Below are 117,718 nucleotides of genomic sequence, written 5' to 3' on the forward strand. Positions count from 1 at the left end.
CCAGGGCAAGATTCCCCAGCTCTGAGGATGCAGCATGACCCACAGAGGCCAGACAGCAGAAGGGACTGCCAAGGAGAGCTGCAGTGCTGGATAGCGGAGGCCTGTGGTTATGAGGAAATCTGGGCTGGTGGAAGGAGGCGGGGCAGGTGGAAGAAGTAGGGGCTAGTGCCTCAGATAATGTCTTTTCAATATTAAGTTATTGGGTTTGATTATCTTAAAAAATGTGCTTGTTAAAGAACATTTCAGAAACCAGAAAAAGACTTTGGGAAAGAAAAGGAAATTCCCCATATCTCCCCCTGCTGAGGAGGACGCAGGCATTGAGAGAGGGTGATGCAGGGCCATATGCAGGGAGCTGGCCCTAAAAGGCCTGTAGTACATCACAGACACCGGCTCCTGGGGCTCGTGTGGCTGCTGTGAGCCTGGCGCCAAGGTGCAGAGCTGTCCTTGGCAGCAGCTGCGCCTGTAGGAGGGTGTGGCCGCAGGGCCGGCCTCCCTGCCTGCTCAGGTATGGAGGGCAGGGAGGGCTGGTGCCAACTTTCTGGACTCTAGGAAAAGGTGGACATGATTCTAGGGGAGCCCATCTCTCCTAGGATGTCCTGGGAGGGTCATCCAGACAAAACTCTGGCCAGTTCATTCTCTCCCTGCTCCCCAGACATCTTGGTCAATGAAATCTATGCAGCCTCCAAGTTCATGGGTGGAGGACCTCCTGGCGCAGGCCTGAGGGTTCCACCTCAGGCCAGTGACCCTGCCTGGCTCCTTCCTCTTGCTCCAGTGCCAGACATACCGAGGAGGGAGGGAGGGAGGAAAGGAGAGAGGCAGGGGAGCCCAAGGACACTCAGAAAGATCCTTTCTTCTGAACTGTCTACATGAGCACTTTTCAAGGGTTCCAGCAGGGGTTTGGGGGCAGGTTGGGGAGCTTTGGAGGGAGCACTGCCTTTATATCTGGGAGTTCGGCTTCATGGTGTATTTGGAAAAAAGGCTTCCACTACTGAACCACCTATCTGGTCCAGCAGGCAGAAAAGAGGAGCCAGAGAGGTCAGGGGTTGGTCCAACTTGCACAGAGGTCGGGGAGTGGTGGGGGTCTGTAGCAGAACCTCAGCTTTGGGGCTTGGGTGTGAGGTGTGCAGTAGTCTCTTCAGACAGAGCTTTCAGCTGGGGTAGGGAGTTGCGAGAGGAGGCAAAAGAGACAATCGGATCTTGGGGAAGTTTGATGTTGCAGACTGGCATCAAGAACCACAGGGGAGTGGGTGATCCTGGGGGCTGAGGCTGGTGCTCAGGGGTCCCTCATGATCTCCATACAGGAAGGGGTGTTGGGAAGTGGTACCATTTGGGCTGAGAAGGGTTGTGCTGTACCAGGCCCTAATGAGGCCTGAAATTCAACCTCATGTGAGTTGAACTAGGATGGCTTCTAGCGTCTTCTTGGAGGGCCGCATCTGCCCCAAGGAAGGGGCAGGTTTTTCTTTCCCAGGCACCTGGAGGGCTGTTTAGCCGGAGGTGTATTTTCATGGTAAGCAGTTTGTTTTTACTCGGATTGGGTTTACCCTGAGGTGGTTCTGGGGAGACTGAGGGAGAGTGGGAAGCCAATGCCACTCTGTTGGGGCCACCACATGGATCCCTCTAAGGTCTCTGTAGTGGCGCTGGGCCCTGTGACCTTGGAGTGTGAGGGGAAGCTCTACGCGGGGACAGAACGGACCACCTGTACCCCCACAGACCCGCAGCCGATGGACTTGTTCCTCTGCATCTACCTGCCCAACACGCGCCCTGAGTTAGATCCAGGACAGGGTAGAAGTGCGCATTCCTACCAGACATACCCAATTTTCCAAAAGATTCCAGGGTATCTCCTTTCTCCCCTCTCCTCTTACATCCATCAGTCCGATACAGGTTCCCACCTTTTGGTTCCCTTCTCCCAAGCTGAGCCATCCGTCCCAGACATCTAAGGGATGAGCTCGGGGTGGGAAGGGGCGGCTGGGTGAGTAGGAGTGAGGATGTAGCCGGGGACCCATCCCACAGTCGCTCTGGCTCCGCACCACGTGCGCAAGGTGATCTGCACCCGCCGCAAGCCCTTCCTTCCTCCTCTCCCCCCGGAACAACCCGGCCTGCACGCGGTCGCCGGCGCCGACGGGCTCGAGCTGTCGCGGAGCTGCGGGCACCTGTCTCGACAGAGCCCCCTCCGCCTCTGAGGCTGAAAGGCCCGCCAGCTTCGCCAGGGGGCGCGCTTGGGGGGCGGTGCCTGACTTTCAGCTGACCCGGCCCCGCCGAAGCCGCCGAAGATGCGCCGTCGATCCCCGGGCCAGTGGGAGTAGGCTCGCGCGGCGCCACAGCCATGAGCCCATCCGTCGCGGGGCAAGGGGATTAGTTTGCTCTTCATTGCGAGTCGGTGGGCTGGGTGAAGGCCTCTAGAGACCAGGCGGGTGGAGGGAGGTCTGAACGCTGCATCCAAGCACCGCGGGGCCTCCGGGGGCGAAGACCAGGGAGGACCTCGCGGGCGCGGCGGTCCGGCTCCCTGGGACCCTCTCCCCCGCCTCCCGACTGCCCCGAGCCGGCTCAGCCGCGCGGCTGCAGTGACACCCAGTGGCGGTGGCGGGAAGTGAAAGCGCCTCTCCCTCGGCTCCCGTTGTTAAGGTCCGCGCCTCTCGAGGTTCCCATTTGTGGTTACGAGCGGGCACCCCCAGGGGAGAAGGCCTCGCTTTGCAGACTGCCCGGCGGGGCACTTCCCCTTCCCCTCCCCCAGTTTCCTCCCCTGCAGTCGCCCGAGCGCTGGGAGATCCTGCAAGGCTTCAGTGCCCGGAAGGGCGGGGCGGGGCGCAGCGGCGGCGCTGGGCTGTGACCCTGAGCAGTTTCACTTCTGGATCCTGCTCGGGGTGTGATGGGAGAGTACCTGGGCTGGGGGAGGAGGGGGGACACACGGCTCGCCGAGGTCCAGCGCTCAGGACCCCGAGTAAAGGATGGGTTTTTACTCCTGGGGTGTCACGCGACCCACGCCTTCCTCCATTTTCCATCCCCCCTCCCCGCCCCACGGGTTCCACTCCTCTGTCCCCGGAGCTACCGCTCCTCCCCAGCAGCAGCCGCCTCCGCGGGGGCTGCCGACCCCCGGAGAGGCCCCGAGCGGCGTGGGCGGCAGGAGGAGCGAGCTGTGAAGCCGCAGGCAGGGGGTTAGGCTGCGGGCTGCTGAGACGCCGAGCTGTTTCTCAGAAGTGCCGCTGCCCCTCCCCTCACACCCCCCTCAACTCCCACCTCGCACCGCACTCCTTCCCCCCTCCACCCGGCCTTCTCTTTCCTCTCCCAGGCACCCCCAACACGGGAATCTGGCGTCTGAGTCCACGAAGAGCTAAGAGGACGTCCTGACAGAGGACAGGGGCCCGGGGTTCAGACCCAACCTCACTGCCCATATTCAGAGTCTCCCACCATTCCACTGTGTGTCCCTGTCCCCACTCCCCACCCCCAGCTTGTGGGCCGGGATTGGAATTTTATAGAACGGTTTTCTACGAGCACTTGGGAAAATCATAGGCCGCCATCACCCTGGCTCCAGCGCCCCACCTCCCTCCCAAAGAGGGAAGGAAGAGGGGACAGAACCTTCTTTCTCTCCTATTCTTGTTTCTGGATGATGGGAAAAGTCTGGCTGGAGCAGTGGGGTTGAGGCCAGGCTGTCTCTGTTGGAAAGAACTTTAGAAATCCCTGACCCCAGGGAAAAAATCAAGGCGCAGAGAGGGAAAGCAAAGTGCCCAGGGTCACCCAGAGAGTGGCAGGGCTGGGACTGGGACCCAGGAGTCCAAGTACCCAGCTGGAGTCGGCACAAGGCCAGCATTTGCTTTACGGAGACTACAGAGCTTTGCTGGATCCACTGACTCTGCCTGTTTTCCCCCAGTGCACAGACAGACAGACAGACAGACACACACACACACACACACACACACACACCCCAGGAGTCTAGGGGAGGGCAGGTAAGGTTTGTGAGTGAGAGGGAGGTGGAGGTGCTGAGAATGTGATTCCAGTGGGGGTAGCATAGGGACTGAGCCAACGGAAGGATGAGCCAGGGGGAGGAGGCGGCATCTGCCCCCCCTAGTTCCCATCCACCCCCGGGGCTGTGGTTTATTTGACTAGGCAGTTCTTCTGGGCCAGGGGACCTGGGGGGCTGGGGGTTGAGGGGAAAGGCGAGGTGATGGGAAAAGGCTGCTCTGGGCCTTCCTGCCCCCTCAGTCCTGGGGAAGGGGGGCAATTTACATCACCCACAGGCCCTCTAACCTCCATTCTTTCCACTGCAGGCTCTTTCCTTGGGTATGTTCCTGTTATTCTGGGGGAAGCTCTGTTATTTGGGGGGGAAGGGAGGCAGCTGCCTACTTCACAGGTCAAGACAGAGTTAAAAACAAAACCGCAGCAAATTCAACACCCCGTGTCCTTCAGGGACTTTCCATGACACCTTCCTTCCCCCATCTCCCCCAAGCCAGGGAGTACCTCCCCAGAGGCCTCCCCACCCCAGGTGCAGTGGCTTTTGGCTTTTATGCAAACAACTGTCTGACCGGGAATGCTCTGCAGCCCGACCTTGTGTCTGTCCTGGCTGCAGGAGCTCCTCTACCAGTCCTCAGCGGTCCTGGCCTTCCCAGAACTCTCACACCCCCGCTCTTCCTCAGACTCTGGATTCTAGGGGATGGGAGGGAGGGAAGGGAGCTAGGTCTTGTCCCCCCTGCCTGCCCTCGGGTGGAAGTTGCCTGCAGGTGGAGGTTTGCACCGCAGCCTGGGTGAATGGCCTGCTTGTGTTGAGGGATGGGGGAGGAGGAGGGTGCAGGTGTAGGGTGGCTTCCAACACCAGCCCCCCCCCCACAAAGCATCAACTTAGTTGCCAAGAAATAGTAAAGGAAGCTATCGTCAAGCTGGAAGGAAGTCCATTCAGCCCCAATCCCAGACCCAGCCAGCTGCCGAGCTCTCTCCTCAGCAGAGGAGTCTCCCTGCTTCCCTCTTTTCTCTCGGAGCTGCTTCTGCTTTGGGAAGGGAGTGAGGATGGGGAAGGCCACAGACCATCCTCTCCAAGGCTGAAAATCAGCTCCTGAGGGGCTATTTTTGAATGTATTTAATGCTCCAGTACACAGGCAGGCTGCAAAGCCATTCCTCTCTCCCTGGCCTTAGCGCTGAGACTGGAAAACCGGCTGGAGAGTCTCAGGGCGGTCTAGGGGTGCTGAAGGGAGGGGGATGGTGCTGAAGACAGAGCCAGTGAAAGCTGCCACCGACCTGGCCCCGCGTTTGCTAGCTCCCAACTTCAGGAACGTCTTCCTCCTGCCTCTTCCACAGAGGAGGGGAAAGGTAAGGTGTTCTGGATGAGGCTAAGCAGAAGACCAGACCACCCCTCAGACTCTCTTCCGACCTCTTCTGAGAGAAAACAGAGGATATCAAGACAGGAAGAGAGCCACATGATCCCGATGCCATTCTCCTAGGAGTTTCCCCCAGCGCCTGAGGCTCGGGCCTCCAAGTATCTACAGACTACATTTCAGTGTGGCCGAGTTCAACTGCAAGTTGAGTTTCTCAGTGTGGATGTTTCTGAGACCCCAGAGATGGAAAAATCAGGACTTGCCTATCTTTTAGGAAGGATCCCTGCTGGGAGGGAGGGTGGGCTGGTGTCTTGGAACTGGGAGACACCGTGCCCAATCTGTCGAGCTTGTCACGTCCAGGCCCCGACCTCCTCAGGTCCCCTTAGTGAACTAAGGGCCAGTGGAACCAGAACCCCACCATGGGGACATGGGGGCCAGCAACAGGATACCAACGGCAGGTTCAGCAAGGCATCAGGCAAGATGTTTTATTTCAATGATAATTCTGTTTATCTAGGTATTTGAACTTTAAGAAAGAGCCAGAGGGGCTAAATTAAGAAAATATTCCTAGGGGCAGAATTAATTCCATTTTCTGACAGCAGCAACGACAAATGATAGGCACGCACAATGACTAATTTTAAACACACCAGTATTTTTTTTTTATTTTTCAGTGTAAAAATCAAACATAATAAAGAAACTTTGAAAACTATCAGCAGGGTTGTTTGTGATGCGGGAATGCGTTCATTATGGTTCTGGCGAGGTTAGCATTGTTACATTTCAGAAGCTGATTCTTTACACAGTCTTTACAGAGGAGTAGGGCACTACAGTGCTCCAAGGGGTCAGACTCCAGGTAAAATCCGAGAGGAGTCAAGAGAGAAGGTCACTGCTGGGCAGGGAGGGCATTTCTGAGAAACCCAGATGAGCGTGCTATGAGCACAGGGCTGTGTCAAAACCACTCGGCAAGTTCTCTCTCCCTCACTCCTGGTGGGAAGGCCACCCTGAGACCCAAACCACGTTCCCTTCTCTGCCCCGCCCCCGCCCCGTCATTCTGCAGACAAGGGTCATCCACAGACCACACGTGTGGTGGCTTTGGCAACCAGAAATTTAAAATAAACTATGGTTTTTCCAGTAGCCAAAATGATCCCTCACTAAAGCTCACAGACTGAGAACTTGAGCATGCAAAACCACAGTCTGGGTGAAGGGATGTCTGCTTTTCAAATGACCTGCTAATTCTTTGCAACCCACAGTAATTTGGTTTCTGTGAACCCACAGCAGCAGGCCCACCGAAAAGGACCTTGTTTGCTAACCTGGAGAAGTCCTTGTGTAAATGAGTCATTGGCAATAGGATCAGTCATTTTTAAGGCTGCCCCATTTTCCTAACATGTCAAAATGTCTGTTCTCAGTCTTTTTAGGAGAAGAAGCAAAGCTGCACCCAAATTCAGAAAATGAACTAGGTCCCCCAGATGCATGGCATGGGCTTGGGAGAAGGTGGGTGGCATCATGGGACTGCTCTCCAGGCTTTCTCGAGTGGGGTCGATGGAGAGATGGAGAGTGAGGACCATTTGAGGAAACTCTAAATTGCTTGAAGAATTCATGGTTGAGGGCTTGTAAGACGGTGAGGGAGCAAAGCTAGGCTACTTCCCTGGCTTCAAAGCCATGAAGTATCTGTACCATGTGGTTCACACAGATTGGTTCTAAGGTTCAGCATATTCTTTACTCTTAGGCATTAAAACAACATGAAGGAAACATGTGTGTTAGAGATCAGTTGCCTTCATTGGCAAGTGAATTACTATCACGGTCCTAGTATGGTCTTTGAATATTTTCCATGTCTTTAAATCCAGATACAGGACATATAGTGGAAAATTTACAACCATACAACATAATCCGCCCCCACGCCCACAAAAAACAGAGTAACTTTACCTAATAGACAAAATTACATGAAACCTCACAACGTCCTTGGGAGGTAGATATTGTTATGTCCTTACATTTTAAAAAATCAAAACATTAACATTCCAGTTTCAAATAACAACTCAATATCAGCATATAAGACAGTCCAATATTGTAATATTCAGAGGAAACTTGCCTCCAGCTTCTTCAAAGTGCAAAGACCTGTTTCTCATGTTTTTAAAAAAATTTTTAAAAATTTATTATTTATTTATAAATTTATTTATTTTATTTATTTATTTTTGGCTGCATTGGGTCTTCGTTGCTGCGTGCGGGCTTCCTCTAGTTGCAGCGAGCGGGGGCTACTCTTCGTTACAGTGCGCAGGCTTTCTCATTGCAGTGGCTTCTCTTGTTGTGGAACACGGGCTCTAGGCGCGCGGGCTTCGGTAGTTGTGGCACGCAGATTCAGTAGTTGTGGCGTGCAGACTCAGTAGTTGTGGCACACTGGCTTAGTTGCTCCGCGGCATGTGGGATCTTCCCGGACCAGGGCTCGAACCCGTGTCCCCTGCATTGGCAGGCGAATTCTCAACGACTGCGCCACCAGGGAAGCCCCTGTTTCTCATGTTGCTGGCATGATGTGGGACACGCTATATACAGCTTGGGTAAACAGAGGTACAGTCTTTTGCTATGAGCTCATACAAGTTGAAAGCCTACACCTCTCTTCTAGGCTCTTCCAAGTCCACAGTCTTTGACCCTGGGTTCATTCATCATTCTCAGAACTGTTCAGTCTGTTAGGCTTAGAGAACAGAGTCCTTTCCCTGGGATGACCCAGGTTTAGTATTTGGTTTCAGGTCAAAATTGTCCTCTTTACAGGCACTTAAATCCCAAATCATTCTGCTTTTCTGTACTCTGCCTATAGAGAGTCTCTGAACTATACTTTCTGTCTGAGCACAAAAATAGCTCCTAATTCTTTAAAAGATAAGAGAGATCACTGTGTATCTCTTGTCTTCTGCACAGCCTAATTCTATTTTCTAGGACAAAAGTTTCATCACTCCACTTTCTTTTCTCTTCTTGAGCTCAAACTCCTAATTCTGAGTCTTTGTCAAAGAGCCTGGACACTCTGAGAACTCAAATCTTAAGTATCACAGAGTTTCCAAATCTCCACTAGAGATCAACATACCTACTCATAGTGGAGTACACTTTAAAGTTAGGACTTCAAACACTAAACATTTAACATTTCCATTACAGTCTTACTGGCTGTCCTGGGATATATATCAGAAGTACTGCTTTTTTCCCCTGAAAACATTCTAAATCTCACATTTAGCAGGAGGAAAAAAGCAGAGGATAAGAACAGTGATACAGAGGCTACTTGGAAAAAATGTTATGTTGACGTGAGATTTGTTAATAACACAGTGTTTCAACTGAGTAAAATTTTGTGTTTTTAAACATTTCTCTTTGCAAAAGAAATCTGAGGTCGTTTTACTTCTGGGCCTGGCAAAATGTTAAGCCTTGCATTTAAAAGGTGAGACATTTTGTCACTGACAAAGTCAGAAGCTGAGTCAGGAACAGTTCAGAATGGGTAACAAAGCATATGATTAGCTAGCTTATCTGTGTCAAGGCTAATACATCTTTTTGGGAGAATGACTTAGGGAATCTAAAGCCTGGTGGATTTATTAACATATTTTTCCTGGTGGTGTTGGTGCAGGGTAATGGGGGAGACACCTCTGTTTAGTTCTCTGCCAGGAGAAACACCTATGAAACAACTCAAATAGCGATAAGGAACATTTGCAGAGCCAGCTCTCGGCCTTTTCCATCCTCATCCCAATTCTGCCACCTTGGCTGTAAGGGAACTTTTCACGGGTTTGGTTGTTCCTCAGATTTCGGCCTCCTGGGTGTGTGGTGGGGGCCTGGCTAATAAGAGGGTTGGTGGGAAATGGAGAGAGAAGACCTAGGAGGCTCACGTTCACAGGGAGTCTGGCTGAGAAAGGAAACGTGCTGTCGGAAGCTGCCAGGGGACCTCACCGTCCAGCAGGGTCAGATGTGAATCTCGCTCGGTCCTCCTTTCTAGGCATCTTGCTAAGGTTCTCCTTTACCTTCTTTCCCACCCCCAGCAAGGGAGGGGGTTAAGTAGAATAAGGAGTGCCTGCAGAAGTAAGTGTTTACCTGTGTTGTGGTAACCACTACATACCACCTGGTTCAACTTCAAGATTTAAGAATGTGGAGTTTCCACATATACATTTTCTCTGGACTTGACACGTCCCAGTCCAGGCTCAGAATGCGACAACGAAAGTGCAGCCTGTGTGAGTGGTTGCCCCACTCAGAAAACTGACCTCAGAAGAATGGAAATCATTCAGAAAATCCATTACTCACAGAGAAAACGAGGGTCATACTTACAGAGTCCCCAGGTTGGTGGGATGGGCCTTAGTTTCACTATCTTAAGGTGCAGGAGTTGGTCTCTTCACTAAAGACTTTCCCACTAATCTGGTAGAAATGCTCGCTTTCCCTAGCTTTCTCTCCTACTAATCCTTGCTCCCAAATGCTCTTTCTTTTGTCCCCTGAAGAGTCAACATGATGTGTGATATTTCAAGAATATAATAAGCAGCTCTTCTTTCACAATGGGTATAAGCAACCTGGTGTAGCTTGGAGTCCAGGATTACGGAAATACAGTGAGGTACTGAAGACTACACACCGAAATACATCTAGTCTTTTAGCTGAAATCTCAAACATGTTGGGACTGTTGCCATGAAATTTCACAAGATCTTTTTTCCTGAGACAGACGCCATGCTACAAAGAAGGATAAACCATTTGTGCACTCTGAGGTGGAACATTTTAATTACTGGCAGCACATAAACGAGTTGAGTTTGAGCCTAATGCATAAAGCCCTTTCGAAACATCAAGGCAGATACATAAAACGCTAATCCACCAGGAATTGTGGAGTCTTGGCTCTGGTAGAAATGTTCACACAGCTGACTCTTAATCTGTAAATAGGCTCCATGAAGTTGTCCCTGGAAGCAGAATTTATTTTCCCTAACATAGGTTCTTTAAAAGGAGAGAAAAAAAAAGGCTTTGGCAAGCAGCTGCAGGTGCCCGTTTGTGTGTACACTCTGGGGCAAGATCAAAATACCTTCCTGTTTTTTGTTCCTCCCCACCATCCTCTTCACACCACAACTCAGTGGTTAAAGGAAAAACTTAACAATACTTCCATTTTCACACCAAAGAAATGTGAAACACATATTCATATACATACTCTTCTGCTTAATACCCATACATTAAGAGGTTTAAAAAAATAATTGTGGTTACTGCATAATCACATAAATTTAAAGCTGTAAAGGACCTTCGAGAACATCTAAATCCAATTCCTAATTCTATGGTTGAGGAAACTTAGTTTTAAGAGTTAAGTGATTTGCCCAAAGTCATTTGGCTAAGTAGTGGCAAATATGGAATCAGCAAACAGATTTTGTGACCCTCATTCCAGTGCTAATTTTACAATTATTACATCACTTTTCCTTGATAGCATGTCTCCCATAATTAATGATAAAGATGACCGACACATCTGCAGAACCAAGATCAGACTTTCAGGAATCTTTGTGGAATACAACAGCTCCATTTAAAATGGGGGGGTGGGACCCCCACCTCCACCTGCCTGATCGAGGATATCCTGCCAGCAGAGGTGCTCCCCTCCTCACTCCATCCTGAAGCTCAGCTCTGATCATGGTCATCCTCGGTTCCTTTCCTGTGGGGAGGGGGAGGCTAAGTCATACTTTCAGGATTCTTTGGTATTTTTTTTTTGTCAAAAAATCATTGGCAAGTTTGCTTTGGGTTTGTACACCAATATTCCATGAAGGAGATGAAAAATTTTCAGGCGGTTGTTCCTCCTTCCCTCCATCCCTGGTGGTGCTGCTAAACAATTTCCCCCGTCAGAACCAAGCCTGCCAATCGAGATCGTAGGAAATGGATGCCATCACCCACAGTGGACAACCTCCTGGAGTTCCCATGACAGTCTATATTTAAACCATTAGTTCTTCTGAGATAGAGTTTCTCCTATGCATGAATGGTTTAACCCAAAGCAGCTTTTAACTGGAGACAGGAGGATAAAGAGTAGAAGCAGAAGTACCATCAGAAAACTTGGGTTTTTTTTTGCTTGTGTGATAAGAAGTGGATCTGATGCTTGGAGACTAGGGGCTTCAGTTATTGGTAACATTTTATGGCTGTTCTTTTCCTTATTGTTAGACTATAACTTGCGATGGAAGGTTTATATCCTAACCCTTTAGTCTTGTGTGAAGTGCAGAAGGGCAAGGCTTCCCAGCAAGGTCAGCTGGTCAGCAATTCTTCTCTGTGGACCTGGGCATATGGCTAAAAGTCTTTTCCACATATGGCTGATGTATCTCAGAAACAATGTCACATGCAGCACAACCAGGGGACTCTTCTGGTTGGCAACAGACTCCAAAGAATGCCTGTCTATTGCTGCAAAAGATAATGACCAAATACTTCATTGGCTTTTAAATATCATAAAATTCAAGTCCCTGATGGGAAAACAAAGGTTTCACAAAAGTAGTAACATGATATATCTGCAAACAGTTTCTGAATGGGGACAGCATTTCTCTGCTGCCCACGTGAACGTGATCCTTTGGACACTAAAATGGCATGGAAAGGGGATCGGAACGGAGTTTGTTTTGAGAGTGATCTGTTAGGCGAGGGGTATTATCAGCTTTTAAAAATGATGTTGAATACTCAGGTGCAAATCATCTCCGGGCCCAGATCTTCACTTCAGCATGGCTCTGTGTTCTCCTCTGGCTATGTGAGACGAGAACTCATAGCGATCGTGGCTTCGATAGCCACACATGTTACACTCAAAAGGGTCACGAAAGCCGTGGCAACCCATGTGAATAGTGAACATCACGTAATCCAGGAAGAGGACTCGACAGTGGTCACACCGGTACACATCCATCACCTCCCCTTCTTTGTTGATCACTTTGATGGAGTCTCTTGGGCAGATGGGTGGGGGCTTGAGGAGTTCATAAGAGCGGGGCACCTCCTTCAGAAGTGGCATCCCATTGCGGGCCCGAGGAGGGACCACGTGGTTTTGCTGGTAGATGTGATTCTGGCGTTCCTCATGGTTGCTGTCAGTGTCCGTGGAGTCGTGGCCACTGTTGTTGGGGGAGAGGCCTCTTTCAGAAGGCAGGCTCTTCTCTGGCAGCTGGACGTTCTTCTTTTCCAGGTCCTGGGGGGCACCATTCGGCATCTCGGCGCGGGTGAGGGCTATGGGATACATGCTGCTGATAACCGGGACCATCTCTGAGGTGGGAGCAGGCGGTGTCTGGACCAAGGGGCGCAGGGCTTCGGCCCCAAGATAGCTGATGGCGTTATTGATGGCCTGGTCCATCATTCGGGTCTGGATCATCTCACTCTCTTTCTCATACATGTAGCTGGGATTATAGCTGACGTCAAAGCAGTGGCGCTTCTCACCTAGAACAAGGGAAAGAAAGAGTGACAAAAGGAACAACACAATGGCAGAGAGTTTGTAAAATTATTTTCTGGAGTCCTTGAAAAGTGAGGAAGGACAGGTGGCCTGCTCTAGAACACTCAGCCCAGGCAGAATGGTCCCACACGGGTGCTGAAGTCTCAGGGGACAGTGAGTGACAGCACATGTTTGGACGGTCAAAATAACTGAAACCAGCAGGCAAAAGGGAGAGCCAGAGGTGTCACTAAGTTGAGGCTACAATGTGAGTTGTTTCCACTGCTCATGTCAGAAGGGAACCCTGGAGAAAAGAAGCAAGAGAATACCAGGAGGGGGCTTAAGAGGGGGCGAGGCAGCTGCCAGTATGCAGGAGCATGGGGACCTCTGCACTTCTATTGTTCATGAACTCTGAAGACACGGTCAATCCCCGAACTCTTAGTTTGCTTGTTCTTTTCTGCTTGTAATACTAGGGAGCCGGGGGCCGGAAGTGCTGCAAAAAGTGGGGATGCTCTGGCCTCGGCAGCTTTTTAAATAGCTGCAGAGGCAGAAAAAATAGCCCCCAAAAATCCAACTTACCATTCCCCAAACACGTCAGTTATCAGACTGACTGAGATTTAAATAAAAGAGCTGCAAATGTAGAGAGTTGTAGAAAGGCTTTCTTGATGAAAGATCATGATGATCTTTGGCCTCTTCATAAAGTGTTTTATTCTTCTTTTGCTTGAAAAGATGTATCATTGATACATATGTGATCATTAGGACTTATCTCACACTTAACTGAAAAATTAACTTGTGGTCACCCTCTCCTACTTCTCATGTCAAACTGCTGAGAAATTTTGAAAACAGAGTTTAGCCACCTTCAGGGCGTGTGGGTGTTGTGTGTTAGAAAACAGAGGCTCTCTGGCCACAGGGAAGGCAGGAGCGGGATCTTCGGTGATGGCAGATGTGCTCAATGGTGAGTGGCTGGCAGAGGCAAGAGAAAGTGGGGAAGATGTGTCAAGGGCTGGAGGTGAGGGGAACATTATTGCTGATGCTTTTTCATTCCGTAGACATTGGATTCTGAGAGATTTGCTCAACCATATCCTCTCTTCCCTAACATTTCCTAGGCATGTTGTGGTTCCAGAACGTGTCACTGCCATACAGTAAAGGCTTCAGGGAAGACAAAACACAAGAAAACAAAAAGGATTGGAAGAACCAGTTTCTGTTCTTGAGGTATCTCCAACCTAGGGGGAGAGAAATAAGACTTGGCTAGATGGAATTGGAGAAAAATAAATGTTAAAAGTTGAGAAAGGGCTGCCTTGCTCTATGGAAGCTTTTGATTTTATTTTAAATGCCATGTTTGAGGTGTGTAAGCAGGGTGGGTAACGTGTCTTCTGTAAAAAGAATTAAAAGGGAAGAGCAGGGTGGTTTGTAAATATACAAACTGTATATTTAAGTGTTATGGGAACGCAAAAAATTCAGGAGTACTTGTGGAAGGGAAAGCATTCTTGGAAAACCTAAATTTTGAGAAGGGTCTTGATGAACCGGTAGGATTTAGATTTTCAGAGAGGTAGAAGAGACATCTTAACTGAGGGATGAGCATGAACCAAGACAGACACGTGGGACCATCCAAGACATGGGCAGGGAGGAGTAAGAGAGTCTGGTTAGAGCAATATCAAGAAGTGTGGAAGAAAGTATTTCTCAAACTTCACTTATTCCTCCACTTTCCGCAATATTCATACCCCAGGGTGGTGTGGTGGTTGAGAGCATGAACTCTAGAGTCAGATGGTGTGGATTTGATGCTGCCTCATCATGACTAGTTGTGTGACCTTGGGTAAGTTACTTAACCTGTCTATGGCTCCATGTCCTCACGTAAAACGGGGGTAATAATTGTACCTACCTCAATTGGTAAGCGCTTAGAACAGTGCCTGGCACATAGAAAGCACTTGGGAAATGTTAGGGGTTTTAATTTGGTTTGAATCAGCTCGCATTTCCTTCCTTTCTTTTTTTGCTAAAGAAATTTGATTTTTAAGGAAACTTTATATCACTAACATAAACAGAAAACCAGAATCACTTGCCACAAATAGAAGGTAACTATGAAAAATAAAGACAATGAAGCACAGCAATTTACTAAAGTCTGATCAGATACTGTAAGTACCTGGAGACAAAGATCCCCTCTCTCTTTGCTAAAAATAGAGATTACCAAGGGTGTGATTAGTGTTGAAGACAATTAACATCTAATTATGTCTAAATCTTTCTCCTTGGTATAATCAGGATGATTGAAAGAGAACTAAAAAGAAAATAACTTTCTTGCCATGTGGATCAAGGTTTTCAAATGCTCTGTGAGCCTCCTGGCACTTTGCCTCCAACATTTTAGGAGATACCGAAAAAAGATAACACATGGTGGGACCAAATGATGGGCATTCTGAATAACCAACCGTAGGGTTTAGATTTGGACAAATGGCAAACCTCCACAAACCGCATTGAGCAAGAGATGCCTGTGGTCAAAATGTTATTTTCAGGATATTAATGTAACAGCAATGTGTAAGATGGACCAGAACAGTGAGAAATTGGAGACAAAAAGATCTGCTAAAAGATCTAATCTAATCAGATGGATTTGTCCTGTATCCCCACTACCTTAAGGCCAACCTGACAGTTTCCAGACAAATACCTGAGAGAAAAAATATGCACAGAAAATCACCGTACCTTGGCAACTCAATAAAAAGGAACAGAAACGTAGACCTTTGCCAAAGTAATCAACGGTTCTTCTTTTCAACTGCCAGATTGGATAAGTCTCTGATTAGAGCTGTTTGGAAGAACGAGACTGAGAACATGAAAGCTGTCTAAAGTCACAAATATTCATTCCCCTGAAAGTGACACAGAAATGATGAACTTTGGTTTCCTGGCCTTTTCAAGGTTACTGATGATTTTCCAGTGTGGTTGGCTCTACTCAGTTCCCCAAATACCAGGGGTCCCTGGAAATCTTTTTATCTTTTCGTCTAACAGAGAGGCTCCAGAAAGTTTCCGAGGTGGGGCAGGCACATCACAAACTCTGCTTTTATCTTTTCTCCCAAGAGTTGGTTTTACTTAACTAGGCCTACAATTTCATAATCTATACCACCTGCAGCACATGTCAGAAAACAGCTGAGTGCTGAAGTTGTAAGAGGCAAAACAATAAGAGGAAAATCAACCCCTGGATGAGTGGAAATATGTGACTGAGTTCTGTGGTTAACACAGACCATTGTTCATTGTTAAGAAGATGGGAGAGCCTCAGATCTTCACGTGCACGCAACCTGCACTCATCAGATCCCCTCATCTCCGAGTTACGGTAACTTGATTAGTGCAGATGATTATCAGTCACCTGTAGACACGATGACTCAATGTGTATGAAACTCAGAAGGGGTGAGCTACAGTAATTGAAAAGCCAACAGCTCACGTTTCTTTAGTAATACACTCATAAAAAAGGTTAGTCAGACCACAAGAGTGTAACTGCTCCCAAACCTGCACAGAACTTCTAGTCAAAATCGTACCACACACGTTGGAGTGCTTAATGAGAGAAGGTTCGGGTTGAATTAGAGGTTTTCTTCCAATGATGATACAAATGGCAACAACAAGTCCTAAGTTTAGAAACCAAGCCTACTTGGTTGGGCCGTTCCCTACCTGTGATCCCTTTTAAAGGTGTCAATCCCTACCATCTAGGCTTTGGTAACTCTGAACTGAGCAACTGCCTGACCTGAATTGCTGCCATGTGGTGAGGGCATATGGTTGTTGGCTTCTAAGTGCCAACTTGAAAGTACAGAATCATAGCCTAAAGCTAAAAGGGACCTTAGCTGAGCATGTGGATTTAGACCTCTGCCTTCGGGATGGAGGGACAAGATCCACTACTCTAACCTGTTTACTTCTCTACTTCACAGTACTGAGCACTGTGCCTTATATGTAATACTAAGAAGAGCAGCTACTACTTATTGAGCCACTACTATACACCCAGTGCTGTCCTAGGTACTTTGCATATTATCTCATTTTACCTAAGATGAATTATCATCTCTTAGTCAGATGAAGGACCTAAAGCACAAACGGGTTGATTAACTTGCTCAGGTTGCTCAGCTGGTAAATGGAGAACCAGGATGTGATCCAAGGGCCCATAGACCTCAGTATATGTTTGAGCATTAACTGCTGTTTCCTGGCTGCTACCTCGCCCATGGCTGCACAGCCCCACCACCACTAGCAATGACTTCAGATTCTCTGCTGGGATGGTTCCCATAGGCAGTTGAAAAGCAACTATCCTTTGTTCCATATGGACCAGTAGCATGCATTCAAGAAATATCTATGATGAACAGAGTGGTCATGATGTCCATAAAGTGCTTAACAGAGTACTGGCACATGTAAGCACTCAATAAGTGGTAGATCTATTATTATTTTGTTATTATTGTTGTTATTTGCCTCACACCATGTTAAGTGTTTTGAAGAATACAAACTTAATTGCAATCCAGGAGGAGATGTAGTATGTACACAATTTCATTACAAGTTAGTATCCTTAATACTATGTGGTGGAACAAAGTATAGAGTAGCCAAGAGAGTGGAGAGAGAAAAATACAGACCATGTCTCAAATATGCCACGTAACATGGGACAAATATTAATCTATTCTCTCCTCTAAAGTCTCCTTGAAATCTGAGGTGGTAGTAGTGGTGGTGGTAGAGACAGTTACACACATCACAAAAAGCAGACTGTTAAACTCGCCTTGAGTGCAGAGGGAGAACAGAGAAGAGAGAGAATTCAGGCAAGTATGGGAATGTAGACCACGTGGAGGTTTAGGGGGCAGATGGGAGGCAGGGCATTCCAGACAGTGAGCGTGGAAAGAAGGATTACAAAGAAGTGGGAGTAGTTCCTTACCTCTGAATTAAAAGATTAGTCGGCTGAAATGATACATTTAGAAAAGATAACTTAGAGACAGATTGTGAAAGACTCAGAACGCCTGGGTGGTTTGGATTTTATTCTGATGGGGAGCTATTGAAAGATTTTTTGAAGAGGAGGAGAAATGATTGGAACATTAGAAAAATAACAATTCTGATGTTACAGTCATCGTGATGGGGTAATGTGAAACACTGGGGTTTTCTTTAAGCCTTTAAGTTTCTTCAAGTCACTTAACTGTATCTGCTGATGCCTTCATACAATTTCCCAAGTGTATCATCGATTACTCGTACTCCAAGCACATATCCGCCCCCCAAAAAGGGCAGGTAAGTAGGGTAAATGGAATATCTGATGATGATGATGGCTATGATCTCGATCTAAATGAGACTGGAGTGGCTAACACCTCTTCCAGGAGGAGGAAGGCAGAGGGTAGGAAGCCACAGAACGAGAAGCAGGAAGGAGGAGAGAGAACAGAGAGAGCCATGGGGGTGGCAGTGAGGAAAACTGAGCTGGAAACCATGTTTTGTTGCTGCAGAAGCCTTTGTCCTCTGTGAGTCACCGTGAAGTGCTATTTGGTTGTCATCTGCCCTGATGGAGTCACCACAGATCTTTTCTCAAGAAAACACACCCTCAAGAGAGAATGACTCTTCAAGGCCCTTCTTCAAGGCTTTTTCTTCCACCAGCTATCAATGACTAGACCCTTCCCTTTCCAAAGCCCCTGTGTAGCACACATGACATGCACTGCTCTGGGTGACTTTCTGGGGGAAGAAGGCCTTGGACTGCAGCACTTTATAGACCCAGGCTCTGGCCCTGCTCTGTCACCTACTAGCTGCATCTCTCCATCTTTCCCTTCCCCCTTCCCTCCTTAGTAAAAGAACTTCACGGGGTGGTTCCTAATATCCCTTCAAGCTCAAAAACGTTATGACTTTTGATGCTTATTGGATTAGGGCTTTTGGCCCTTTGGGAAGGGATGGGAGAAGATACTTTTTGCTTTTAGAAACAGGTATTAAAACTGCTTCCTGTTGCTCTGTTAACCAAAGCAGACAATTTCTCATTAGTTACTTCACAGGGAGAACCGACAGTGTTTGCTGAAGTGTCAAAACCTCACAACATGTTTACCGGTGGGTGAGTGAGATCTTTTTTCATGTTCTTTTCAACATGAAAACTTCCTTTAATAAAAGTAATACATGAAATTTTAAAAAATAGGGAGATGCTATGGTAACCACTTTGGTCTGAATAACACATCTGTTTTTGGAGAAAGAATGAAAATCAGAAAAAGAAATATGCAGAAATGTAGTCATTTTCCTCCTCCCTTCAGGAGAGAAATCTGGCCTCTATTTTGAGCCAAGTATTTGAAGATGGCCTAGTTAGAAGCATAGTCAAGCAAGTTTGTAACAGGAGAATAAGATTCAGAAAAAAGACAATCCCTAAAGGGCTTAGGTACTGAAAGCAAGGTCTTCTTGTCCTTTGGAAAGAACAACTAAAAAGAATTATTTTGATGACGTAAAGATGCTGATTTCTAATGAATGTGTGTCAATTTATTTCCTATTTTATAGAAAGTGATTCAAAATTTCTTGGAGAACTAGGAAAAAAGTGATTTCATTTTTCTCCTACTTGGGTAATTTAATTTTACTCTTACCCTTCAATAGAGGCATGTTTTTGTGTTTCTAAATGCATTTAGACTTAATCCAATCCCTCCCTCTTCCTCAGTTCATCTCTAATGGATGAAAAATGCTATCTACTGGTAATTATCTCAAGCCTGTTAGGAAAGTAACAGGCTGACCTGATGGTATAATTTCACCTTTACCCTCGTAGTTCAAGAGGTCAGGGAAGCCAAGCTGTGCAACTGTCAACAAGGATTAAAGGGAGTGACTCATTCTTCCTTCACACTTTACCCATTGCCATTTCCCTGGCAGCTGAATCTTTTCAGAAAATGATGCCTTGGAGAGGAAATATAGGAGAGAGAGGAGAAGGAGGGAAGACATTAGCCCCATATGTTTTATATCACTTCATCCCATATACTGCACAGTGTCATAATGTTCCTTTATTTTCCCCTTGATATTACTATTTTCTATCAAAAGGTGGATTCAGTTAAATGATGGAAGGGGTTTCTTTTATTTTTAAAAAAATCTCTTAAGGTTCAGGGAATAAGCTAATGCTAGAGGATTAGAACAGCGCTCAGGAACAAGAGTATCACGTATATGGCAGGAGCTCTGTAACCATTTGCATGATAAATGAATGGACGAAAGAGCAAATGAAAAAGTAGTAATGTACTAAGTAAAATATATAAATGTTGAACTAATGCAGCTGTTTTATAGATTCTCAGATTAAATGACATCTTCCTAAAAAAAAAACTCCTAAATTATATATTATGGTTTATAACAGAAAATAACATACCATATCTGTACAACCTTGAGAAAAAAGTTATCTGAAGTTATACATATGGGTTTATACACAAAAAGTGGTGCTCATTATTGCTGCCTTTTATAATTCATCTTGCAGACTTACAGAATGGTAGAGCTGCCAGGGACCTTCTCGATCACTCCATCACCTGTTCAGTCTACTCATTTCACAGGTGAGTAAACAGAGGCCCAGAAAGGTTACGTGATTTGTCTAAACATACACAGTTAAGAAATGACTGAACTGGAATCACAACCTCAGTCTTTTGGCTTCTAATCCAGTGCTCTTCCTACTGCACTTTACCACAATTTATATAAAAAAAAAAATTCCCCCAGCTATTCAGGGCCCTGAAGTCCTGAAGTTGCTACCTCAGCTTAAATCAAGAGCTAACTCTACTGGGTTTCCTGATTCCATCTCAGAGAGAACATGATGGTTCAGAAGATGACAGAAATCAGTACCTACAAGATCAGCACCTCTCCTGAGTCTGGAAATGGAAGAGTGAAAATCCTCTGGTCACAATGGTAATAAACAAATGGAATGGATCCCTTATGCAATAAGCAAAATGGCATGGACTTGGACATGTGAAACGTGTTTTTAAACCCATGAAGATACCAAAGCAACTTTTATCTTATTAAGCAGGGCTTTATCTCAAGGATAGGTTTAGGGCAACTATGTGAACTAAGTACCTTCTCTCACATTTTAGTTCTCTTAGACCAACATGCATTGACCATAACTGGATTGAAATTAAGTCACTTTACATTTTTTTTCTTGCCCATTTCTCCCCATGTTCCTCCCCACCCATATCAGCTGCAGCCATTTCTACAGTCAAAACACTCCCCAAATTAAATTATACTCATGGCATAGAATAACAATCCAAGCTTCCTTTTGTACGCCAGCCAGAACCTCTTCACATAAGTACAGCTCAAAAGAGGTATGAGCAAAGTTTTAAGATGATGTCTTGGAATCACAATTGGTCCACTGTGCCTAAACCCCATATGGAAGTCACTACACGCCCCCTGACATTTCTCACCAAGGAGAGGGAAGATGGTAAAGAGGAGAGGGTCTCTCTGAAATGAAATTCACCAACTTTAGTCTGACACAGTTTATTCTTAAAGTGACTAAAAGAATACAATAACTTCTCAGTCAAACAACATACAATAAATAAGTATAAATACCAAGCTAGGAGGACAGGAATAAAGACACAGACGTAGAGAATGGACTTGAGGACACGGGGAGGGGGAAGGGTAAGCTGGGACGAAGTGAGAGAGTGGCATGGACATATATACACTACCAAATGTAAAATAGATAGCTAGTGGGAAGCAGCCGCATAGCACAGGGAGATCAGCTTGGTGCTTTGTGACCACCTAGAGGGGTGGGATAGGGAGGGTGGAAGGGAGATGCAAGAGGGAGGAGATATGGGGATATATGTATATGTATAGCTGATTCACTTTGTTATAAAGCAGAAACTAACACATGATTGTAAAGCAATTATTGTCTAATAAAGATGTTAAAAAAAAACAAGCTAGGTAGCTTTGAAATATATGGGTTCTTTCAATATATCTCTATAATTCACATAAAATTAAAAAACTAATTAGACCAGAATTTTAAAATTACCTAAACCAGAATAAAATTTAACCAGATTTAAAAGCCAGGCAGGCACTTGATATCTGTAAAAGCTATTGAAAAGAATAAACACAAAAGGATTGAAGTAAGAAATCAACAGCAGCAGCAAGTAGTTTTGGAAAAACAGACTGACAGGTTTCTAAAATATTATTGGTGTTGAGGGAGGTCTATTTTCGTGTGATAACTATTTTTGTTCAATATCACGGACTTTCAATTTATAGCAAAACCAATACATTAAATTCAGCTGCCTACTTCACAAATACAAATCTATTTTAAATATCATAGTCACATTTATGTAAACATCTGGGAGAATTCAACACAATATTTCTGCCATTTGGCAGTCCTAACACTTTAATGGACATAATTATTTCTTAGCCATCTCATTCTTGCTGTATTTTTTGACAATGTGAAAACCAATGGTATAAAAATTAACTCCAGTAAGACAAATGATTAAATCAAACCTTGTTATTTAAATCTATGTATTCCCAACCACTTTCTCTTAAAACCAATTCTCAATCAAATTCAAGAAAATATGGCAATACATTTTAGAGCATGAAAAAAGTTTGAGCATGATAAGGGAACCAAGTTGTAAAACATAGTTGCAAAAGATTACAAAAATGCTATCTTGAACATCTTACTGGTATCAATTGCACAAACTCTCTCATGGAACATATGCCATTCGGAATAAAGAGGAAGGAACAGCATTTTTAACACCAACTTCATTTAAGAAATTGGATACCAAATAATCCCATCTTCAGTAGTTAAGATTCTTTAGTTAAAATATTTTATCATTTGCTCTAGTTACCAAAATGAATCCTGAAGAATAGAAGCTGTACAATGGAAAATCAATTACCTTATTTTAACAGACATTAAACTAGGAAGGGCCTGTGTAGTAAGCATCCTATGTTATCTCATTCAAACTATCTGCTAACAACAGCAGGAAAAAGGGTTGTATGCTTACCAATGAATTTCTGAGGCATTGAGCTTTTTCGCTTTGCCACATTGCTTGCTAATCTGTCCAGAACGAGAGCTCTTTCACTTCCCATCTCTGCTTTGATGTGTCTCGCCTCCACACTTGCTGGTTTGGAAAAATGAAAAAAGAAGAGGGAAAAGAACACGTTGATAAATGGAGAGAAAAAGAAATAAACTGGAAGGAAAAGTGTCAGAGGTCTGATGCAAACTCTGTTGTTACCTGTTATTACTGCTCCGATTCTTGCCTGGGGTACCTGCTGTGGTCAGTGAAGCCAACACCAGGGCACATTCAAATCTTGCAGTCTTATGCTGACATGGGAAAGCCCGACCCATCCCCAACCAGTACCTTCATTAGCAAGAGGAAGTATTAAATAAACAGCCTGGACGTGGTTGGTTGCAAAAAGATAGATAGATGGAGATCTTCTAACCCCCGATCAGCCTTCTTTCTGATTCTGAGTAACTGCATGTGACACCTGCAGACTGATATAATTCTTCTTAACAACTTTGAAAAAAAAAAAGGATGGTGCCCCAGATTTACTGCTATGTTTATGTTAATAGCACTTTTGAAAATAGATACACTTACCCAGACAGCAAGAAATCTACTCAGTGATTTGTGTATTGAAATTCTGAGTGGTTTTTTCTTTTTCTTTTTCTTTTTTTTTCCAGCATGCTCCTTTCAGTTCCTATCTTTTAAATTATATTTTTCTGGTCTCTGCATTATCTGTTTCATATGCTCTTCACATTTCAAAACTGTCTCAGTTAAAATTTCCCTGAGCAACACTTCTGTCTTGAAATTAAAGAACAATTTGTATAATGCATCTTTATTATATTTCTAATGAAAAATGTGAATAGAAACTGCCTAAGAATATGGTCCAATTGTCAATCCACAAATAGACCTTTAAGTGGTATAGGTCTGTTGTTTTCAGACCTGCCTGAACATTAGAATCACCTGAAGAGCATAGAAGACACACATGCCCAGGCCCCCCTTCAGATCAATTAAATCAGGATCTCTGGTGTAGGGGCCTAGGCAACAGCATTTTTAAAGCTCTCCAGATGATTTTTAAGATGCAGCAAGAATTGAGAACCGCTAGAAAAATATATAAATAGTGCCAACATTGAATCAACTAAATAGTAAATTGGAATAAATATAGTACAATTTAGCCTGGTACAGCAGGCAATACCCAATAAGAGTTTATGTCTGAAGTTCAAAGAGATACCAGCTGCTCTAAATACAAGGCTTTAAATGTTAACACATGATGCTAGCCAAAGCTAGGGATGAGTAAACTTTTTCTGTAAAGGGTCAGATAGATAGTAAGTATTTTAAACTTTGTGGGACACGTACAGTCTCTGTTCCATATTCTTTGGTTCTTCCTTGACCTTTAAAAATGTAAAAACCCCTGTGCACAAATAGGCCGCTGGCTACATTTGGCCTGAGGGTCATAGTTTTGCTCACCCTTGCCCTAAGCAAACATGTTGTGACGCTACAAACATTTCCCTCTGTTTTATCATAAGCATTTCAGGGTGTCCAAGCTAAAATGAAGTATCTGTACATTCCTAATGTCTCTAAGGAGGAAGAAATTGAAATCAGCTTAAGTGACTAGAGTAAAAAGCAAGTGATGATTTTTACAGAATGGATTTTTTTTCCCCCAAATACATACACAGATTTAGGAATTGTCAGTGCTCATTCTGTAGCTGAAGAGTTTGCTGTGTGAGAGATTCTAATATACAGAAATAATGTCACAAGTTCCATGGTCTCTCAGATATTCAGTATCATAGATTGACATGCCCAGAGAGAAGAAAACTGGCCATCTCTGCAGTAAATGAAGGACAAAGAAAGACTTCAAGGAAGGGACTTCCCTGGTGGCACACTGGTTAAGAATCCACCTGCCAATGCAGGGGACACAGGTTCGAGCCCTGGTCCAGGAAGATCCCACATGCCGCGGAGCAACTAAGCCCGTGCGCCACAACTACTGAGCCTGTGCTCTAGAGCCTGAGAGTCACAACTACTGAGCCCAAGCACCTAGAGCCCGTACTTTGCAACAAGAGAAGCCACCGCAATGAGAAGCCTGCGCACTGCAAGGAAGAGTAGCCCCCACTAGCCACAACTAGAGAAAGCTCATGAGCAGCAACGAAGACCCAACGCAGCCAAAAATAAATAAATAGATAGATAGATAGATAGATAGATAGATAGATAGATAGATAGAAAGAAAGACCTCAAGGGCAAGACTGTCAAGTATGGCCAGGGTGAGAGACCAAAGCCAAATCAGAAAGAGAGAATTCAAAGTATTAAATATTTTTCATTTTATTACTGGCATGGTTTTGGTTCTGTTTTTTTAAAAACTCCTTGCCAGTCATTACACAATAAATTATAAAGCTCAGGGTTTTAAAAATTCAAGAATAATGGCTCCAAAAATGAATAAGAGAAGAGAATGATGCCAATGACCATATTTACTAGACTTTGTGAGTTTCTTATCAAAAGTAATTCTATGCTCTAAAGAAATAAATCCCAGCCTCCAGTTTAAGCTATAACAACACTATTTGTGTAAATGAAAACAATAAGGGTCCGAATAAGGGAACTGGGCAGCTTTGGGGCTAGTGGTAAAGCACTGTGACTTTAGCTGACCGATCGTTGTAAATAACGGGCACTTTAGTGACAGAACACTGCTGTTGAGTGAAGTGGGTTAAATTCTGTCCAGCACAGGGATAGGTTTAAATGACCAAACAGGAAACTATTATACATATTATTTCCTTTCACACAAACCACCACCAGATGTGGCACTACCCAGAGCCCCAAGAGCAGAGAGATGAAAGACAAAGGTCTGGGATTTGAAATAAGTTCCTGAGGCTGTTAGGAGGCTTTTTCTTAGAAGCATCAGAGAGGCAGCTAAGTTTGTGCTTTGACTAGGAAAATTCATTCTGGTTCCAGCAACTCTCAGAGGATTAAAGCCAGGTAAGGTCCTCCCCCACCCCCATGCCCGCCCCATGTATTTATTATCAAAAAAGATTTATAGTAAAACAAGAAGGAAAAACAGTACTTTGGGAATTTTTAACTTTATCCCCATTTTACCACTACTCTTATTTAGTCTTTTAGTTACTCCTCTAACGGCCCCATCATTACCCAGAGATCTGTCTGTCACTCCCAGTACTTACCGCAAGCGTTATGCTGCCAGTTTAGTTTTTCCATTTGGCTCTCAGCATCTCCCTACATTTTACCAAAGTCACCATCAATTATCACAACCATCTTTCTGAGGACACATACTCTATATACTCTATATTTGGAAGGAGGCTAAAGCGGGGATACACTGACCTAAATAACATAATGGGGGCATGTCACTAAATGGCAACCTTCAGAGATAACATCATCTTTTATCCCTGGTTACTCACCAAGCTTGTCATGACAGTCATTTCTAGGTAAATCTTACTCTGGAAATCAGTGACCAAATGCCTGACATTTAAAAAGATAAAATTCTGGAGTGTTTACGGAGAGACTGATAATTTGAGGCAAGGGTGGAGACTTTCCCATATTCCACAACTCTGGGTGGATTGAAAGGAATCCTCTGAAACTACTAATCTAGAGGGCTGCCATCTACCCACACCCACCTACAGGGTCATTCACTCAAAATATCAGCTCCAAGATCCCAATCCTCATTGTACATGTGAACACACTCTAGAGATTAAGTTCATCTTTACTGAGTTAACTGTGTTTTCCAATTGGCAAGTTAGGCAAAGGCTAAAGTTTCAACTGACTATGGTATACTCTCATTTTCTTTCCCAAACTCTCAGTCTTGTGCCTTGCAGTCGTTGGACAGCTGCTGTACTAAACGAACACCCTTTAAAACACAAAGAAATGCTTTGGAGTCAAGCCAATCTCTTTGGGATTACAAGGAGTTTAGGCAGGACACTGAAAGGGGGAAAAGAAAAAAGAGGACTTGGCGTTTGGTCCTCTGCTTCAACTTTAAGACCCAAATGTCTATTTATACAAATAGTCTAGACTTGTTATCTTGCCACATCACATCTCAGAATGTAAGTGGAGGGAAACAAGTTTGGCAAGATAGTAAGGGAACAAGATAATGGGTTTAAATGACGAAATAGGAAATCCGTTCCTGGGTGGTGTTTGGCAGTTTAGTGTTGCAAGGGGTGGGTGTGGGGAATATGGGACGGTGGCAAGGGACAATTTGCACACTTGGTTCATGAGTGAGCATAGTGGGAGGAGGACTATAATTCGGGGTCAATTCCCCTTCATGTTACTTGCCTACTGGTATATAGTGGATATACCCATTTTCATTAGCAAAATGATTTTAATGACATGTTGAAAAAATAAATAATAAAACTCATACGAAGTCAAAATTACAGAATAGATTACTACCTTTAATCTCTGCAAAAATGTTAATAGTTTGTCTGGGTTTTAGTTAACTGTTTGCATGATGCCATTTCTATTTCAAAGTGATTGCAGATTTAACTGTATAATTCGTTGTGTTTTTGTTTTTGTTCAAAATCCTTCATTAGATCTTGAAGTGTTAAATGGATCTCAAATAAGAGGCATTTCTTCCTGTCTCTTCTATGGTGTGGTCAGTCAGTAACTGATGGAGAGTGGAACAAAGGGGTGTTATTATGCAATAAGAATTGTCTAACAAGAGACTGCTATCAAAGAGCAAGGCAGGTTCTAACAAAAAAGTTACATAAAACTGTTGCCTTTTTGAGCAAGTAGAATGAATACTACTTGTTGAGTTAGTATTGATTTTCTAATAATCTGTTGGGAAAAGAGACGTTTAAAACATTTTAAGCCTTTTCTTTGGACTGCTATTTGGTAAAAATATAAATTTATTCTGAAACTCTCATGCTTGTATTATCTCAACCGCAACAGTGAGAATGAAGATAAAAGGTTTTGACTCCTAGATTCATAAATAAATATAATTATTCAATTAGTTTAAAAATCTTGTTATTACTAGAACTCATTGTCATACAAAAATATGTCCCACTCCAAGTATTCATAATTTGTGTGAAATGAGGCTAAATGAATCTCTATACCAGCTGTTAGTCCCTTTCTGGAATAAGGATCAAGCTAATGAGAAAATGAAATCTGTGATTGTCTATATTCATTCTTCTTTTCATGTATACTCCATTAAGACAGAATTAGAGTATCTTGATGATGTCTGGTATAGAAACTTGGACTGAAGTGACACTATCACATGTATCTCTATTAGACCTTTATATTAACAGATCAAGTACCCGGTCCCTTGCTGGACCGTGAATACTTTAAGGGTAGGGGCTTAACCTTCACTCATCTTTATAAACAGCTCTGACACACAGCCTGGCACATGAGAATCCAACGCATGCTATCTGAACAAAAGAAAATGATTAGCAAGGCCAGAAGTCCTGTTGCCCAACACGACCTTCTTTTGCAGATCGGTCTCCAGTCCAAGGCCTTTTCATTTGTTCTGCTTCCGTAAAGGCCTGCTTCCTGACTGGGGCAGGTTTGTCCCAAGGCTTGGCTCTCACTCTAGGCTGCACTTCAATTTACAATAAGCCCTTGATGCATAAGTGCCACATCCACAGTGCAGCATCATCACTTTAAAAGCTAGGGATGGGGCTTCCCTGGTGGCGCAGTGGTTAAGAATCCACCCGCCAATGCAGGGGACACGGGTTCGAGCCCTGGTCCAGGAAGATCCCACATGCCGTGGAGCAACTAAGCCCATGCGCCACAACTACTGAGCCTGTGCTCTAGAGCCCGTGAGCCACAACTACTAAGCCCACATGCCACAACTACTGAAGGCTGCACACCTAGAGCCCGTGCTCTGCAACAGGAGAAGCCACCGCAATGAGAAGCCCACGCACCGCAACAAGGAGTGGTCCCCACTCGTTGCAACTAGAGAAAGCCCGGGCACAGCAACGAAGACCCAACGCAGCCAAAAACAAATAAATAAAATTAATAAATTTAAAAATAAATAAATAAAATAAAAGCTAGGGAGGTACCACTGGTGACATTATATTGGTCAGGCTCAAAATGGAACACTATGTCCAGACTGGGACTCCCAATTTTAAGAAGGAAACAGAAATGGAAACCACGTAGGGAGCTGTGGCAATAATTAAAGGACTGGCTTGTGTTTGAGTAAACATTCTTTATATTTTGGATTTCACTAAAAATCATGAGAATTATTTGAAATATCAAAGATAGACAGGACATGCAGTATTTATTATATTTGATTAAGCTGTGACTTTATACATTTTCTCACCTGAAACCACCATAACAACATATTTGTTTTTTAAAAAAATCCAAAGTTGCTGACTTAGTTAACCCTTTATTTTTTTGCTGAGACTTAAAGTGTGTTGCATGGATCCATCAAACCAGCCTATGGAACGCAAATTAACTCAGCCTCTGTATTTCATTATTTCCTGAATCACCTTATACCACTGAAGACAGTGAAGACATTTCTTTTGATACTTTTCTAATATGAAATTCCTAAAAAAGGTCATGGGGATGGGAAGTAAGGTGGTAACCTTACTTCAAAATCAGTAATTTTGAACTTCCTGTTCATAGAGGATATTTTACTCAATTTTTTCCCCTACTTCCAGGACAATCAAGACATATATGCATACGTATGTGCCTATTAGTATGTGTGTTACTCTACTTTTGCTAACTAGATAATACATAACCTTTAAAATATATATAGCTAATTAGGCCATTTTTCCAAAAGTGGGAGAAAACCCAAATGTCCGTTAACTGATAAATGGATAGATAAAATGCAGTGAATCCATATAATGGAATATTATTCAGCCATAAAAAGGAATAAAGTACTACCATGTGGAGGAACCCTGAAAACATTATGCTGAGTGAAAGAAGGCAGACATAAAAGGCTACACATTATATGATTCTATTCACATGACATGTTCAGAATAGGCAAATCCACAGAGACAGAAAGTAGATTAATGGTTGCCGGGGGCTGGAGAGAGGGGGAACAGGAGTGACTGCTAATAGGTACAGGGCTTATTTTGGGAGTGACAAAAATGTTATGAAATTAGAGTGGTGATGGTTGCATAACTTTGTGAATATGTTAAAACCTACTGAATTGTACGCTTTAAAAGGGTGAGTTAAATGGTATGTGAATTATGTCCCAATATGTCTTTGAAAATAAAAAAAATAGCTAATCATGAAAACAACAGAAGTTCTAGTGATTTTTAAGTAAGTCACTGAATTTTTGATGAGTCTCAATATCCTCACCTCTAAAATGAACAGGTGATAGGGAGGTTGGGAGGGAGGCACAAGACAGAGGGGATATGGGGATATATGTATACATATAGCTGATTCACTTTGTTATACAGCAGAAATTAACACAACATAGTAAAGCAATTATACTCCAATAAAGATGTCAAAAAATAAAATAAAATAAAATGAACAGGTGGGATTAGATGCTCTCTTTAACCCTTCTTGCTTTAAATATCAATGATTCTATTTGGAATATAATAGATTTTCATAACTTGAGAATTTCTCACAGTAAGAGCTTTGTCTATTGTCTGAAACATGGAACGTCAAGTAAAGATGCCCAGGTATTGCCTGACTAACCTTAAGCATGTTGCTTTACGACGTCAAAACCCAAGTTTTAGGTGCCGTTTTTTTTTTTAAGAGTAAACATTTCTTTTTAGAAATAAGGAGGAAATCCAACTCCTTGATAAAACTAAAGATGCCATCAGGATAAAAAGCAGAAGCAGTGCAAACCAACAGAATTCAGTTGGCCAGCTCCTAACGCCATAAAATAGGCTTTATCTAAAACAAAAGTTTCCTCTCACTCAAAACGGGTACAGTTAAACTACTCATGATTTGCACTCCATTTTTCCTGAGTTTCATATTATTTCTGTCACTTTTTGGTAATCTTTCTGTTTTAGAAAGTTCAAACTATTCAATTGCAACTACTGCTGTCAAACACCAAATCCCACGAGGATTTATACCTACTCTAAATAAGCAACTGGTTCAAGTAAACAAATAAAAATATCAGGCAACCCAAGCTGCAGAACCAGGCTGATGGTCAACTATATGGGTCAAAGGACAACTGCAGAGATGTGACACAAAAAAGTTTCAGGTTATTTCAACTCAAGAATGAAAGGAAATAAAACCACAACTGATACATGGAAAGACATCCAGTGTTTCAACCAATTGTCACTAGGCACGTAATTCAAAACACTGAATAAAATATGAAATTCCCAGAACCAAATACAAGCATCACAATAAATCATATGAGTTGACAAGTACATGATTTGAGGGCCTTGTGCAAAGAAAATCCTTTTGGTTTTAATGGACTCTGCCCTAGCCACCCCTCACACTGCCTCTACCCTCAATCTTTACCATTTCAGTTAATGGCAACTGCATTCTTCATCACATCTCACATCAATCTGTTAAGAAATCCTGTTGGTTCTATCTTTAAACTATACTGTATAGAGTTAAAACACTTTGTACCACCTCTACCATTACCAAGACACAATTTTCTCTTGCTTGAATTATTGCAATGGCCTTCTAACTGGACTCCCCAATTTCTAATCTTGTCCCAAATACAACCTATTCTCAGTAGCAAGTAGAGTGATTTTTTTTTCAAATGAGAAGTCCAATCATGTCACCTCTCTGTTCAAAATCTTCTGAAGATTTTTAATTTCACTCAGAGAAAAAGCCAAGTCGTTACAATGGCCTACAAGGCCTGATAAGATCTGGTTTCCTATTTCCTCTCTGGCCTTGTGTCCCATTACTCACTCTGTTCCAGCCACAAAGGGCTAACTATACTTCTTCAAATTCAAGCCCCAGGGCCTTTGCACTTGCTATTTCCAAGTTATCTGCAGGGCTCTCTCCTCATGCTTTTAAGTCTGTTAAAATGTCAGCTCCTTGATGTTTTTCCTGATTTACCATCAGCCCCCAGTACCTGCTTTATTTTTCTCAATAGCAATTACTACCTTCTACTGTGTAAGGTACTTATTCTCTTTGTTTCTAGTCTGTCTTTCCCTATGAAAATATGAACTCCAGGAGGGCAGGATTTTTTTGTATTTTTGTCTACTATTGTATCCTACCACCTAGAACAGCAGATGCTCACTAAATATGTGCAGAACAGGTGTTGCATGAACTCACCAGTCTCAGCCAGGTCAGTGCTCTGAAGAAATGTACGGCAGCGCTCCTTGTGCTCCTCAAGGGAACTTCTCTGCTTGTAACTCCTTCCGCAAAACTCACATTTATAGGGTTTCTCAACTATAAGGAGAGCACAAGGGGTACTCAGTGACCCTCAGGGGTTATAGAACAAATGGTGTATTGGGGCCCTGTGAAAGCTGTCCACTAGGAATGAGACTGCTGAGAGAAGCCAGAGTATTTGGATACTTGTGCACTTACAACTACTTTTAAATTTAGTAAACTGAAATAAGGTTATGGCCTACAATTGACTATCATGTTAGAGTATTCTTTGAGAGGATAGGGTCCTTTCACAAATGAAAGGATTTGGATTTAATGACTATCATGGAGCATAGTGTTTTGGCTCCCGATCCAATCTTGTTTCTTCAGGAAAAAAATAAAAATAGGAACTTTTTATTTTTCAAGGAGGTCAGTGTGGTTTAAGAATGAAGTAGGAAGGGATCTCATATTCTGTGACATCCAGCTGGCTGTAAGTAAAGAATGCTGCAGTTTGTGGGAGTTAGCCATTCAGTCTTTTCAGAGCATTGACATATTTTGATAAATGTAGCTTGTCCTTGCTCAGTGGCTATAGCAAAGTCTGGGCTCAATCAATAAAAACTGACCTAACCAACTGAGGATAGTTTTTGTTTTCTTTTTTTAAATTTATTTATTTATTTATTTATGGCTGTGTTGCGTCTTCATTGCTGTGCACGGGCTTTCTCTAATTGCGGTGAGCGGGGGCTACTCTTTGTTGTGGTGCGCGGGCTTCTCATTGTGGTGGCTTCTCTTGTTGCGGAGCACAGGCTCTATGCACGCGGGCTTCAGCAGTTGCAGCACGTGGGCTCAGCAGTTGTGGCTCACGGGCTCTAGAGCACAGGCTCAGTAGTTGTGGCGCATGGGCTTAGTTGCTCCGCGGCATGTGGGATCTTCCTGGACCAGGGCTCGAACCCGTGTTCCCTGCATTGGCAGGCGGATTCTCAACCACTGTGCCACCAGGGAAGCCCCTGAGGATAGTTTTGAATAATAGAAATAAGAAGGAATTGCAAAAATGACTTCATCTTAACTTCTAAGATAAAGCAAAAGTTTCCTCAAAAGTTCATCCATACAATTCAGGCCACCTTTAACCTCCTAACTACTCCAAATGAGTTATTTTTTAAATTATGTAAGTAATAACTTCAATTCTGTGTACGGGGCTAGCCTTTCTGGCTTGTCGATAAAATGTACCCCATGAATTTTTCAGTTTTAGGGACTGAGATTTTTTAATTTTCTAATCCTCCTGCTCAGTTTAAAACAGAGCCTTTGGGACTTAAAGCACTAAAAGATCCTTATGGAATCCCAAGTTAAAATAAATGCAGCTCTGTTAGGGCTAAGAATGTTAAGTTTCTGCATAAATTGGGGTCCTCTAGAATCTGTCTTAAAAATGACTATTATTGTTGGATCTTACTTGGAAAAAGCAACAGAAAAGAACTACTCTAATTTTTTGGACCAAACTCAGTCGTAATTCATTACTTTGAACAATGAGCTGTAAAAGAAACCCTTCTTTTGCCATTTATGATCTCTCATGGTGGGTTTCGTTGGGGCTGATTTGTTTAATCCTTAGTCTCTGAATTGTGACTAGTTGTGGGTTTGGGGCTGGGTTTTAGTCAAAGCAGAATGTGGATTGACATAAAAACAAAGCTTTTTTTTTCTTCAATTAAAATTTTGTCAGATAACATCAAGAACATGAGGTCCCAAATTTGAAAATAAACTCAGTTTTATTTTTCTAGGAGGGAACTTCTAAATGTTGAAAAAAATGTATCTTCCGTGGTTAAAATAAGGAGCGAAAACATCAAGACAGAACATAGCTTTTTATGAATTCTTACTGCTGCTCATCTTTTAGAGATTAAAAATAAATAGGCTGATGAAGAAGAAAGTTGGGTTTAAGAGATTTAGCTCATATATACCTAAAACTAATACTATGTTATATGGTCAATTATATCTCAAGGCAAAAAAAAAGAAATTTAGACCAGAATGGCCCAAACTCCCCAATTTAGCCCAGACTAGCCAAAACTAACCCCCAACAATGAGTCATACCCAGTTTACAGTTTTACATAATTTACAAACAGTACATCATTTGCTTTATCCAGACTTTTGAATGAAAAGTATGTGTGTATATTTTTAGGAAAATAATCTTTTAATAAAGTTTACCATAAAAATACTGATGGCTATAATTTTTTTTGCAAAAATTAAAAAAGCATTTTTATAGGGCAGGCTTTTCCTGTCTGACTGTGATGTTCTCTAGGGGTGCAAAGATGGTACGGAGATGATCAACCCCATTGAGCCAGACGGAGAGCAATTAATGCCTTAATGGAAGTGTAATTAGCCCTAGAGGTCTCTGCTGTTGTAACCCTTCAGAACCGGAGTGACAGATTAAAACCTCCATACTCAACTCTTTCTAGTTTCCGCAATGGGCACTAAGGAACACACATTTACTAGATATGGAATGCTCATTGCTCTCACTTACCAGAATGTGTCCTAAGATGACCTGTGAGTGCATCTCTTCTCTGGCATGCGTAGTTGCAGAGGTGACACTTAAAAGGTTTTTCCCCTGTGTGCAGTTTAATGTGGCGGAGGAGGTTACCTTTCTGAGTAAAAGATGCCCCACACTGATTACACTGGAATGGGCGTTCACCTTTAAAAAGGACAAAAAAGAGATTTCTGATCACCCAGCAAGTGGCGAAACATATGCACAGATTAGATGCCTACGGCAAAAGCTCATCTTTTTTTTTTTTTTTTTAAAAGCTCATCTTTTAGATAGTTTCTGTTCATATTGGGATCAGATGGGAGCTGTATTTCAAGGCAAGCCTAAGACTTACTTATGGAATCTTCCCTCCAGAAGAGAAAAAGCACTCACCTAGCAAGGCTACCTGAGGTATCTTGTCTTGGATCAGAGCAAAAAAATAAGATAGCTTTAGAAGTGCTTTCTAGATTTAAGTTTTTACATTACTTAGCATTCCTTTTGAATGTAATCTCAATCTGTAAAAAGAGTCACAGACTGAAGTCCTAATAAAGTATAGAGAGCCAGAAATGTTTTTTTTCTTTAATTCAAGAAATGCTTTTTAAAGTCGTCATATCCCATGTCAGATGAAATCTATTGGGCTCAGTGGGAGTGTTATGTTTGTATGCATTTCTATTGACTACCTTTTTGTTGTCTGAAAATAAATTTTTTTAAATTGTTAATAAAAGCTATGTCCTTTCATCTACCAAATTTGAACCCAATACAATAAGGAGATCTGCTTTTTTAAAAGTTATGCAAAAATATATGAAAGACGCTTAAAAAGCATAGCACACAATTTAACTCCCACTTACTAACTGAAGAAAAATATGTGGCTGACCTAGAACACTGTGCTCTCTACAGTCTTCTTTTATTCATAGCATTTGCACTATGTTTGCCAAATGCACCATGAAGCAGGAATAAAAGTCACTGGGTAGATGGAAATACAGAGAGGGAGAGATACATCAGAATTACAGGAAAAATCAATGAAAGTAATAAAAACTAAGTCCTAAATTCCACCACTTCTTTTCTCACGTGGTTGAATTAGGACAGTTTTCAGAACAATGGATAAAGGAGACTATTTACCAGTATGGCTCCGCTTATGAACCATTAAGACGTTGAAGCTAATGCAGGATAATCCACACACATCGCAGTTCATCTTGCCACTGGTTGGCCTGCTACTATCATACGAGACAACGTGTCTCTCCAGCTTAATGTTTTCATATTCATTATATTCTCTTGAATAGCTGTAAGGAATTTCAGGCTCTTCTGCATTTCCCAAGGGTTCTGGCTTTAAAACATTCTCATCCCCTTCACTGTATTCATCTTTCACTTTCATTGAATCATCTGCAGGGAGGAAAATGCAAGAAATGAACAATGATTGTTTTTGGAGCTATCAAAGCAGCTCAAAGAGCAGAGACCCACAACTGACAATTAAATACCAAATGAAGCTAACAATATTGTACATCCACAAAACAAGAAAATACCATTAGGATGATCACTCATTATTTGAATTCAGAACCATAGTCAGGGGAAAACACAGACACGTGCACGTGCAAGCACATGCGCACACGCACGCGCATGCACACAAAGAGATGACAGCGTTTTAGGCCATCCAGAAAATTAGAGATAATAGATTTTAGCTATGACTGTTCAAAGCGACTATGAAAAAGACATTTTGAGCAATTCTTCTCCAGTACCGGGGGAGAAGAAAGGTTCTCAGATTTAGTACTTTTTTGGTGGCTGCAGTTACAAGGCAAGGTGATGTTCTCCTTGGTTTCAAGAAGAAAATGCTGTTTTAATTCTTCAATTGCATCCAATTTATGCTACTAAGACTGAGAGTTGAATAGTTAACATGTTTTTCTCTGATTTTAAGCCATGCTTTGCCTCTTCCCCTTCCATGTATACGAACTGCTAAAATGAGTCTTATCTCTCTATCTCTCTTGGAACCGATAAAGAGAGAACACTGAATGTAGAGGAAGCTGGCAGTACTAGTGAAATAGTGTTGAGAAAGATAAAAGGAGAAGTAATCCTTTAACATAACCTTCTAAGGACTCATTTTCATTGACACAGGTAAATGAAGCTCAGCCTAAGCAAGGGGAAGGGCACCTATACCCAAGTTAGGGAGGGCTAAACTCAAGGTCCTAGAATTGTAGGACTGGATAGGAGAGGTGGGGCTGGCCAAAGTGAGTTGGCTGATCAGGTTCTATCTCAAAAAGAGTTGCAACACTCTTAAGCTGAAGAACATAAGAAATGAAGAAGGTAAATTTATGTACTGATACTAAGAAAACCTAAATATTTGCCTGATATAATAACAATAAATATTTACAAGGGATTTTTTCATATATATAAAATGCTGCATAAATGCTTACTTTAAAAAAAAATTCATTCTTAGAAACTGGAAATTGTAATGCTCCATGAGGAATCACAAATCAATGGAATTTCAGGGCTGGAAGGGAATTTAGAGATCATGTAATCCAACCCTTGTCTTTCAAGTAAGGAAATCCAGGATCAGAGACGTTTTTGGTGAGTAGTCCAAAGTTACACAGCCAGTTAATAGCAGATTAACTGTGATTAGAACACTGAACTTGGATTTGCCCTCACACTCAGACACATAAAGTCTAATTTGCTCCTTACAATCATATTCCACACTCCCTCATCAATGGCGTAGACTTTAAAAACCAAAACACGCTGAAGAAAAGATATTTTAAAAAACGACATCCCTTCCAAACAACACCAGTAAGTGCAGCTCCTGTTGCCACACAGGAGGAAGTATAACTGCAGCTGTGCCTGGCTTGCTACCTTCCACTCAAGTTTCAATTTTCACTTCTATCAAGGTTACCTTTCATCTATATTAACTGTGTTTGCTTAATAGAGCAAGACAGGGCCTAACCACCAACAGAGGAGCCATTGCTGCAACACTGTTCCACTGCTTCTCACCACGGTTCATGGTTCACAATCTTTCACTCTGTGATTAGAAGAAATGTAGGGCTGCAGGAAACATCCAACGTGTTTCAAATTTGCCCATCCTATGCATCTGGATTATACATGAATTGATATCCGTTTTCTACGGGAAATGGATGAGAAGGGAAGGGAGAGAGATTCATTCCCTTCTTTCTCTGGACGCATCTTGCCTGCTTTCAGATGGAATTTGTTTTCTTAAGTGGTTTTTGCTTTTTAAATTTTTTTTTTTTTTTGAAGAGAAGGATGCACCTGAGGCTTGTACCCTCCTCCCTTCCTCCATCACTCCAGCTGCGGGTGATATCCCACCAAAGCTTGAATGCTCTTTAGTTTGCATGTAGGCGTTTAAAAGAAACTCAACGGAAAACTTCAGCTACTGAGAACCAAAAACAGCATATAGAAAGGGCCAGCAGAGAAGGATCCTTTTCATTTTCGTTGTAAATGTTAATATGAACAGACTCAGGCCATTCTGTGGTCAGTGACAATTAAAAACTAGTAAGATCAATGTTTCGGGTCTTTCTGAAAACACAAGGCATGAGAGGGTTGCTCCTTCTCTCAGGATTTTGGCTTTAATGGGCTTGACCTAGAACTCAATGCTACCCCGACCTGGCTCAAAACAAATTCTTGGCTTTTGTCATTTAGGACTTAGCCATAGAACAAGGAAGACAGTATTTGAGGCCCAGGGCTCTAAGGGAACGCATACAGACGCATGGACAGGGCATTAAGGAAGTCCCCTTGGACTAAGTGGACCAAAAGAGCTCCTGGTATAGTTATTGGTTTGCCCTTGGAGTCCTACCAGTTTTAGATAAAAGACCTGGATGTCCTCTCTGCATGGTTACTGGGGATCAACAATTCATTATGGTTTACCATGTGAAAATAAACAGAGCTGAATATTAGAATACATTAGTATCTAAGATACAAAAGGGATTCCTGAGAGATTATTGGGCTGAGCACCCAGTCTCCAAATATAGTCCACCAAAACTACCAGAAACGACACTTGTCTGCTCTAAGGACTAAGAGATTCATTCCCTTCCTTGGGAGGAAAATTTATTGGAGCAGAGGAAAGGTGGGGGCATTCGACTTAGTATCCCTTGAAAACATTAATAAACATATCTACAATCAAACTTGTCATCTTTGAACCCAAAATTGCTGCTAACTTATGATGTCTTTATAGTCACACATGGCATCTTCCTTCTTCCATTCTCCAGGTCTTGAAACTGGAATCCTTTTCTGTCCAATCTCCACATCAAGTCAGTCTCCAAGTCCTATAGATTCTATGTCCTCAGGTTCTCTAGATGCCAACTCCTCTTTTCTATTCCCTTTGCAATTTAGTTTAGCCTCTCATCCCATCATACCTAAACTCATCCTCTCTCAACATTCCTTTCTAGATAGATTTCATACAAAAGTAATCTGTGCTTACTGTCTCTACGATCTCAAAACTGATATAAAATTCCCTGTAATCTGGCTTCTGCCTCCATAATTCACTGAATCTGCTCCCTTGAAGATCATCAATAAACTCCTGATTCTTAAATCTAATGGCCTTTTGTGTGCCATTCTCCCCAACATCTCTGTAGCCCTTGATACTGTTGACCTCCACTGCTTGTTCTTCTGTATTCCTACTTCTTCAATGAAACTGTACCTTCTTTCCTCACCTTTCTGATTGCTTCTTTCTAGCTCTTCCCCCTGCTCTGCCTCCCAAATACTGTCCTTAACCCCCTTTTTCTTTCTTCTACACCCCCTCCCCTATGGCAATTTCATCCACTCTTAAGGCTTCAACTGGCATTTTACATGATTAATCACCAAATATGTATCTCCAGGTGTAATCTCTCTCCCCTTCTTCAGTCCTCTGTTCCCAAAGGCCTCCTAGGTATCTTCATAGTTATTCAGGTTAGAATCTTTACAGTCATCTTTCCTTCCTCTTGTTTGCACCCCAGGTTTAATCACCCATTGGTTTTATTTTTGTACCCTCTCTCCAATCTGCTTCTCCTCCCCACTATTTTACACACTCATTATCCCAAATCTCAGACCCTGATTGCTCTCCCATTGTGGTAGCCTCTACATTGTTCTCCCTGAATCCTTTCTCTTTCCTTTCCAGCTCGTGCTATACTCTGCCACCAGATGGTTCTTGTAAACTGTAGCTCTGGTCATATCATGACCTTGTCCAAATTCTCCAATATTCTCTGCTGCCAACAAAATAAAATCCAAACTCAGAAACAAAGAATTTAAAAGACCTTTCAATATCTGGCCCCAACAATTTTTGTAATGTTGATTCTGAATACTCAGATATCTTTAACCAAACTAAACAACTTTTGAGTATCCTTCCTTTTATTATTTCCATTGCCCAAAACGTCTTTCCCCAACATTACCACAGGTCCAAATCCTACACATCTTTTAAGGCAAAACTAATATGCCATTTCCCCCTACTATGCCTTCCCTGATCCCCCCGGCTGCAAAATAATCTGTTCCTTTGTTCTCTGTGTTACTTGTAAACTCACCTCATCTCCCATATGGACATGTAAGCTATCTGAGGTCAGAAGCTACACAGGTTTGTTTTTTGTTTTGTTTTTAACTCAGTTTCCCCTATGACACTGCTTCACCTGTATCTGTAAGACGAGAGGTTGTGGGGTTTTAAAATAGAAATTTTGGGGGTCCCAAAATTGGGGGTGTGGGGGCTGGAAACATGCATTAAAAATGTTTTCTACTCAAAATGGATTAAAGACCTAAATGTAAGGCCAGACACTATAAAACTCTTAGAGGAAAACATAGGCAGAACACTCTATGACATAAATCACAGCAAGATCCTTTTTGATCCACCTCCTAGAGAAATGGAAATAAAAACAAAAACGAACAAACGGGACCTAATGAAACTTAGAAGCTTTTGCACAGCAAAGGAAACCATAAAGAAGTCAAAAAGACAACCCTTAGAATGGGAGAAAATATTTGCAAATGAAGCAACTGACAAAGGATTAATCTCCAAAATTTACAAGCAGCTCATGCAGCTCAATATCAAAAAAACAAACAATTAAAAAATGGGCAGAAGACTTAAATAGACATTTCTCCAAAGAAGATATACAGATTGCCAACAAACACATGAAAGGATGCTCAACATCACTAATCATTAGAGAAATGCAAATCAAAACTACAATAAGGTATCACCTCACACCAGTCAGAATGGCCATCATCAAAAAATCTACAAACAATAAATGCTGGAGAGGGTGTGGAGAAAAGGGAACCCTCTTGCACTGTTGGTGGGAATGTAAATTGATACAGCCACTATGGAGAACAGTATGGAGGTTCCTTAAAAAACTAAAAATAGAACTACCATATGACCCAGCAATCCCACTACTGGGCATATACCCTGAGAAAACCATAATTCAAAAAGAGTCATGTACCACAACGTTCATTGCAGCTCTATTTACAATAGCCAGGACATGGAAGAAACCTAAGTGTCCATCGACAGATGAATGGATAAAGATGTGGCACATATATACAATGGAATATTACTCAGCCATGAAAAGAAACGAAATTGAGTTATTTGTAGTGAGGTGGATGGACCTAGAGTCTGTCATACAGAGTGAAGTAAGTCAGAAAGATAAAGAGAAAAACAAATACCGTATGCTAACACATGTATATGGAATCTACAAAAAAAAAAAAAAAAAAAAGGTTCTGAAGAACCTAGGGGCAGGACAGGAATAAAGACGCAGACATAGAGAATGGACTTGAGGACACGGGGAGGGGGAAGGGTAAGCTGAGACGAAGTGAGAGAGTGGCACGGACTTATATATACTACCAAATGTAAAACAGATAGCTAGTGGGAAGCAGCCGCATAGCACAGGGAGATCAGCTTGGTGCTTTGTGACCACCTAGAGGGGTGGGATAGGGAGGGTGGGAGGGAGAAGCTAGAGGGAGGAGATATGGGGATATATGTATATGTATAGCTGATTCACTTTGTTATAAAGCAGAAACTAACACACCATTGTAAAGCAATTATACTCCAATAAAGATGTTAAAATATATATATGTTTTCTAGGCAAATCTTATGCATGAGAACCGCTGCTCTAGAATCTGACACAGTGCTCTGCATAAAGTACATACACAATAAATACTTAATACATGAATATACCACTACATTAACTTCCTAACTGGTCCACGGTATATGTGACCTCTCTTTTAGATTATATCCTATTGCCAGATTAATCATCCTGTAGTACTAAAACTCTTGTTCAGAAACTTTCAAGGATTTCATTTTGTTTACAGAATAAAGTCCAAACTCCTTAGTGAGACATTCAAGGACCTGTCTGGAACCTGCCCCAAGCCGACCTGATCATCTCATTTCTCACTAGACTCCTTGAATCATCCTTCTCTCTAGACTAGAACCTTGCTACTCAAAGTGAGGTCCTTGAATCAGCAGTTCCAGCATCCCCCGGGAGCTTGTTAGGAATGCAGACTCTCAGGCCTCACCCTAGACTTACTGGATCAGATTTTGCATTTCAACAAATCCTCAAGGATTCTTATACACATTAAAGTTTGAGAAGCACAGCAGCCATCTCACTAACTGCAGTTTTCCAAACCTCTTCTCCAGTCTTTCCTTTACCTAAAATGCCCTTCCCCACATCAACATTCTATTCAAACTTCCAGATGCTGTTTAAATGCCATTTCTTCCATGAAGTCTTCCTAGATACCTTAAACTAGCAAAAAATTCTCCTGTTTCTGTCTTCATAAACATTACATGTAAAACCAATAATATTGTTCCACAGATTTACATTATACATTCAGAGATGTTTATCTTCATTTTTCCTCGATTTTTCAGTTGTCAGTGACTGGCAACACCTGAACTGTTAATAAAGGCAGAAAGTCTTAAAGATCTGGCAAGAAATACTTGAATATACTTGAGGAGAGGCCCCCACAGCATCCTGAAGTCTTCTGTACAGTGAACAGACCTTTTGTAATGTGAATAATCTCCCATTTCAGTTTTGTAAATTCCAGTCTCTTATTATATATATTAGGTTTCTTAGACACATGGCTTAAATTGCCACTTAAAAGACTATCAAGAATCTTCATAGGCACTAGCGATATTTTATTTCTTAAGCCAGGTGGTGGGTCCATGGATGCTTGTTTTGTTATTATTCTTTATACATGTAATTATATTTGCCTTTTTTATGTATGATATACTTCATAATAAAAAATGTTAAAGGCTTCCTGAGTAAATTTTTTATAACTGAGCTTGTGGAGAAAAGAACATACCAAATCACAAATTGCTGATAAAGGTAATTGCTAAACATTCCCAGAGGGGGCAAAAGATGTCTAAATTGAATCTAACCCATAGAAAATTAGATTAAGCTGAACTTCTTTCTAAAGGAGCTACTCTGGGGTACAATTGCTCCCATCTTTGTCTATGTTCTGGAGGCCTCTTAGGAAGATGACACACACTAACACACACACACACCCCAGAGAGAATTTTGTAGGCTGAAAAGAACAAAGGCTTGGCTCACCGGGGCTGAGGCACATGGTCTCATTTCCTGGGGTGATGGTTATCACATGAAAGGTTTGCACTCCAGAGTAGACATTTTTGGTTTCACCTGAGACATTGCAAAAACAATGGGTCTTGGAAAGGATCCAACAGCTAAATCCTTCAGGGGCAATAGCAGTCTCAGCCAACTGTGCCTCAGTTTGTTTTACAAGCACATAAAATGCTCAGTTGGAGAGAAGAACCTATCAAAGATGGCAGACAGAACAGGCAACTTGGGTGTCTCGGATAACATGTTTTTAGTATGAACTTCCCAGTGTAAAAAGCAGGTTCTGAATTTCCACTCTGAACTACGAGATCTCAGAATCCAATTTAAATCGGGACAAAGTCTGGAGTAATAGCTTCAAGTTTGCCAAAGATACTGTGAGAAGGGACAAAACCAGATAGTGACTGTTAGACAGGGAAGACACAAAAGGGTGATGTTGTTTAAGTGTTTTACAAGGATTGGGGGTCATAACCATGAAATCCTCAGCACATGCAAAAGTCAACTGGATAACAAAGAAGCTTAATCATCTTAATGTGGCATTTTAATGATGCCACTGATTTGCTATGCCAATTCAGAGATAATGAGGCCCTAATGCTACAGATGTTCAGCCAAGCTAAAAGAAAGGGTGGGGGAATGGGCTTTTCTAGCATGTCATTTTCTAACTAACCAATTAAACAAATTGTGAAAGCATCTAAATAGTTTACCAGGTTTTGACAGCTGTTAATAGGATTTAGAAGCTTGAAGCACTAAAGAGCAAAATGGGAGATATATGTTTTGTAGGTATTTAGTCTACAGAGTTTGTTGCTATCACCCAATATAGCACAGACAGATTAACTAGAACAGTTTTCCTTATAAAATTAATGTCTGTACTCCTTTCCCACAATGGCTTCTTTGTATTATGAACAAGAACACTGAAATTATGGGTCATTTTCATTTTCTAATTTACATTTTTCTGTGTAAAGTGAGAAGGGAGAAAAACCAACGATATTTTGAGAACTAAAGAATATGAAGTTTTAGTATTTTCTAATCAGTAAAATTATAAAGCTTCAATGAAAACAAAACTTTTGGTCATTGATTTATAGTATCCATTATGTTTTCATTTTTCTCTTCTTTTAAAATTTAAAATGATAGACATCTAGTAACTTTAAAACAACTATTTTAAAATTAGGAAAAAATTGGAAAATGTGAATCAGACTAATAAGAGATAAAATATTGATATCTCAATAGCGATGAAATAAGAGGTAGCAGTTTGGACAATATTTGATTTGGTTTAAGTTCTCATTAAAACGTATTCTTATCAGACTTTTAAACTTGCCCTTAAAGAAGCTAAACTGGTAATCAGTAAATCATGTCACTTCAAATTCAAGAGCATTAGCATGAAAACATGAAGAAAGTTTCAGCTGCAAAGGAACCAACCTCAATTTTACTGACATTAATCTTTGTCTTATTATCTGACTATCAAATAGCTCATTCATTGCCATAACAGTAAAAATAATTTTGCTTAATAATTTCAGTGCCACTCTTTGCTTCTCCATTAGAACAAGAGGAGATTTATTACTTTTAACAACAGGAATACACTACATATCAGCAGTAGGTACGGTTACAGCTGATCAGATGGGCTAAGCTCTTCAGCTACCATCAGGCCAGGTGAATTCTTTGAGTTGTGAGGATTGAAAAACATGATGCGTGGAAGTTCCTTCTAAACTATAAAAAAGTATACAAGTATATTTTTTCATTTCTGTCCATTATACCTATGAATTTTTCTATTGATCAACCTGTGTATTTATTATTTTATATTTATATTTCTGAGAAAGAACTGTTATCCATTGAAAAATATTGCTTGAAAATACGTTTAAAGAGGTTAAGGTTTTAGATGTTGCCTAAACACACATAGAGATAGACTAAAATATGTACCTGGTAGATATTTCATTTATAAATCCAGAAGAAAAAACTTTCTTCTCATTCATAATTTTCTTGTATAGAATATTCACTCTATCTTTCTCTTAACAGAGTTCAATTTAAAAAATTTAAGGCATAGCGCTTCCCTGGTGGCACAGTGGTTAAGAATCCGCCTGCCAATGCAGGGGACATGGGTTCGATCCCTGGTCCGGGAAGATCCCACATGCCGCGGAGCAACTAAGCCTGTGCACCACAACTACTGAGCCCGTGAGCCACAACTACTGAAGCCCGCGCACCTAGAGCCCGTGCTCTGCAACAAGCCACCGCAATGAGAAGCCCACGCGCCGCAACGAAGAGTAGCCCCCATTCGCCTCAACTAGAGAGAAAGCCTGCAGGCAGCAACGAAGACCCAATGCAGCCAAAAAATAAATAAATAAATTTAAAAAAAAATTTCAGGCATATTAAAACATAATTCTTAGAAAAATACAAAAATTGTCATCCAAATACAATTAAATTGGTTGAAAACATTCTGACTGTCACAACACCAAACTCAGGATCATGCGTAAGGGAAGGAATGAAAATGTCTTCTATATATATGCAGAGCATAAGTAGTTCTTGGTATACATAGTACACGTATGTGTTATGCTATCTGTACGACAGTAACATGTTTATTTCCCATATAGATCAGAAGCATCATCAAGGCAGGGGCCAGAACCTAGAACTTTTGTGTTCCCTAGAACCTTTCAGAGGGCCCACTTATCGTAGGTATTGAATGAATAAATGAATGAATGAATGAACTCCTTGGGCAGCCTGAACCAATTCAATGATAACAAGAAGGCCAGCCAAGGAAGAAGTCAGTCAATTTGCTGTATCACGCCCCAACTTGTCTACAACAGTCTGAAGATGAGGTGTAGTATGCAGAGTTTCTCCTCATGATACATTAGAGAAAGTCCCAAGCCCTACAGTGATGATCAGTTTTCCAGATGATTTCTTTGCCTGGTGTGGTCTGGCTTCAGCCCCTCCTGCTCTGCTACTTTAGAACAGGATGCCACTGACCAGTCCCTGCTTCTTGAACCTCTTCCCTCACTCTATTCATTCCTGGTTCTATTCCTACCTAATTTATTTTCCATGTTTACTCCTCTTTCTCTGTCTCCTAGGTATGAATGGTCTAGAGGGGTCTGTTTCTTGAACCTTTTGTTTTTTCACTTTACATATTCTCCTGATCCAACTTTTTGTTGCTAATGACTCCCAAATCTTTATTTCCAGCCAGTCCTCCCTGCTGAGCCCAACAGATACTTCCAATCACCTCTTGGATTTCTTATACTTGTTTCATACTCAACCTAGCTCATTGTTTCTCTCTTCTGTACTTCCTTTCCACATCTGCTCCCCCTATGGTAGTCCCCATTTTCTTCTCTGTGTAGCCGCTCCTCGATGTCAATGTCTGTATATCATTCCACTAGTGCCCTTAATATTTAGCACTCTGCTGGGCACATAGTTCAGCGACTGCTTACCAAATGAACAGAAGGAAGGAAAGAAAGAAGGCAAGGAGGAAGGAAGGAGTAAACAATTATTCTTTGCTTCAAGTACAAAATTAAGGTTGGAGATGTTTCTAAAATATTGCACAGGTTGTAATTTTGCCTAAGCCTAGCATCTTAGGCCACAGCAGAAGAAAATAATAAATTGTATTTCTAACTTAAAGTATACCAACCAGACCCAAAGGGTATAAAGGATTCTTGGAAGAGAGAAAAATGAATATAAGGCTTAAGAATTAGAAGATTCTTGCTCTTTTAAACATTAAATTAATTAAAACAAAATATGTACAAAATAATATAAAATTTACCATCTGCTATATATTCTTTGGACTTTTCTTCTTCTCTGCTTCCTCCATTCCCCTCTCTCTGTTTTTCAAATAATGGAATTAGAGCACTAAGAAACAATGGAAGGAACTCAGCACTGACTTGTCCTAGGTGAATGTACAACGTTAAAAGCACATAAGGGAATAGGCTATCTTGTCACTGGAACATGCTCGTCCCTGGGGGTAAAGTATAACTGCTTAACAGCTGCCCAGTGACACACGTCAAGGCTGTAAGCAAAACTGCATCCTAGCTCCACCAGAAACTGTGGAGGGAATATTGTCTGGCAGAATGAAACGAGGATGGAATCTAGCCAACAAACTGCAGCACATGCCCCTTTCTATTTGAAAAGGCAACTTCCAATGATCACAAATAGAGGTTTCTAATAACAGTATTCAAATAGCACCAGAATGGGTACTAATAATTATAAGGAAGGGACAATATCATACTTCACTCTTATTTTGCCCACAGAAAATAGGTTTGAATGTCTTTTTTTAAAAAAGTTCTGATGAAAGAGCATGAACTTTGGAGTATAAGACAGAATCTAGGTTCAAGCTGTGCTAACTAGTTGTGTGATCTCAGCAAGTCACTTGACTTCTGTGAATTTTCTTATTTGTGCAACAGTGATAACATCTACGCCTAACAAGGTTGTTACTGTAATTAAATTAGGCAAAATAATGTATATAAAGGCCTAACATATTAGCTGAGGCATAATATCTTTGTGACCTTGGAATCTAGATTCGATACCAAAAGCATGATTCATAAATGAAAATTTCTTACAACTCAATAATGAGACAAATAACCTAAACTGAAAATGTTAAAAAGATTTGAATTGACATTTCACCAAAGAAATTAAGCAAATGAACAATAGGCAAAGATATTCAACATCATTAGTTATTAGAGAAATGTAAATTAAAACCACAATGAGATACCTCTTCACACCCACTAGAATGGCTATCAGCAAAAAGACAGACAATAATGAGTGTTGGCGAGTATGTGGAAAAAATGGAACTCTACCTAATACATTGCTGGTGGAAATGAAAAATGGTACAGTCATTTGGAAAAAAAGTTTGGCAATATAGTAGGCAGCCTTCTGAAATGGCTCCCAATAACCCCTGACTCCTAGTATTCATATCCTTGTGTAATCTCCCCTTGCATGTGGGTTGGACCTAGGTGATTTGCTTCTAATTAAAAGAACATGGCAAAAGTGATGGGAAATCACTTCTGTTATTATACTATAAAAGAATATGACTTCCATCTTGTTCTCATTCTCTCGCGTGCACGCTCATGCTTCTCATGAGTTTCTCTGATGAAGTAAGCTAGACAGTTCACATGGCAAGGAACTGAAGGCAGTTTCTGGCCAAACTACTGTGAGGAAATGAGGCCCTCAGTCTAAAAACCTTCAAGGAACTGAATTCTGACAAGCACATGAGTGAATTTGGTAGTTGATCCTCCCCTACTAAGGCCTTCAGATGAAACCACAGTCTGGGTCAATACCTTGATTGCAGCCTATGAGAGACTCTGAAGCAGAGGACCAAGATAAGCTGTGCCTCTGTTCTTGAGATAATAGCTTTGTAATGTTTTAAGCTGCTATGTTTTGGGATAATTTGTTATATTGCAATCAATAACTAATATAGACTGTTTCTTATAAAATTAAACATAAATTTACCATACAACCCAGGAATCCCACTCTTAGGCATCTACCCAAAAGAAATGAAAACCTATGTCCACACAAAGATTTGTACACAAATGCTCATAGCAGGATTATTCATAAAAGCCCAAAAAAATGGAAACAATCAGAACATCCATCAATTGGTGAACTAAAAAACAAAATGTACTTTATCAATACAATAGAATACTATTCAGAAATAAAGAGGAACAAAGTAATGGTACATGCAACAATACAGATAAACTTAAACAAAAACATTATGCTAAGTAAAAGAAGCCAGAGCAAAAGAGTACATATTGTATTACTCCTTTTATATGAGATGTCCAGAAATGGTAAGTCTATAGAGACAAAAATCAAATTAGTGGTTGCCTGGTGCTGGGAGTAATAATGGGGATTGACTACAAACAGGTACAAGGAATTTTCTTAGGGTGACCGAAATGTTCTAAAACATGGTGCTAGTTGCCCAACTCTGTAAATTTACGAAAAATCGTTGAATTGGACACTTAAAGGTATGTAAATTATAACCACACTAAAGCTGTTTTTTTTTTTAAAGAACACTATAAGGATTAAAAAAAAAAAAACCCCAACAACTGATAGCCAGCTATACTGATACTGACTGTCTCAAGAGGGGAGAGTTTAACAGCTCATTCACCAACTATTACAAGAAGCATCGTGACAAGTGTAGCTTTTGAGCTATGATTAAACTCATATGACAAATCCTCATACGACTATCTTTAACTCCTTTTGTTCTTATGCAACTAATTCCATGCCCTTTTCAAAGAATTTAATACATTTTTTGTTAAAAACACAAGTTGTATCTGCTACTTGGCAGTAGGAAAGAGGCTAAAACAATCAATGTAAGAGTTGGCCTCACAGGACATCTCCTATAGTACTTAATTATTTTATTATCCACTTCTGAGAATACCTAAGTAACTACTGATTTTTGCTCTCTTTCTAAATTGTACTAAAATCCACAAAGATCCAGATTTTCTAATTGTATTAGTTCTTTGTCACATTTTGTGCGTTTATGTCTTTTTATGTGTTTTTATGTCTCACTTTCTACTCTGTTAATGGTTTAGTGTGCTTTACTAGGCTATGACTATTACTTAATTAATGAGCACTGTCCCTGACCTACAAGTTAGCAGTGGTACAAAGCACATGGGGAAGCTCTCTGAGGGTTCACTCAAGAATGGGAGAGTTTAGTTCTCCCATAAGAAAAGAAGAAAATAAAGAGTTATCTTTTCTATATAGTCTAAGAGAGAGAACTAGTATAACCTGAAGGACCAGAACAGGAAAATCAAGTTAATGGTGAGTAAGAGTTCATGCAAAAACGCCAGAAATAGTTCTGGGCTCCAAGCAATGAAAAAAGGTAATAAAGGTACATTAAAGTGGGTGAGAAGTATGGCCAGAAGCCTAGAGTGACTTAAGAGAAGCTAATAAAGAGCCTTTCCTATTTTCTCTAGGGCTGCTATGAACTTCTTTGAGGAGTAACAAAGGGTAACAAAGGCATGACTGGGATTTCTGCTTCTGCAGACGCAGGTGCAGAAAAGGCTGGTTCTAACAAATCCTGTCAACGTTCTTAATGCCACCAGACTGACTAATATAGTGAACTATCTACTGCGATCCCATTTTTACTTATTCAGTTGACATAATTAACAAATCTATTAAAGGTAAGGTTGCAAATTATTTTTAATTATTAGAACATGGGTTTCCATATGTTCCTGTTTAGACAGCATCACTCACTGAAGAATATAGTTTTCAAGACTGTCATTTCTGCAACCTCGAATCTAGATCCAAATGCAGTCGGTTAAAAAGCAGATTTCAACCAGGCAGCTGAATGAGAAAACATCTGGACCTACCAGTCAGAATGAGAAAGGTCACATGTTAAATCCAGATAATCTCGTTTATTGGTGTTTGAAGGTTATACGCCAAGGGCTGGATTACCAGAGTCCTCCTTTAGGCCTGGCTCTGACATCTTCATTCATCTGCTCTGTGTGTGACACTTTAAAATCCAAAGCTTTAAAACTACTGCGTTGTCAGTCACTTCCAAATGTAATTTTCCTAATTCTAAGCCTGAATACTATGTCAACCTATTTGCTAGACTGCTGGGTATCAAATGCTGGAAGAAACCACATAGAATTGTCAGGGGCAGATGATGTCTATTCTTTTAAAAACTGTTTTCCAAATTGCCACCCAGCACTTTTCTATGGATGAAGCACTTCCAACATTCCCTATCAAAATTAAGAAAAAGGAAAGGCTTTTGAATCAACAAGGAATACAATTAAAAGGTTGCCTAGGATAGGGTTCAGGTTGGTGATGAAGTAAGGGGGATTGTGCCTGTTTCATGATTGTTCATAATTAGTATATGTTATTTTATACACATACAGAAATGAACCAAAATTGTTTATGTTAAAAGCATAGAGACCATTACAAATAAACTATAACAAAAACAGCAAAGTCAAGAAGCCTTAAGACCTTATACACTTTGGTCAGGGCTTTTTCATCTTTTCTGGGTTGTGGACCTACCTCTTTGAGAACTATACTGTACGTAGAAAAACGTACACATAATGGTAAAAACAAAATTTCACATAGTTTTGAGAGGTTTCTCAAACCTTGAAGTATCAAGTTTGTATTAGGCCGTTAAATAGGCTCAGGCTTAAATTGAAGGCTCCTTATGTTACATTTTATATACTTTACATGACAGTGGCTGGTCTTCAAATTTTTTGCTCGAGTACTCTCAAAAGAATTTTGAAAAATTATATTTCTCCCTTGTATATAGTGGACATTAAGTGGATATTAAGTTGACATCTATAATTTCTTATCATAAGTTAAAAGTTTTTAAAACAAAAACACATTTTTGTTCATTGTAAATAATGATGGTTAAAACTGTTATTGCACCCTTTCAAATGGGTGCATATGGAATATAAATGATAGTGATTTGATTTACTCCCTCATAAATTTAAAAATACATAAATAAGCCTTAAAAAATGAGAAAATTTCTCCTTGAACTTCTATTTCCATTTCTCTTTTCCCATAGAATTTTACCTTTATGTGCTAGTCTTTTATGCTTGAGTCCTCTATTGCTCATCCTATCATATGTCTCTACAAGAAAAACAACTATAAATAAAAATAAAAATATTTTTATGAAGTGCTATGTGTTAAAAATTCTTTGGGATTGAGTTATTACAATTATTAGCATACAATTGATGAAAACAATATATGTATGTTATCAATCTTGATCAATAATTATTAAATATAAAAAGTAAAACGTGCTGGGAATGCACCTCTAAATGAGATGGATGGAGGGGCACGCCTTTATGAAACTTTGATAAGAGGAATTATCTAATTGACCCTTTATTTGGCATCCTGGAAATATTTACACTTTAGGGCAAAGAAGTAAAATTTGGGATGGGTGAGAGAGGTCCCTTTCTTTTACAAAGTGGAAAAGGATCACTGTGAAAGGGGAGGTGGGAAAGAAGAACATCAAAGACAACAGCCTTATAGGGGAGACCTGCTTCAGGAAAGAGAACATAATGAAGGTGAAGACCTGGAGATTGATTCTCTTAAAATTATCCACATCCATGTAATCCTTGGAAAGTCTCCCCTTATCCCAGTTTGAAGAACACTGCTAAAGAAGACCTCAAGGCCAAAATGTACTCACATGTTCTTTTTCACTTTACTTAATCAATTGACAATTATTTAGTGAGCACTTGGGAACAGTGCAGGGGATGAATGGATACATGGATGGTTGGATGGAAAGGCAGAAAGAAAAATGGGTAAATATTTAGCATTTACCGTATACCCCAAACTTCAGCATAAAAGAAGAATGAGACTAAAAAAGACTGTCCTTGCCGTGTCATCAACTCTTTGGGATCAATGAAGTAGAGTAAGACTTCACCGCAATGCAATATGTATTGATATCAATTTGAATATAACAGGATTGGTGACTTCCTCCAGCTGTTCACTCTTCTTCCCTTCTCTGATAGGAGCAAGCTAAAATTCTTATGTTATGGGATTAGGTAGGAAGTAACTGCCTCATGATTATTTGAGACTTTTAAAGTTTAATGTGCGGTCAGTTGTGTCTAGTCTAAATTTCACTGTTGTTGCTTTGTGCTTTTTGTAACAGTAGCTACCAAAAACCTCCTATATTTCATTAACTTTGTAATAATGTGACCCCCATACCTTAAGGATAAAATTTCTGGATCGTGCCTACTATGTTGTGGAGATATCGCACCTACTCTTCTCCAACACTATTCTCCTTTGTGCAAATTACCAAAAAAAAAAAACCCTCTGCCGAATCATGAAAAATGGTGACCTAGTGAGCCAGAACAGGATTTCATTCAGTCTTCAGTCCAGTGGTATGCTGGTAAATGCTTAAAAACCCACTCAGAGGCGGGGAAGGGCTTCTTCGTAGCATTTGCTGATGTCAGTGGTATAAATACCACGGCCCATTTCAAGCCATCAATGTGAAGTCAGCCAGCTCACTGAAAATTTAACAAGTGGTTATGAGCTGACTCTGGCACACCACTGGGACTCCTCACTTACCCTTCAGCAGGGTGCATTCACGTGGTTACCAAACTGTACCAGGGTACACAATGGCCCGGTTCACCATACTGGGTGCCAAACTTAGTTTGAGTGGCCGAACTCACTTGGCAAGAGTAGATACTATGAGAGTTAGTGGGCACAAATGGGTGTTTCACACGTACTGCTAACCAACTGGACTGGAATCTACATTTTTTAAAATTTCATTCATCTTGCTTCCACCCCAAGGAGGCATCAGTACTATTGCTCCACGGTTAAAAGAAAGTCAGAGGAAAGGGAAAGAATCTTGGAGGACCCACTAAGGACAGTAGGCAGACCTATTTTTCTGTCAACTATTACAACTGTACATTCCTTTTTCGCAGATGCCATATATCTTCCTGTAAGTTCCTTTTAGTTCACTGTGCCACTTAGCTTGGTTTAAAAAAAAAAAAAAAAGAATCCGGGTGTTTTTTGTTTAAAAAAAAAAAAGTCAAGGAGAGGTGTCTGGGTTTCATCACCAACAGAACTTACCCGTTTGACACAGTATGAGCCGTGAAGCCTCTCTGCCCATTGTGAGCACTTACAGAAATCCCCTGTGAGTGAACTTCTGCAGCAAAGCACTGCTGATTTTGTAAGATAACCCCTGCATCCCATGAGCGACAGGTCTTGATCTGGGCTTGAGAGATGTAATATTTTGATAAAAAACGGCACTTCCTTTTGAAGCATGTATTTGCGTGTGTTGAGCAGTACCGCTGGAACCTCAGTGAGCGCCTAGGCGAGGCTGACAGTCTCTCCCAGCTCCCTCCAGACATAGACCCTCCTTCACATATCTAAATGTAGCAGTAATTAGCATCCATAAACCACAAATGTGGCTTGGTTTTCCCCCCCCCACTTTCAGAAGCATCAAAATAGTTTGTATTTCTCATGAGTGCAAAAAAGTTGTACACCTCAAAAGATATTGAGACCCTGACATGGAAAACTACTGGGGATGGGAGCTCTAGCTCCTGAGGGGGGGAGAATTATTTTTTCAGCAAACTTTCTAATTAAAGTTCTTATCTTTGACCTAAGCATCACACAAGGTATCAGCATAGAGAAAATCTAAGGCCTTCCTTTCAAAAAATTATCAGATTCAACTTTTTTCGTGGAATCAGTCACAATCCTAACCCTTACACAAAGGAATAATTAAATAAATACACTAATTGATCACCACTGTACAATTAATTAAAAAGAAATCTATTTCACAGTGAGAATCAGGTATATCTGATATTCGATTGTAAAGATTTTGAAGATGAAGGGTGTAGTGGGCTGAAAGTATCCCCAAAGGTGACTTTATTTGGAAATCAGGTCATTGTAGATGTAATTAGTTAAGAGGAGGTCACACTGGATGAGGGTGGGCCTTTAACCCAATGACTAGTGCTCTTATAAGAAGAGGAGAAGACATACAGAGATATACTCAGGGAAGAAGGCCATGTGTTGCCAGAGGCAGAGATTAGAGTTGTGCTGTTACAAGCCAAGGAACACCCAGGATTGCTGGGGGTCACCAGAAGCTAGAAAGAGGCAAAGGAGGATTCTTTTTCTAGAGCCTTTTAGAGGGAGCATGGTGGTGCTGACACCTTGATTTGGGACTTCTACGCTCCCAAACTGTGAGAGAATACATTTCTGCTGCTTAAGTCACCCGGTTTGTGGTAATTTGTTATAGAAGCCCTAGAAAACTAATACAAAGGGTAAATGTGCAACTTAAGCAGGGTAAACAGCTGAAGCTGATGGATATTGAGATATATTGTGTACTTTTTGCCCAGTAGCAGCTCCAGAAAAAACTGCCAGTGTAAGTAGAAAAAGATGGTGGTTGGTTGTTAGGAATGCTGAAAAATGGAAGCCAGTATCATGTTAAATGCAGGGTGTTGATAGCCAAATTCATATTCCCTAATTATTCAAAGAAGAAAAGCAATGCCATCAGCATATTCATGGCGAATCAAAAACTCAAAACATACATACAAATGACAGAATCTTTCCTTCCTTATTCTAAGTGGGAAATGGCAAAGATGGGGATTCAATTTCAGAGGAAGAAGGACTGAAACAAAAAGCTGTGAGTTTCTACCTCAGTCATTCTGCCTTTAACTGCATTTCTTTTTCACAGGGCCCCGCTGGGATGATATTCCACCATCTGGTGTGTCATCTCTACCTAGTTATATCCCTGGGTACACTACTGTTAAAACACATCTTACCTCTAACCCTGATCTCCAGAGGCTTTATTTTATTCTGTTCCTCTGTGAACACAGGCCAGATACAAGCCATAAAGATATTCTCTCTCATGATACGTTATAATTGCTTTAACACCTGGTTTTGACATTACAGTATCTCAGTGACATTTTACATCCCACAGGAAAGTCTCAATATCCTCTGTATTCAGTGAAGTGCCTATGATACTCCCAGCACTCACTCAATGCTAAACAAACATAAAGACTTGGGGAACCCTGGGTTATTTCCTACTGCTCAAGACCAGTCTGACAACAGTTGGAGTTGGTCGTTACTAAGAAGAGAAATAATAATTGTTCATAGGAGTCAATGACCAGGCTGGAAAAAGAACTCTCAACCTCTTCAAAAATCTAGATGGGTTATATCACTTCTTAGGTAGGTATTTTTAGAAAGATGTAAACGTGGGCTACTAGGGCTCTTTTTTTCAAAAAGTTTGTAATGTAATGGGATGAAAGTTTGTCATGCACAAACAATTCCAGGTGGATAGAGTATAATTAGGCTTAAATAAGTATTAATTAAACACACTCCAAAAACTCAGCTCTAAGACCACACTTGGGGGAGCTGGGACAGTGCAAGCAGTCCTCATAGAGGAAACAAACTGGAGTTGATTTAAATATCTCCAGTGCATCAGTCTACTAGGTTTAAATTTTCAGGAAGAAAGGAGGAACCAACTAAGTGGTAAACACAACACTGAATCCACATATGGTTTTATTTGTGACCAATTAATTTATATAAGTTATAGTGGCGCAGAGATATACCCACAGTATATGTGTATGATAAGCAGAGCTGCTAGTGATGTATATTTTTCTAATTTTAAAAATAACAGTGTTAGGGACTTCCCCAGTGGTCCAGTGTAAAGAATCCACCTTCCAATGCAGGGGACGTGGGTTCAGTCCCTGGTCAGGGAACTAAGATCCCACATGCCGCGGGGCAACTAAGCCCGTGCGCCACAACTACTGAGCTGGCATACCTCAACTAGAGAGCCTGCGTGCCACAAACTACAGAGCCCGCATGCTCTGGAGCCCACCCGTCCCAACTAGAGTGAAGCCCATGCGCCGCAATGAAGAGCCCGCGTGCCACAACTAAGACCCAATGCAGCCAAAAATAAATAAAATAAATAAATCTTAAAAAAAAAAATAGTGTTAGACTCCCCATTGATGCCCTTTTGATATGCTTACATGAACCTTGTTCCTTCCAAGGTCCAAAAGCTTTCTTACATCATCACACAATAAATGTATACACTAGGCCAGGAGTCGGCAAACTACGGTTTGCAGGCCAAATCTGACCCACCTACTGCCAGTTTTTTTTTTTTTTCTGGTTTTTTCACCCCCCTCAAGATTTTATTATGAAATTTTCAGAAATACAGAGAAGTTGAAAGAATTTCACAGTTAACAACCATTTAACCACCCCTGCATTCTATCACTAATGCCAGTTTTTTTTTTTTTTTTAAACCTCAGTAAGGCTGTTTTAATTTTTATTTATTTATTTATTTATTTATTTATGGCTGTGTTGGGTCTTCATTTCTGTGCGAGGGCTTTCTCTAGTTGCAGCAACTGGGGGCCACTCTTCATCGCAGTGCGCGGGCCTCTCACTATCGCGGCCTCTCTTGTTGCGGAGCACGGGCTCCAGACGCGCAGGCTCAGTAGTTGTGGCTCACGGGCCTAGTTGCTCCGCGGTATGTGGGATCTTCCCAGACCAGGGCTCGAACCCGTGTCCCCTGCATTGGCAGGCAGATTCTCAACCACTGCGCCACCAGGGAAGCCCCTAATGCCAGTCTTTATAAATAAAGTTATTGAATGCCAGGTGCATTAATTTCTGTATCTGCTACAGCTGCTTTACACTACAACAGCAGAGTTGAGAAGCTGCAACAGAGATCGTATTGTCCACAAAGTCCAAGATATTTACTACCTGGCGCTTTGCAAAAAAATTTACCAACTGCTGCACTAGGTTCCTAGGAATATATTGTTTAAAAAAAAAGATAAAAATATCTTTTTTTTAAAAAAATTAATTATTTATTTATGGCTGCACTGGGTCTTTGTTGCTGCACGCGGGCTTTCTCTAGTTGCAGCGAGCAGGGGCTACTCTTCGTTGCGGTGCGTGGGCTTCTTATTGCGGTGGCTTCTCTTGTTGTGGAGCACGGGCTCCAGGCACACGGGCTTCAGTAGTTGCAGCACGCGGGCTCAGTAGTTGTGGCTCACGGGCTCTAGAGCTCAGGCTCAGTAACTGCGGCACACGGACTTAGTTGCTCTGTGGCACACGGACTTAGTTGCTCTGTGGCACGTGGGATCTTCCTGGACCAGGGCTCGAACCCGTGTCCCCTGCATTGGCAGGCGGATTCTTAACCACTGCGCCACCAGGGAATTCCAAAAATATCTTTTTATCTTATGGGAAACAAGTAAATTTAACTTAAATGTTTATACCTTTAAAAAGTTTTTTTTCCAAATATTTTATTTTGCTTCTCAAACAACAATTCTAGTTGGGTAAAGACTTTTCCCTCTAAAAATTTAGTCTGCCTTTCCACTAGAGAAAAATAAAGTGTTTCTAATTTTTCTATAAGGTAATTTTCTAAGAGTTGGAAACTTAGAAAGATGCACATGATATGTTTAAATATGTAAATTAAACATGACAGCAATTATTCTGAATTTAAACATTCCAAGACCGGTCTTAGTTTCTAAAACGTTTTAGAGGACATTAAAAAATGCTTCCACTAAATTTAAACAGACTAAGATCCTCTAAAGCATACTTTAAAGTTATTTATAATCATTATTATAGTATAGCTAAATTTCCCTAACTACCTTTAAAAGTATAATCCTAATTCTAGTCTTAATGTTTCCCTATGCTGAATATGGCAGAAGTGCCTTAATACATATTAAGATACATTATTATATAACTTTTACCAGGTAATGCTACTTTTCAGTTCTGTTATTTTATAATTTAGCATATATAATTTGTATATACTGATCATATTATATCTTTTGAAAAAGCAGAGGCCTGGTAACAACCTTTCCCCAGATACATGACCCAGATTAAGTGCCAGCATTACATTATATTACATTACAGTACAGTAATCAGTTTGGAGCTTAATCATGAAATGATGAATTAATCTTTCAATGCTAAAGTTAGCCTATTCATTTTTTTCTAAAAGTCAGGCTTAGCAGAAAGAACTGTTTCTTCTCTTTTCCAAATTATTTAGAATGATTGATTGTATCGTCTAGTCTCTACCAGGAACTACATGACACTCCCAGACCCCTAACAACTGAGAAAAATACACAGGTATCCCATTAATCCACTGACACGTAGTTGGAGGTAAGGTGATAGAAACGGCATAGGCGTCACAGCAGCTGAAGATGATCCTTGGAAGCACTCCTGGAGCAGGAGGCCAGGAATCTATTGTATGGATTCCTAGAGAAGTGCTGTACCACATGGCTTTTAATAATATTTGTTTCAAATTCCTATTGTTGAATGGAATTATTTGGTTTCTTGTTTATACTTGAGTATTTCATCTGTTTTTTCCCCCCGACTAGCTGAAAACATAAAACTCATAGGCTACTTCTGAACTCAGAACAAATTCTAACATAAATTATAAATTCCCAGACCAAAAGTTGTATAGGGATCATCATTTCAAACCTAAACTTCATGATGTTTCCTAGCAGAACTCAGAAACCCTAACTCGGAAGAATGCCAGCCAAAGGCACAGTTATCATTTGCCTCTTTCTGAGTGTGACTCCATGGATGTCACTTTCAAAAAGTTTCACGAAGCTGGTAGAACACCATATGCCTTTCCTCAGCACAAATGACCACATCCTGTGCCAGGCAGCATTTTTCAGTCTCTGTGGTTGAGAACTGGTACAAATTAATGTATAGCTAGGCAGAGCTGGAATATTAGTTGAAGCTGTGATTTGAGTCTCAGAAGTTTTAGACATAGAACTCCATTCCTTGGTCCTTAAGAATCTAAGACAAAAGAAGAAGACCTGGAGAAACAATTTTTGTCTTCTTCTTTTCTTCCTTTAAGGAAAAAAATGTGTGTGTGTGTGTGTGTGTGTGTGTGTATTTTTTTAATGAAACAAATATTTACAGCACATCTACTATGGGCCAAGTACTATTCTAGGTGTTGCAAATACCTAGAGGGAAAAAGAAAACTCAAGATCCTGGCTCATGAAGGGTGGAGGGAGAGACACAATAAACAAATAAAACTCCAAAATTATCCATTGCAAAGTGCCATGCAGAGAATTAAAATAGCCTACTGCATTAAAATAACTGGGTTGTCAAGGAAAGTCTCTCTGAAGAAATGACATTAAGATGAGATTTGAGTGATATTCACAAAGCAATAGTGATAAGATTTAGCAACATAAATATTAGTATAAAATGTTTGCAATGCTAATATAAATATAGTGCTCAAAATTCCAAAAAAGGCCTGGAAGTATTCCATAATGCTAATACAGACTATATTTGGGTGGTAGGATAGAAGTGGGTTTTTCTTTTTTCTTTCTACTCCTATGAACTTTCCAAGCTGTGGTAAAACACAAAAATGTATTTAGTCTTTGTCCCCAATTCCTTACACAGAGTTCCTAAAACCCTTGAAATTTACTGAGTTATAAGAGTGTCTTCTGCTATTCATAACAAGCCCCTTTCAATCACACCTGAGTTTATGCTACTGAGGTGACTTAGGGTGCAGCCCCTAGAAAGCCTCAGGATGGTCACCAGAAAGACCAAGTGATTAGAGGGTTGGAACTTTCAGCCCCACCCACCAACCTTCAGGAAAGGGACTAGAGATTGAGCTCTATAAAAACTCTTGAACTGTAAGATTCAGAGAGCTTCTGGTGAAGACACCAAGCTGCTGAGAAGGTGGTATGCCCAGAGAGGACATGGAAGCTCTGCACCCTCCCACCCCATAGCTTGCCCTATGCACCTCTTCCATTTGGCTGTTCCTGAGTTGTGTCCTTTATGATAAACCAGTAATAGTATGTAAAGTGCTTTCCTAAGTTCTGTGAGTCATTCTAGCAAATTATCAAACCTGAGTGGGGGTTGTGTGAAAACCTGAATTTGTAGTCAAGTTGGACAGAAGTGCAGGAAACCTGGGGACCTGGTACTTTCAAGTGGTGTCTGAAGTGAGGACAGTCTTGTGGGACTGAGCCCTTAACCTGTGGGTTCTGCGCTAACTCTAGAAGTTAGTAGCAGAATTGAATTGATGGTGAATTGGTGTCTGAAGAATCAGTTGTTGGTGTTGGAAACATCCCACAATAGGTGTCATGAGTGGGATTTGCTAGAACAGTCCTGGCTCATGGAAACATATGGTTTGGGAAGAAAAAGGAAGAAAAAGCAGGGGATGAAGAACCTCTGATTCCTGGCTACATGGTCACCCGTGTTATGGAGCAGCAGTTGTGCTGTGATCAGTTACTAAAAGTAAAATTACCAAGGGTATTCAGAGGTGGATCCAACTCTTGGGAAGTTGACTCACTGGATATGTGTAGAAATGCAAACTAATAAGAGAAAAGCAAAATGTACAATTCCTTGGTTACTGTTATCTGCAAAGCCAAAATGAAATGAAAAGAGAGTTCTGGGTCAGACCTTGATGATAAACCAAGCTCAGATTTCAGTTGGTTTGTGCTTCAAGATTCCCCCAAAAGGAAAAATTATGTGGGAACAGTAGAGAGTACCTCTAAGACTTCTGGTCACCAAGAAGGTAGTTCATGTGGCGGGAAGGCAAAACCAAGAAACTACTGAAACCAGGGGGTAGGGTGTGAAGGAGTTGTCGTATTTTGTGAATCAGTATCATCAGCTTCCTGAAGAACCTTTACTAAAATGGATTGTGAGAGTGACTAACTTAGGGGCATTGTCTTTAGTTTTGAATGCTGCAGAGTGGAAGAGCATGTGTGGTTTGATCCAGGACCCACAGCTCACTACGGAACAATGGCAGATGATTATACATGATCCACAAACACAGCACGTTTTTCCTGAGGGAATGGTCAGCCTGGTTGACTGGATAAAAGCCACTGTAAGGTCTGTCTACCCTGAGAAAGAGGACTGTCCAACTCCCTCTGTAAGTGCCAAGTAGAACAACCCAGATGAAGCAGCTGATATGTTTCATATGTAAACCATATGGGACTGGCTTTGTGATAACCAAGATAGTCACTCACTAAATATGCCTATTACCCAGGTCTTGGTAAATGCTGTGGATTAAGGGGGTGTTCTACGCATGTACCTGTTGTAAATAGTATGGTAAAGTTGGTGCAGCCACAGGAGGAAATGGGAACAAGGTCTGGAAGGAAGAAGTTTATTATACTCACAGGGTCCATAGAGGGGGTCACCACATACCACACAGGGCCACAGGGGGAAGCACCAGTGTCAGTCAGGATGCAGAAAAGAGGAAGGAAAATCCTAGGCTAGAGCCTTCACTGGAGTTTCCGAGAAAAGGCAAGGCAGGCAGGATAAACAGTTTAGGACTGCCTGGTTTGAATAATTCCAGCAGGCTTTGGGACACAGGAGTGGTCTCTAGTTGTCTGCTACTTGGCCCTGGATTGATTTCAGACAGGGGAAATATTAGTTCAGTTCATGAGATTTAGATAAGGAGATGGTTGGGGGGTATGGACTCTGGATTGGTTGGTTTATATATGAAAAGCATGCTCCTGGCCAAGTCCTTTGCTGTCTCTAAGAACTAGCTATCCCTGGGAAGGGCAGTCTTTCCCTGGGTCTGTAAGGTCCCCAAACATCAAAGCATCAAATATACAGAAAATAAGAAAATATAGTTAATAAAATTGGCCCTGTGATGAATAGATGCCAAAAAGACAAATACAGAATCTAAGAAAACACAGAACAGGGGACCTCTTTTGCATGGGCATCCCATTTAATATTACTGCTTCCAGGTCAAGCAACAGTCTGAGAAGCCTTATTGAATCTGCTGTCTCAGCTTCCTCTCTTGGGTCTTTCAGATGCTAATAAAAACATTAGGTTAATTAACAAGAAAATGAGGAGAGGCAGAAGGGAGAGTCAAGGGACTTGTCCCATCAAGGTAGAAAATTGTAAATAGTTATCAAGAAGTAAAATGAATAAAGGAAACATTGATAGGGCCAAAATAAAGAAGAAAAAGAGAGGGGAGAGTTAAGGGACTCATTTCAGCAGGATGAAAATCTTTAGATAGTTATCAAGAAATGGGATAAGTAAAATGGACATTGATAGAGTGGAAACAATGGTCTTAATATAGCACTATAGAAAGTTGGGTGGACCAAAAGGACCCCCTGCTAGTTCCTCTACTTTAAAGGGCCCCGAACAAGTCCACTCAATTCACTCCAGTGTAAAAACTAGAAGGCAAAGATTGCAATGAGAAATCTGACCTGAAATCACCTAGGGCAACGGGCAGGTTAATCTTTGTCATAACAAAAGAGCCAGGGTCCCCTGGCTCAACCTCTCACTAGGGACCCAAATTCTTTTGCACATGAAGAGATAAAATAGTCAGGGGGGTGGAGAAGAAAAGTTTCTGGAACTCCCTGACATGGGTACCTCATGCACTGTGCTACCAGAACATGTTAGTGAAGCCCTAAAGGGGGCTCCGATTAGATTGAGAGAATATAGAAATGTAAGGGTTGATAGGATTAAGGTGGTAGTTTGGATGAAAACTGGGATGTTTTAAACAAGCTTTACATGGAGAAATTGTGTCTCCTTTACCTGAATGTTTTATGAGAATGGCTATTATGTCCAACTGGGGAACATCTCTCTTACCTAATATTGTAAAACCAAAACCTGTTGATGAAGTCCTATGGAGGTTACAGTTAGGAATATAAGGGTTGCAATAAAAAAACAATGGGCCAAATACCTAAATAAACATTTTTCCAAAAAAGACATACAGATGGCCAACAGGCACATGAAAAGATGTTCAACATAGATAATTATTAGAGAAATGCAAATCAAAATTACAGTGAGGTACCACCTCACACTGGTCAGAATGGCCATCATAAAAAGTCTACAAATAACAAATGCTGGAGAGGGTGTGGAGAAAAAGGAACCCTCCAACACTGTTGGTGGGAATGTAAATTGGTGCAGTCACTATGGAAAACAGTATGGAGGTTCCTCAAAAAACTAAAAATAGAGTTCCCATATGATCCGGCAATCCCACCCCTGGGCATGTATCCAGACAAAACTAATTCGAAAAGATACATGCACCCTAATGTTCATAGCAGCACTATTTACAATAGCCAAGACATGGAAGCAACCTAAATGTCCATGGACAGATGAATGGACAAAGAAGAAGTGGTATATATACACAATGGAATACTACTCAGCCACAAAATAGAATGAAATAATGCCATTTGCAGCAACATGGATGGGCCTACAGATTGTCATACTAAGTGAAGTAAGTCAGACAGAGAAAGACAAATACATATGATATCACTTATATGTGGAAGCTAAAATATGACACAAATGAACTTATTTACGAAATGGAAAGAGATTCACAGATATAGAAAACAAACTTACAGTTACCAAAGGGGAAAGGGGGTGGGGGAGGGATAAATTAGGAATTTGGGATTAGCAGATACTATATATAAAAGCTACTATATATAAAATAGATAAACAACAAAGTCCTACTGTATGGCACAGGGAACTATATTCAATATCCATTTTGTAATAAATCAAAACGGAAAATAACATTAAAAAGAATATGTATATATATGTATAACTGAATCAATTTGCTGTACACCAGAAACTAATAGAACATTGTAAATCAACTATACTTCAATTTTTAAAAAAAGGAATATAAGGGTTGGTTGATTAAGGTGAAAGTTTGGAGGAAAATTGGTATGTCCGAAGTGGTTGTACCTCTTTTACCTGAATGTATTATGGGTATGGATATTGTGTCTGACTGGAGAACTACTTTGTAAAACAGGAGGCATGTAAATCTATCCTTCAAGCGATATTAATTGGACATGCTGAATGAGGATGGATAAGATTGCCCAAGTCCACACAGTGTAGAAGAGAAGCTGGAGTGCTGGTGCGGACAAATTCTGTGCGATAGCTCTATGTAGAACATAGATTGGGGCTTACGGCAAAAGCCTGGGAGTGCTTCCCAGTGACAACTATGGGGAGGATGGAATAGAGAATTTCTATTTGAGAGGCAATTAGTAGGCTGATATCAGACATTAATTGAAACTGCCCCTATGATTGCAGGACAAAAAATAATCTTAATATCTGAAACACCCATGACGTCTTAGGAGATGTCAGAAAAATGCTCTAATGGGGAGGGCAATGCCCTGAAGAGTTCCATAATAAAATGCAAATGGTTTATACAGGATTGTGCTACAAGGGGAATGTAAGCAGGAGATACTCACAAGCAGGGAGGCTCTTTTCTTCTAGGACTGACTTTTGAACTGTGTAAGGAGCTGCCGGATTCTATCGTCACTTGGACAGTGCCCTATAAACAGCTCTTGACTGACCAACAAAACCCTGCTTGGTTTATGGATGGCAGTTCCAAGGTAAAGGTGATTTACCAACCACCAAGGTAAATGGCCAATATCCTGTTTGGAAGACTACCACTCTGATTGAAGAAGGTAAAAACAAATCAGTTTGGTGGGATGAATTACATGCTGTTTACCTAACAGGGATGGAAGAATCGAACAACAATGAAAGCCTCTATGTTTTGGTTTTTACCTGACTCATGAGTGATGGCCAATGGTCTGGCCATACCGATAAGCAGAGGGCTATGGAAGTCTGGTCTATTAAAGGGATGTCCATATGGACCATAGCCCTATGGAAATCACTATGGGAATTGGACGGGTACATTAAAGTAGGACAGGTTGATGCCTAACAGAAGAAACCCCTTCCAGGATTGGATGATGACCAATCATCCATGGATATTATGGGGTATTAGCTTGAGGCGGCCACTTGGGTCCATGAAATAAGTAGACATTTGGGGACCAAACCAGTGCAGAGGGCTGAATCTGGACATATTCCTTTTGTACCCTCTGAGGCTCAAAATGCCAACAAGAACTGTTCAGTATGCCAACAAGAAAAACAGAGGCTGCACATGGCTATGGGGGAGATTCCTCAGGGGGAAGACCCCACACACAGCTGGCAAGTGGATTACACTGAACCAATGTCAGTAGCCCCAGTGGGCTACAAATGGGTTTTGATAGAATAGGCGTTGACTCTGGACTGGGCTTTGCTTACCTGGTGGTAGATGCAAATGGTCCAAGTACTATAAAAGAACCAGAACATAAGATATTGCACCCATTTGGACCACCAAATCACATTTATTCAGAGCAAGGAACACACTTTACAGCTCATAATATCAAATAATGAGTAGGCAAAGGAATGAATCAATGGGCTATGCAAAGAAGGAAATCCAATATTATATTACAATCTCAATAGAGACTCAGAGCAAGGGAATAATATTGTGTTTTAGCTTAGTTATACCAGATGCTTGAAAAGGTGAAGCCATGTATTGCTGAGACCACTACTGCATTTGGAACCTGACAAGATCAAATGGAAGTCTGCAAATCTGAGCGGTCTCACTGTAGAAGACATTTTCATATGCTATGATGATGGACTGGACTAATTAATGACTGAGTGTGACTCTAGTAATGTGCCACTATGTTTTGACTTCTGTGATGCATTTGCTGTAAGAGATTCATGGTCAAAGACTACATTTGGTCTTTGTCCCAGGTTCCTGGTACGAAGTTCCTAAAACCCTTGAAATTTCCTGAGTGATAAGAGTGTCTTTTGCTATTCATAACAAGCCCCTTTTAATCACACCTGAGATTATGCTGAGGTGACTTAAGGTGCAGCCCCTAGATAGCCTCAGGATGGGTTGGTCACCAGAAAGACCAAGTGATTAGAGGGTTGGAACTTTCACCCACCAACCTTCAGGAAAGGGACTGGAGATTGAGCTCTATAAAAACTCTTGAACTGTAAGATTCAGAGAGCGTCTGGTGAAGACATCAAGCTGCTTAGAAGGTAGTGTGCCCAGAAAGGGCATGGAAGCTCTGCACCCTCCCATGCCATAGCTTGCCCAATGCACCTCTTCCATTTGTCTGTTCCTGAGTTGTGTCCTTTATGATAAACCAGTAATAGTATGTAAAGTGCTTTCCTAAGTTCTGTGAGTCATTCTAACAAATTATCAAACCTGAGGGTGGGGGTGGTTGTGGGAAATCCTGAATTTGGAGTCAAGTTGGACAGAAGTGCAGGTAACCTGGGGACCTGGTACTTTTAAGTGGTGTCTGAAGTGAGGGCAGTCTTGTGGGACTGAGATCTTAACCTGTGGGTTCTGCACTAATTCTAGAAGTTAGCATAAGAATTGAATTGAATTGAATTGCTGGATGCCCAGTTGGTGTCCGGAGAATTGGAGAATTGGTGGAAAATGTCCCATACAAACTTTCTATCATGAACATGTATTACTTTTATAATGGAAAAGAGTAAAATAAACATATTATTTTAAAAATGAAATACAATAAGACAACCCACAGAATGGGAGAAAATATTTGCAAATGAAGCGACCTACAAGAGATTAATCTCCAAAATATACAAACAGCTCATGCAGCTCAATACCAAAAAGACAAACAACCCAATCAAAAAATGGGCAGAAGATCGAAATAGACATTTCTCCAAAGAAGACATAAAGATGGTCAAAAAGCACATGAAAAGATGCTCAACATCACTAATTATTAGAGAAACGCAAATCAAAATTATGATGAGGTACCACCTCACACTGGTCAGAATGGCCATCATGAAAAAGTCTACAAACCATAAATGCTGGAGAGGGTGTGGAGAAAAGGGAACCCTCCTACACTGTTGGTGGGAATGTTAATTGGTACAGTCACTATGGAGAACAGTATGGTGGTTCCTTAAAAAACTAAAAATAGAGCTACCATATGATCCAGCAACCCCACTCCTGGGCATATATAAAGAGAAAACCATAATTCAAAAAGAGTCATGTACCACAATGTTCATTGCAGCTCTATTTACAATAGCCAGGACATGGAATTGACCTAAGTGTCCATCGACAGATGAATGGATAAAGAAGATGTGGCACATATATACAATGGAATATTACTCACCCATAAAAGAACAAAATTGAGTTATTTGTAATGAGGTGGATGGACCTAGAGTCTGTCATACAGAGTGAAGTAAGTCAGAAAGAGAAAAATACCATATGCTGACGAATGTATGTGGAATCTAAAAAAAAGGTACTGATGAACCTAGTGGTAGGGCAGGAATGGAGATGCAGACATAGAGAATGGACTTGAGGACACAGTGGGGGAAGGGGAAGCTGGGACAAAGTGGGAGAGTGGCATTGACGTGTATGCACTACCAAATGTAAAATGGATGGCTGGTAGGAAGGTGCTGCACAGCACAGGGTGATCAGCTCGACGCTTTGTGATGACCTAGAGGGGTGGGATAGGGAGGGTGGGAGGGAGGCTCAAGAGGGAGGGGATATGGGGATATATGTGTACAAATAGCTGATTCACTTTGTTGTGCAGCGGAAACTAACACAGCATTGTACAGCAAGTATACTCCAATAAAGATGGAAAAAAAAAAGATGTGGTATGTATATACAATGGAATATTAGCCATAAAAAAGAATGAAATAATGCCATTTGCAGCAACATGGATGGGCCTAGAGATTGTCATACTGAGTGAAGTAAGTCAGACAGAGAAAAACAAATATCATATGATATCACTTACATGTGGAACCTAAAAAAGAATGGTACAAATGAACTTATTTACAAAACAGAAATAGAGTCACAAATGTAGAAAACAAACTTATGGTTACCAAGGGGGAAGGAGGGGGAGGGATAAACTGGGAGATTGGGATTGACATATACACACTACTATATATAAAATAGATAATAAGAGGCTACTGTATAGCACAGGGAACTCTACTCAGTAATCTGTAATGACCTAGATGGGAAAAGAATCTAAAAAAGAGTGGATATATGTATATGTATAACTGATTCACTTTGCCGTACAGCAGAAACTAACACAACATTGTAAATCAACTAACTCCAATAAAAATTAATTTTAAAAAATTAAAAAAAAGAAGTTAGTATAACTTGAACACTGAATAAGCACCTTAAATTCTCAAAATTTGCTGACATCCTGTAGCAAATTATTAAATGTAAATATTTGTAAAGTGAACAAAACTGAATTCCTTCCAACTCAACCCACAAATGCAAGTTTTCCTTGGAGATTTCCTGATTTCTTCTCCATGTTGAGCCTGAACGATATCTTTAGTTTCTGGTCTATACACTACGGCTCACCTCCTATGTCTTCATCTTGATTGGCTGGGCCTTCTGTACCATCCACATTTTCTGTTTCATGAGGTTTGGTTAAATCGTAGTCATGCAAAAGCACCGAACCTTCTAGGAGATAAGAAGAATTTTAACTATGCAGTCAACTTTTAAGGATTTTTATAAACATGTATTAAGTAAGACTCCTATTTTAGCTTCACCCAATCCCTTAGTGATAGACGATATCGCTTTCACATACACCCAAGAAAGATATATGTGAAAACTCTTGAGGTTTAGAAAGATGCCCAGGGTTCATGTGCCTTTCCATTAGACATCATTTTCTTGACTATTTCTTTCACCTGAGTTAAAATGCACTCAAGTTCCTTTGGATTGAAATTCTCTCTCCTTTGGTATATCTCAGAATATTCAGTAGGATGCTATTGCTAGTTAAGACCAAGAAATATTAACATATATTGATGAGAAATACTGAGTCTGAAACTATGGGCATAACTCAATTTGAGAAAGATGCTTTCCTGAGAGGAAGCCTGTAAGCTTCTGTACCAAATCCTATTTTCCCTTTCTGTTCACATTATAAATGTGATTCTGTGGAAAGCATATTGGCTCCCAAATTCCTTTATTTCATCAAACATTTACTAAATGTTGACAAGGCTACAGATATGAATAGGTTATAATTCCTGTCTTCAAGGAGCTTATACTTTACAGATGTGGATAAAACAAACGCACAACTATAATGCAAGACTCAGGCCTATAATGTAGACTCAGACACGAGATTAAGGGGAAAAAAAAGTGTTATGGGAGTTCCTAAGTAAAAGGCAGTAGACATAATAAAAGCATGGTTAAATAAACAGCAAACTTAACAAAAATCAAGTTTAACAAAAATATAATTTTGTACAATAAATATTGATAATATTAGAAGTAAGGAAGAAGGCATGACGTAGCTGGAATTATTTCACATATAAGCATGGTAGCTTAACAAAAAGATGATAACAAAAGAAATGAACAGAAAAGATACCTGCTTGCTATCAAACTCCTTCCCAATTTTCAATAAAATATTTGCCAAGAATCTATTACATGCAACAAATAAAGACACTGAATCCTGTGGCACTAAGGAGGGGCTGAAATAAGAGAGGTGATTAGAAACTGCAGGGGCTTCCTTTCAGCTGCAGGCATGACTGAACACATGGAGCAGGACATTTTACTGGCATGTAGGAGTAAAATGGAAACATATTACATAAAATCCATGACTAAGAGGTCCTGAAAATGTGGTCATCATGGACTCAGGTTTTGATTTATAGGTAAAGTTTCTCTTTTCTGCATATTATAACATATACTCTTAGACAGTAAGACTCTAAATAGTTTACTTTTCTCAAGCCTGAAATAATGGACATAAAGTGCATGCCTGAACAACTAATATGAGGTACAGGTTCAATTAAAACATAAGGTTAGGGCTTCCCTGGTGGTGCAGTGGTTAAGAACCCGCCTGCCAATGCAAGGGACACGGGTTCAAGCCCTGGTCCTGGAAGATCCCACATGCCACAGAACAACTAAGCCTATGCGCCACAACTACTGAGCCTGTGCTCTAGAGCCTGCAAGCCACAACTACTGAGCCCACATGCCACAACTACCGAGCCCGCGTGCCTAGAGCCCGTGCTCCACAACAAGAGAAGCCACCACAATGAGAAGCCCGCACACCACAACGAAGAGTAGCCCCGGCTCGCCGCAACTAGAGAAAGCCCGCGCGCAGCAACAAAGACCCAATGCAGCCAAAAATAAATAAACAAATAAATAAATTTTAAAAAGTCAAAAACCAAAAAACATAAGGTTACAACTCACAGTAATATAACAAGGCACTTAAGTGGTAAATTTTGTAATGTAGCAAAAGCTTTGTTTCAAACAAAGTGAGTTAATCAATGGAGAAAACACAGAAGTTATTTTTAGGAAATAGATTATTTTAAATGTTTATAGTTTATTCTGGAGCAGGAGTCAGCAAACTGTGGCCTGAGGCCAAATCTAGCCATGGTCTGTTTTTGTATGGACCCAGGAGGTAGGAATGGTTTTTACAGTTTTAAAGGATTGTAAAAAACATAAAGAGGAATATGCAACAGAGACCATATATGGCCCACAAAGTCTAAAATATTTACTCTCCGGCCCTTTACAAAAAGTTTGCTGACCACTGTTCCTGAGTGAAAAGCACAAGTTGTTCAAATATAAGCTACTATATTATTCAACAAAAACTGTCTTTATTCAAACCAATCAGTTGAAAAGATTTGAAAAGAAAATAAAAAACCAGTGATTAACGTTAGGTAGATGGTTTGGCTCTGTGATGCCAAAGAACTTATATGATCTAAATGGATATGTTATTTTTGTATCAGGAAGAGAAAACCACATTTTTTCCCCAACACATTTCCATAGCATTTTTATTGCAATCAGAATATTCCTCTTCCTTTGGTCTATTCAGTAAAGGTGTATTTTTAGAGTGGAAAGACCTGATGTTACCTGTGGGCACAGACTGCTCTTGAGTGCTTTTCAGTTCCACGTTTGGTTTTATATCTGAAAAGAAAAGGATTACAAATATTAGCTACTTACAGTAAATTTTTTCAGATTTGAGCACTCTAAATTTAATAAGGATACTATTTTGGAAGATTTAGTTGCTGATTTCCTCTTCAGAGCAGGACTATTCTTTCTCTTTATCCTCCCTAAAATATGCCTCAAGGAGAATAAAAGGAATCCATGAAGCAATTATACTTTAAAGAGATTAAGAGGAACAAATTAGTACTTTGTATTTACCCACATACTTACCATTTCTGGTGCTTTTCATTTTTTCATAAAGACCTGAGTTCCTATCTGGTATTGTCTCTCTTCAGTCTAAAGAGCTTCCTTTAGCATTTCTAGTAGGGCAGCTGTGTGAATGACAACTTTTCTTAGTTTTCATTTATTTGGAAATATCTTTATTTTGCCTTCAATTTTAAAGGTTGTTTTTACTTGACATAGAATTATGGGTTGACAGTTTTCTTCTGGCACTTTAAAGATGGCATTCCACTATCTTCTATCCTCTGCTGTTTCTGATGAGAAGTCAGTGATATTTTGTATTGTTGTCTTCCTATATATATGTATTCTTTTTCTCTGAATGCTTTCAAGATTTTCTCCTGACTTTTGGTTTTTAGCAGTTTGACTATGATATGTCTAGGTGTGGTTTTATCTGCATTTATCCCACTTGGGTCCACCGAAATTTTTATGTGTAAAATTATGTTTTTCAGCAAACCTGAGAAATTTTCAGCCATTATTTCTTCAAATACTTTTTCTCCTCCATTCTCTTGCCCCTTTTCTTCTAGGACTTCATTTACATGTATGTTAGACTTTTTCATATTTTCCCACAGTTCCCTGAGGTTCTATTCTTTTCCCCCCCAAAGTTCTTTCCTCTGTTGCTCAGATTGAATATTTTCATTGATAAATCTTCAAGTTCACTTTCTCTTTCTTCTCTCATCTTAATGTGCTGTCAAGCCTATCCAGTGAGTTTTCTATTTCAGATATTGTAATTTTTAGTTCTAGAATTTCCATTTTGTTCTTTTTTCTAGTCTCTGCTAGATTTCCTATTTGTTAATTCATTACAAGCATATTTTCCTTTGCATCTTTGAGTATAATTATTATACTTGTTTAAGATCCTTGTCCAATACCTATGTCACTTTGGGCTCAGTCACCTTTGGTTTCCTTTTCTCTTGAGTATGGGTCACATTTTCTTGTTTCTTCCTATAACCTAAAAATTTTGGATTGTACCCTGGACATTATAAAGATATTACAGAATTTCTGGAGTCTGTTATGTTCCTTTGAAGCATGTAGATCTTTTCTTTGTTTATTTTACTTTTTAAAGCATGTAGTTAAACTCAAATTCTGTTTCATCTGTGGTGGGCAGCAGCTAGCATAACCAATTGTCCCGGTATACTTGGGATTGAGGATTTTCCCAGACCACAGAACTTTCACAGCCTCAGGGAACCTGGGATAAGTTGGTCACTCTTGCAGAAGTGTAAATCTCTATTCAGTTACTTTCACCTCTGATGGATTGCTCAGGGTATGACCCATACATGTGTAGTTCAAGGATTAGCTAAAGATTTGGTCCAGCCAGAGAATTTATACACAAAAAGCCCTCTCTGCCCTCTCCATTCTAGGATTTCCCCCTTTGCCCCCCAACTGTTGTGATTGCTATCGTTTTTTAAGCTAGTAAAACTGTGGATTATCTACTCAAGTTTTGGTCACCCTGATGCTAAAACTGGGGCCTGCCCTTGGGCAAAAAAGCCATAAAAACAAGTTGGTAACAGGTATCAGATTTTTTTCATATTTTGTCCAGAACCTATAATTGTTATCTGTTGGAAGTTTGGTTCAATAGGAGGTACTCTTCTATTACTAGAAATGGAAACTCTCGGGACTTCCCTGGTGCTTCAGTGGTTAAGAATATGCCTTCCAATGCAGGGGATATGGGTTTGATCCCTGGTCAGGGAACTAAGATCCCACATGCCACAGGGCAACTGAGCCCATGCACCGCAACTACTGAGCCCAGTGCAGCCAAAAAAAAAAAAAGAAAGAAAGAAATTGAAACTCTCCTTTGTTCTTTTTTTTTTTTTTTTTTAAATATTTATTTATTTATTTATTTGGCTGCACCAGGTCTTTAGTTGTGGCATGCAGGATCTTTGTTGCCGCGTGCAGGATCTTTAGTTGTGGCATGCGGAATCTTTGGTTGCGGCATGTGGGCTCTTAATTGCAGCATGCGGGATTTAGTTCCCTGACCAGGGATCGAACCTGGGCTCCCTGCATTGGGAGCATGGAGTCTTAACCTCTGGACTATCAGGGAAGTCCCTGTTCTTTATTTTAATGGTGACCATATACCCAAAACTGCTCCGGATGGCACTGATTTCAAATATTCTATACTATATTTCAGACATATTCCAATTATTGTTTTGAAAAATATAGTCACTGTACTTACATTCTATCCTAATTTTAAAAGTTTAACACACCACCCATTAGATGTTAGCAGCAAAGCATAAGGGTAGGGAAAATACAAATTTTTTAAATTATTTATTTATTTATTTATTTATTTATTTACGGCTGTGTTGGGTCTTCGTTTCTGTGCGAGGGCTTTCTCTAGTTGCGGCAAGTGGGGGCCACTCTTCATCGTGGTGCGCGGGCCTCTCATTATCGTGGCCTCTCTTGTTGCAGAGCACAGGCTCCAGGCACGCAGGCTCAGTAATTGTGGCTCACGGGCCTAGTTGCTCCGCAGCATGTGGGATCTTCCCAGACCAGGGCTGGAACCCGTGTCCCCTGCATTGGCAGGCAGATTCTCAACCACTGCGCCGCCAGGGAAGCCCAATGCAAATATTTTTAAAATAAGCAAAGGGGCAGCCTGCTATGTGGGGTCAAAACCCAAGATGGGTGAAAGAAACATCCATACAAGGAATGGGGACAGGCCAGGCAGGCTGCTGGAGACCAACCAGCATGAAGAGTGTGCCTGTGTGTGGTGGGCATTCAGAATGAAATGAGGAGGGATTCTATATGAAGGGGAGACAGCATGGAAAGTCAGAGCCTGAGACGGATAAGAAGGGCAGGAGAATTATGTGGCCTGGAGTGTTACAGTCTGAGAGGCATGAAGAGGATATCCAAGTAAGTGATGGCCTAGCATGAAGAGTCAGAGCCTGAGCATAGTGAAGAGGACATCTATGCCTGGGGGGTGGTCTGGTTTCAGAGAGTAAACAGGGTGAGCAAGGTAGCTGCACAGGGACAGTGGGGGCTGGCGCCAAGGAGCCCAAATGGAGTGAGGAGAGTTTCTGTGCATGGGTGTGGTCCAGTGCAAAGTGTCCAAACTTGAGTGGGGTGAAGAGGGCATCCACATATTAGATGCAGCCTTGCACTGGGATGTCAGACACCAACAGCTGAAAAGGGTGTCCACATAGATCAGTGGCTGTAGTACAGCATGTCAGAACCCAAATGAGGCAAGGAAAGCATCTTCACTGAAGAGGAGATGGCAGTGGCAATGGATGACTGGTTATATAAAGGAGGATTGATCAAATAAGAAAAATATAATAAAGGATAATGAGACCCAGGTTTTTCTCTGTCAGAGAAGGGAGTTACAAATATGGAAACCTGTGTCCTATATTGGAAATGCAAGTATTGGCAGGAACATATGGCTTCTACTGCATATGAATTGATACAAAATATAAATGTACATGTGTGTATATGTATGGCATACATACACACAGTCTCTAGCCCTGTCCACTGGGAGCACCTGGGAGCAGTGACACCACAACAGCTCCTAGCATATAGATATTAACTTCTAAATATCATTCTCCACTTAAAGGAACCAGATTCCTTGGAAAAATGGCTGACTCCAAGGCTGGGGCAGGGAAAGTACAGGTGAGACTGGAACATTTTGTTGCGCCAGAAAGCAAGGAAGTGCTCACAGAACGAAGAGGATATGTTAAAAGGATATAGAAATCACTTTGAAGGGGTTTCCACTGGCCAAATCAGAGACAAGGGAGCATCAAAATTATTATGATAGTACTAGATTATAACTCATTGAAAAAAAACAGAAATTCATGAGTCCATGTTGACATTAATAAGAAAGTTAATAAATTAAAAGTCTAGTAACAAATGGAATATTTATATAGATTCAAAGTGCTTCTCCTCAAAATACTTATTATTACAAACACGAAAAGAGAAACTATATAGTGGAGAGCCCTGTAGACACTACTGTAACTGAGCAAAGTGATCATCATCAGTAATGGGATAAATGAAAATTATGTGTCCACTGATAATGAAAAGAACACAGCATTGGACTTCCCTGGTAGCACAGTGGTTAAGAATCTGCCTGCCAATGCAGGGGACACGGGTTCAAGCCCTGGTCCGGGAAGATCTCACATGCCGCGGAGCAACTAAGCCCGTGCGCCACAACTACTTAGCCTGCGCTCTACAGCCCACGAGCCACAACTACTGAGCCCGCGTGCCACAGCTACTGAAGCCCCCATGCCTAGAGCCCATGCTCTGCAACAAGAAAAGCTACCGCACTGAGAAGCCCGCGCACCGCAACGAAGAGTTGCCCCCGCTCGCCGCAACGAAGCCGTCACGCAGCCTAAAATAAATAAATAAATTTATATATATAAAAAAAACACAGCATCACTTCTGTGATATTCCTGTCAAATATGCACAACATGAATCTAAACGTGAGAAAACAAACTAACTGAGGGTAATTTACAAAATAACTGGCTTGTAATCCTCAAAAGTGTCAAGGTCCTGACAGACTGAGAAACTATTCCAGACGGAGAGTGAAGAGACGTGACAACTAAATGCAATGCATGATTCTGAGCTGAATCCTTCTGAAGTAAAGGACGTTATAGAAGCAACTGGAGAAATCTGAATGGGGTCTGAGGATTAAATGGTAGTCATGGGGACTTCCCTGGTAGTCCAACGGCTAAGACTCTGTGCTCCCAGTGCAGGGGGCCCAGGTTCAGTCCCTGGTCAGGGAACTAGATCCCACATGCCGCAGCTAAGATTTCACATGCCACAACTAAAAGATACCGCACCCAGCAACGAAGATCCCCCACTCCGCAACTAAGACCCGGCACAGCCAAATAAATAAACAAATATTTTAAAAAATGGTAGTCATAGATCAATGTTAATTTCCTGATTTTGATGGTTGTTTTGTGGTTATGTAGGAGAAGGTAGAACACACACTGAAGTATTCAAGGGTGATAGAGCTTCATGTCAGCAACTTACTCTCAAAATTTCCGGAAAAAAATAGTTTTTTGTACAGTATTGCAACTTTGCTGTAAGTTTGATAGTGGGTTTTTTTAAGTTTTTTTTTTTTTTTTTTTTTAAAGCTAACTGTGAAACTTTTAACTGCACACTAAAGGGATTCTGAACAGGAAAAAAAAAGAAAGAAAACTAGCTCAAAAGTTTCACATGAACAACCTTCATGTGAAAACACCTTTTAGTTACTACAGAGCAAGATGGCTTTTGATTTGGTGACCTAAAGGAAAAAGGTCCTGGTCCCCTGAACCTTTTAAACTCTCTGACAGTGACATTTAAATATCTCTCAATATTTTTTCAAGCAGCCTTTGTGTGCTGTAAATAACACCAGAAGGAACTGAGTACAGTTTCCAAGAGAAAAAGATTTGACTATCTGAGTATTCAGAACTTGAAGGAGACATTAAAGCCATCTATAATCAGGCTACATGGATGTTCTTCTTAGGTGCTAAAAAATACTTAAAAGACAAGGACAAAATAGATTGAAGTGCATTTTCCCCCTTGAACTCAAAGGTCTTTATAAACATATGAAGTCCAGTAGTGAATAGATGGTAAAGGAATTCCCATCTGAAGACCAGAAACCTGTTAAATATTTCTAAAAGTGCAGCAAAAGCTTTATAGTTTTTAATGGATCATTTTGTAATTCCTTCATACTTCAGTCCAAAAAAGACTTCAAAAAGTTTCCATGATGGGGTCTACTGGGGTCTTTTTAATGTGTTGGCAATCAACATAGTTTTAAACTATTTTCCAAAAAGAATGCTCTAGAAAGCTAAGAAGGAAAGGTCCCTATATTGCTTTTGATAGAAATATAGTTCCCTTTACTGATACTTATACATATCTGATGCAAATGATGGAAGAATTTCAAAGTGGGTTAATTTTGTTGAAATACAATTCTTGTCAATTTTCTACATCTCTCCTATTACTTGAATTGGTAAAGCATGCTCCTGCCTCAGGACCTTTGCTTTTACCCTTCCCTCTGACCAAAATGTTCTTCCCCTAGATAGCCACGTGGCCCACTTCCTTTCTTCATTCAGGTGTGTGCTCAAAAGTCACCTTATCGAACAAGCTTTATCTAACTACCCTATAATAAAATGTCATCCTCCATTGGCACTTTCTTTTCTCTTTATTTTTCTTCATAAAGTTTCATTTTCGGACTTCCCTGATGGCGCAGTGGTTGGGAATTCACCTGCCAGTGCAGGGGACACGGGTTCAAGCCCTGGTCAAGGAAGATCCCACATGCCATGGAGCAACTAAGCCCATGCACCACAACTACTGAGCCTGCACTCTAGAGCCCATGAGCCACAACTACTGAGCCTGCATGCCACAACTACTGAAGCCCGCGCGCCTAGAGCCCGTGCTCCACAACAGGAGAAGCCACCACAATGAGAAGCCCATGCACTTCAGTGAGGAGTAGCCCCCACTCACTGCACCTAGAGAAAGCCCCTCCACAGCAACGAAGACTCAAGGCAGCCAAAAGTAAAAATGAATAAATAAATAAATTTATTTTTAAAAAATTTCATTTTCACCACCTGACATATATTTGTTCATTTTTAAAATCTGTCTCCCCCCACCAGAATGTAAACTCCATGAAAACATGGATGTTGACTATAATTTTTTTTTTTTTAATAAATTTATTTATTCGTGTTTGGCTGTGTTGGGTCTTCGTTGCTGCACGCGGGCTTTTTCTAGTTGCGGTGAGCGGGGACCACTCTTCGTTGCAGCGCGCAGGCTTCTCATTGCGGTGGCTTCTCTTGTTATGGAGCACAGGCTCCAGGAGCACGGGCCTCAGTAGTTGTGGCTTGTGGGTTCTAGAGCGCAGGCTCAGTAGTTGTGGCGCAACAGGCCTAACTGCTCCGCGGCATGTGGGATCTTCCCGGCTCAGGGCTTGAACCTGTGTCCCCTGCATTGGCAGGCAGATTCTTAACCACTGCGCCACCAGGGAAGCCCTTGACTATAATTTTTATTGCTATTTTGCTGTATCTTCCACTCTCAAAATAGTGTCCAGTTGTGATAGCCACTCAATAAATATTTGTTGAATTAACACATGAATTTTTATATCACTATCTTTGCTACTTATAAACACTCTAGGTCAAGGTTCTGCAAACTACAGCTTCTCACCTGCTTTTGTATGGCCTGTGAACTAAGAATGATTTTTACATTTTTTAATGGTTGAAAAAAATCAGAAGAATACTGTTTCATGCGACTTGAAAATTAGATGTAATTCAAATTTCAGTGTTAATAAATAAAGTTTTATTGGAACACAGCCAAATCCGTTCATTTACGTGTTGTCTATGGCTGCTTTTGTATTCCACCAGCAGAGTTGAGTACTTGCAACAGAGACTATATGACTTGCAAAGCCTAAAACATTCACTATCTGGTACTTTACAGAAAAAGTTTACCAAGACCTGTTCTAAATCTATTATTAATACTAGCACTAATACTGTTGTGTCCAATACAATAGCCTCTAGCTACATGTGCCAATTTGAGTTTAAATTTAAGTTAATAAAAATTAAAAATTTAGTTTCTCAGTTACCCAACCACATTTTTTTCTTTAAGATTTTTTTTTTTAAAGGTCAAGTCTTTTATTTATTTATTTTTGGCTGTGTTGCGTCTTCGTTGCTGCGTGCGGGCTTTCTCTAGTTGCAGCGAGCAGGGGCAACTCTTCGTTGCAGTGCGTGGGCTTCTCATTGTGGTGGCTTCTCTTTTTGCAGAGCATGGGCTCTAGGCGTGCGGGCTTCAGTAGTTGTGGCACACGGGCTCAGTAGTTGTGGCTCACGGGCTCTAGGGCGCAGGCTCAGTAGTTGTGGCGCACGGGCTTAGTTGCTCCGTGGCATGTGGGATCTTCCCGGACCAGGGCTCAAACCTGGCTTCCCTTCATTGGCGGGCGGATTCTTAACCACTGCGCCACCGGGGAAGTCACCCCAACCATATTTTAAGTACTCAACAGAACACGTAGCTAGGGGCTTTCATATTGGATAACACAGATAAAGAATATTTCCATCACTGTAGAAAGTTCTACTGAATAGCACAGCTCTAGATTTTAGAATATCTCATTGCTGCTTGGGGTACCACTCATTGCAAAGCTATTTATTTAAAACAAACATTAAAACTCTGGATCAGGAAAAAACAAGTAGATCAAACCATGTATAAAAATTAAATATCAACCAAAATTCTAAAGATATTATACTAGGAAACAGCTTAACAAAGACCATCTTCTATCAATATTTCCAAAACTGCAATCGTAATTTCAGGCAAAAGCATTTTCCATTAATGCAGTAATCAAAAAGATAAAGGATCTAAGCAGCACCTTTCATACGAAGCATTTTACAAATTTCACTGATTAAAAAATTAATGTGACTTTTCAGAGGGTTAAAAAAAACCCCACATGACGCCAAACACCCAGATAAAATATTTTAAAATGTACCTCTGTATGTGTACAAATATAAACTCAGCATATACATTGGGATTTTTTGATATCATTAGATAAAATCATTTTTCTTACCTCATTTAAAAGCCAACATTACAATCAAGCAGAAAACCCTAGTTAACACTCTTTCATATCAATTGCCCCCCTGCTCTTCCCGTAACTAAATAACTAACTTCTGATATATTTTTGGTTTAATTAAATCATTAGTGTTTTCCACTGACACTTTACCTCTTAAATAACAAATCTTGTAAAAGGTATAACTATTCTCTTACTGATATAGCTCACAAATATATTAGACTGTAAAAGTTAAAGGTTATTTCTTTTGTAGTATCCCAAGCACTCTATAAATTCAAAGCTTTACTAGCAATCTCAAATTGTTTTCTTCCAGAATTGAAAACAAGCCTCATCACATGCTTACTGAGAGATGACAATTACAAATTTGTTTTTATTCCTTCAGATTCTCTTTCCCTCAACAAAGATGCTATTTTAAAAAATTCACTAGTTAGAATTCTTTTTAAAAGATACCAAGATTTTTCTCTGAGATTCTAGTATTTTATGTGCTGCAAAATGAAAAGGGGTAGATTACAAACAAAATTTAAACTTGGAAATGTCAGGAGTCTGGTTAATTGAGATTTTGTCAAAATTCACATGTGAATAATATAAGTTATCTACCAACAAAATCAAATATTTACATTAGCAACAAAATTGGCAACCATATTTTTAATTCAAATGGTTATAAACTTGTCTTTATTTTGATACTTTAAGTAATCATCATTCAATTAAGAATACCAGCTAATAAAATTCTACTCTTAATTTCAGAGATCAGATTTCCACTTGCTGGTCTGTTTTCCCAGTAGGAAGTGTAGATGCTAAAGAAGACCGAAATGTCAATCTCAGAAAGAATCATGTACTGAGTTTGCCAGCTGTCAGCAGCACTGGTGCCTGACAGCTGCCAGAAAGCCGTCTTTGAATATTGACATTCTCCTTTACCTTCATAACAATAAACTGATTCCTCTATTCCCATTCCTCTTTTTAAAATCTAAAATGTCCACTTTTACTTTTTAACAAAAAGCTTTGGAAACTGAGTCGCTGACTACAAAAATGTATGCATAATTGAAACATTCACATTCAGGACTACAAATGTGGCACAGAAGTGTTAGCTACTATTTCTGAAAGATCCTTCATGAGTTCCCTTTATTACTACCACATACAATCATACCTGGAATCTTACCATCACAAGAACAGTTCTGTATAATAAAAAAAAAAAAATGATCCCTATGACCAATGAAATTAGAATATTAGAATTGGAGTAGATATCTTAACTACCTTACCTCTCCTTCCCCTGCCACTTGATACTTGAATTTCCTCCAATATATCCCTATTTGGGTTGTAAAGTCTCTGCTTAGACACTTCCAAGTACACAGAAGTTATACCTTTCCATTTCAGAAAAACTCTAATGGTTTAAAAAGTTCCTCTTTAAATGTAGTGAAATTTAAATTTCTTAAACTGTCCATTTCAGATCCTAGTTCAGCTTTCTGGGAACATCCAGAATAAGTTATTACGCAAATGCTACCACTCAGTTCCCTAACCATGGTGACAGCTTTCTTCTGAACCCGGTTTTGTTTGCCTGTGGTCCTCCAAAAATGTGGCATCAAGCACTTAGCCCAGGAGTGCAAATGAGATTTTGTATTATCTCATAGCATCTCTGGAAGATAAACACGTGCAATGGCATTTATTATTCTCCCCATTTTACAAACAAAATTTAAGACACAAAGAATGACAAAAAATATAAAATCATGTAAGTGTCCAAAGGTACAATGTCAGTGGCACATTATGAAGAGAAGCAGGATTCCTTTCTTGAGTTTCACCTTTGTTTCAAAGAATTTAAATAATGTTTTAAGGTGCTTTCCTATATAGATTATAAATCTTAGAAGAAAGTCAGAACTAGAAGAAATTTTAGACCCAATTAATTTCAAACACCTCAAGTGACTATGATTGAGAGGAAAGGAAGATATTAAAAAGGGGGGCAAAATAAATAAATAAATAAATAAATAAATAAATAAATAATTTTAAAAAGAAAAAGAAAAAGGGGGGCATGCCTTAAAATGAGAGTAGTCTCTCCAGCCATGAAATACTTCCTTCCCTTCCTCCTTGGATTAAGGTAAAGGTTAAGAAACATCAAGACTACTTGTCTAAGAACATCGGATCAAATACAGCCCACGTTACCATTTCAATACTTCCTACCTTACCCTTTTTTACAAAATATTCCATTTTTTCCCTAGATTAAATTCTAGTGAAGAAATAATAGACTGTGGGGCACAGGTCTAAAAGAACAAATTCAATATCTAGTGTTATTTTCCTTGAAAGGTCAGTTACTCTAAAGTTGCAGAAAAATAAGTATATTTATATTTTACCATGGATATCACATGCCAGCAAATGAACATGTAGAGAGAAAAGGAAGAATGGGCATTTCATGTCATTGATACTTTGAAAAACTGTGCATAAGTGGTTGAATCCAACATATTCCAAGTAAGATTTTCATTTTGTAACTGTAAAATGCCTAGTTTCTGTTATAAAACAACTGATGTCAAAAACAGTTATGATGTTCTTATTATGATGTCAAGAATCATCAATTTGAAGTGGGTAATATACTTAAATGTGAAACTTAAAACAATCAAATTTCTAGAGGAAAACACAAGAGAATATTTTCATGGCCTTTGATAGGCAAAGATTTCTTAAGCAGGACATAAGGTGCACTTAATCCCAAAAGGAAAAAAAGTGATAACTTAGTCTTCACTAAAAGCAAGAATTCTATTTATCAAATAGATTGAGAAAATAAATAAGCATGTTACAGACTCAGGGAAAATATTTGCAATACACATCTGACAAAGTCTATGTTTCTAAAAATTTTTAAAAATGCCTAGAAAATCAATATGAAAAATACAAACAATCCAACTTTTAAAAAAAACGTACAGAAGACTTACAGCACTTCAGGAAAGAGAATATCTAAACAGCCAATAAACATACGAAAAGGTACTCAACATCATTATTCACCAGGAAAATACAAATTAAAACAATGAAAAACCACCAGAATGGCTAAAAGTAAAAAGACTGACAATAGCAAGTGTTAACAAGATGTGGAACAACTAGAACTCTCAGACATTGCCAGTGGGAGGGTAAACTGGGTCTAACCACTTTGGAAACTGTTTGGCAGTATGTATCAAAGCTAAATACACACCTACCCTATGACCCAGAAATGCTAGTCCTAGATATACATCCAAGAGAAATGAATGTATATGTCCACCAAAAGACATGTATAAGAATGTTCATCATATAGACAAACACTGGAAACAATCGAATGGCCATCAACAGTACAATGTATAAACAAATTGTGGTATATTCATACTATTCAATAATAAAAGAGAATGAACTACTAATAAATGTAACAATATGGATGGATCTCAAAGGTATGTTGAGCAAAAGAAGTCAGACACCAAAAAAGTACCTACTATATGATTTATATGGAATTCAAGAACAGGAAAACTGATCTATGATGACAGAAGTCTGAATAGTGCTTTACTTGGGGTAAAGGGAGGTTTTATAAATGGGCACAAGGGAATCTTCTGGGGTGATACAAATGTTCCCTAACTTTTTAAAAAATTTATTTTATTGGAGTATGTATAGTTGATTTACAGTGCTGTGTTAGTTTCTGGTGTAAAATGTTTCATATCTTGACCTAGAAGGAGTATAGGTAAAAATATATATAGGTAAAAATTAATCAACCTATATATGTAAGAAAGGTATACTTCATCGTATAAGTTACTACTTAATTTAAAAAAAATCTATTGAACACAAACATTTTCAAATATCTAAAATCCCAGGGGAGTTCCTTGGCAGTCCAGTGGTTAGGACTTGGTGCATTCACTGCTGAGGCCCAGGGTTCAATCCTTGATCGGGGAACTAAGATCCTGCAAGCCACACAGCGCGGCCAAAAAAAAAAAAAAAAAAAAAATCCCAAGCCTTAGAAATGCAATTATAGCATTATCTTCCCACTTTAAAAAAAAAGTCTGAATTTCAAGGGTTTCTCATGAGTCTTCTATAGCGTCTTTATAGATTATATCTATACCAACCATCCACTGAATGGGCGCCATATAAAAGTTCTGACAGGAAATTTATTTACATGTTATGTACCAAATAAATATGAAGATATTTTCAATGATAGATAATTCTTCAATCAAATTTTCCTGAGAATTGAGATTTCAAGATCTGTTTCAGGACTTCCCTGGTGGCGCAGTGATTAAGAATTTGCCTGCCAATGCAGGGGACACGGGTTCGAGCCCTGGTCTGGAAAGATCCCACATGCCGCGGAGTAATTAAGCCCGTGCGCCACAACTACTGAGCCTGTGCTCTACAGCCCACGAGCCACAACTACTGAGCCCACATGCCACAACTACTGAGCCCACGTGCCACAACTACTGAAGCCTTGTGTCATTCATCTTTGGAAAACAAAAACAAACAAAATCTCTCGATCCACATCCACATTTCTCTCCAGCAACAGCCCCACTTATTTCTCCACTTTACCTCCTAGCTAAACTTCTGGGGGAAATGGTCTATAACAATGTTTCTACTTCCTCTATTCCCATTCCCACTTTAACCTTTCAATTTGGTTTCCATCCCCACAGCTCCACAAAAAAAACACTTTTGTTAAGGTCACTAGCAAGTTTTATGTTGCCAAAGCCAACCCACACTTTTTGTCCTCACCTTACTTGATTTTCCAGCAACATTCAACATAGCTAACCACCCACTCCTTCATGAAACACTCCCCTCTCCTGAATTTCTGTTACACCACACTCTGCTGGTTTTTCACCCCTCTTGCTGTGCTGTTCCTCTCATGCTAGCCCCTCCTCCTCTATCTGACCACCTAAATAAGATGCTTCTCAGGGCTCAAACCCGAGCCCCCTTCTCACAATACATTCTCTCTTTAGGTGATCCTAATCATTCCCATGGCCCTAAATATCATCTATGGGCTGAGGATAACCAAATTTCTATCTCTAGCCAGACCTTTTATTCAGAGGAGAGGTTCACCAACCCTGCCCCGATCATTATTCTCCATTTTAGCACTTTCCTTCATAGCACGTCAAATAATTTTAATTATTTCATTGGGGATTTATTTGTTTGGGAAGCTATCTTCTTCATCTGACTGTAAATTCCATGAGGGCAAAAGCACTGCTCTCTTGTTCACCATTGTATTGCCAATATTTTGCATACATGACACATAACAGGCATTCAATAAATATTTTTGAATGAGGAATGAATGAATAAAGATTTCTGGCTTTTGAATTATATTGTGTTATAAATGTTGTATTACAAGGTAAGTCAAAATTGAATGTTCTAAAACTTTCATTGCTCAGCTATCTTTTAAAACCAGCATTTAAACAATAAAAAAAATATTCTAAATACATATAAAAAGATGATCCACTACTAATACAACATGTGCTATGAGAGTGATAATAAGTTTCACTAATACTTTTCAAACTGCGGGCAATGCCTATCAGACTTTAGTGTGCACAAGAATGCCCTAGGAATCTTGTTAAAATGCAGATTCTGATTCAGCAAGTCTGGCCTGAGATTCTGCATTTGTAACATGTTCCAGATGTTGCCAATGTTGCTGGTCCATAGACCATACTTACAGATTAGCAAGGGTCTAAAGGATCCTTGTAAATGATTTATGAATTAAACAGACCCTAACTTCGTGTCTAGTAGATGAAAGGTGATTTTCGTACACATCATCTTATTCAGACTGTGGCTGGTCTCTCGTAGTATAATAAACTTAGAGTGGTTCTCAGCCTTACCAAGACCAAGTGCCCCCTCTTTTAGAAAAAATATAATACCTCTTTACTATCGTAAGTTAAATATAACCTATCCACATATCCAAGTTGTCTAAAAATAAAGCCCTAACAGTAACATAAAGGCGAAATAAATGATAATAAAATAATCTGTATTTTAATATGTAAATGTACCAGCACAATTATTCTAGAAGACATAATAAGAAGGTGGTCAGATGTGTTTATAGAATCATCATGAATGCAAGAGACAAAAAATGCAAGATACAGGCGGCATCAATAATGGCAAAAGTCTTGGCTCCGAACTAAAGAAAGAATCATCTTCTCTTAATTTATATAGTAGTTGCATTCTTAAACAATTTAGATTGTATTAAAACCATGCAAGAATACTTTATGTTTGTACATAAAATGCAGTTAGGTTCTAGCAGTCATTAGATGACATAAAATATTATTAAGTTTCAGAAAAGAGAGATTCCAACCTAGAATGAGGAACAGCTTCCTAAAAGGCTGCCAGGTACTGATCTGTGGCAAAGGAAGGAAAGGGTCAACAGGTAGGTAGACCTAGCAGTGGTCTCTCCAGTGATATTCTTACCTAAATAATTTTACATGAGCAAATATGCACAGGAAAAAAATAGACTCTGTGGACCAGAAAAAAAGATCATGCTCACCAACCTATAAATATTTTTTATAGACGTGGAGTTGTATCATAGCTGATGTAAAATATAATAGCTACAGTCTGAAAAACTAATTTTTCTAATATTTAACAACTAATCATTTTTCCCATCATCTGCCTTTATTTCTGTAATTAAAGAACCATTTGTTAATGCTCATTAATAGTTGATTATATGCTTGTATACAGTGTAGATAGCACCACAAATGTACATCAGAGGCTTGATTTAAACTTCATTTGACTTTCATGCATATCATTTACCAAATATTAATGCACTGAGGATTATCCATATAAAAATTTATATTCTGACCTAAAAATAAAACTTTTTAACCAACCCTTTGAAAATACTAAAAATTTATTAAGTGTGTCATGAGTAAGATTGTGGTTCTGCACTGGTATTTTTTTTCCTGTGCATACTTGCTCTTGTAAAATTGTTCAGATGTGCCAAATATTCTGATATGTCAATAGTCTCTCAAATAGATAATACTTTGCAAATAAACTGATAGTGCTGTGATACAGAACTCAAATTAAGTAAAATACGTTATTCTCAACTTTAAGAAGCAACACATTTGTTGTGAAGAAATAGTTTACTATGGGAATTGAAGTGCTTCACTGAAACACTGCAAAGAATGTAGCAAAATTTTTAAACAAACCCAAAAGTTAGATTTCACTACATTATTTTGCCCAGAGTAGAGCCAATATTGGATTAGAAAAAGATAATAGTGTTCATCCTGTGGGATTTAGCCAACATTCCAAACTCTTCTATCAAACCTTTAACAGCACCTCTGATGAATTAACCAGCAAAATTAACTAGTTTCCATGTCACTATTTTCTTCACTATCTTTACCATAAAAGCTGAACAAATAAATAGTCAAATGACCAAACACGCAGGCAACTCATTCATTAATTTATTCAATAAATATGACTACAGTCCTACTATGTGCTACGGACCAGGCTGGGTACTAGTTATCACTGGTGATAAAAAGATCCTTACACTTTGGAACTTGACAGTCTAGACGGGGCTACAGGTGTACTAATGACCAAAATAAGCAAGACACCTAGATAAATAATCCTTAGATAATTAAGAGTTAAGAGTAGAAAATACTGTTATGCGCTGTTTCATCAGTGATGCTACTGAAATGTTTTCCATTTCTCTTATTTAAAAAAAGTTTCTTTTATAAACCTACAAATAACCTGATGTGCCAAAAACGTTATCTCTAAGAACACTTGTTAATAAATACAATTTGTGATATGTTGCCAATTCCATTGATATAAGTCAGGAGGCAAGCTGATTTTGAATTTTTGACAATGAGTAAAAAGTACTGCTCCAAAAATGCTTTTATTCTGTTTCATATCCCTTATTAAACACTTAGTTTTTTATATCTCCTAGATGAGACACATATCCAATATAACATGGTATCAACTCCAAATTATTTCTATTTACCCTACACCACTCTGGACTCTAAGAACTTTAATTTTGGATGCAAAAAGCAGATTTCAATTAAGGCTGAAAAAATGATCTCATTCAGGATCACTGGGGATTAAAATATTTTGATAGACTATATAGCAATAATAATTAATAGAGTTATATGTAGCTCACTTTTCAAATAATCCACATATAATAGAAATATGATTATTGTTTCATCATTTCATCTTTTGAAAAAAGTGATTCAAAAGGCCTTAGGGTCATCCTTATGATTTCTAATTACTATGAATGTACCAGTTAATGAGAGAGTTGTATTTTTCAAAAGCTTGATAGCAGAGTATACTCTATGTCCTTGTGATGTTTAGAGTCTCTTTTCACAATAATTAATGAATATTTAGCACACCCAAAAAGCATTTCTTGGGCACTTACTACAGGCCGGTTTCTGTGTTAATCACTCAGCTCTTCTCATACGTGGTCTAGAACTACAGCTTGAATCAGCAGCCTATTAATATTGGGTGTCTGGTAAAAGATCTACCAATAATCTTTTAGTCCTAAGTAAGTGTAAATATATACATTTATACATTGATGACAAGCTTATAACAATGTATTAAAAAAGGCATCACTGGAAAGATGTATGCTAATTTTATAGCACCATCTATATATCTTACTGATGGAGAAAGCAAATTTCCCCTCATATTTGATCCATATTTTAATGGACTAATATGTGATCCTGAAATCTGCTGATGTAAAGATAAGGTTTAGCATTAAGTGATATTCTAGCCTAAAAACCAGTAACATTTTTTTTCTAAGTTTTCTCTTTCTGTTATACCACTTAAGTACTTTAAAATTTTTCTGAGTTCTAACAAAGAATTGCTAGCACCAATCCCTTACTCACAAAAATTAATTAAATAAAAGGCATCACAATAAACATAATGAAAATTACTTTTCAGCACCATTTTAAAAACTGAATGCAACAAACTCTGAAGGTCTTTTATGAACCAGAAACTGTTCTTAGCACTGAGCATACAAAAATAAGACAGAGTTTCTGCCCTCAGAAGCTTAAAGACCAGTGGGGGAATAAACACTTAAATCAATAAATAATTTCAATACAACTGGCAGAAGTATGCACAGTAAGGAAAGGTCCTTAGCCTAGCTGGAGGGAGGTGATGGGACTGAGTAGAATGACCACCAGGAAAAGTGGTGACCACTTTTCAAAAAAATGACCACCAGGGAAAGTCATGAGGAGGTCCTTCACAGTGATAATGCCTCAAAAGAGTCTCGAAAGATGAGTAGGCATAACTAGGTAAAGAATGGGGTGAAATTTTTAGCAAAGACATGGAAGTGTGAAAAAGCATATTGGATTATAGGAAGCACAAACGGGAATTTTCTAAAATTGTGTTCTACCTGGACCCCATGGCCTTTCTGTGGCTTTTGTTCCTTTGAATGTTACCATTTCAACCTTCACATGTTCATAATACAGGGCTAGTAAACTCCACCATCTGGAGGCTATATATCTGTAAATCCCAACCATCCAGAGCATAGAAAGAAACCCAGAAGTGAAAAATGGCTACCACGAAAGCCATGTGGTGAGAAGCTGACATCAAGAAGGAAACAAAAGTTACACAATAACCTGGGAATATTTAGTGTAGGGGCATTCAGCTCTACACAGTTCAAAACCCCGTGAGAAAATACTATAGAACAATACATTACCTGATGGTCAAAACAGTGAGCCTGGGTCACCAAGATAAAGTTTTCTCTTGTGGACCTTGTTTATAAAGCAGGGGTCTGTGTAATAAATACTCTTAGAAAGATTTCTATCCAATATTGTTGAAATAAAAGGTCATATATTAAATGAGAAATATGCCAATACCTGTAAAATTCATTATTTGTGAACCACCCATTTCTCAACCATATCAGACAGAAGGGATATTATTACAGCACAAATAACAAAATTTAGTAACATAAAGAATCTCTGGATAAAAAATATTTAGGATCACAAATTGTGAGAAAAGAAAAAAATTATAGTTTTTGATTTATTATATGCATTAAGTCTTTTCATTTTTACATGACAAGCTTTCTATTTCAAAAGCTTATTTCATCTGACATCTTCACACATAGAAACTCTCAATAAATGTCTGGTAATGAATGAAAAAAATGAATGAATTTTTAAAAAAGATTTTATATGCTGAAGGAATGACTGACTATATAGCCTCACATTTCACAATAAACTATAGCATATTAATTTGACCCCCAAATTAGGCAGAAAATAAAAGTATTCCATAAAGTACTCTACTTGCTTATATTGCCAGGAAATGAGAGGTATACACCATAGGTCAAATTCTAGATTGAGACCAAAATATCAAGATAATATGAAAGTACTTTATTTAAATATCAAATACATGAGCCAGATTAGCCAATCTTGGGTGGTTATAATGAACCAGATATTTTGCTACATCAAATACTCTGGTCCTCAAGGACCTGATTTTAGAATAGCCAAATTCACATCACTAACCTTTTTGTTAATTTTATTTTTTGATTTAAGTGTTGAAGTTTTTGCATTAAGCATACCATATAACATCTATCTGTATGGACCTATGAATATAATCTACTCATCTAAACTCACAACTTATCACTGATCCAATTCTATATTCTACCTCTTTCCATTTATAGTCTGTTCATTCCAAATCAAATTCTACACAAGTTTTCACTCCCTTCTTATTCAGACTTATCTAAAAGCCTTTGTTAGGGCTTTAATATCTTAAATTATGCTATTTAGTTAATAATTTCTTTATTTCACATTAAATAAATGAATTCGGAAGTATTAACATTTACAGAGAAACATTCCAGTTTCCACTGTCTTACAGTATTTTGTATGTTATTCTTGAGAAGTGAAATGATTAAGACTAGGAAAAAATAGTGTTAAAGTATTGATCTATAACTTCACAAAAACAAATTCAGCAATTCATTTGTAATAATTAAAGCATGAGAATTTTTAAAATTATTTTTTCATAGTGTACAGCAACCTAATTTTTTTCCTGTTCTTGGCCAATGAAATCTTTACATGTTAAAAATTACACGTCATAAACCATTTTTTCAAATAGTCAAAGTGCAAATTTTTCAGTTATTTTTAAACCTTGATAATTTTTAAAAACTTAAAACAGAAAGAGTTTTGCATAAGAGAAAACACGAAGTATTATTCAATAATGGTCATTTAAAATTTTCTACATACATACTGTTCATTGACTTATCATTTGGCATTCTACTTAGAGGGAAAAAAATGTATATAAGGGCCAAGCCAGTTTTAAAAAATTATAAACATACCCACGTGCAAATTGAGGATTTAAGACCACAGTACTGCACTCAATTATACTGTGAAACAAAATTTATCTCATGTCCTAAAGTATTCAGTCAAGTTTTAATAACTTCACATACCCTAGACGTAAAGCTGCCAAAGATCAAGGTTCATTGGCAATAAGAGCCTTTGATTATTATGAAGAAAATGTCCATGCTATTCGTAATATTTATCAAGTTAACATTTTAATTAGGTGTCAGTATCTCATTTATTAATAGAATGAATACATTTCTCACAAATTCTGATTTTCTGTCACCACCTCCCCCCAACTTGAGATGCGTCTGCCATTTTCAAGGTTTTAGAAACACTTGTTGAAAAGACCACTGAAAAGTTTACAATAGTAGGGTGAAATTTTAATTATCCCAAGGAAGTACATACTAAATAATTTTTGAGAAGCGAGGATAGTTTTATGACTTTCAAAATTAATTCAAATGAAACAATGTGAGCCTGATTTTTGCTTTGAGTAAAGAAGTTATCATTAAAAGATCGAGTTCCAAGGGAACCACAAGCGCCAACACTTTAAAATTTACCTTCCCATATGACAGCCTTTACCCTTAGAAGAAAAAAGTCACCTTTCATTCTAAAGAAGTCACTCAGGTTAGCCTAATTCCAATAGACAGTGAAGCCATGGACGAAAAAACCATGCAAAAGGATTAGTTATTCCAACTCAGGTTTGCTGCCATTTCAGGGACACCCCATAAGTACTCTTCCTCTGCAGACTTAGAGTTGACCCCTGACAACCCCTAAGAAATAAAATTGTGGAGAAGTTATCACTGTCCAAAGCTGGGGTGGGGGGGAAGGGGAGCAAATGAGAGATGTATGAGAACCGACACGCTTTGCCCTCTGAAATGCCTCATATTTACTTTTGACAAAAGAAATAAATAGAAGCAAAACCGAGATTCAGAAGGAACTCTCTCTGCTGCGTGCACCGGTAGAGCATTTTAAAGACCCTTTAGAAAAGAAGCGGGCTGGAGGCTCACCTTCCATCTCGCCGCCGGGCTGGGCTGGAGCTGCCGGTCTGGCTACCCGGCCTCTCCACGTGCTCCTGCAGTCGCCGGGACGCAGCGCGCAGCTGGCGGGAGATTCCCAGCGCGGGGAGTCCCCGGGATCCGGCCGCCGCTTCGGCGCAGATTGAAAGGGACAGGAGCCGGCGACCGGCCGGTGCGCGGGGTTACAGCGGCGCTGGCTGGCGGCGTCTTTAAAGGACGCTCACCGCGGAGCGCCGGAGGTACCTACCGCGCCTCCAGCCTCCTTTTGAATGTCAAAGCCAAGAACCCCGATAGGATGGAAACGGTGCGACTGTAAATTGTCTCAAAATGTCCATTTTGGAAGGATGATGGATGGGAGAGTAATATCACATGGCGGGAGGGAGATCTGGATTGCTTTCTTTCAAGTATAAGTTAAAAGAGGTTTGTCTTAAATTGAGCAAAATCTGGAACTTTTGGTCTAGATTCAGGGATGATAGCCATGAGTGCCATCGATGAGAATTCACTTCACTCGATGTATACGTTTTACTTCTTCAGTTTTTCATTTCACATAATAAAAGTTCTTGGTCCAAGTTTTCAGAAAGTTCTAAGACAGTTCCAAAGAATTTTGGCACTTTCATCAACTCAACTTTTTCATTTTTGGAAGCAATTCTCTCACTTTGTTCTCCCTTCTGGGAACTGCTTGGTTTATTTGCCACCACTCACAAAATACTACACATTCTGTTTATGTGTGTCTATTTTCTGCTACCTTGCCTTCCTCCAAATAGGATCTGAAACAGCTTACAAAAATACTTATATAATGTATCAGTGCTAAGGGGTTGGGGAGACACATAAGAGTAAAATTAACTCAAAGATGTTAGTACACAGAGTTAACAACTTTTCCCAACATCCTTGCCACTTTATAGAGGTCAAGCACACACTTGACTATAGGGAGAGGAAAGGGGAAGTGACCACATAATTTTTCAAAAACAGAATTTTTCTTCACACTGAGGTCGAAGGGACATTGTTCAGGTGAGTCCTCATAAAGTTACCCAGTGTGCGGAATTGGACAACATGTAAATGATTCTCAGAAAGACCACTTTCACCCTTGTTAGAAACTTACGTTGTTGATATATATAAATATATTTGAGACTTAAGGTTGGGAGTTTGTGCATCAGCAGGCCATATCAGAATAAACCCACACCTACCAGTTAAAGAACGCATGTTGTAATTTTATGAATTTTAGTTTATTTTAAATATGCCTTGGTATAGGAGATATGTATAGATAGATATAGGTATATAATTTTTAAATGAGTTAATAACTTGTATTGGCTTTGTTTTAAGATCATGGCACCACGATAGCATCTCTATAGCTTGTATGGGTTGGAGTTCTACAGGATAATATCAATTTCAGAGAAATACTCTAAACACTAGGTCTAATTTTAGTATTGAAAGGGGAAATTTGTTGTTTGTTAGTTTCTAAAAGCAAAAATAGCACATCAAAAGTAGCAGAAGAGGAACTGTAAATTTTCACAGGGATGGTGTAAGGATGAATAGTTATTTGGTTATTAAAGAGTTTTAGAAAACGTTTAGCTTCCATTACAATGTTCTTTATGCTTAGCAATGGAATGTGTTACTACTTTGTAAATAATTAGTTCAGAATTGAGTATTTCAGACTCAAGAGAATGACACTTAAGGGGATAGATACAAAGTAAACAGGTAAAATAATTTATGCAGCTATTTTGCCCTCAAGGAGGTGGAGCATAAATCCCCACTCCTTAAGTGTGGGATTCACGTATGGGAGTTCCCTGGTGGCCTAGTGGTTAGGATTCTGGGCTTGCACTGCTGTGGCCCGGATTCAATCCCTGGTCGGGGAACTGAGATCCTGCAAGTCACGTGGCGTGGCAAAAAAAAAAGATTAAAAAAAGTGGGATTCACATAGTGACATCCTTCCAAAGAGTACAGTATGAAAAGGGAGAGGGAGGAGAGTAACTTTATATTACAGAAACCAGACAAACACTACCTCAGCCAGGTGATCAAGATAACATCAACAATGATATAAGGCATGTTGATAGTTTGTACCTTGATACAATGTGGTGAGTATGGCACTTCACCTCTGTAATTTTCCACCCGTAAACCTGTAGCCCCAGTCTAATAATGAAAAAAGAAAAGCAGAAAAAGTCCAATAGACAGGCATTCTGCAAAGTGTCTGACCAATTAAGGTCAGGTCAATGTCATAAAAACTGTAATTAACTGTCAAGGTCATCAAAACCAAGAAATGTCTGAGGAATTGTCACAGCCAAGAGGAACCTAAGGAGACTTGATGACTAAATGTAATGTGGGACCCTGATTGGGATCCTGGAGCAGTAAAAGGCCATTAGGTAAAAACTAAGGAAATCTGAATCAAGTATGGACTTTATTTAGTAAGGTATCAATATTGGTTCATTAATTGTGAGAAATGTACGATAATTAATGTAAGATGTTAATAGTAAGGAAATAGGTGGGTGTATGTGAGAACTCTTTGTACTGTCTTCACAATTTTCCTTAAATCTAAAACTTCTAAAAGAGTGAATGGATACTTTAAACAAATAACTACTGCTCACTTGGTTAGGTCTCTTCTCATAGTATTCAAAGTTGATCACACAGCGTTTACAAGGATCAATTACTTACAACTGGGAAGGTAATAAAACACTGTGGATTTATAATGTACTTTGACTAAAACTGAAATGAGAAACTTCCAGGGAATCAGAGGTGATGCCTAAACTTGTCTTCATTATCATCACTTTAAGAAGGGAACAGTTGAGACTAAACCATGAATCTAGACACTGTAACTGACATGGGTGGATCTGACTCACCAAATCACATTTCATGGCTTATGCTATGTAGGTAAAATTAACAGTGACTAAAACTGAAATCACTGACAAAGGTTGCTCCCGGACCATCTGAGATAGTCCAAGTACTGACTCGGCTCAAAGGAAATAAAACTGAAAACTCTTGATCTCACCCCAAATAATCATTCTGCACCCTGTCTGAACCTTGGGCTCTCTACCCACCAGCCTACTCAAAACCACTACTGAGGGTGTCCCGCTGCTAAGAAACAGACAACACACAGGGCTTTCCAGGCCATCAAATTAGTAGCCAAGAAGGAACCATCAAAGAGGCTGGCATGGTCCCCTTCGGAGCTCGCTGATCTTGACTTAGCATCCCTCCCCGCAGGAAAAGCATTTGAGGATCTCGCCTTTCAATTGGGCCCTTTCTTTAAAGCAGTCTTACTTCACAACCCTGGATTCATTTGCAAGCGGGGTCTCTCAACGCCGTGTGATACTCGAAGTTGAAGATGAAGATTAAACGTTCCTCTAGAGTGTGAAGGCCTGGAGACGCCTTATTGGTGCACTAGCGGTTCTTCATTTTGTGGGTAGAATACAGTTGGGTAAAAATTGGGTGTTAAGAGTTTGAAAAAGATTGTGCACACAGTTTCAGACAGTTCGTGAGAAGAAAGGCATAGGAAATTACCACGCGGGGCTCTCTGCTTCCTGTGAAGTGTAAATTTTCACAAGCTGCTCCCTCCTCAGGTCCTCAGGTAATCGCATTCCCTACCCGCCCAATCCCACTGGGACCGCCATGTTCCTCTCGTCGATCTCTTCAGCCCCCAGACTAAGGAAGTGACCGAAACGCGAAGCCTTGCTTTATTTTCTTCTACTCTTTTCTTCTCTCAGGGACTGCTCAGAGAAAACCGAGCCACCGACAGCGCGGGGGAACGGCGCCAGACTCGAGGCGCGAAGCATCAGAAGCATCCGCACGACGGCAGCCGCGTGCGCGCGAGGGGGCGGGGCGCTCGCCTCCCGCGCACCTGCCCAGGGCCCTGCCCTCTGCCCGCGCCCCGCCCCTAGCCCCGCCCACGCGCCCAGCCCCGCCCACGCGCCCAGCTCGGCCCACGCGCGCGAGGTCCCGGTTCACGCGAGCGTTCTCCTGTGCGTCCGCTACCGCCGTAGCGACGGACGGGTAGGGGAGTCGATCCCCGTCGGTTTGCTCCTCTCGGTGGAGGGGCGATGGGGAGGCGTTGCGCTGGGGTGAGGTAGGAAGGAGCCCGCCCCTCGACGCCTAACCCTCCCGCGACGCTAGCCCCTGAGCCGTGATGCGAGCGTGGGCCCTACTCTCCGCGGTGCTCTGGTACCTCACAGGAGGTGGGGATCCTCCCGCCAGGTCCCCTGGCCTCTCCCATCTTCTCCGTCCTGCCTCCTCCGCCCCGCCCCGCCCCACACTGAGCCCTGGCTTCTCTTCTACGTAAAAAGTCAGTGGTTTCTTTCCTCCGCAGTTGGATGGCAGCGTAATTCCGAGCGCACTGAGAAAGGCTTCATTTATGGCAAGCCGGGACACCCAGGTAATAAGGACCTCTTCACCCGCAGAGTCTGCCCGAAGAGCCGGGGGCTCCGTCGCTCTGCTAAGGTTCTTCCCGAGGAGGGAAATGGAGCAAACATTTATTGAACGTATACTGTGTGCTCTGCTCTTCCCGAAGGTTGTTGCGTCGTTTCATCCTTACAGCGACGCCACTACGCCTCAGTTGTATCACCTTACCTAAAGCTGCATAGCTCGTTAGGAGCTAAGATTCAATTCAGATCTCTTTCTCTGAAGCCACCTCACTTCCAGGTGTCCCCGCTGCTTTGCAACATGCGAGGCCCCCTCAGAGGAGTGATTTCCGGGGCTGGAAGTCCCTCTGTTTGGAATGCCCTTATCCCTTCTCTTATTAACTAGAACTCCTACATATCCTTTACGGCTCAGCTCAAATGTCATTTGTCACTGTGATGAAACTTTCTCACACCCGCCAAGGAAAATTAGTCACAAGGCTAACTTTAGGTAACTTTGGGCCGGTTCATAGCATTGGTCAGGTTTGGAATCTCTCCGTGTTTGGCGGCCCTCCCCTTCCCTGCCACCACCAATTGTAGGACGGTGTCTTCTTTGTATGTTCAGAGCCTGGCATTCAGTAGGCTTTAAACTTAATATCTTGTGGGACTGTATTGGTTCCAAGCACATTGTTTGCTGCTTCCATCAAATCCGAAACAGAATAGGTTTTGCAGAAAATCTTCCTTGTCTGTCCCATTTAATTATTGTTCCTAACAGAGGAAATTTATAGTTAAATATCATGTTTGCCTTGGGGATGACAATGATCATCTTTAAAATAGTTTTGCAACCAAAAGATCCTTTTCTGATCTTTAAATTGATTCCACTAACCCATCAAATTTTTTTTTTATTCTAGTTAGTTCTGAATCTGTACATCAAGATGTATTATGTACATTTTAGCAACTAAGACGCGGGGCAGCCTAAATAAATAAATAAATAAATATTAAAAAATAAAATGTATTATGTACATTTTTATAAACAACACTATAATATCACAGAAAAAAGAAAAAATATTGACTCTGTAGCAGTCTAGAGTTTTAAGAGTCTATGAGAAGCAGAACGGACTTTAGCATTCCAAATGTTATAATGATATGCTGATTTTTAACACAGTGAAATCCAAAAAGAACTAATCAAAGTAACTTTGGGACAAAATGGTAGGAAATGTGTTTCTTAATTTAATTTTGCTATGTAATGTAGTTATATATTGTTTTATTTTGTCACAGTGAAAGTATATGTAAATTTACATCACAGTAGCCCAATCCTTGTCTGTATGGATTTGAAACGCGCTGAAAAAGAAACAGTGGACCCCACCTACTTATGGGTTGGGCCTAATGAAAAGCCATTAACAGGTAAGTTATTCGATTTTAATATCTTCTTTTCTTAATGATGCGAACATTTTTTAAGAAAAGCACTGTCGTTTATTGGAATGAACAAATTGAAATTTAATTTTAACTACAGATTCACTTACTCCATATTTAGACAATCATATTATATCTTGGTCTGTGCCTTATTTTCTCCTTATGCAAAAGCTGAAGCAGTAATTTTTGTACCTTACTTCCCAAAGCTGTATTAGTTCAGAAGTTTTTATAAAACCTAAAATTTATCCTTGCAGCACCTGTGATAGGAGATGAGGTAACTAATATGTAATTTTTCACGATGTTAGGAGGGTGTCTTATAATATGAGCATTGTTAATTTCTGTCTTATGTGAAGAAATTGCATAGAACTATAAGGCAGTGTGATCTCACTTACAGAATTACTGGCATAAATCAATTGAAATTAGATGCCAAGAAATGAATTAAAGAAAACCAAAATATATTTCAAAAGTGTACTTATCTCATGTGGTTTTCCATTGAGTAATATGACAGAGTTAAGATTTTGTTGAATTCTTGAAGTTAAAATAGTCCATTAATTTTTAAATTTTTGTATTTATTTGTAACCCCAAGTTTACTAAATAATGTTTGAATTGTTACATGTTAAATAACCAAGTAATTTACTCTTTCTGTTTAGGAAATAATAGAATAAATATAACTAAAACAGGAAAGCTGATGGTGAAAGACTTTCTGGAGCCTTTGTCTGGACTTTACACATGCACTCTTTCTTATAAGACTGTCAAAGCAGAAACCCAAGAAGAAAAGGTAGTAAAGCAGAGATATGACTTTATGATCTTTGGTAAGAATATAGACACATTTTAACTTAAACATTTAATATGGATCAGAATTAAGTATATGGTTTCTTCATTTAGTGAAAATGAGTCATATATAATCGTTATGACTTATAGAGTATTTTGGGTGTATTTGACTAGGCAAACTTAAACTGACATCAAAATAGTGTGTCCTAAATAATCCTCTTTCAGCCTCCCACTTCCCACTGTCTAGGTATGCAGGCACAATCTACATTATCACAACTTTGCCAGGTAATTTAAAAACTGGTGCTTAATTCCATAAAAGCAAATTAATGATCCTTTTCACTGGACTGTGCTGACAGCAACACTTCTGTAAATTAAGACCCTCACTGTCAAAATCTTATTTTTTTCTTGATACTTTTAACTTATATATATAGCCAGCCCACAGAAACCATACAATCTCTTGTACTGAGTGGATAATATATCATATGAAAATAACCTTTTTCATTAAAGTTATTAGTTGTGTATCTTTTTGTGAGGATAAACTGTTAAAACATTTTATTAGAAAAAATAAAATAAAATACCCAAAAAAACCCCATTTTATTAGATAAATTAAGTTCTGTGCTGGTTTGCAAGATTGATGGGATTTAATATTACATGTTACTTGGAAATTAATGCTAGGCACAATTGTTTTATTCTCATCTTTCTTAAAGCCTACCGGGAACCTGACTATTCATATCAGATGGCTGTACGTTTTACCACAAAATCTTGTGTAGGAAAGTATAATGATCTGCTTTTTAGAATGCTGAAGAAAATCTTGGATAATTTAATCTCTGATTTGTCATGCCATGTCATAGAACCATCATATAAATGCCATTTTGTTAAAGTCCCAAAACATGGCCTCATTCCTGAGCTATTTATAGCCTTTCAAGGTAAAAAAAAGTTTTAATATTTCTTTAATTTTACGTGTTTAATCTTAATGACGAAATTAATTACCATATTATTATAGAAAGCTTATAAATAGTAGGCCTTAAATGTTTGTTAAGCACTAAAGTATGTTGTTGGTCTTAACCTGGTTGTGGTTTTAAAAATGAACACATTATTTGCCTTCAACTATGATATATTGTTGCCTGTCTTTTAGAACTTAATATCATTTTATAAATATGGGCTTTAACTATGTAGCTAATATTTAACTTATAACTTCTTATAGAATTTTAAATTGTATTTTTGAGAACTTAACAAAAGGGAGAAACCAAACCAAATTTATTACTATTCATTTTAAAGCCTTGTAGTTACCTCCATTAGCCCCCAGATGGGGTGAAATCATAATGTATAAATCATTCAAATTGTGCACCTTTACTTTATTACTAGAATTACATAGATTAAACACATGCACACATGCATACTGAATTCAGCATTTGGAGCTTTATTGGAATGTTTGGAACTTTTTGGAATCTTTCTGTGAAAATGTTATTTTTCCCCCTCCAGTTAATCCTTTTGCACCAGGGTGGAAAGGTAAATGCAATGAGTCTGTTGACTGTGAAGATACCACTAACCATAATATCCTCCAGGTGAGAATTTCAGTGTAAGGGGAAAGTATTTGAATAGTATACAAAGCTATTTAAAAACTGAAATATGAAGTATTATTGATTTTTGGTTTCAGTTTTATAAACTGAGATTGTTGAGATCTTGGCTATTTAAAAATGTTTTGTTCTGGAAGAGTATATCTGGAATGTTATATAGCTCCCCAGGTTAATATTATGTATTTTTCCTATGACAGAAGGATGGATCACTGGTCTTTGTTCTCCAAATGTAACTAAGCAGCAGCTTGAAGAACAACCTTACAATCATGTCAACCTAGGTTAAAACAGTGGTTCTTCCAAAACTGTATCTGCACTGATCAAAATAGTTGCTCTCTCCTCTGCCTCCTTAGAGGCTAAGGACATAGTCTAAAAAATCCCTTCACTCTCCTCCTCTATCCCTGAGCGCATACCCTTAATATTGTGCATGGTTTATGGGTTGTTATTAGTTATTATTTAAGCCCCATGCTCAAAAAATAAAATAAAATTTATACCATTAGTCTGTAATGCTGATTAGAGAAAAGTTTTGGTTTCCATTTTGCTTGGCTTTTTGGAATTAGAAATAATGAACTCCCAGTTATCTACATGTGGAATAGACATGATGCAAATAATTCAAAACAAGTGCTTTTTAACCTCAATTTAGTTTTTCTTAACTGTTGTGCATAAAAATTGACAATAATTGGTAAGGTCAAGGCTAAACTAATTTTAGTATTAACATGCAACTTTTCAGGAATTCATCTGTTGTGTAAAGCAATGGCATGTTTGTATTACGTTTCATTGCCTCTGATACAGGAGGAGAAATTTCATAGTTTAGTAATTGTACTTCTCTCTGGTGTTTTTAAATCTTAGGCAAGAAATCGAATAGAAGAATTTTTCCGGAGCCAAGCATATATTTTCAACCATGACTTTAATAAAACTCTACCAGCTATGCATTTTGTGGACCACAGTTTTCTGATAGTACGAATAGATAGCTGTCGTCCAGGCTTTGGAAAAAATGAAGGTCTCCACAGCAATTGCGCTACCTGTTGTGGTAATTATAAAATATAAATATCTAATTATTTAGGTTATATAGTCAGAATTCACTTAGCATAATTGAATTGAATATTTATAGTGGTTCTCTTTACCAAAAAACATGTTTAATTAAAGGGAAGTAAAAATTCAAAGCCCAAATTTCTAAATATAATTATCTTCATGTATATGAATTCTGCTAATGTAATCTTTTGTATTACAAAATATTTCTGTAGTGCTTTTTTTTTTGGCTGCATTGGGTCTTCGTTGCTGCGTGCAGGCTTTCTCTAGTTGCGGCGAGTGGGGGCTACTCTTTGTTGCGGTGCGCGGACTTCTCATTGCGGTGGCTTCTTTTGTTGTGGAGCACGGGCTCTAGGCGTGGGCTTCCGTAGTTGTGGTGCACAGGCTCAGTAGTTGTGGCTCACGGGCTCTAGAGCGCAGGCTCAGTAGTTGTGGCGCACGGGCTTAGTTGCTCCGCAGCATGTGGGATCTTCCCAGACCAGGGCTCGAACCCGTGTCCCCGGTATTGGCAGGTGGATTCTTAACCACTGTGCCACCAAGGAAGCCCTTCTGACTTAAGCTACTATACTATGAAAGAAAACAAAATGGTCCTGCCTAGAAATTGTAAATAGGAACTAGAAAACAAGAAATAGGAACTCATAAATGAAGCAATGCAGAAGATACTGTAAAATGCTGATGCTAAAGGAAAAAATAGCTAAGATTCTAACTTTTTTCTGGCTTTAAGATCATCAGATAACAAAGTTTAAAACTTATAAATGGGGAGTTCTCTGGCGGTCCAGTGGTTAAGACTCTGCGCTTTCACTTCCGTGTCCCCGGGTTCAATCCCCAGTTAGGGAACTAAGATCCTGCAACACGCTCAGTGCAGCCAAGAAAAAAAACCTCATAAATAATCTTCCACACCTTAACTGGCTGAACATTACTCATAGTATAACATAGATATAGAATGTCAATGGTGTGACATTAATGGCAATTTGTATTATTGGTATAAGATACTTCTAACTGAAATTATAATAATCTACTCCCATTGTGTTTTCCTCTGCAGTGGTTTGTGGTCCTGGGACTTTTAGTCCTGATGTTGATGTTACATGTCAGACCTGCGTTTCTATCCAAATCTACGGAGCTAAATCTTGCCCATAAAACTTCAAACAAAAACTGCAACGTGAAGACTAGAGGTGAAAGCATTGTTACTTGCTTGTGGAGGTGGCGAACATAAGATGATTTGTTCACATCCCAGAGTGTCATAGATAGTTCCAGTAAGTAAGATCAGTACGACCAAAACATTGGAAAACATACCTTTTAGAAACCCTAAAAAGATAGTTGACATGGCATTTCTAAGAAGGCATTTAATATCTCCAGTGTGCAAAGGAAAGTGTAAGTATCAGTGGATGAGTTTTATTGAAATATGTTTTGTTGTTTACAAACAATCTGTTTCCATGTACCTAAGACTATATTAAGATCAAGAAGAGTAGCAAAGTATAATATAATAAAAACATTGTACTTTCCATGTATTATTTTGTTTGATATCACTCTTATATAAAGGCATATATATTACCTTTATAATTAGAACCAAAAAACTTATTTCTTTGGGTCTCTTTGCTTTCAGTTTGTTTTTAGAATAATAGAATTTATTAGTATAGTTTTAGGTTTACAGTATAATTGAGCAAATATTATACAGAGTTCCATATACCCACTCCAGCCCACACCCTTATCCCTCCCCAGTTTCCCCTATTATTAACATCTTGCATTAGTGTGATGCATTTGTTACAATTAATGAACCAATGTTGATACATTATTATCAACTATAGTTCATAGTTTATATTAAGGTTCATTCTTTGTGTTCTACAGTTCTATGGGTTTTGACAACTGCATAATGACCTGTGTCCACCCTTACAGTTTCATACAGAATAGTTTCACCACCCTTAAAATGCCTTATGCTTCACCTATTCATCTCTCTCCCTTACCCCAGAGCCCTTGACAACCAGTAATCTTTTTACTGTCTCTATAGTTTTGCCTTTTCCAAAGTGTCATAAACTTGGAATTGTACAGTATGTAGACTTTCCAGACTGGCTTCTTTCACTTACCAATATTCATTTAAGGTTCCTCCATGTCTTTTTGTGACTTAATAGATCATTTTTTATTGCTGAATAATATTCCATCATATGGGTGTGTAAAGGACATCTTGGTTGCTTCCAGTTTTTGGTGATTATGAATAAAGTTGCTATAAATATTTGTGTACAGGTTTTTGTATGGGCACAAGTTTTCAAATCAATTGCGTAAATACATAGGAGCATGACTGCTGGATTGTATAGTAAAATTATGTTTAGTTTTGTAAGAAACTGCCAAACTGTGTCTCCAGTTGGGCTACCATTTTATATTCCCACCAGCAATGGATGTGTTTCTTGTTGTTCCTCATCCTCACCAGCTTTTGGTATTTTCAGTGTTTTTGATTTTGGCCGTTCTAATAGGTATATAGTGGTATTTCATTGTCATTTTAATTTTAAATCCCCTAATGACATCTGGTCTGAGCATCTTTTCATATGTTTATTTGTCATGTGTATATCTACCGTTCAGATCTTTCTCCATTTTTTTATTGGATTAGTCATTCTTATTGTTGAGTTCTAAGAGTTCTTTGTATATTTTAGATACAAGTTCTTTATCGGATATGTGTTTTGCAAATATTTTCTCCCATTTTGTGGCTTGTCTCTTCATTCTTCTCACAGTGTCTTTCACTAAGCAGAAGTTTCTAATTTTAGTAAAATTCAATTTACCAATTTTTTTCCCACGGATCATGCTTTTGGTGTCATACCTAAAAACTCATCACCAAGCCCAAGGTCATCTAGGTTTGCTCCTGTTGTATTCTAGAAGTTATATAGTTTCATGTTTTACATTTAGTCTAAGATGAATTAGTTTTTGTGAAAAGTATAAGTTGTATGTTTAGATTCTTTTTTTTTTTTTTTGCATATGGATGGTTCCAGCACCATTTGTTGAAAAGACTATCCTTCCTCCATTGAATTGCCTTTGCTCCTTTGTCAAAAATCAGTTGACTACATTTGTGTGGGTCTATGTCTGGGTTCTCTATTCTACTCCAATTATCAATTCATGTATTCTTTCATCAATACCATACTGCCTTGATTTCTGTATAGTAAGTCTTAAATTCGGTTAGTATCAGTCCCCTGACTTAGTTCTTATTCTTCAGTATTGTGTTAGTTATCCTGGGTCTTTTGCCTTTTCATATAAACTTTAGAATTAGTTTGTTGATAACCACAAAATAACTTGCTGGGAGTTTGGTTGGAATTGCATTGAATCTATAGGTCAAGTTGGGGAAAATTGACATGTTAACAATTTTGAGTTTTCCTATCCAGGAACATGGAATATCTCTTTATTTAGATTTTCTTTATTTCATCAGAGTTTTGTAGTTTTCCTCATATAGATCTTGTACATATTTTCTTCAATTTATGCCTAAATATTTAATTTTTTGCACAAATGTAAATGGTCTTGTATTTTTAATTTCAAATTCCAAGTGTTTATTGCTGGTATTTAGGAAGGCATTTAACTTTTTTTTTTTAATTTTTTTTATTGAGGTATAGTTGTTTTACAATGTTGTGTTAGTTTTTACTGTAGTGAAGTGAACTTCCCTGTGCTATACGGCAGGTTCTTATTAGTCATCTATTTTATACATATTAGTGTATATACGTCAATCCCAATCTCCCAATTCATCCCACACCCACCCCCCACCGCTTCCCCCCTTGGTTTCCATATGTATATTAACCTTATATCCTGTGATCTTTCTCTAATTGCTTATTAATTCCAGGAAGTCTTTTGTAAATTCTTTGGGATTTTCTACTTAGACAATCATGTCATCTGCAAACAGAACAGTTTTATTTCTTCCTTCCGAATCTGTATATCTTTTATTTCCTTATCTAGTCTTATTGCATTAGCTAGAACTTACAGTATGATGTTCTGTAAGTTCTCCTCTATTCCTAGTTTGCTGAAAGCTTTTATCATGAATGGGTATTGGATTTTGCCAAATGCTTTTTCTGCATTTATTGATGTGATCATGTGATTTTTTTTATCTTTCGTCTGTTGATGTGATGGATTACATTAATTGATTTTCAAATGTTGGAACCATCCTTATATATTCAGAATAAGTCCTTTTTAGTCATAGTATATAGTTATTTTTATACATTGTTGGATTTGATTTGCTAATATTCTATAGAGGATTTTTGTATTTATTTCATGAGACATATCAGTTTGTAGTTTTCCCTTCTTATGATATCATTATCTGGTTTTAGTATTAGGGTTGTTTAGTGTTAGTGTTAACATTGTAGGTATGTGTGTCAGTCAGGGTCCAATCAGGAGACAAAAAACACAAAGTAATTTGAACAGGGAAGGTTTAATATAAAGAATTGTCAACCATAACAGGAGCAGAATAACAAGGAATTGGATAGTGAGATATAGAGAACCCTAAAGAATAGAGGGGTAGCGGATATAAAGAGCAGCTCCTACCACTGGGACTGAGACAGAGTGTCCATGAAAGAGCCACCAGCTCCAAGGGCTGAGATCTAGACCTTATTGAAGAGGGCACAACCATGGGTCACCGGATGACAGAAAAGTCACTGAGGCTGGAAATTCACTCTCCGGAACTTTCCAGAGATCTGCCCTCTAGGGTGCCAAGGAAGGCTCTTCATGGGGAAATTTCTCACTCTGCTACAAAACCACGCAAGGAAGAGGGGTTGTTGGTGAAGCTGCTGGCCACCATGCACTGCAGGACATGGAGATATTGCACATGTTGCAGGAGCCTGCCAAGGGAACAACCTGCTGCTTTTTTTTTTTTTTTAATTTTATTTATTTATTTATTTTTGGCTGCGTTGGGTCTTTGTTGCTGCGTGCGGGCTTCCTCTAGTTGCTGCGAGCGGGGGCTACTCTTCATTGCGGTGCGCGGGCTTCTCATTGCGGTGGCTTCTCTTGTTGCGGAGCACGGGCTCTAGGCACGTGGGCTTCAGTAGTTGTGGCACGTGGGCTCAGTAGTTGTGGCTCACGGGCTCTAGAGCGCAGGCTCAGTAGTTGTGGCGCACGGGTTTAGTTGCTCTGCGGCATGTGGGATCTTCCCGGACCAGGGTTCGAACCCGTGTACCCTGCATTGGCAGGCAGATTCTTAACCACTGTGCAACCAGGGAAGCCCCAACCTGCTGCTTTTTGATGATGTCAGCTCAGTTTGACTTTTCTTCCCCTCTCCTTAGAAAATCCCACCGCATGTAGACACTGCTCGAGTTTATGAATTTCTTTTTTTCCTAAGCCAGAAGGTATTTTCTCCTTTTATATTTTGTTCTTCATCCTCCAATACCCTTTTACTCTTTAGGTTGCTGCCATATTTTCATCTTAACTGTTCAACCTTGGCAAGCCTTCTTTACCCCATAGGTCATGCATCTGGTAAATGTTTCTGAGGCCCTTCTTGATTTCCTTCTTCAGTTTCAAAAGCTTCTTCAGTCCTTTGAAAAGAAGAACACAGATGGATTGACAGATTAGTATGATCTGACAGGTTAGCCCCTCTGGCACAATAATGAATTATGCAGGTCTGAAGGACCCTGAGGTGGCAGAAACATGATTGGTGCCAAAGTATAGTTCCTTAGTGGCAGTGTTTATTTTGGAGACTGCTAGATATGTGAGTTGAAGTTTGGATAAACAGATATTGTGCTATCAGTTTGGGTCATCCCAGGGTAACACATTGATATCTAGTATCAGAATCTGGAAACAATTAGACAGCAGTGAAAGTGTTTGGAAAACAAAGAAGATAAGGAAACAGGAAGCAAAGAGAAAAGAAAATGGCTTTAACCACCAACCATTGAATAGAAAATGTTGCATACCACTCAGAGGGTAGAGGAAACACACCTCAGTCCAAATGAGCTTGAAGTCCTTTTCTTGCAGATGTAGGTCACAAAGCTTGGACTGGAGAGCTCTAATTTAGACTTCTGGACCCTACCTCATTTCTGTGGAAGTTTTCTGGAATGTGGCTCACACAGAAGGAAGTCAACCAAATTTTTAAATGCAGAGGAAAGACTAAATTGAGGCTGGAGATATGTGCGTGTGCCCCCCTCCTCTTTCTTATGGCCCAGTTGTTGGAGTCTAATGTCCAATGGTTTTCAAAGCATCTTGCAAAATATGTCTCCCCTGAATGGCAGAAAGCAAGTGAGGAAGACATCTGCAGTCTACAATGGAAAGACCCTGGCTTTCTGATTCTAGTCCTGACTCTATCATTTTCTATCTTTGACAAAGACCGTTTTCTCATCCCTGCTATGGGGAAACTAATACCAGGTTCAACCTCTCTTAAAATGTAACTTTATGTAATCATATAATTTGTATGAAAGAACTATGTAAACCATAAAACACCAACAATTTTTAGGCTCTGTATTAGCTTGTGGGGCCTATGATAAATAAGGAAGTGATTCTACACAGCCCCCCAGGAATCCATAGCTTTCACCGTAATTTGCATACATTCAATCAATAAGCTTTTATTTATTATAGGTACTATTCTCAGTAGTCTCCGTCTCTGTCACCAGGGAGGGCACAGACTAGTGTCTGAGACAAATAAAGTACTCCAATTAAGTGCCATTGTGACTTAGATAGCAGCTTAGAATCCTCTGTCCCTTGGATATTTAGGTGGTAGGTTTGAGGGAAGATTTCAGAAGGCAGATGGAGGAAGGGTTACACTGCCTCAACACACACAAAAAAGCTTAAAATGAAACAGTAAGCATCACCATTCTCTTTTTTTCACCACTTTTATTGTGAAATATAACATGCATACAGAAAAGTGCATTGAACACTAATTTACAGTTTAACAAATAATTACCAAATAAATATCTGAGCTACCCACCACCCGGGTGAAGAAATAAAATATTTCTAGCTTCCTAGAAACCCACTCCTTTCCCATGTGCCTGTCCCTGATCGTATCATCCCTCCTCCAAAGAGGATGAATCGTAATAATTATTTCCTTCCTTTTCTTGGAGTTTTACCACCAAAGTTGGATCCCTAAGCCATATAGTTTCTCTGTTTTTGAATATTATGGAGAGAATCATAATGAATATATTCTTCTATGCCTTGATTCTTTCTAAAGATTAATCTCATGTAGAGTTAGTTTATTAATACCCATTGCTGTATAGTATTCCATTATGTGACTATATCACAGTTTTTTATCCATTCTATTGTTGGGGAACACTCAAGTTGTTGCTGGTTCTTGACTGTTACGACATCCTACTAAGTAAAATTCTTTAAAGTATATCCCATGTGATGCATATGTGCACAAGTTTCTCTAGAGTTTATACCTAGCTGTTGAATTTTGGGGTTATAGGGTAGGTCAGTCTTCCATTTGTAATGACAAACTGTTATTCACAGTGATTGTACTAATTTATCTTCCCAACAGTAAACAATGTAACAATGGAAGTAACACTGGACATTCTCATTGTTTCAGATACTTACCAACATTTGGTATTGTCAGACTTTTAAACTTTTTCCAGGCTGGTGAGTGAGTAGTGGTATCTCCTGGAGGTTTTAATTTGTGTTTCCCTGATTACTAATCAGGTTAATCATCATTTCATATGTTTGTTAGCCATTAAGATTCTCTTTTTCCAAGAGTTCCGCAGAAGACTTTTGTCTATTTTTGTATTGAGTCATCTTTTTTTATTGATTTGTACAAGCTCCCTGTACTGGATATTACGGCTTTGTAAGTTATACATGTTTTAAATATCTTCTCCCACGGTGTGGTTTGTCTTTTCTCCTCTTTGTGATATCTTTTGATGAACAAACATTGTTTTTGTTTTGTTTGTTTTTTGGCCACGCCACACAGCTTGCAGGATTTTAATTCCCTGACCAGGGATTGAACCTGCGCCCTCAGCAGTCAAGGCTCAGAGTCCTAACCATTGGACCACCAGGGAATCCCCATAAACAAATGCTTTTAATGTTAATATAGTTATAGACTTGCCTTTCACATTTAGATCTAAATTCTAACTGGAATTAATTTTATATATGCTGTGTGGTAGCCATCAAATATAATTTTTCATCCATGTGGTTACTCAGTTGTCCTGGCACCACTTGTTGAAAAATCTAGCCTTTCCCCAGTACTCTGCAGTGTTACTTCTGTCACGTAGCAGGTGTCCATTTTTGCATGAGAATCTATGTCTGAGATACCTCCTCTATTTTTCTATTTGTCTATCCCTGCTCTAATGCTACACCAAAATATTATAGCTTTAATAATCCATCTTGATATCTGGTAGAGCAAGTTTTTCCACCTTGTTCTTCAAGAGTATCATGGCTACTTGTGCCTCTTTGCACTTCCATATAAGTTTTAGAATCACCCTATTAAGTTATATACACACAGAAATATTGAGATTTTGTTTGGATTGCATTGAATCCATAAATTAATTTGGGAAGATTTCACAATTGTACAAGATTGTGTCTTCTAATCCTTCAACATAGTATTCCTTCTTTTGTTTAAGTCTCCTCGGGTCTCTCAATAAGAGTTTATAATTTAATGTGTTAGAACTCTTTCAGACCTTTTGTTAGATATATTCCTAGGTATTTCATATTTTTGGTGCTATTACAATTGGTATTTTAAAATTTCATTTTTATTTTTGTTGCTGATGTACATAAGAATACAATTGGTTTATATATATATTAATTTCAGCAAATTGCTAAATTATCTTATTCATTTTAATAATTTATCTATAGATTCTTTTGGACTTTCTATATACAAATTAGATCACCTGAAAGTAATGTAATTTTCTTTTTAAAAAAAGTCCTTACATATTTTGTTTCTCTTTTGGCTTCATATACTTTCTAGACCTTCTATATAATGTCAAATAGATAGAAGCAGTGACAGTAGGCATCCTTGTCTTGTTTCTGATTCAGAGAGAAAGCTTATAACATTCCGCCATTAAATATGATGTTTACTGTAGATATTTTATGATACGTATATCAGATTAAAGACATATCTTTTATTCCTAGTTTTCTAGGAATTTTTAGAAACATTTTTCATTTATTTTTTTTGGCCATGCCCTGAGGCATGTGGGATCTTAATTCTCCAACCAGGGATCGAACCCGCGTCCCCTGCAGTGGAAGCACTGAGTTTTAACAGCTGGACTGCCAGAGAAGTCCCTAGGAATTTTTTAATGCACTTTTTTTTCCTTCAAAACAAAAAACTTTTAAAAAAATTTATTTTATTCAAGTATAGTTGATTTACAATGTTGTGTTAATTTCTGCTGTACAGCAAAGTGGTTCAGTTACACATATATATACATTCTTTTTCATATTCTTTCCCCTTATGTTTTACCACAGGATATTGAATAAATCCCTGTGCTATACAGTAGGACCTTGTTGTTTATCCATTCTCTATATAACAGTTTGTATCTGCTAATCCCAAACTCCCAATCTGTCCCTCTCCAGCGCCCCCCTCCACCCCCCCCTTGGCAACCACAAGTCTGTTCTCTATATCCGTGAATCTGTTTTGTAGATAAGTTCATTTGTGTCATATTTTAGATTCCACATATAAGGAATATGGTATTACAACCAACAACTTTTTATTGACGTATAGTTGATATGCAATGTTGTATTAGTTTCGGGTGTATAGGAAAGTAATTCATTTATATATATTCAGAGATATATATATTCTTTTCAGATTCTTTTCCATTATAGGTTATTACAAAATGTTGAATATAGTTCCCTGTGCTATACAGTAGGTCCTTGTTGTTTATCTATTTTGTATATAGTAGTGTGTATCTGTTAATCCCAAACTCCTAATTTATCCCTCCCCCACCTCTTTCCCCTTTGGTAACCATAAATTTCTTTTCTATGTCTGTGATTGTATTTCTGTTTTGTAAATGAGTTCATTTGTGTCATCTTTTTAGATACCACATATGTGATATTATATGATATTTGTCTTTGTCTGACTTACTTCGTATGTAATCTCTAGGTCCATTTAGGAATTTTTATCATGAATGGAAACTGAATTTTATCAAGTGCATTTTCTGTATCTATTGAAGCAATCATGTCATCTTTCTTCTTAAACTGTTAATGTGGTGAATTACGTAAATTGATTTCTCACTGTTAAGCCAGCCTTGAAGTCCTAGATAAATCTAACTTAGTCTTAATGTATTATTATTTTTTATTTCTTGATTTGGTTTGCTATTTATTTTCTATTTTTGCATCTAACTTCATGGGTGAGACTGGCCTGCATTTTTCTTTCTCTTGTTCTTGTTAGATTTTGCTAGCATTATTAACGATTTGGAAAGTGTTCCCTCTTTTTCTATTCTCTGGAAGAGTTTGTATAAGGTTGGAATTATGTATCCTTGAATGCTTAATTGAATGTACTGGAGAAACCATCTGGGCTTGGAATTTTCTTTGTGAGAAGATATTTTACTGTTGATATAAAGTCCTTTGTAGTTACAGGATTTTTCATATTTTCTATTCTTTCTTGATATAGTTTTAGCAAGTTATACTTTTCTAGGATAGTGCTCATTTCATCTAAAATCTTAAATTTATTGGCATAATGTTTTTCTAATATCCTTTTATCTTCTTGATGCCCGTAGCGTCTATAGTACTGTCTCCTTTTCATTTTTGAAATTGATTATATATACTCTTTTTCCCTTTATTTTTCTTTTTATCACTCTTCCCAGAGGTTTGTCTATTTTATTAATCATTTCAAAGATCCAATGTCTGTCTTTATTGAACCTCTTTTTTATTTATTTCCTACTTTATTTGCTGTGCCCTTTATTTTCTTTCCTTCAATTTAATTGGATTTATTTTGCTAACATTTTTTTCTAGCTCCTTGACATAGATACTTAACTCTCTGAGTTTTTTTCTTTAGCTTTTCTCCTTTTCTCACATAAACAATTAAGGTGATACATACATATTCTTTTCTCTAAAAAATGGCTTTAGTTTAATCTTACAAATTTAATATGTATATTTTTTATTGCTAAAATTTTTTTCTAATTTCCATTACTATTTCTCCCTTGACTCTTAAGTTATTTAAAAATGTGTGCCTCATTAAAAGGATCATATACCATGATCAAATGGGGTTTATCCCGGGAATGCAAGGATTCTTCAACATACGCAAATCAATCAATGTGATAAACCATATTAAGATATTCAAGGAGAAAAACCATATGGTCATCTCAATAGATGCAGAAAAAGCTTTTGACAAACTTCAACACCCATTTATGATAAAAACCCTCCATAAACTAGGCATAGAGGGAACTTACCTCAACATAATAAAGGCCATATATGACAAACCCACAGCCAACATCGTTCTCAATGGTGAAAAACTGAAACCATTTCCACTAAGATCAGGAACAAGACAAGGTTGCCGACTCTCGCCACTATTATTCAACATAGTTTTGGAAGTTTTAGCCACGGCAATCAGAGAAGAAAAAGAAATAAAATGAATCCAAATCGGAAAAGAAGAAGTAAAACTGTCACTGTTTGCAGATGACATGATACTATACATAGAGAATCCTAAAGATGCCACCAGAAAACTACTAGAGCTAGTTAATGAATTTGGTAAAGTAGCAGGATACAAAATTAATGCACAGAAATCTCTTGTATTCCTATACACTAATGATGAAAAATCTGAAAGAGAAATTAAGGAAACACTCCCATTTACTACTGCAACAAAAAGAATAAAATACCTAGGAATAAACCTACCTAGGGAGACAAAAGACCTGTATGCAGAGAACTATAAGGCACTGATGAAAGAAATTAAAGATGATACAAACAGACGGAGAGATATACCATGTTCTTGGATTGGAAGAATCAACATTGTGAAAATGACCATACTACCCAAAGCAATCTACAGATTCAGTGCAATCCCTATCAAACTATCAGTGGCATTTTTCACAGAACTAGAACAAAAATGTTCACAATTTGTATGGAAACAACACAAAAGACCCCAAATAGCCAAAGCAATCTTGAGAAAGAAAAACAGAGCTGGAGGAATCAGGCTCCTGGATTTCAGACTTTACTACAAAGCTACAGTAATCAAGACAGTATGGTACTGGCACAAAAACAGAAATATAGATCAATGGAACAGCACAGAAAGCCCAGAGATAAACCCATGCACATATGGTCACCATATCTTTGATAAAGGAAGCAAGAATATACAATGGAGAAACAACAGCCTCTTCAATAAGTGGTGCTGGGAAACCTGGACAGCTACATGTAAAAGAATGAAATTAGAACACTCCCTAACACCATACACAAAAATAAACTCAAAATGGATTAAAGACCTAAATGTAAGGCCACACACTATAAAACTCTTAGAGGAAAACATAGGCAGAACACTCTATGACATAAATCACAGCAAGATCCTTTTTGACCCACCTCCTAGAGAAATGGAAATAAAAACAAAAATAAACAAATGGGACCTAATGAAACTTAAAAGCTTTTGCACAGCAAAGGAAACCATAAAGAAGACAAAAAGACAACCCTCAGAATGGGAGAAAATATTTGTAAATGAAGCAACTGACAAAGGATTAATCTCCAAAATATACAAGCAGCTCATGCAGCTCAATATCAAAAAAACAAACAACCCAATCCAAAAATGGGCAGAAGACCTAAATAGACAATTTCTCCAAAGAAGATATATAGATTGCCAACAAACACATGAAAGAATGCTCAACATCAGTAATCATTAGAGAAATGCAAATCAGAACTACAATGAGGTATCACCTCACACTAGTCAGAATGGCCATATCAAAAAAATATACAAACAATAAATGCTGGAGAGGGTGTAGAGAAAAGGGAACCCTCCTGCACTGTTGGTGGGAATGTAAATTGATACAGCCACTATGGAGAACAGTATGGAGGTTCCTTAAAAAACTAAAAATAGGACTACCATACAACCCAGCAATCCCACTACTGGGCATACACCCTGAGAAAACCATAATTCAAAAAGAGTCATGTACCACAATGTTCATTGCAGCTCTATTTACAATAGCCAGGACATGGAATCGACCTAAGTGCCCATCGACAGATGAATGGATAAAGAAGATGGGGCACATATATACAATGGAATATTACTCAGCCATAAAAAGAAACAAAATTGAGTTATTTGTAGTGAGGTGGATGGACCTAGAGACTGTCATACAGAGTGAAATAAGTCAGAAAGAGAAAAACAAATACCATATGCTAACACATATATATGGAATCTAAAAAAAAAAAAAAAAAAGGTTCTGAAGAACCTAGGAGCAGGACAGGAATAAAGACGCAGATGTAGAGAATGGACTTGAGGACACGGGGAGGGGGAAGGGTAAGCTGGGACGACGTGAGAGAGTGGCATGGACATATATACATTACCAAATGTAAAATAGATAGCTAGTGGGAAGCAGCCGCAAAGCACAGGGAGATCAGCTTGGTGCTTTGTGTTCACCTTGAGGGGTGGGATAGGGAGGGTGGGAGGGAGACGCAGAGGGAAGAGATATGGGGATATATGTATATGTATAGCTGATTCACTTTGTTATAAAGCAGAAACTAACACACCATTGTAAAGCAATTATACTCCAATAAAGATGTTAAAAGAATAAAAACGTGCCTTACTTTCCTAACATATGGTGATATTTATTAATGTTTTTGTTGTTGATTTCTAGCTTAATTTTACTGTGGTCAGAGAAGATGCTATATATAATTTCAGTCCTTTATGTTAAAACTTATTTTATGCCTCAACACATGGAAAATGTTTATAAATGTTCCAGGTGTATATTCTTCAGTTGTTGTTGGGTATAGCTTTCTAAATATGTCCATCAGGTCAAGTTTGTTAATCATATTGTTCCAATCATCTGTATTACTGACATTTTTAGCTGCTATCCTATAAATTACTAATAGAAGGGTGTTAAAATCTTCATTATGGCTGCATATTTGACTATTTTGTTTTCTGATCTGTCAGTGTTTGCTTTCTACATTTTGAGATTATATTATTATGTACATAGCAATTCAGAATTGTTGTATATTCCTTGTAAATTGAAACTTTTATCATTGTGAAGTGACCTTCTTTGCCACTAATAATGCCTTATACCCCAAGTTCATTTTGCCTAATATTAATATAGCTACACCAGTTTCCTCTTGGTTAGTATTTACATAGCTAATATTTTTCCATCACTTTATTTTCAATACTTTATATTTGTATGTTATTTAGATATGTCTCATAAACAGCAAATAGATAAATTTATCCATTCTGACAATATTGCATTTTTGCTGGTTCATTTAGCCCTGTACGTGTAATTTCTGATACATTTGGATTTCATTCCACCATTTTCTTTTAGGCTTTTTATTTGTTTCACCTGTTGTAGGTTTCTCTTTCTCTTGTTTCTTGTCTTCTTTTTGTTGATAATCTTTTTATCCCTCTGTTTTTTTCCCTCCACTAGTCTGTTCCTATTCTTTTGATGGTTACCTTAAAAATTATAGCATACTTACTAAATTATCAAAGTCTAAAATTAAACAATATCTTTTCTCTTTTCCCAGATAAGATAAAACCCTTTAGAACACTTTAAATTCATTATATTATTTTATTTTATTATTGTTATCATGTATTTAACCCCCCAGGATGCTATTAATATTGTTTTATTATTTTTATATACAATTACTGTTCATTTAGATGTAACCATATATTTACCAGGGATAATAAATAACCTTGCTTACTACTACCAGAAACAAGATTGGCATCACCATTCTTGAATGTTTTTCACCTATTCCATATCTAGAAGTTTTTACTGCTTCATCCAGTCTCAGCCTCTCTCCATCTTGCTTGTGCTTCTCTCCTTCTCCATCCTCTCTCCTTTCAATGTTCCTCTTCTCCATCTTAGGAGCAAAATCAATAAATTTCTCAGTTTGTTACCTGCAAGGTAGTTTTCCCTCTTCTCCAATACCTGTTGACATCCAACTCTAAAGGATCTTATCTAACCCAAGGTGGTTAAGCTAGCATTTCTCCAAAATGGTTTCCTTCCAAACAGGGTCTCTGACTCAGACTGGAGAGATATAGAAACTATCAGAAGGGGGTATTGCTTGAGCTAAGAGTTCTGAAGAATGAGTAAGAGTTACTGGAATCTCCCACATCCCTCCAAGCTCAGATAATGACTCTTCCAACTGACCCCATTTCAAAGCCATCTCTATCATCAGTTTCAGCTTCTGGAGCAGGAAATTCCTTACAGACTTATGCAATTAATGTATTGAACTTCACTCTAGAATCAGAAATGTGAGATGAAAAGAGAGAGAAATCAGCAGATCAAATATGAGCCTCAGGTTTCTAGGTTAGTTTAATCTCCCTTAGACAGGTAGTCCCTTGCTGGCACTCTGAGAGGACAGAAAAAAAAAAAAAATTCTTAGTGACAGCTGGTTGAGCCACCCTCATGAAGTTCTGGGTGTGTCTCCCAAACTTCCCCCAACTCAAAGGCACTTTTGAAGAAAACAAATGTTTACTGGGCCCTAGTAAAAGTAAAACTTAAAGTAAACCCTGTTCTCTAGAAACTTTCACATCAGTGGAACAGACATATGTATTAATAATTTCAGTACAATATGATGATGCCTTAATAGAAATGTATTCAACATGCTCTGGTCCATACAGAGGAAGAAGTAACCAAATCCTTGGGGAAACTAGGATAACTACCGAGGAAGGGATATTTGAGCCTTAACTTAAAAGATGGATAAGGTGGGGGAAGGTAATCCAGGCAGAGGGAGAAAGCAACCTGTATTTAAAAAAGCATGTCATTGTAAAGTACATGACATGTTCAAATAAAAGATCAATAGTTCGGCATGGCTGGACTCAGCATTTAAGGAAAAGGGAAAAGGACTGTCAGAGGTAAGAGGGGACCACCCTGTTACCTTTTATTAAACACTCTCATAGTACCCTGTATTTTTTTTTATAACACTTTTCCTACTTTGAACTTCTTGTTCATTGTCTGTTGTTTCACAGTATTCATCCTTAATCCTGGGGAGTCAATAGATACTATCTAAAATTAATAAATCAGGGACTTCCCTGGTTAGTACTTTGCCTTCCAATGCAGGGAGTGCGGGTTTGATCCCTGGTCGGGCAGCTAAGATCCCACATGCCACTGGGCCAAGAAACCAAAACATAAAACAGAAGCAATATCGTAGCAAGTTCAATAAGGACTTTAAAAATGGTCCACATCAAAAAAAAAACTTAAACAATAAATAAAATAAAATTAATAAATCAAGGGACTTCACTCGTGGTCCAGTGGTAAAGAATCCACCTTCCAATGCAGGGGACGCAGGTTCCATCCCTGCTCGGGGAACTAAGATCCCACATGCCGCGGGGCAACTAAGCCCGTGTGCCACAACTACAGAGCCCACGTGCCCTGGAGCCCACACACCACAACTAGATAGAGAAAACCTGCACACCACAACTAGAGAGAAGCCCGCGCGCCACAACGAAAGATCCCGCATGCCTCAAGGAAGATCCTGCGTGCCGCAACGATCCCTGGTCCAGGAAGATCCCACATGCCACGGAGCAACTAAGCCCGCGAGCCACAAATACTGAGCCCGCGTGCCACAACTACTGAAGCCCACGCACCTAGAGCCCGTGATCCGCAACAAGAGAAGCCACGGCAAGGAGAAGCCTGCACACCGCAATGAAGAGTAGCCCCCGCTCGCTGCAACTAGAGAAAGCCCACGTGCAGCAACAAAGACCCAACGCAGCCAAAAACCAAATTTTTAAAAATTAAAAAAAAGACCCAATGCAACCAAAAAAAGAAGAAAAAAACTTTAAAAAATAAATAAATCAAGAATAAATATAAGAATATCATGTTTAGTTGTAATAAAAACTAAAACTGTTAATATGGGTGTCTCAAGGAAGTGGGACTAGGTTATAGGGTTCAGAGGTTTGAAAGGAAACTTTTACTTAATTTGTTTATATTCTTCTGTACTGTTCAAATATGTCCTCGTGCATATATTATGTTTTTAAAGTTTTTATTGAGATAAAAACTCACAGTAAAGTGCGCAGATCTTGTGTTTAGCTTAATAA

At 39.4% G+C, this 117,718-nt stretch overlaps 2 protein-coding genes across 4 annotated transcripts; one reads left to right on the forward strand and one right to left on the reverse strand.

Annotated features, from left to right (window-relative positions):
• Positions 1-5,929: 5,929 nt before the first annotated feature.
• Positions 5,930-95,318, reverse strand: IKZF3 (IKAROS family zinc finger 3). Of its 2 annotated transcripts, XM_082442404.1 has the most exons (8): positions 91,587-95,318; positions 70,597-70,650; positions 68,110-68,211; positions 35,278-35,538; positions 34,162-34,329; positions 31,626-31,742; positions 22,509-22,625; positions 5,930-12,647 (listed from the first exon to the last, which is right to left on the reverse strand). In XM_082442404.1, exons 1-8 carry the CDS (start codon positions 91,591-91,593, stop codon positions 11,944-11,946), a joined length of 1,530 nt encoding a protein of 509 aa, XP_082298530.1. In that variant the 5' UTR covers positions 91,594-95,318; the 3' UTR covers positions 5,930-11,943. The 2 variants fall into 2 exon arrangements, with proteins under 2 accessions (XP_082298530.1, XP_082298529.1); XM_082442403.1 differs by lacking the exons at positions 31,626-31,742; positions 34,162-34,329; positions 35,278-35,538; ... (1 more) ...; positions 70,597-70,650; positions 91,587-95,318 and adding an exon at positions 22,740-24,518.
• Positions 95,319-95,502: 184 nt separating this feature from the next.
• On the forward strand, positions 95,503-104,809 carry ZPBP2 (zona pellucida binding protein 2). Of its 2 annotated transcripts, XM_082442479.1 has the most exons (8): positions 95,503-95,755; positions 95,887-95,952; positions 97,193-97,318; positions 97,978-98,139; positions 98,806-99,024; positions 99,581-99,663; positions 100,522-100,702; positions 101,744-104,809. In XM_082442479.1, the coding sequence occupies exons 1-8, from the start codon at positions 95,707-95,709 to the stop codon at positions 101,836-101,838; spliced, it is 981 nt and encodes a 326-aa protein (XP_082298605.1). In that variant the 5' UTR covers positions 95,503-95,706; the 3' UTR covers positions 101,839-104,809. The 2 variants fall into 2 exon arrangements, with proteins under 2 accessions (XP_082298605.1, XP_082298606.1); XM_082442480.1 differs by lacking the exon at positions 95,887-95,952.
• Positions 104,810-117,718: the final 12,909 nt, after the last annotated feature.

Source organism: Balaenoptera physalus, assembly GCF_965194825.1.
Source record: "Balaenoptera physalus genome assembly, chromosome: 20".
Classification (NCBI taxonomy): Eukaryota; Metazoa; Chordata; class Mammalia; order Artiodactyla; family Balaenopteridae; genus Balaenoptera; species Balaenoptera physalus.

Excerpts from the sequence above, each read along its gene's own strand:
- ZPBP2 (XM_082442479.1), top strand. The coding sequence starts at position 95,707 with ATGCGAGCGTGGGCCCTACTCTCCGCGGTGCTCTGGTACCTCACAGGA. Across the intron at positions 98,140-98,805 it reads ATATGACTTTATGATCTTTG|CCTACCGGGAACCTGACTAT; the intron begins GTAAGAATATAG and ends TCTTTCTTAAAG. Across the intron at positions 99,025-99,580 it reads GCTATTTATAGCCTTTCAAG|TTAATCCTTTTGCACCAGGG; the intron begins GTAAAAAAAAGT and ends TTCCCCCTCCAG.
- IKZF3 (XM_082442404.1), bottom strand. Across the intron at positions 68,212-70,596 it reads AGAGCAGTCTGTGCCCACAG|AAGGTTCGGTGCTTTTGCAT; the intron begins GTAACATCAGGT and ends CTTATCTCCTAG. Across the intron at positions 12,648-22,508 it reads AATGCCTCAGAAATTCATTG|GTGAGAAGCGCCACTGCTTT; the intron begins GTAAGCATACAA and ends CCCTTGTTCTAG.